The sequence below is a fragment of the Mustela erminea genome, chromosome 12 (assembly GCF_009829155.1).
Source record: "Mustela erminea isolate mMusErm1 chromosome 12, mMusErm1.Pri, whole genome shotgun sequence".
Taxonomy (NCBI): Eukaryota; Metazoa; Chordata; class Mammalia; order Carnivora; family Mustelidae; genus Mustela; species Mustela erminea.
Genome location: NC_045625.1, coordinates 21,284,965 through 21,412,138, shown reverse-complemented (window position 1 = coordinate 21,412,138; position 127,174 = coordinate 21,284,965). Strand labels below are relative to the sequence as shown.

Sequence of the window (127,174 nt, the reverse complement as noted above, 5' to 3'; positions counted from 1 at the left end):
GCCTTCTCACTTGGTAAAAGTTTGGTTGTTCTTTAGGAATAAGGGTAATTTAGATAAATGGACTCTCCTTAACAGGAGGACTTTGATGCTTGTCTTTTCTTCCCTCAACAAAATATGCTTCAAAATCCTAGAGTGAAGGAAGAGCCATTAGTTGCAAGTGTCATTCAAGTACAATGAATAATTTTTATTCATATTCTGCCCATCCCCCCCACCAAAAAACCAAAAGCTTCTCAATTTTAGAACCATTCCGGAGAAGAATCCTGAATAGAGGATCCTACAACCTCACTAGATAGATATTTTTTCTTGTGCTTCTTTTTTAAGGGTATCCTGTCACCATTTCCTTTTGTTTGACATGTAGGGTTTATAGTGTGTAGCTGTTCATTGCTATCTATTATCACTCCATATAATTAAGGTCTGTGCTAAAATTACTCAGGATCATATTCATGTCAAATATCTTCATAAGAGATTCCACTACTAACCCTTTCCACAGTGGTCTTTTTTTCCTTTCTTCAAAGATTTTATTTATTTATTTGACAGAGAGAGATCACAAGTAGGCAGAGAGGCCAGGCAGAGAGAGAGGAAGGGAAGCAGGCTCCCTGCTGAGCAGAGAGCCCCATGTGGGACTCGATCCCAGGACCCTGAGATCATGACCTGAGCCGAAGGCAGCGGCTTAACCCACTGAGCCACCCAGGCGCCCTCCACAGTGGTCTTGCCATTTTTCTTTTCTTTCCTTTTCCTTTCTTTCTAGATTTTATCTATTTATTTGACAGAGCACAGCAGGGGGAGCAGCAGGCAGAGGGAGAAGCAGGCTCCCCCATATGGGGCTTGATCCCAGAACCCTGGGGTCATGACCTGAGCCAATGGCAGGTGCTTAACCGACTGAGCCACCCAGGTGCCCTTTAGTGGTCTTACTTTTTAATGAATTCTCCAAGTTCTACAAATCTGAGGTTGCTGTTTCATTGCACACCTATGTGTATCATGTTAAAAATTATAATTGATAGGATTTTTAGGTGATTTAGGTGAAAAAATAGTTGAGATTAGAGAATTAACAAGTATTTTAATACTATTGAGTTTATGTTTAGAAAATCATAGTTCATGGGCGCCTGGATGGCTTAGTGGGTTAAGCCTCTGCCTTTGGCTCAGGTCATGGTCTCAGGGTCCTGGGATCGAGTCCCATATCGGGCTCTCTGCTCAGTAGGGAGTCTGCTTTCCCCCAACTCTCTGCCTGCCTCTCTGCTTACTTGTGACCTGTCATATAAATAAATAAATCTTTTTAAAAAAAAATCATAGTTCATTTTCTTTGAGGATTTTTGGTTGTTTGTTTTTTTTTACTCTGGACAGGGCAATAAACTTTTAACTCCCAAACCTTGGAGATATTTTGCCTCAATGGCAGCCATTGCTAAACTAAGCTAACATTCAGCTTATATTATGAAAGTGTCTACTGGCCCGAACAAAAAGTTTTGTGAAAAGTAAAGATAAATAGCATTTATTAGACATCATTATAAATATATCTACTTTAAGACATTGTCAGATCTCTGTTGAGTTGCAGTTGTGCATTTGACAGAGCTAAATCTTGGTACTGACAAACTAGTGTATGTATGAAGTGTAATTAATCTTATTTGCAAAGTGCAATACTCTTCACATTTAAGTATGGGTTAGGGCCAAATCTAGAACCTAATAACTAAGTAAAATTTGCTAAACAAATTATTTTACCTTTCTGGTTTCCTCATTTGTGAAATGAGGGGATCTTTTTAGATGATTAGGATTTAACATTCTAATATAGCCTGCAAATTCATAAAGATTTAGGGTCTGAAGTAGCTTAGATTGCCTGCAATTGAGAAATGTTACGGGTATTAAAAAGGCTGCCTAATTAGTTGTAAACTTTAATCAGATTCTTCATATTTAAAGTATTCAGAGTATCCCTGACAATTATGTATGGAATGGATCACATGGTCTTAAGTCAATGACAAATGGGGTTTCTTTTTTTTTTTTTAAGATTTTATTTATTTTGACAGATCACAAGTAGGCAGAGAGGCAGGCAGAGAGAGAAGGGGAAGCAGGCCCCCCGTTGAGCAGAGAGCCCGATGTGGGACTCGATCCCAGGACCCCAGGATCATGACCTGGGCTGAAGGCAGAGGCTTTAACCCACCGAGTCCCCTAGGTGCCCCACAAATGGGGTTTCTTAACAGACCCATCCTTCTGGGTGTCATGAGGGATGGAGAAACTTCCTCCCATTTGACAGTTCTTTATAACCTCAGGAAGAGTGAGCCAGACGCAGTGGAAGGGCTCAGGCTTTGCAGTCGGATAGACCAAGATTTGATTTCCGGCTCTGACAAGTAACTTGACTTTGTGCAGGTTAACTTGTGAACCTCATTTTCCCATTTTTAATAGTAGGATTACTAACTATGTCACAGGAATCTGGTGAGAATTAAACAAGACAGGGGTGAAGTACTGGCGTATGTTATTAAATGCTCAATAAATGGGTTTTCTTGCTTTTAGAGGAAACAGGGAAGAGTCATTTTCAGTTATTAAAATCCATGTTAATACGAGTGTGTTTAGTGATGACTACAAACCCCTTGTTTCTATATTCTTTTAATAGGTATTTGAATCCTTACCTTGGGCAAGGTACTGTGCTATAGTGGAAAAATGATGCCCCTTAGGGCTGGCATTGTATATTTTAGAGGCCCCTTGTTGTCCTTGACGTAGAAGTTAAAGCAGCTGAGATGACAACTCAAGAAAGACTGAACTTTTAGGGAAAAAAAAAGACTGAACTTTTAGGGACAACAAACATCAGCTACTTGCTAGTTTATGGCCTATATTTACTGCAGGGACATTGTCAGTGAGATAAAGAGGCAGGCTTGGAACAGCTGTTCAAAAGGACAAATAGCCCAAACAAAGTTCCTCACTGCCTCTCAAAGTCTCAAAAAATGCCTGTGAAAATCTTTCTGGAGAAGCTGCACCCAAAAAACTGCTAGTGAGTCTTTAGCTCCTGATACATTATTCTAATGCAGTGGGTATTAGAAATGAAATAGTTTTTTTTATGGTACATTACACTGTGTGTCACATGAAATACAGCTGTTAATGTGTTTTCCTGTTTCTTTTAAATCATTTTAGAAAATTGAAGGTATATGTCATTTTGACATAATGTGGCAGAAAGAAATACCTTCCCATTATATATCATATGTATCATTATTTTTTAAAGATGTATTTATTTGCTGAGAAAGAGAGTAAGAAAGTGAGTAAGTGGGGGCAGGGCAGAGACAGGGAGAGAGAATGTCAAGCAGATTCCCCACTGAGTGCAGAACCCGAGGTGGGCATCAGTCTCATGACTCTGAGATCATGGCCTGAGCCAAAATCAAGAGTTGGCTACTTAACCAACTGAGCCACCCAGGTACTTCTCATTATTTTTATGGAGAAGACTTATTTGAAGTCCATTTTCTGGAAAAATAATCCACAGTTAGTAAAAAGGTGAAAAAAAAAAAAAAGGTCAGAGGACTGAAGAACTGTATACATCATAACAAGGAAACAAAACTTGTCTTACAAGGACATTATCATTTCTAAAAAGTACTGAGATACTTTTTTATTTATTTACTTGACAGACAGAGATCATAGGTAGGCAGAGAGGCAGGCAGAGAGGAAGGGAAGCAGGCTCCTCGCTGAGAAGAGAGAGAGCATGAGAGGGGAGAGGTCAGTGGGAGAAGCAGACTCCCTGCTGAGCAGGAATCCTTATGTGGAACTCGATCCCAGGACTCCAGGATCAGGACCCGAGCCAAAGGTAGTTGCTTAACCAACTGAGCCACCCAGGTGCCCAATTTTAGCCATTCTTATAGGTGGTAACTCATTGTGGTTTTGATTTGTATGTAAGTTCTTATTTTAACCAAGAAAAAAATGTGTAACAAATTTTTAAAATAATATATTTGTGATCTGTGCATTTTAGTGGGGGTAAGGAAGAAGGGATTCTCTGTCCCTGGGCCTCACCCACTTTTAGAGCTCTAGAAATAACTACATCTGTGGGAATAGATTCCAAATGAGCAGTGACTTCTCTTGGAAGCTAAAGTGAAAGTTCTTTCCCTACTCCCACTTTGTGAGATACTACATCAATCACTTTCCTTAGTAGCTCTTAGTTTCCTCATCTCTAAAATTGGGGTGGATTACATTATATGAAGGTCTCTTCACTCTGATGTTCCATGATGCAAAAATAATGGATGAGAAGCCATTCTGGTAAAGTATAAAGCAAAACACAGATGGGTCAGTGGCATCAAGCTTGCCTGTCCATGGATCATTGTGGGAGGATCTATGCTAGAACCTTGTTGTTTCTTTCCAAGTCAGACCACTCCTCTCCAAGAGTAGCAAAATCAATCATACAGAAGTGGGCAGAAATGGTGGGTGTGTACAGCATGAAAGAGACAGATTGGACACACCTCTGAACATTTTCTGCTACCTATGGCTGACACAGAAGTATTACATCATGTGTCCCCTCACTGTGGGCAGTCCCAAAGTTGCCTTTTCTAATTGGAGATAATCTCACTGCTTCAGCAGTCATTGTGCTGTGCAGATGTCTCTCACATCAACATCTTGCTGCTTAACATTTCTAACAGCCTAGAGGCATCTCTCATCCTCCTCCTGTCCAGCCACACCTAATCTGGGCTTTCCAACTCTACATAACCCTTGCTTTCAAATAATGATTGGTTCAGGGTGGGCACATGACTGAATAATGTTGGTAAGATCCAGTATGGAGGTTTTTGTTGGAACAGTGAGAAAGAAAAGAGGAGGGGCTCTTGCTCCTGAGTTCGCTGGGTTGGGACAATGAAAGCATGGAACGAACCTCTTACAGTCTATTTACCACTGAAGAAAATGAGGCCAATACCCAGAAAAAGCAGAGTCAAAAGACAGAGATCCCCCAACCTACTTTTTGGGCAATTAAATCCACTACTTTAAGTCCTTGGCTTTTCAGTTATGTAAGCTAATATATTACCTTTTTGCATTACTCAATTTAAATGAGCTCTGACATAACAGGTGACCCTTGAACAATAGGGGATAGGGGCATTGACCCCATGCAGTCAAAAATCCACATATAAATTTTGACTCCCCCAAAACTTAATTACTAATAGCCTACTGTTGACTGGAAGCCTTACCAATAACATGAACAGCAGATTAACACATTTTGTATGCTGTATGTAATTTTTACTGTACTATTCTAGTAAAGCCAGAGAAAAGAAAATGTTAAGCAAATCACAAGTTAGAGGGGTGCCTGGGTGGCTCCGTCATTAAGCCGCTGCCCTCGCTCAGGTCATGATTCCAGGGTCCTATGATGGAGCCCCAGGTTCGGCTCTTTGCTCAGCAGGAAGCCTGCTTCTCCCTCTCCCCCTGCTTCTGTTCCCTCTCTTGTGGTCTCTGTCAAATAAATAAATAAAATCTTAAAAAAAAAATCACAAGGAAGAGATGCCTGGGTTTTTGGTTTTGGTTTTGGCTCTCATCAAGATCTCAGGCTGCTGATATCCAGCCCCAAGTTGGGCTCCATGCTTCGTGGGGAATCTGCTACTCTCCTTCTCTTCTTCTGTCCCTCCACCCTCTCTCCCTCTCTCATCAATAAGTAAATAAATAAATCTTAAAAAAAAAGAAAATCATAAGAGAAAACCTTTTGAGAACTGTATTGAAAAAAAAAAAAAACAACAAAAACCCAACCCAACAAGTATAAGTTGACCCACACAGTTCAAACCTGTGTTGCTTAAAGATCTACTGTTGTACAATGGTGTACAATAACAAAGGCGATATTCACGATACACTAAGTGAAAAAAATTAACACAAAACATACATTTTACATATAGCAATGACGCCAGTTTTGTAAAACAAACTAATGTACACAGTTAAAAAAAAAAAAAAAAAAGAGGTGGCTCAGTCGGTTAAGAGTCTGTCTTCGGCTCAGGTCATGATCTCAGGATCCTGGGATCCAGCCCCCGTCTTGGGGGAGTCTGCTTGAGATTCTCTCCCTCTCCCCCCTCCCCCTGCTCTCTTTCTTTCTCCGATAAAATAAATAAAAACGTTTTTTAAAAATGCAGCACAACAGAAACATTATAGTTAAATGGTGAGATGGGACGGGGAGGGGTGGGAGGCTGGATTTCATTTTCTCCTACAAGTGCCGCAGAGATGTCCAGGCCTGGGATTTGAGTCCTGCTTACCTCACTGACCTACCGACGCAACTGACGGGACTCCCACGACACGGGAACAGGTGACTCACACTCTGGTTACCGTCTCACGGGGCTCCTCTACCAGCTCTCCTCCCTCTCTCCCCATCCCCATTACAGAAAGGCCCGGAAGCCTCCAAGAGCTTCCTTCATTCAACTCCTTTGCCACGTGGGCTCCGGCCACCCCGAGTCCCAGTTCCGATTTCTCAGGAGTGCGTCTCCACCTTCCCGAGCCCCAGAGCCCCCCATCCCCGCAGGTCGCGCCCGCTCCTCCAGAAGCGCCATCGCGCTGAGGAGATGGCTCCGCGTCCAGGCGCAGGTGCGGCTGCTATCCACGTTTAGGGAGCAGAGAGAGTTAAGTGCCAGGCGACTCGGGAACCCACACGGTCGCTTACCTGCGGCTTCTGTCGCTTTGGAGACGGCCAGCGGGAGAGGCGGGGCAGCGGCGGCGGGGCGGGCGCAGCGGCTTCCCCGCCCCGGGGCGGCGCTCGCGCACGGGGCCTCGCGGCTCCCGCGGCCCGGTTCCCCCGCCTTCGGAGCCCAGCGCCGCCGCCATGTCTTCCGGGGCCAGTGTGAACGCCCTGCAGCGCCTGGTGGAGCAGCTAAAGCTGGAGGCCGGCGTGGAGAGGATCAAGGTGAGACGGGCGGCGGCGCCCTTTCCTCGCGGCGCGGTGACGGCGCGCTCCCGCCGGGGAGACGTGAGGGGAGAAGCCGGCTGCCCCTCGCCGCGGCGGGGTCGTGGTGGGCGGCCGTGAGGACGGCAGGCGGGTCCTGGCCAGCTTCCCGGCCTCGGCGGGGAGGCGGCCGGTGAGAGGAGGCCGGGCCGGCGGGGCCCGCGGTGACCGGCGAGTCTTCCCGAGCGTGGCCCGGGCCGAGTGCCCTGGGGGAGTTTCCCAGTCAGCGGGGAGAACCCGGCCTCGGGGTGGGGGTGGGGTGGGGGCGGCGGAGCGGGGCGCACGCGCGCAGCCCAGGGATGCGGGCGCCGCGCGGCCGGCCTGGCTGGGCTCTTGCGGGAGGATGCGCTCCGGGCCTGCGGAGTAGACGAGGACCGGCCTTACTGAAGGATTCATGGCACTAGCGCGAGAGCGCGGGCGAAGACGGGGCTCAGGTTTCTGGCGTGGCGACTGGGCGTGGGGCGCTGCCCTTAGTCCCCGCCGGGAAGAGGGAGAGCGGCTTCGCGGAATGAGCACGTCGGTGCTGGACGTGTGGACTTTGCCGAGATACCCAGGTTGGGCTCGAGGCTCAGAGGACAAGGCTGAAAGAAGTCCTAGGAATGTATGGGGGTAAAAAATGTGTGTTAACGAAAAGACCAGAGTGTGGACCCCTGCGCCGGCCGAAAGATGGCTGAGAGGAGAGGAGAACCAAGAGAAAGCAAGGAAGGAGGGGCTTTCAAAAATTGGAGGCTTTGGGGACGCCTGGGTGGCTCAGTTGGTTGAGCCGCTGCCTTCGTCTCAGGTCATGATCCCAGCATCCTGGGATCGAGTCCCACATCGGGCTCCTTGCTCGGCAGGGAGCCTGCTTCTCCCTCTGCCTGCCATTCTGTCTGCCTGTGCTCTCTCCCTCTCTCTCTGAGATAAATAAATAAAATCTTAAAAAAAAAAATTGGAGGCTTAGTTATTATGTCTAATGTTTAGTAAGTTGATTGAAAAGCATCTCTTGTATATTGTGTTGAGCAACTGGGGTCGCATTGTTTGTAGACTGTATGTTCGTGTGTGTGAATGACCACCGCTCTGATATTCCGTGTACTTCCACAGTGCCTTCTCTCTGTAGTTGGCGCTATTCTAGGTACTGAGAATGTGGTGATCATACCGGCAGAGATCATCAATAAACACATGAGTAAAATAACTTCAGACTGTAAGTGAAGATTATAAAACAAGATCAAGAGAGTTACGGCATGCAGAAGAGGTTTTAGTAACAGAGGTAGTGGTAGGAGAATCTGGATTGTAAAAGGGTAGGCAGGCCTTTTTAAAAAAGAAATCTGGCATCTGTACCCCAGTGTTTATAGCAGCAGTGGCCACCCACGGTCGCCAAACTGTGGAAAGAACCAAGAAGCCCTTCAACGGACGAATGGATAAGGAAGATGTGGTCCATATACACTCTGGAGTATTATGCCTCCATCGGAAAGGATGGATACCCAACTTTTGTAGCAACATGGACGGGACTGGAAGAGATTATGCTGGGTGAAATAAGTCAAGCAGAGAGAGTCAGTTATCATATGGTTTCACTTATTTGTGAATAACAACATAACAGTATAACAACTAGCACAAAGGATACGGGGAGATAGAGAGGAGAAGGGAGTTGGGGGAAATTGGAAGGGGAGGTGAACCATGAGAGACTATGGACTCTGAAAAACAATCTGAGGGTTTTGAAGGGGCCGGGGGGTGGGAGGTCGGGGTACCAGGTGGTGGGTATTATAGAGGGCACGGATTCATGGAGCACTGGGTGTGGTGCAAAAATAATGAATACTGTTATGCTGAAAATAAAAAATAAATTAAAAAAGAAATCTGGTTTTAAAGAGGAAACAACTTTATTCTTTCTTTTTTTTTTTTTTTTTTTAAAGATTTTATTTATTTATTTGAGAGAGAGCATGAGAGGGGGAATGTCAGAGGGAGAAGCAGAACTCCCTGCTGAGCGGAGAGCCGGTTGTGGGACTCGATCCGAGGACTCCAGGATCATGACCTGAGCCGAAGGCAGTCGCTTAACCAACTGAGCCACCCAGGCACCCTTATTTCTTTTAATTTAGGAAATGAAAAGCTTTATTTCGAGGTTGAGGGAAAGGAACAAACTATTTTTAGATTGAGGGGGACCAAATAGAGAAGGAGAATTGGAGGTAGAGAAGATAGGCAGTCTGCCTGTGGGGACATGGGATTGGAGGGGCAACTTTTGAGATACAAAGAAAGGAGATCAGGACATGTGTGAAGATAGATGTTTCTAGATGTGTGGACTTAAGGACTTGTATGATGACATTTTTCTTTGTGAAGTAGAAGGCCAAGTTTTCTTCTAGGGCTGAGGGGAGGGAGCTAATGGAGTCACAAGAGTGAGGATGGAGGAGAGGGTTTTTGGGAATGGGAGAGGAGCCCCCTACCAGGCACAATCATAGGCACCTTGTGACTCTGAAGACCGAGCTACTTTGAGATTGGAGACTGATTGCCTTACTTGCAGGGTTTGTTTTTTGTTTGTTTTTCCTCCACTAGCACTTAGTCACCTAGGAATCTGAGTATCCAAGGTGAATGGTGGTTGATCCAAGTAGTGGGTTAGCAGAGGAGGTATAACACAAAGATGGAAGTGGGGGCAAAGGGCAAGGAGCTTGAGGGGCTGGCTAGAAGGAGGCTGAACGCAGACTGGTTAGAGAAGGAACTGAGCCAGCCTCCTGGTGATGGGCTTGGCAAAGGGGGAGGAGGCATTCTCCTGAGGTCAGAGAAAGGATGTAGTGAGAAGGAAGCAGCATTCTGGATGGGTAGGAGAGATTGTGATCAGAATGTAGGAAGTTAAAGTGTAAAATTTCAGATGTGGAGCAGTTAGAGGTGTTGGCTGTAACTGTTGGCACTGAGGAGAAGGCTGTCTGAGGAAAGGAGGTCAGGGAACTGAAACTAGGGTTGTTGAAAATGGTCAGGATGATGTTGGCACCTGAGGAAAGGAGAGCTGGGAGCCAGTTGCCTGCCTACCCTGTGGAATAGCTAGGCGAGGTATTTGCTATATTTAAAAAATAATTTTGTGTGATAAAACAGACCCAGAGAATTCAAGTGAATTGCTCAAAGTCACACAGATAATAACTTTATTTGTGGGGTGTTCTCATATGTAGTATGGTTTCAGGTGTTTGGTGGGCTTCTCTCAGGCAGCACGCTAAGGAGTCACAACATTCCAGGATCTAGTTGGCCTTATTGCAGGACTCAGCACATCCACAGATGCCTTCTCATTAGCAGACTTGCTAACTAGTAAATAAACCAGAACACCAGTTTTCTAGCATATAATGGAGGGCATCTCTTGCTAGTGATTGGAATGCTTAATATTCTTCCAAGGGCCCCTTCTCTGTTTTGGAGAAATCTCTGAGAAGTTGCTGGGCGAGCATGGACTCAATCCAAGGAAAGCCATATAATTTGGGTATCCTACCTCCCATGGCAAATAACAGCTTCTAATTGTTTGAGCTTGTATTCCACCCCCACCCCCAACCCAAAGCCTTTTTCCTGTAAAAGTGCTAGAGAAATGCTGGCCACTTTTATTCTTCTCTTATTTTCTCTGCATATCCACTCAACTTAACTTTTTGTCCATGTTCTTTAGGTAGAGTCCAGTTAGTCCAGTTTCTCCAGGGGTCCTGGAGGTTAGTCTCCCTTCTACCCATCACGTGTGAATTCATCTGTTCCCTCTGATGGAGCAATAGTAAGCATGAGCATAATTGGTTCTAAATTCCTTGTGAATTAATAGCTGCTATATATAACCATTAATTCCAATAATAATCAACATGAACATGTCAGAACTTCTTTTGAGGGAAAAGGAAGCTTAACCATTAGTTTGATAGTATTATTTTATGTCTTTATATTTATATAATAGAAACTTATTACATTAATGAAACCAAAATTCGTAAGGCATTCTAGGAACTAGTTGGTAACTATAACATAAGGAGTTGATTTTCCAGGTATTTAGAAGCTTGGAAAATTAACACAAACTAGTAGTGATACTTGAACAGCAGTTGGAACCAATTTTTTTATGATAGGAGTGAGATTTTATACAAAACACCTTCTCAATGCACATAAAATGGAATGGGAGGAAAGCCTCGATGTACAAAACTGCATCAAATGGAGGCTAAGAAGATAGGCAGAAATTATCAGTGCTACCTAATAAACTCCAAAACTTCGTCACTTAAAGCAACATTTATTAATTCGCAGTTCTTAGGTCAACATTTTGAGCTGGGCTCAGCTGTGTAGTTCTGCTGATCTTTGCTGGGCTCTTCCACGCATCTGCAGTCAGTTGGAGGGTTGGTTGGTGGCTGGAGGATGGAGGATGGCCTCACGTGCATGTCTGGAAGTTGGGAGGCAGATGGCAGGAGCTGGCTCCCTGATGATTCCCCCCAGGATCTCCAGCAGGCTAGCCTGGGCTCATTAGATGGTCTTACAGTTCCAACCACAGCAAGAGAGGTAGCTGCAAAGACTCTTCAGACCTACAGCCTAGAACATGTCCATTATTTCTACCACATTTTCCTGGTCAAACCAGGTCACAAGGCTAACCCAGATTCAAGCGGTGTTAGGGAAAGACTCTTGTTGGCGAGAGGAGCCGTAAAATACTGTGACTGTTCTTGTAGTCTGCCACAAATGTACTGCTGACTGTGTGTTAACACTGTTCTACGTGTTTTAAATGCATTTAGCTCATTTAATTGGCTCATCAACTCACTGACTTACATACTGTTAAAAAATGTATTTCACAGATGAGGAAACAAAAACTGAGAAATTAAGTTAACTTGCTCAAGATCATACAGGTAAGGATGGAGCTGAATTTGAGTCCAGGCATTTTGGTTCCAGAGGCTGCACTTTTACCCAATAAGCTATCCTGCCTCAAAAGCTTGAGGAAAACTTGTCACTTTGTTTTGGGCAGACTGGATAAGGCTTCAGCCGTGTAAGCATTAAAACAGTCTGCTCAGGCGCCTGGGTGGCTAAGTGGGTTAAGCCTTGCTTTTGGCTCAGGTCATGATCTCAGGACCCTGGGATCAAGTCCCACGTCAGGCTCTCTGCTCAGCGGGGAGCCTGCTTCCCTCTCTCTCTCTGACTGCCTCTCTGCCTGCTTGTGATCTCCCTCTCTCTATCAAATAAATTAATAAATAAAATCTTAAAAAAACAACAAAACAAAACAAAACAAAAAACCAGTCTGCTCACATGGCAAACCTGACTATATTAGCGCACGCTTATAAGTGAAAATTTGTAAAGGAAGTACTAGAATGAGCTATTTCTTTACCAGGTCAGTCTCACAACTAGGATTCTAAATGGATCAAAGATACCAGCTTTATTTTTCTTTTATTGAAGAAGCAACGGAATTAAAAAATACCCTAAATCATGGAAACTGTAACATGAACTTTCAGCAAAAAAAGAGACTTTTGGAGATCACAAGATGTGGGACCTTTATCAGGCTGTAGGATCATTTTTCAGAGTATCAGATGGCTCGGCTGTGAGCAGCACGTCAAGCCGGTGTCCCTTTGTTTCAGGTCTCACAGGCAGCTGCAGAGCTTCAGCAGTACTGTATGCAGAATGCTTGCAAGGATGCCCTGCTGGTAGGTGTTCCAGCTGGAAGCAACCCCTTCCGGGAGCCCAGATCCTGTGCTTTATTCTAAAGACTGGTGAGTAATGACACACTGTGCTGTCTTTGGTCCATGGCATTATCACAGGGCTTCCCAAGGGATCGGGCAACTGAGCTTTGAATATCCACTATTTTGGGGGAAATTAAAATAAGAAACAGTAAAAGGCACCTGAGGGGTGACTCTAGTCAGCATGTCTGTGGAATACATCTCATTAAGTGAGTCTCAATTCTCTTGGGCACTAACTCATGAGATGTTAATATCCTTATGTACTTGAGGTCTTTAACTGAGTTGGCTGGTAGTAATTTCATGACCTTAATCCCACCATCTCTGTCCTAACACCATTCCAGTGCTGTGATTTGCTGCTTGGTGTTATCAGTAGGCTTGCTGCTCTCTGGACCAAGGACTCCGCAGAGGAGACTTGTTCCTACCACCAGCTATGATTTCTTTCCTGGAGGCTTTCAGAATATATGGGTTTTGGGTTTTTTGTTTTTTTAAGATTTATTTATTTATTTATTTGACAGACAGAGATCACAAATAGGCAGAGAGAGAGAGAGGGAAGCAGGCTCCCCGTCCAGCAGAGAGGCCGATGTGGGGCTTGATCCCAAGACCCTGAGATCATGACCTGAGCTGAAGGCAGAGGCTTTAACCCACTGAGCCACTCAGGTGCCCCCAGAATATGTGTTTAATAGAGGAAGAAGTGTAGTTACTGGAGAAAATCGTGGGTAGAGTTAAAAGAGCTTTACAGGGGCACCTGGGTGGCTCAGTGGGTTAAAGCCTCTGCCCTCAGCTCCGGTCATGATTCCAGGGCCCTGGGATCGAGCCCCGCATCGGGCTCTCAGCTCAGTGGTGAGCCTGCTTCCTCCTCTCTCTCTGCCTGCCTCTCTGCCTACTTGCAATCTCTCTCTCTGTCAAATAAACAAAATCTTAAAAAAAAAAAAAAAAAAAGAGCTTTACAAATTGATTAGTGAAATGAAAACACCTGTTTGGTGGCATATTGGAAATTTCATGGGTCCTAACGTGTTGCGTTTCCTTCTTTCACATTTTCACCCCCGCCCCCTTTTTGGGAAGAGGTCAGGGCATAGATTACTGTAGTCTTTTGGGCCCAATATAGTTCAAATTATGTGTTCTGAGGGATTTTCATAAGACTTAAGTAAACATCTTAGGTCCTTTTTCATATATTTGCAAAAGGGAATTACTCATATTAACAGAAAGAAGTAATTATGTTGTCAGGTACTATTATACCTTTTAATGGAAAATGTCTACATTTATGGTATTAAAGTAATAGTCTTGTGCTGGCATAGCATTTTCCTTTTTACAAAGCAGCTTAATGGGTGTTATTCATTCAATAATGTAGCTTAGATATTTTTTATATTGTTACTTTCTACTTTGAGAACACTAAAGTGACCTGAATTGATGACTAGTTAATTATATGTGTAAATCTTACTAACGGGAAAACCTACCTCATTCTCTTTTCAGTAAGGAAGAAGTTCACTGAGGAATGCTTTTAAGTGCGAAGTGATGAATAACTAACTGCCTCCAAGTCTCAAGAAAACACTTTTCTCCAGCCAAATGACTCTTATATATTTCAGACCTTTCCTTGGCCTGGTCCTATAGCCAAAATTTTATAGAAATTGATGAGTTTCTACTCACATAAGGAAACTGGATGAGGGGGAAGACTTTAGATAATAATGGCCAGAGTCTTTTGGTAAAGTGCTTTTATATTTAAGACAAACAAAAATGTTACCACCAAATACACCTCTTTCATAAGCAAATTACTGGTGTTTCTATTCCTGGAATATTGTTTGTTTTATTTACTGGACGTTTACATTTTGGGAAGGCAAACATTTTTGTTTGTTAAAAAATTGAATATTTGTAATTTGTTGTTCCTAAGATTTTTATACCATAACAAAACTTGATCTTTTCTCCTGAATTTACAGTTTCTAAATGAAGACAAGCAAGTATAAAACTGGGGGAAGAGTAGACTTTGTTAATCAAATGCTGTCTTGATTTTTCTAAATGAGAAGATTCTTTCATTTGTAACACTAAACATAGGAGCTGTTTCTTAGCAAACTTGTTTGGAAAGATTCCTGTTGTGTTTTGTATTAGATTGCCCCATCCAGTGTATGAAGCAGATTTGGTCTTTGTTTTCTTAAGTTCCTCTACTTTATAGTTGTAGTTATACTTAAAACAAAAAAAAAAGTTACATTATTTCATGTCTTTAAAAAAATGTGTTCTTTCGAACATTACAAATGAGTAAAAACAAAATCATGTGAAAATACAACCTACATAAATTCTTCATGTCACAAGTGTTTTATTTTGATGATGTGCCTTTGATTTAATTTGGAACACTTTTAAAAGGGTATTTTGTGTTTGTAAAAATCTTTGATGAGCTTGGAAATAAAATTTCTGCTTAATTCATCATTTTCTATGATAGCAACATTTTGTGTCAGATTTTCTTTTAAGGTATCATGAATTTTTGTTTCCTTGTGAAATTGAGTGCTAGAAGTGGAAAGTGAGATTTTTGCTTATAAGTTCTTGAAGAACTTTGTAAAAAAAATTATATATATGTATATAAAATGAGCAGAAACATCTCAATTTCTGGCAACATTGCACTTTGAAATAGTTATGTATAAATCCATAAATAAATGAAAATATCTTTTAGCATAATTAGTGTTACCAAGTAGAGAAAATAGAAGCCATCATATGGAAACTCCCTTAATCTCTGGCCACTAAACTTCCAAATCTAAGTTATCTGAATCTCTCCCTCCGTTCAATCAAAATTCAGGAATTCAGGTGTCCCTTTTCTATTCTTTCTTTTTTTTTTTTTTCCTTAGTGGCAGAGATGTTTTTTTTTTTTTTTTTTTTTTTTTTTTTTTTTTTTTTTTTTAGGTGTCCCTTTTCTAACCCTGCTATTTGTTCTCTGGATCTGTTTTAATGTTTTGCCTTCTTTGAAATCATACTATCAATTATCCTTTCTCCTTTATCTTCAACTACTTTATTGGATCCTTTCTGTCAACATTAAACATGTGCCAATCTCCATCTTAACAACAATAAGCATTTTTTAAAATCTCCATTAAAAAACTCATTTTCATTTATAAAAGGTAAGTAAGTCCCAGAGATCTACTCTACAGCATAGTGCCATGGGTAGCATATTGTATTATGTACTGAAAAATTTAGTAAGAGGGTTGATCTTATGTTAGGTGTTACTATAAAAAGTAATAAGAGGGTGGGAGAAGAAACTTTTGGACATGATGGATGAGTTTATGGTGTAGATTGTGATTATGGTTTCAGAGGTATATACTCACCTCCAAAGTCCTTAAGTTGTATACATTATTATGTACAGACTTTTGTATGTCAAAAAGAAAAAACTCTTCTTGATTCCGATTTCTCCTCTGGCAAAAACTTGGTAAGATAATACAAGAAGCTATAGATTTCTCACTTATGAGTATAAATATGTGTCCTAAATATAAGCAAATCAAATTCACTAGTGTATCAAGAGAAGATACAACGTGACAAAATTATTTTGATAAAAGGAAATCTATCCATGTATTTCATTACATTACAAGACCCTGGGATAATAACCGGAGCCGAAGACTCTGGGATGATGCTCAACTGACTGAGCCACCCAGGTGTCCCTTTATTTATTTATTTATTTATTTTTAAGATTTTAATTCTTTATTTGGGAGAGAAAGCATGAAGAGGGGGTAGGGAGCAGGGAGCCCAATGGTGGACTTGATCCTAGGACTCAGGATTGTGACGTGAGCTGAAAGCAGACACTAAACTGACTGAGCCATCTAGGTGCCCCTTTATTTATTTATTTATTTATTTAGATTTTATGTATTTACTTGACACAGAGAGAGCACAAGCAGGGGAACAGCAGGCTCCCTGCTGAGTGGGGAACGTGATGCAGGGCTCAATCCCAGGACCCTGGGATCATGACCTGAGCCGAAGGCAGATGATTCACCGACAGCTACCCTGGCACCCCTAAAACTAAGATTTTTTTTTTTTTTTTAATTACAAAGAACGGCATGTGGGTGGCTCAGTGGGTTAAACCTCTGCCATTGGCTTAGGTCATGATCTCAGGGTCCTGGGATCGACCCCCAGATCAGGCTCTCTGCTCAGCAGGGAGCCTGCTCCCCATTCCCCCACTCCCCCCACCTGCTACTCTGCCTACTTGTGATCTCTCTTGCTCTGTCAAATAAATAAATAAATCCTTAAAAATATTAAAAAAAACCACAAAATTACTGTGATATAGGAATAGGCAAATAAATGATTGGATCATAACAGTTCAGAAATGGACTTTTCTCTTTGGTAGGAAAGTATGGTTTACTAATAAATGGTGCTGGCATTACTGGTTATCCACTTGGAAGGAAATAAAATTGGACTTGTATTATGTAATAAATGCACATTGGTTAAAGAAAGAATACAAATGTATTGGAAGAAAAATTAAGGGAATAGTTGTATAACTGAAGTAAAAAGTTTAAAAGGGTCTTCCTAAGCAAGGCAGGAAACCAGGAAATCAAAAAGAAAAGATGTGGATACCTTCCTAAAATTTAATTTAAATAAATAAATAAGTATTAAGTTAAAATCTGTTGTATGATAAAATCATAAACTGAATATAAAGGCAAAAGACAAAAATGTGTACTTTTTAAGTCCTCATTTGGGATTGCTCTTGGCATTCCCCACCACCTCTAACCCAGATTGCTCTGTTTATTAAAATTATTTGATCTCTTGTTTGAGGATCAGCTTACTATGTGGGGGAGAAAGACCAACCTATTTACTGTGAGAGGCAAGGGGTGGGATGCCCTGGTGTTGATTCCCATTTGGGCCCTGTATCTCAGTGGCAAAGGAAGGAGTATCTATGTCCATCCACAGTTGGAGGGGGCGGCTGATGTTCTTGTGAGGCCTCAGACTTAGGGCTGGACCTAGGACCTGGGAGTAAGGTCTCCCAAAACCTCTCTAAAGTGAGCAGCCCTATCACTAGCAATGGATCTAAGGGCAAGTAACTTTTTGGACCATGAAAAACCTCACAGGGAAATACTCTCAGAGGGAAAAAAAAAATCAAAGTTCCATGCCAAGAGCCAGCCTGAGAAGTTGGGGCTATTCCAAACAATTCTTTCTGATGGGTTGTTTGGAAGATGATACTGTGAGGTCAGACTGACACTTTGGGTCCCCCAGCAAGGGCCCAACCAGACCCTTCCCTATTCTGTGGATCAGCCCAACCTGTCATGTGACAATGGCTCCCAGGGAGTGCTCTGCTAAAGCAGAGCTCACTTTAGGAGTCACCAGACTCCTAATACAAGACTTACTTCCCAATACCTCTGACAGAGGCTGTTCTGTTGTGCCCAAATTCCGAGACTCCCCCAAAGACGACCACCAGAGTCCAGAGTCAAAGCCAAACAGCAAGGGTCGTTTATTACGAGCTCGAACCTGGACCTCCGCGCACTAAGAGGTCCTGAGCTCAGGAACACAGCACTTTTTATACACTATTTGGGGAGGCAGGGACTTAGCATACAACATAGTATCTCGTAACGAATCACTACATACCGCGGGAAAATCAAACAGCAACTCTATAATTTGACTGGTGCGCTACAGAGCGGGAAAAAGCTGAGAATAGATTATTGGTTAGATCAAAGGTCTGTCATTCTTTAAACTGCTTAGTTGGCGCTGCTAGGGTACGTGCCCCCTCAGGATTGGCGGGGTCTCCCTGTCAAGCCGCGGGGAGCCAGACGGTTATTATCTCCCGTACCCAAAGCTGGGTGGGGGGTCTGGGGGCAGTCACTTTGTCACGTCCAATTCTGGGTGGGGGTTTCTCTGGCGCCAGATGGCTGTTCTCTCTCGGCCCAGAGCCGGGTGGGGGTCCAGGAGCGGCCACTCTGCTAGGTTCGATTCTGGTCGGGGGTTGTGTGGTTACAGAGTGCCTATAGAAAGTTTGCTGGTAATTTTCCATCTCCTCATGGGTTAGCATGGAAGGTACAGAAGCAGAAATAGTGGTTATGGTTATAATTTAGGCATCTCAGTTCCATGCCCAGGCAGAATCTGTCCTTAAACAGCAAAGCGCCATTGAGAAATGCCCACAGGAGGACTCAAATACTTAGACTCCATTTGGTGAGGAAGCAAGACATGAGTGTTGATTGCCTAGCCTTAAGGCTTGCTGCAGTTGGTGGCCTATGAAGAAACTCCTCTCCTTGGAAGCCGATTAAAGGCAGTATAAAGGTGATCTGCAAGCTGAGAAGCCTTAGCCTTACATTATTAGTTTAGAAGCTATCCTGCCAAAACTTTAAGTAGAATAGCAAATCCAATTAGATTTCCAGAAACAGTTTCTCTTTAAAGTCTTTACCCCCTACATACCTAAGCAAAACCAAACATCCTATAAAGAAAAGTGTAATAGCAAGGGGAGAGTAGGAGGAAAGTAAGAGGTGATGTTAAGCCCGTTTCAAAAAGGAGGACATGATTAACAGTAGCAAACGCTGAAGAGAGGTCAACTAGGGTGATGTCTGCATGTCTCTTGGATCTCAGAAGGTAGAGGTCAATTTTGGTAGTAATAAGGTGATAATTTCAGAAGCTAGGAAAGAGAGTATGCTTGTGGTCTTCAAACATTTTTGCTGGTGTACCACCTATAATAATGTCAAAAACCCATTACCTCCATTTTAGAGATGACATATAAAAGTTTTGTTAATAACCGAATAGTTGCAAAGAATATAACTTTATTAGAAATCCTGATATTTGAAAATAAAATTAATACATCTTAAAAAAAATATACTCAATGGAATATAAATACCAGAGTAATAAGAAACCTATAATCATCCATTAAAAAATATACAAACTATCCTCCAAAAATGTTGTACCAACAGCATAGGAAAGTGTTCTTTCTCCAATATGCTGACACTGAGTATTATTAATTTTCAAAGATTTTGCCAGTCTGATAGGTGATCTGTTTTCTTTTGCATTTGCCTGATGAGTAATAAAGCTACATATAATTTAAAATGTTTATTGGCTATTTTTGTTTCTTCAGTGTAATATCTATCCATTTTTTTTCTATCTTTTTTTCTATCCACCCATATATTTTGCACACTGTTCTATTAAGTTGTCTTTTTTCCTACCAATTTGTAGGATTCTTTGTATATTAGGAATGTATATCTTTTTTATTATGTAGGTTGCAAATATTTTCTTAGTGATTTGTTTTAAATTTTTATTTATGAAGGCAACACTTTATTTTTTTTTTTTTTTAAGTATTTAAGTAATCTCTACACCCAGTGTGAGGCTCAAACTAATGACGCTGCAATCAGGAATTGCCCAGTCTTCTGACTGAGTGAGGCAGGCATCCCTGAAGGCAACACTTTAAATGGGAAGTTCTCTGATGCCTGGGTGGCTCAGTAAATTAAGGGTCTGACTTTGGCTCAGCTCAGGATCTCAAGGTCCTGGGATTAAGTCCCACACTGGGCTCTCTGCTCAGTGGGGGGTTGGCTTCTCCCGCTCCTTCTCCCTTTGTGCACTCTCCCTCTTCTTCTCTCTCAAGTAAGTAAATAAAATGTTAAAAAAAAAAAAAGTGGGAAGTTCTCTAACTTCAACTTTGCCTAGATTTTAACTTTCTTGGTAATGTAGGGTTGACTCTGGTGATCTTCACTTCTTGACTTAAAAGGTCAGCCTGAAATGGAGGCTCATTTTAAAAAGCTTGCTGGGGGGGGTGCCTAGGTGGCTCAGTGGGTTAAGCCTCTGCCTTCGGCTCAGGTCATGATCTCAGGGTCCTGGGATCAAGCCATGGGGCTCTCTGCTCAGCGGGGAGCCTGCTTCCCCTCTCTGCCTGCCTCTGCCTACTTGTGATCTCTCTCTCTGTCAAATAAATAAATAAAATCTTAAAAAAAAAAAAAAAGGCTTGCTGGAGGAAAGGTGGGAAGCAGTGAGCCATTCAGAAGACAACTAAATTACCCTTTTATATATAGATACAATACTGTATATACTGCTGTTGCTCTAGATGTATATATTGTACCTACTGCTCTAAAAAAAAATGAAGGCTTGCAGTGTTCAGGTGAATCTAGAAGATAATTGGATCTTACGACAATTATGCGAATGAGAATATTTAACATACAAAGATGCAAACAATAGGGCAGAATATATATTTTGAAATTTTAATATGGAAGAACCAAGAACATGTAACAAATATATTTTATTTAATGAGTGAGCAAATCTAAATTATTTTGTTACTAGATTTTCATCAAAAACAAAGGAATGTGGCACAGAATATTATCCTTTCCTTCAAAAAAACCTCAGACGAGTTTGTCCATCAGCTCTACCAGGGACTTTTTCATACACCAGACGCCGTTTTTTGAATTGTGGTAGTTGTGAGCACATGAAATCTGTTAAAAGGAGAAAAAGGAAAACCATTTTATTTCTGATAGTAATAAAGTATAGCTATTTTCCTAGCTATTCTGATGCATCCTATCTCTTCATCTATCTACAAAGTGTTAAAATTTCCAAACTGAGCTAAAATGACTATAAAAAATTACATTTTTATCAGAAATGCATCTGTAGGGGTGCCTGAGTGGCTCAGCGGATTAAGCCTCTGCCTTGGCTCAGGTCATGATCCCAGGGTCCTCGGATCAAGCCTCACATCCAGCTCTCTGCTCAGCGGGGGGCCTGCTTCCTCCTCTCTGTCTGCCTCTCTGCCTACTTGTGATTTCTGTCAAATAAATAAATAAAATCTTAAAAAAAAAATGCACCTGGGGCGCCTGGGTGGCTCAGTGGGTTAAGCCGCTGCCTTCGGCTCAGGTCATGATCTCAGGGTCCTGGGATCGAGTCCCGCATCGGGCTCTCTGCTCAGTAGGGAGCCTGCTTCCCTCTCTCTCTCTCTCTGCCTGCCTCTCTGCCTACTTGTGATCTCTCTCTGTCAAATAAATAAATAAAATCTTTAAAAAAAAATGCACCTGTATCTAATAGCCCAATACTAATTAGTATCATGTACACATATTTGTATGCTCATACTTTGCACAAATAATTAAATCTCCCTGGATTTAAGACCCTTTCATTTTAGTTTTCCCTCATTAATTACCTCCTATCTGTAATGTTGTAGAATTTATCCTGAGCTCTGATATATGATAGGTGGTGATCATGTATGGACTCACCTTCTATGACTGTATTATATATGATACTTTAGCCTGAAATATCCCAGATTTGGATTCTTATAGAGGCTTATTAATTAAATCAGTTAAAAAGGAGGCTAAAATATTTAAAACTATTTGAGTAATTATTCCTGGGAATGTAATCTCATAATTAGAAGAGCTGGATGCCATTATAAGCAAATTTAAAAAGCAGTATAATAGGTAATTTTTATCATAGAGATCACAAATACACATCTATAAGAGAGATGGAAAATTATCTTGAGATTATGCCAATGGCTTTGGATAAATTGTCTAGGCCTGAATTAATATGAATTCTAAAAGTTTATATCTTAAACAGTGAAGGTTTTATACCTTATAAACAGTGTTTATACCTTAAACAGTGAAGATAATGATGTGCTATGGGAAACCACAGTAAAAAAGTCAAAAGTTTCCATAGTGATAGTGATAATGATACTAGTATCAAAGATTCATGTAAACTGTTTGAATAAAATTATTTTATGGAAGAAGTTTGAAAGTGGAAAAAAGCAATATTTCTAAGCAAAATTATTTATCTAATTATGATTTAAAAATATATTTATAATTAAGTTAGTGAATTAAAATATAAGTAGACATTTGACTATTCCATCCATATCTCCAAAAGCTTAAATATAAAAGTTATTAGAAATAATTTTTGAGATCTCATCGAGAAAATGGGAAGATTTTCCTATACATTAGGATGACCTAAGTTCAAGAACATATAGTAATTCACATGCTTGATTTGGTTCAAGATGGGAAAAAAATGGAATTTTTAATTCAGTTTATTTATGAAGCTGGAATAAACTTCATGTTAAAAATGTGACAGTACAAGTTAAGAGCACAATAGGTTAATTGCATTATGAATATAGATATGAAAGTCAAAAATAAGTATTAGTAACCATATTCAACAACAAATTGAAAGAATCACTCTTCCAAAGCCAATTAAGTTTATTATAGAATAATAAGAATGATTTAATATTAGTAGACCTATTATAATCCTTGACTTTAATGGATGAAAGGAGAAAACATATTTGATTTTCCCCAATAGGCAAAAAATATTTGGATAAAAATATTTGGATAAATATCCAAAAAATATTTGGATAAAATTCAGAATCTATTCCTCACAGAGGTTCTTATAAAACTGGGATAGAATAGTTCCCATTAAGATCAGGAACAAAACAGGAGTTCCTGGGTGGCTCAGTGGGTTAAAGCCTCTGTTTTTGGCTCAGGTCATGATCCCAGGGTCCTGGGATCGAGCCCTGCATTGGGCTCTCTGCTCAGCAGGGAGCCTGCTTTCTTTCCTCTCTCTCTGCCTGCCTCTCTGCCCACTTGTGATCTCTGTCTGTCAAATAAATTAAAAAAAAAAAAAAGGAGAAGATCAGGAAAAAAACAAATTATGATTATTAAATAGGATCAAATCCAAGTTTTGTGAGTCCTGGCATTTATACAGTTGATCCTTGAACAATGAGGGTGTTAGGGATGCTGTCTCTCCCTACTCAAAAATCTAAATAAAGCTTTCTTTTAAAGTAATCTCTGCATCCAACATGGGGCTCAAACTCATGATCCTGAGATCAAGAGTCACATGCTCCACCGACTGAGCCAGCAAGGCACCCCAAAATTCTATAAATAACTTTTGACTTCTCTAATACTTGAACTACTAAGAGCCTACTGTGAACTGGAAGCCTTACTGATAACACAGTCAATTAACACATATTTTGTATGTTATATGTATTATATACTGTATGCTTACAAGGAAATAAGCTAGAGAAAAGAAATGTTATAAAGAAATCTTAAGGAAAATATATTTATAGTACCGTATTGTATTTGTCAAAAACTCCATGTGTAAGTGGACCCACGCAGTTCAAACCTGTGTTTTTCAGGGGTCAACTGTACAGGTTGGGAGGTCCTCTTTATTTTATTTTATTCTTTACTTATTTTTTATTTATTATTATTATTTAATCCCAGTATAGTTAACATAATACAGTGTTATATTAGTTTCAGGTGTACAATATAGTGATTTATCCAAACCCATATATTACTCCGTGCTCGTCATGGCAAGTGAACTCTTTAATCCCCATCCCCCATTTCACCCATCCACCCACCTCCTCTCTGGTGACATCAGTTTGTACTCTATAGTTAAGGGTACGGTTCTTGGTTTGTCTTTTTCTTTTCTTGTCCCTTTGTTTTGTTTCTTAAATTCCACATATGGGTGAGATCATATGGTACTTGGGGAGGTCCTCTTTTAACAAAACAAAGAATACCAGATTTTCTGGGAGTCTCTCAAGTCTCACAAAAGGGCCTCTGCAAAAAAGGAGCTTTGAAGTTTAAGCTTCTCCCCTTTTTATTTATTTTTTTCCTATCGTGGTAAGGCTACATTTATATGGCCATTAGAACTTATATATTTTGTTCTAGATGTTCAAGCCAATGTAATAAATGACATAGAAAATAAAGGTACAAGAGGTATCTTTACCAGGAAAGAGAAAACTGTCCTTTTAAAAACTGACATGATTAGTGGTGCCTGGGTGGCTCAGTGGGTTAAAGCCTCTGCCTTCTGCTCAGGTCATGATCCCTGGGATCAAGCCCTTCATCGGGCTCTCTGCTCAGCAGGAAGACTGCTTCCCTTCCTCTCTCTCTGCCTGTCTCTCTGCCTACTTGTAATCTCTGTCAAAAAAAAAAAAAATTGATATGATTAAATGTTCAGAAGCAGCAAATGTAAAGTAGAGCTAATAGTAGTATTTATCTGATATCTATTTAATAGTATTCTTAGAATTCAGTAATCTGTATAAAGGGCCTAGAAGGGCACCTGGCCTATAATAAGCTCTCTCTTTTTTTTTTAAAGATTTTATTTATTTATTTGACAGACAGAGATCACAAGTAGGCAAAGGAGGCAGGCAGGGAGAGAGAGGAGGAAGCAGGCTCTCTGCGGAGCCGAGAGCCCAATGTGGGGCTCGATCCCAGGACCCTGGGATCATGACCTGAGCCGAAGGCAGAGGCTTTAACCCACTGAGCCACCCAGGCGCCCCTATAATAAGCTCTTAATAAAGGTTATCCCATTAAATATTCCTGCCCAACAAAGAAGTTAATTTTCTGATTCATTGATTTCTCTGTTTAATCTTTGCTCATTTTATAGTCTTCAGCTTTACTTAGACTTGTTCTAAGGTTTTATTTTTCACTTCTTAAATTGAATGCTTACTTCATCTAAAGCTATAAGAATTTGACATATTTTGTTTGCATTTATTTTCTTAGATGTCTATAATTAGAATTTTGATTTTCTTTTTGACTCCAAAGTTTTTGAAGATTCTTTAAGTATATTATTTAAAGCAAACTTTTTTTTTTAAGTTTAGAGATGGTTCTATCTTTTAATATTACATCTGTAAGGGGTACCTGGCTGGCTTATGTTGGGATGGCATATGACTCTTGATCTTGGGATCGTGAGTTTGGGTCCATCACTGGGTGTAGATATTGGAAAAAGAATAAATAAACTTGAAAAAAAATGACATCTCTGAGTAGTTTTATTAACATTAGGTAGTGTTACCTGGTAATGATTTCTTGTCTCCTGAGTTAGATGAGGAGTCAGAGTGCCTCTTCTGTCCTAAACATTTCCCAGCTCTTTGGTGGAAATAAAGACTGTTGAATTCTTTTTGATTTACATTAGGATCAGAAGCACAAAATAAATCCAAACTGGGGGCAGATGGTAATTCTTTCCAGGATGTCCTCTTAGTCCCAGCATTTGACCTTTCACATATGAAGTCTTCTAACTCATCAGATAAACATTTTTGCTGATTAGTGAATAAATTATTTTCCTGAGAGTACCATTTGTCACATGCAGTCTGCTTTGCACCATATTTTAAGTTGAATGAGTGATTCTGTTGTTCCCATACATCTTTCTTAAAGTTCCAGTGAAGAGGAGATTGGGAGCCTTCTAGTGAAAAGCTAGGGGCAGACACTTCTTTATTTATATGTCCTTTTGCATCATGTGTTCCCTTTTTCTGGTAATTTATAAAATTAGGGGCAACTCTCTTCTGAGTGTCAATTGGTGATACTATGTTTTCATAGTTTATTTGTGTTAGATCCAAACAAAAGACATCTGACTCTGAATCATTTTGGTTTTGAAAGGAGTCATCAGCTACATTCTTTGATTCTGTATTAATCAGGAAAGGATTATGCACTATGTTAGGGTTACAATTGGAGTCTTTCCAGTAGCTGGCCTGATTGTAAGAAGTCACAGGTGGTAAAACGCATGGCATTTCTCTTAGTTCCATAAGGGAAGAGTTACAGTTTGAAGAGCTGTTTGTGTCTCCATGCACTGCCTCTCCTATATCTGAAAAGTGGTAATTTTCATTATGTCCTTGAAAGACAGAGTTTGAAGAGCCAGAAGCTAAACTCTGGGAGGTGAAGGTACTAGTCTGATTTCCATTTTCCTGAGGTGATGGACTTTGAGGTGAGTTTGTTATGGAAGAAGAACTAATCTTGAATAAGGAAGTGATGCTACAAAAATGCTAAAAAAATTTTAAAATTAATTAATGTAATACAAATACAACATAAACATCAGTCAAGTAATATAAAAAAATACAACATAAACATTATAATACAACATAAACAAATATAAATAACAATGCTTATCTAAATCCATTTTCTAATCCAATTTCTAACCCATTTTCTAATCATAATTTAATAGAGTTTTGAGTTATACAAGTTATATAAGAATACCATCTGCTTGATAAAAATTTAAAATTTTTACCAATAAGGCTAAAGTTTTCTTTATTACTATAATGAAGGGCATCAGGATTGTAAGCACATATGAATAGAGTGTGTGATCACATACTTGTGGGCACAATAACATTTCAAAATAATTTAAAGTGTGATAAACTGTACTGAATTATTTATATAGGATAGCTTGAGAATTCTATGTGAAATTTAGTTCAAGTAAATTATTTCTTTGCTACACGAAGTCCAAAACAATTAATCTTGGATACTTTCATTTTGAAAACTGTTATGGTAAGTGGAAAGGAAATAAACTCATGTAAGACTACGGAATTCAAATAACTAACCTTTAATACTTTTTCTGGAACTTCAGGTAAAAGCTCCTGAAGTTGACACAGAGTTGCTAATAATATCCAGTGCAGTGAAGGTCCTTTATTTAACATGAGCTGAGCCACCAATGGGTTAATACATGGAAAATCAAGTAAGTACATTTCTTCCTAGAAAAGAGTTTAAAGGAATAATCAGCCACTAGTCAATTGCATTTTATTCTGCTCAATCTAGCATATTAAATTTTTTGTCATTGCATCTCTCCTCAATTTGAGATGTCTGGGAAATAAGTATGGCTACTAGGGAAAGGAACTTCTTTGGCAGTTAAGATTCATACGCTCTCAGAATTAAGAAAGATCTTAAAGTTCATTCATTTAAATCACTCACCCAAAAAATTTTATTACAGTTCATCTCCTTTGAATGACAATTGTTTTACCTAATGGTAGATTTTCTAATGAGAAATGTTTTAGGGGACTTCTATAACTCAAGATTTCTTTAGCTATCCCTCTGTAGGCCATATACTACTATCACTATTTGATTAAGATGAACCATATTTATGAGAAACCATGTTTATGATACTTTCAGGAAAGCCTTGCTGTGAAGAGTATAGGAAGAACTTGTGTCGACCATAACTGACCTTAATGGTCTAAAAATATGTGTTTTCAGAGAGATCTCATAAAAGTCTAGAAATATAGCAGCCATGTTTTACTATTACTGCATTTTGTTTTCTTTCTGCATTACATTGGCTTTTTGCACCCTCTTTGATTTTACCAAATGACAGACATGTGAGTAGATTAGACATGCTTGGTGAGAGGGAACCTGCACAGACATACATACATCCATAATTATACCCATACATGCTGATAGTACTATTTTCTGTTTAGGCATATAAAAATTCTATAATTTAATAAATATGAATGTTTGATGAATGTATATGAATACATTAATATTTTATTGAATTTATTTGCTTTATAATTTTATTTTTTAAATAGGTAAAATAGTCAAATGGTTCAAAATTCAAAAGGTACTAAAAGGTGTGCAGTAAAAACTCTCATCCTAACCCATTTTCCCAGTTCTCTCTGGAGATAACTAATGTTATCATTTCTTGATATCCTTGCAGAGATGTTTTATTCATTTACAAACACGTATAAATATTAATTTCCTTTGTTTTATACAAGTGATAGTATACAAGCTCTATGCTGCAACTTCATTTTTAATGTAATATATCTTGAAGATCATTCCATATTAGTATGTAAAAAGCTTCATTATTCTTTTTTTACATTTTCATGATTTGAATATATTAAAAAAAAGGTAACAAAGATACTAGGTTGGTATGAGAACTTGAAAATATTTATGCTTAAACAAAAGGAATTTCTAAAAATTAACTAATTAATCTTAAAAATATTTCAAAACCCTACTTTCAGTTTCAATTATGTAACTAAATTACTGACAAAATGGAAGGATGGAATTTTGCTGTACTCATATTTACTACTCTTAAGTGTTTAAATTTAGGAACTAGGAAAAGTTATCTTTTGAAAATATTAGACATTAAAGTCATTATATCACACTATAATACACTTGATTTGAAAGTTCATTATAAAAGATCTCATTAAAATACTTCTGTGAAGTTGAAAAATACCCATGATTCTAGAAAATGATCTAAATAAATGTTGTACATTATGGTTACTGCTATATATGCACATGCAAACATTAATGGACAAAAATAAGCTACCAAAAAGAGAATTCCAGTACATGTATTTATATTTGCCTTGTAAATGTCTAATTTACATAGTTAGGAAATGAACCTTAGATGGTGAAACTTCAAGCCAGGATTTATCCAACCATTCACGAGGATCTCTCTTTGAGGTCATTAAATTGTGATCAGCAATTTGCCGAATTATCAGTGCAGCCTCTTCCACTCCTGGGGCAATTATAAGCTAAAATATATTTTTTATATATTAGATTATAGGAAATTTTAGGAAGCAAAATATATAATTCAGAAATTGTTTGTGATCAGAAGAAAAAAAGCCCAGCAGATTTTAATCTTTGAATATAATTTTAGATATAATTTACCAAAATATGTGAAAGCCAGCATATTTTGTGAGGATAAGCAGTTTTCTTTCCTTCTTTAAATATGATATCCTTATAGTTTTCCAATTTTTGGAGCTAAATTTCTTCATTTCCATTTTGTATTTATTAATAAATTTATTAAAAATTTGGATGCCATTTATAATATTTACTATTTTTGTTTTTTCCAAGTTAAATCTAGCAGTTCTCAAAAATAAGAATTTAAGGGGCACCTGGGTGGCTCTGTTGGTTAGGTGTTTGCCTCCAGCTTAGGTCATGATCCTGGGATCCTGGGATCAAGTTGGGCATTGGGCTCCCTGTTCCATGGGGAGACTGCTTCTCCCTCTCGCTCTGCCAGCTGCTCCCCATGCTTGTGCTAGCTCTCTCTTTGTTAAATAAATAAATAAAATCTTAAAAAAAAAAAAAAGAATTGGGGCGCTTGGATGGCTCAGTGGGTTAGGCCTCTGCCTTCGGCTGAGGTCATGATCCCAGGATCCTGGGATAGAGCCCCATGTCAGGCTCTCTGCTTAGCGGGGAGCCTGCTTCCCCCTCTCTCAGCCTGCCTCTCTGCCTACTTGTGATCTCTCTCTGTGTAAAATAAATAAAAATCTAAAAAAAAAGATAAAAGATATTTACAGATGAATTTGATGCTGTATTTGATGCTAATGAAAAACATTATTTTAAAAAAGATTTTATTTATTTGACAGCACAAGCAAGGGGAGTGGTAGCCAGAGGGCAAGGGAGAAGCAGGGAGTCCAATGCAGGGCTCTATCCCAGGACCCTGGGATCATGACCTGAGCCGAAGTTAGATGCTTAACCAACGGAGCCACCCAGGCACCCCAAAAAGGAAAAAGTTTTGATTTAGAATATTTTGGGAATTGTTCCATCCAATACTGGCTTATTTGATGCTAAGCTCTGTGTGTGTTAAACCTAACTCTAAAGAAAATTTCTTAATATCTCCTACTTCCTGTCTGTCACTTGTGTGTTTCCTCCATGCCTTTCTTTCGAAATGCCAGCCTTTTTCATCTGCTTTCAGTTCCATTTTTAACTTCTTCATCTTTTAGATTCAGTTGAAGTAAAAATAGTCCATGGGTTAGCAGGCTTTTTTAAAAAAAAAAAAAAAAAGATTTATTTATTTAATTTACAGAGAGAGGAGTTTGGGGAAGAGGGAGAGGGAGAGAGAGTCTTAAGCAGACTCTGTGCTAAGCAAAGAGCCCAACAGAGGGTTCAGTCTCAAGACCCTGAGATCATGAGTGGAGCCCAAACCAAGGGTCAGTGGCTCAACTAACTACCACCCAGGCACCCTAGTCCATGGGTTAGCAGTTTAATGTGAATAGGAAACACTGCCCTAAATAACCATATCTTAGAAATATAAACCTCCTGTCCTGTAGTGAAAATTCAAGAAACAAAAACTGTACAAACCTCATAAAATAATTATGACAATATTTTTTTTCACAAGATAACAAATAAAAAAACTGTTAGTACATAAAACTGGGGAGTATATGTATTCTAAAGAAGGATTTTCTTTAAATTATATTAAGTAGGTATAATTTTTTTTTCTTTTTTTTTGAGAGAGAGGGAGAGTAAGCAGTTGAGGAGAGAGGAGGAGGGGCAGAGTGAGAGGGAAAGAGAGAATCTTAAGTAGGCTCCATCTGCCGTGGACTTGGGAGCCTGACTAGGCCTCCACTCAGGCTCAATCTCATAACCCTGAGATCATGACTTGAGGTAAAATCAAGTCGCTTTCTTAACTGACTGAGTCACCCATGCACTCAAAATATGTATAGAGTGCACAGACATAAGAGTGTTTGATTCCAAATTAATTTTTTAAAAAGATTTATTTGACAGAGATCACAAGTAGGCAGAAGGGCAGGCAGAGAGAGAGGGGGAAGCAGGCTCCCCACCGAGCAGAGAGCCCGATGTGGGGGTCGATCCTAGGACCCTGGGATCATGAACTGAGTTGAATGCAGGGGCTTTAACCTACTGAGCCATCCAGGTGCCCCTCCAAATTAATTTTATTGCAGTTTTGAATATTTTAAGAAGATCTGATGCTTTTATTTAAATATAAAAAGGCACAATTTTATGGTGATGGTAATGAATAATACCTTAATTTATTAGGCAAGAATTCTGGAGTTCATGGCTAGACTTTGGGAAATTCAGGAACCTCAACAATATTTTCAAAATTTTGCATATATGTTTATCTATGCATTTTTCTGTAAAAGGAGCTAATAACAAATTTACAGAGCTTTTTGACATTAGAATAAAATACAGCACAACACTACTAGCAGCATTTTCTTTTAGCTTAAGAAAATGTAGTTAAACTTCTTAATGTTTCCTTAATGGCTAGGTCTTCAGATGCCTGAAAAAAAATTTTTTTTAAATCCAAACTGATGTGTTCTAACAGGGCCAAAGCCATATTACTAAATTCGGTAAACTAAAGCAACAATATACTCTAAAATAATTTGAGTCTAGGGAACCCCCTGTATTTTTTTATTTTTAAGATTTTATTTATTTATTTGACAAAGAGAGCAAGAGAGTACAAGCAGGCAGAGCAGCGAAGGGAGAGGGAGAAGCAGGCTCCCCCTGAGCAGGGAGCTGGATGCGGGGCTCTATCCTAGGACCCTGGGATCATGACCTGAGCAGAAGGCTGTTGCTTAACCGCGTGAGCCACCCAGGCACCCCTTTAATGTGGTAATGTCATCAAGTCAGGAGAATAGGAGGCTTGAGTACTGGTGACATATTGATAATAGAACAAACTGGTATTTGTTTCTTAAATTCTATGGGAAAACTGATCTACTTTTAAGATTATTATGTATAACTTGAAAAGCTCTTGGAATAGTTTGATCCAGGTGAGAGCAGACTTTTGTTTGGAATGGATTGTGCCTGGGCATACTTCCTGTGTCATCCCTAAATGCTTTCCTTGGAACATGTCCTCTATGGGCCATGTCACTGTACCTGAACATAGTATTGCTCACTAGTATCATATAACCCATATATACAGGAATAAAATGATTCCCTTAAGTATATTTTGCAAATAACTGCTTACCATTAGCTGAAAAGAGGCTGGTTAAGTGGTGAAACCACACTTGGATGGGTAAGGGAAATATACTTACATTTGCCATTCACTGATAACTTTTCTAAGAAATTTATTTCAATGTTTAATATGCATCACAGGGTCAAAATGATTAGGATTCTATTTCAAATAGATAATTTGTTAATTTTCTTAACAGGTTGTGCTTTGATTTAATTCAATTCAGTAGATGTTTGTTGAACATTTTTACTGGGTACAAAGTACTGTGCTGGATGCTATACATTTTTCAAACAAAAAGGTTCTTCCTTCCAGAGTGGAAGGCATATGAATGAATACATCATGCTACAATAAAGATATGAAGTGCTCTTGCGAGAACGGGAGGAGAGATTTATCTTGAGAGGGCATACTTGGGACACATTTCTTAATGGAGGTAGTGTTTGAGCTGGGCAACAAAAGATATAACTCCAAAGGCTAGCAGTAGGAGGAAGGGGGAGACAGCGTGTGATGACATGTTTGTGGACTGGCTGGCTGTGATAGTGTGGACATATTCAGGAAATAGTGAGTAGAATGATGCTAAAGGAAGATTACTAGGGGCCAAATTATGAAGTTTGAATCCAGCTGAGTTTGATCTCTATTTTGAATGAATTAGGGAGCTACGAAATGTCTTTTGAGCAAGAAAATTTGATTTAACAACACATATTATCAAGAGTCTACTAGATACTTGGTGCTGTGCTGGGTGCCAGGAACACGAAAACAAATAAACATGTTTCCTTTCTTTCAGGAGTTTACAGTTCAGGAAGTGAAATGTTCACAGCTTTATTTCAGAAATGTAATTGGTGTGAATATTATGCAACAAAGGAGGACAACTAGAAATAAGGAGATTAGTCAGGAAGTTGCTTTAAAACTCTAAAAGAGAGATGAAGGTCTGAATTTGGGGAAAAGCAGTAGGAGTAGAATGGAGACACATATTCTAGAGACACTGCAGCTACAGATTAAGTTATAGTACTAATGCCATAAACTAAGTTTGGGGAGAATGAGAAGTTGTGTTTTGGACATAATATTGTTTGAAGCACCTGTCGGATATTCATGTAGAGATTTCGAGTAGAATGCCAGAATATCGGTGCAGACCTTAAAAAAAGTCAAGAAATTTTTAAGGATTATACTCAGAAATGAAAGCTAAATTTGTGGGAATTTTGAATTTATTAAGGAGAGAGTTAAAGTGGTAACAGAAGAGGACTGAGCCCTGAATTTGGAGGATTATCTAAATTTCATAATGGGACATTGAAAAAAGAACCAAGAAAGGACACTGGTTAGAGATCACTACAGCAGATTAAAAAAAAGTATATGTTTCTTAAATGAACACATTTGATCAATGCATATTTACTTTTATTCATATCCTGCCAAGCAGCAACTAAGAGATAAAATATGACTTTAAATTTTTTAAGGCCTTTAATATTTATTATTTTATTTTATTTATTTGAGAGAGAGAGAGCACAAGCAGGGGAAGCAGCAGAGGGAAGAGAAGCAGGCTCCCCGCTGAGCAAGGGGGCCACACACGCCTTGAACCCAGGACCCTTGGATCATGACCAGAGCCAAAGGCAGGATGCTCAACCAACTGAGCCACCCAGGTGCCCCAAGGGGCCCTTCTTCTAGAACAGAAGTTTAAATGGAAAGAATATTAACTTTTTAGTTTATTGTAATGTTTCTTTGCACTGGGCACTTGAATTTGAGTATAATTTTGGTTTATGAAAAATACTTATAAACAAACATTTAAAAAAAGAATACCTTTACATCCAGTTCTTCTGATTTTAGCCCAAATGATACCAAAGCTGCATAAATCAGTGCTAGATGATGAAGTGTTTTTTCTGTAAGATGGTACCTAAAAAAAAATTATATTACTATACTTATACTCATTTGATATCTGATTGTTCCTATTAGAAGTTCAATTCACTTTCCATATTTCATGTTACGACAATAATGTGACTAAGGTAAAACTTTGTGGCACACTCGGCACTCTTTTAAGATGTTTCCACCTCCATTCTTTAACAATCCAGTTGAATCTAGGGGATGCTGAGAGTGTGTTTGAGGGGAGAAGTTTAACTCATCCCCTTACTGGCTCCAGGGATGGTTATCTGACTGACCCCAACTAAAATACTCTATCTCCCTGGCTAAAGTAACAGGTTCAGATAGGAACACGTGACCAGAACCAGAATAACTAGAATCCTTCCTGGGTCTTTTCCTTGTACTGTTCGAAAAAACACCTTTTAAAATGATCATTATTGTCGCTCTCGCCAGCAAGAACGACCCGCAGACGTGATGAGTGGCAAGCTTCTTTATTAGGGTTTCTTTGTTCTCCCTTCTACAAGCAAGTTCTGGCAATATATACATGTAGGCGGTCCAGCCCAACTATCCAATCACAGCCCCGTGCACGCGGTCTCCTCGTGGACCCTTACGTAACCGTGTAGGGCTCTATTGTTTTCAAGCAGTAATCATGCATTTCTCTCTTGGCTCCTGGTGCTGTTCATGTGTCAGCCACGAGCGCACCCATACCCTACCTAGCCAATCATTCTCACTTCCTCAACCTTCAGGCATTTTCGTCTACGTGACTCCTTGCATCTGCTGGATGGCTCTCCACACATTATGTGATGTGATAGAGGTGTTAGCTAACCCTACAGTGATAATCATATTATAATACATAAATGTATCAAATCAGCATGTTGTAGACCTTAAACTTACACAATCTGGTATGTCAATAGTATCAATTAAAAGAACACTCCTTTCTCCCCCACTATGGGTATTAAGCAGATCAGATTGAGTCTTGAGCTATCTGCCTTGAGCTACTGACTTTATCCACTTTAAGTACTCTAAGCAGCAAAAAGGAAATTTATTGGTTCATATTACTAGGAAGTCCAGGAGAAGACATTATTGGATCCAGGGACTCAAACCATGTCATCAAGACAAGGTCTCCTTAATTTATTGGCTCTCCTTTCCCCTGCTGGTTTTTTTTCCTCGGGTTAGCTTTTTCCATAAGAGTGGCTGACAAGAGTGGCTTACTATGCTTAAACTGTTTGTACAAACAATGTGGTTTCTGCTGAACACCTGCTTTTCTTCTTGGGAGTCTAGAATTTTAATATGCGCTAGGCAGAGAGTGCCTACATGATCAATCCTTAGCGAAAGCCCTGGGGTTTGAGTCTCTAGTGAGTTTCCCTGGTACACAACACTTTACAAGTGTTGTCACAACTCTTTCCTGTGGAAATTAAGCATATTCTGTGTGATTCTACTAGGAGAAGATTCCTGGAGGCGTCTTCTAGCTTCCTCTGGATTTTGTTCCATGCACTTTTTCCCTTTGCTGATTTTGTTTGGTAACAATTTACTATAATAAATCATAGTCATGAGTACAAGTAAGGCCGAGTCTAGTGAATCCTTTTACCAAATCATCAAAAATGGGGGTAGTCTTGGGGACTCCTAACACATTTTCTTAAACAAGAACTAATGGCATGAACTAAGAAGGTAATTCAAGCAATTTTATTTTGTATGTTGAATTTTCCTCATTTGGTCAGTTGATTAAGATATTTCTTAAACGTTTTATATATCTAAAAATATGGAACTGAGAAACCTAGAAGTCTGAAAATAGCTACATTTTATAATAATAGCTTATTGTAAATAAGTAACTCTTCATATCCTGAACATCAAACTATCGCAGACTTACATAACTGGGTTTTTTCCCCATGAAAATCTGGGTAAAAATAAGTGTGAATCCCTCTTTTTGGCTGTACTTCAATTATACCTCTGGAATATAGGTGACTAGCAATCTAAAAACAACCTAAATTTTTTTCCTAAACAGTTTTATCTATAAGATACTTCCAAGCTCTTGAAAAAGTTAAATGCTTCACAAGTAAGTTCCAAGCTTAAAATGCTATACAGCCTTTACTAATATTCAAAATGAAGATTTTTAGACCTAAATTATTATTTTTATTTTTCAATTTTGGTAGTAAGGAAAAGCAAGGTTAAATTATTTGCTAGATATTATTGTTATTAGAAAAAGAAATAAGAACCAAGGTGTTTAAACTCTTAAATTTTAATTTGTACTTATGCCCCCCCATAATAATAATTGTATACAAAGAGCTTGTATATTAGAGCTGTGTACTGATTGGAAAGTCAGTAAAGGAAAAGAAATCCAAATGCAATGTCAAATAAGGAAAGATCTCTATACCTTCTCTATACCTATCTCTATACCTTCTTCTTCTATACCTTCTAACTAAATAATATATTCTTAAAGACTTTATTTATTTTTGAGAGAGAGAGAGAGAGCACAAGCAGGAGGAGGGACAGAGGGAGAGGGAGAAGCAGACTCCATGTGGAGCAGGGAGCATGACACAGGGCTTGATTGCAGGACCTCACGATGGTGACCTGAGCCGAAGGAAGATGCTTAACCAGCTGAGCCACCCAAGGCATGGCAGAATTAATAATATTTTAAAAACCTATACTATGAGTGATGTCGTATGTGTTATGAAATACTGTAGAGGTGTTAAAAAAAAAAAAAGGAGACCAGTTTGCAATTTAGTAGGAAAGATCCATTCATTTGATCAAGGAATATTTACCAAGTATCTACTATATGAAACAATGTGCAGTGCCATGGGGCAAGTACTCCAAAATGGTAATACAAAGCAAAATGTGATAAATGTCAAAGATGAGGAAAAGACAGAGAGCTAAGGAGACCAAAGGATGGAGAGGTCACAATTAACTATCTATTTGTGTGCATGAGATGGGGGTATTAAAGAAAGATAGAATAGAAAAAGTGATATTTGGGGATAGGTTTTGAAAAATAGGCATGATTCACCAGATGAAATAGTTGGAGGAGATAGAGAATATTGTAGAAAGAGAGAAATATATCAGCAAAAGTAGAAGCAACAAAGGACCATATTTTTTTTTAAGATTTTATTTATTTATTTGTCATAGAGAGAGAAGCGAGAGCAAGCACAGGCAGACAGAGTGGCAGGCAGAGGCAGAGGGAGAAGCAGGCTCCCAGCCAAGCAAGGAGCCCGATGTGGGACTCAATCCCAGGACGCTGGGATCATGACCTGAGCCAAAGGCAGCCGCTTAACCCACTGAGCCACCCAGGCCTCCCAAAGGACCATATTTTTGAACCAATGAGCAATCCTTCTGGCTGAAATGGAAAACAGTGAAAATTAAGCCTGAAAATATAGGTCAGGATTATATTCTGAAGATTTTGAATATTAGGGTGAATAGTATGTATGCATTCAGTAGATAATAGGGAAGTCAGTGAAGGCTTCTTATCAGAGTGAAATAATAAGAGCTTGATTTTTGAAATATTAATCAAATGTATGACAGATTATGGAGAGTCATGAGGTGGGAAAACAGTTGGTAGTCTATGTTAACAGTCCACATAAGATCTGAACCAAGATGTCGGTAATATAAATGGAGAGAGGGGATAGATAAAAAAGAGACTAGTGGTTACATCCATAAGATATGTTTTCTAACTTAGGTGACTAAAAGAAAGGCAAGTCATAAATAGCCAAAGGGCAAAAAAGAGGAGATACTGCTTCAGAAGGGATAGAAAATATAATGAACTCACCCTGGAACATGTTAAGTTTGAGAGTCTATAAAATATTAGGTTGGAGATATTTAATGGAAAATTAGAGAGACATGTCAGCAATTTCAAAGAGAGACTGCAGCTGCAGATATAAATATAATAATTATAGGCAGAAAAATGCTAATTGAAGCCATGGCAATGAATAAGGTTTCTAATGGATTGAATAGAAGAAAGAAGAGAATTCAGATGTATCTGTGGAGTCTGGGACAAGAGAAGAGGTAAAGACAGAGAAAGTGGTTAAAGAGAAGATCAAAACTGAAGTGTTACAGGCCTGCAGAGCTTCAGATAAGGAAGCACTGACAACAGTCTTCAATACTGTAAAGCAGAGAAAGATAAAAATACTTTTGGAGGTGGAAGTGACACTGGGAGACAGATTAGTATAGATGTAGGAAAAAAGCCAGACTGCAGAGAATAAAAAAAGGAGGTGGAAGCTGTGGGTTCATAAAATTTTGAGATGAAGGAAAGAAGGGACATATAATGATAACTTGAGCCAGTGTCTTGGCATGGATTTTTTGTAATTTTTAAGTTAAGCATGTCAATGAAAGAAAGAATAGCAAGGTGCTATTTAGTTGGTAAACTTAATAAGTATTTAGAGAGAAGTGATTTAAGAATGGCATTTTTTAACAGACAAGTCAGAACTAAAAAGTAATAAAAAGTGAAACACTTAAAGCAGCAACTCTTAGTGAACTAGAGGAGGCTGATTTGTACAAAATATCCCCCAGAAATATATCATCTCCAAAGTTCTGATTTGTTTTCCTTTCATTTTTTTCCCCCGATTTGTTTCCCTATGGGCACACCTCCACTTCGAAGATCCCTGACTCAATGCAAACTAGATAAGCAAGTGGAAAATTTGCATAGCTACTTTTATTCAAAGAGTAGGACCAAATAACTTAAGAAATAAAATGTGACTGTGGATGAAAAAATGTTTACTTACTCTGCGTTTAATGTTTTTTTGGTATACAAGATTATCCAACAATAGCTGTACTGGAATGATAATGCCATCAGTCTCATAATGATATTGTCTGATGCCTTCTCACAGTTCAATTCTTCTAGGTCCTACCAGAAAATAAATAAAATAAAAAGATTCACTAGGTTGAATAGTTGTTATGAAATTATTATTACCATATTTCAATAATCTAATATATATATTAAATGTTATATATATATATATATAATATATATATATAACTATATTGGGGCACCCAGGTGCCCCAATCTTAGCAAACTTTAAGCAGGCTGCAAGGAGCCTAACTTGGGTCTACAATCAATTATTTTTTAATTTTTAATTTTTTACATAATTATATAATATAATGCATTATTAGCCCCAAGGCTACAGGTCTGTGAATCACCAGGTTTACACATTTCATACAATTAATTTTTGATAGAGTGAATGATTCAGGAAGTGTCTTACTCTAACATTAAATCACGTAACTATGAACTAAAATTAAAAGTTTCAGGACGCCTGGGTGGCTCAGTCAGTTAAGCCTCTGCCTTGGGCTCAGGTCATGATCCCAGCATCCTAGGATCCAGTCTCACATCAGGCTCCTTGCTCATCAGGGAGCCTGCTTCTCTGCCTGCTTGTGCACGTACTCTCTCTTGCTCTGACAAATAAATAAATAAGATCTTTAAAAAAAAGTTAAATTAAATTAAAAGTTTCCCAAATGATATTTTGCCCTAAATAATTGTTTTTTAAAAACACTTTAGGGGCACCTGGGTAACTTACCCAGTGAAGCATCTGCCTTTGGCTCAGGTCATGATCCCAGGTCCTGGGACAGAGCCCCATATTGGGCTCCCTGCTCAGGCAGGCACCTGCTTCTCCCTCTCCCTCTGATGTGCCCCCTGCTTGTGCTCTCTCGTTCCCACCTTCTCTCTCTCAAATAAATAAAATCTTTTTAAAAAGCTTTAAATATATAAGACATAGTAACTCTTAAGAAACCCTCTAACAGAGCTTTGTTTTTCCATTATATAATTCTTATACTGTTAACATTTGTTCATGACCAGACTTCTACCTTACCGTATTTGCCATTAATTTATATTCCATCCCTTCAAACTTGGTTTCTGCTCCCCATTTCCACCCTACTGAATTAATTTCTTTGTAATTTGTACTCCAATCAAGCAAACATATCAGGGAGATTTAGTCAAGAATTTGCACATTTTAAATTCTAAACTATAGGGCTTTTTTTTTTAAGAGAATTTTTCTTTTTTCTTTTTTTTTTTTCAAACTGGCTTAATTGCAAGCAATCCCCACTTACCTTAGAGGAAATCCTGTATTACTAAACATGCATTAATTTACTGCCACCTTTTAAGAAACATAGTGGCTAGGATTTGATTTTTAAGGTTTTCAACACTGTAATATTCTATAAATATATTTTTAAATAGGTCAATATATAACATTAAAGATTCTATATTTGCTTTGTCTTCTTAAAGTATGCTAAAAATTGTAAGACATTAAAGAAGCTTGATAATAGTCATTTTCCATAGTCATGATTTTAATACTTGTCCATTTGCAAACTTTTGGAAGAAAACACTAATGGATTATAGTTAAGCTCTCTATAGCAAAGCTAATACTAAATTACATGGTCAAATATACTGTACTATATTTAATTTATACTTTTTACTGTATAATTTTACCTGCAAAATTATGGCAGTGTGTTCATCAACTGTCACCACTACATAACACTCTGTACCTCCAAAGAGTTTCAATGACTCACTGCAGCATCTCTCCACTAGTGTGATATTATACCTGTAAAAATCCATATTTTGGGGTGACATAATAAAATGGCTAAGAAAAATTCTTTAAGAAAAGTTGTATTGTCCCCCTGCATACTAAATTATTTGAACTTCTGTGCTTTTTCATACATCAATTTATTCCACTTTACAAATTTGAGGAATAAAATTAAGATTTATTCAGTACATGTGACAAATTAGTTGAGATGTGTATTGCCTTATGTACTTCATTTAGAACATCATAGTTCTATTTCCCATGCAATATTTAAAGCCCTCTAAATAGGAATACTCATTTTCAATATTATCAATGACCAAAAGATATGATTATAAAATTTGCAGGGAAAAAGCACATAAAATATTCATATTTGCTGACAACAAAAGAAATTAAATTAAGATATAAATTTAGACAATAATGAAATATATTTTTTCACAAGATTGATATATATTGCTAAAAAAGATAATATTCAGTAATTAAGATGTATACTACAGGGATAGAAGTGTGACTTGACATAAACTCTCTGGAAAACTATTTCTATGTGATATAATTGCAACTTCAATCAGGGAGAAATATGTCACATAAATAGCACAATGTTTAGCCATTTAGGATATATATACCTTTGTTAAAGTTATGAAGTCAATAACTTACTTGGATTCTAGCAACTGAAGTATTTCTTGATTATTAAGAAGTCCTTCAGATGCAAAAAACACATATGGAACCTGTATTTCCAGAAGAAATCCACCAAAACTATCCAGCAAGGTGCTTCCTGAATAAGAGAAAGTTTATAAATACTTCTCTTTTTTCTCATCCTTCATCTCTTTCTCTTTTTTACTTAACATGAGAATAGCAAGTGTATGTTCAAGGAGTAGCACAAAAATAAAACATAGTCATTGTAAAAAATCAGAAATCAGAATAAAGAAAGGTCTGAAGAATAAAATAAAAACCACATGTTATCCTACTACCTAAAAATAAAACAGCATTAACAGAATTTACTAAAACTACTGTATGATACATTAATAGGAAAATATAAATACATCAACAGATAAATGGACAAAGAACATTAATAGGCAATTTACAAAAGAATGGCTATACAAGATCAAGTCACATCTGAAAAGACATGGATAATCAAAGACATCATCTGTAATTGAGTAACTATAATATAACATATTATATATATTATATATATATATAAATATATATATAGTTACTTTATATATATAAAATATATAATATAATATTTTATGCCTCTAATTCTGTCAAAGATTCAAAAGAATAATAATACCTACTTACAGTAAAGACACTGGGGAAAGGATTCTCTTATACTTTCTGTACAAATATGAATTGAGATAGCATTTCTGGAAGGCTATTTGGCAATATATAAATGTGTGTACACCTTTGACCTGGCAACTCATTTTACTTCTTAGAACAAGTATATAAAAATAAATAAAATATATAAGCTACTATAAATCTTATAGTACAAAAGTTGAAAATTGAAGCATTATAAATGCTCCAAATAAGGAATTGGTTGAATCAATTAAGTTCGTCTTTGAGAGAATGGAAGAAGCCTCTACATATAAACTGAGATATTTATCTTTTATCTTTTGGGGGGCCCTCACTTAATCAATTTAACATTTAATTCTTTTTTTTTTAAGATTTTATTTATTTGACAGACAGAGAGAAATTAAAAGCAGGCAGAGCAGCAGGCAGAGAGAGAGGGAGCAGTGGGCTCCCCACTGAGCAGAGAGACCGATGCGGGGGCTCGACCCCAGGACCCCGAGAACATGACCTGAGCTGAAGGCAGTCGCTTAACGACTGAGCCACCCAGGCGCCCCAACATTTAATTCTATATATCAAAGATTCCAAAGTAATCATTATGGTGACTCTACTTTTAGCATTGAAATGGAATATCTCAGAATTCAAACTCCCCACTCAGACTTGAGGTGAACAGAAAATAACTTATGGCAAGTATTGAAAGGCTTGCACTGGGACTAAATGTGTATAGGCTTTTAATTTAATGGATGTGAGAATTCACAACCTGAGTCATATGAAGTGTTGCTGAGAAATACAAAGAAACCAAAAGAGATTTAAATTCTTTTTGAAGTGTTTGTGTATAATTTTTTTTTTTACACATTAAGTTTTCTGAATCGGCCAACCTACTATAACAGAATTTTCCCTTAAAATTCAATAAAAAATACTACTGCATAGAAGTATCAGGTGAGGATTAGATAGAATTGAAATAAGTTGTGGTATAATAAGTAAAATTTAGCATTTAAAGGGATGATGACAAATATAACCAGTAAAGCTTACTTTACAAATGAGCAAAATAGAGTAAGGGGTAAAGAACTGGCCCAAGGTCACATGGAGTGCTGAGGTTAGAGCCTGAACTCAAGTTCTCTAATGCCATTGCTCATTCTCTTTCTACAGACCAGAAGCAGAAAACAGACAATTTCCATTCTACTACAACAAAAGGATTTTAGTTTATATCCTTACTCTGTAAAACTGTGTCTGGAAGAATCACTTTGAAGACCTTGTGAGGAATATTCAATTTCTTGCAGTGTTTAGTCCAACAGGAGTTTTCTACAAAATTATATTCCACCACAAATGAGAAGTTACTCCAGGGGAAATCTGATCCAATATATTGATTATGCACAACTACACAGGAACTTTTACTGAAGACAAAATAAAGCCAAGAAAATGGAATTATATTTGTGTCATTATTTACTTGAAAGGTCAAAAGATGATTGTTTGGGCTATTTTATTCTTCTCTAGTTTATACTTGCTTATGCTGGAAAGGCACTGGTGTATTTTCTGTTGATTTGTTCTCCAGTTGTGCTAATTCCTTTTTATCTTTCTTTTTGATGGTCATACATATTTTTTTAAAAAATTAAAGTTTAAAGATTTAAAAAAGATTTTATTTATTTATTCTAGAGCTAGAGCCAGCCCAAGTCGGGGAGGGAAAGAGGGAGAAGCAGGCTCCTCACTGACCAGGGAGCCCTACAATGAGTATGATGATGATGATGTGGAACTTGATCCCAGGACCCTGGAATCATGACCTGAGCCAAAGGCATCTGTTTAACTGAATAAGCCCCCAGGCGCCCCTTTTAAGATTTTATTTTTTAAGTAATCTCTACACCCAATGTGGGGCTCAAACTCACAACCCCGATATCAGGAGTTGTGTGCTCTTCCAACTGAGCCAGCCAGGTGCCCCTATGGGCATACATTTCTTTAAAAAACAGGACCTAAAAAACTGTTGACTATTTCACATTATCAAATGCAAGGGACCCTAATTTTATTAACTGAGTCCTACCAATAACAGACAAGTCACTCTATAAGAATCCATTTTTTACACATGTAAGTTTTCATCTTTGAGGATCTACATAATAGAATATTACCTGACAACTTTGAAATGATTTTTCTTTTTCTTAATGAGCTTCATAGGTGATTTAGCAATGACAAAAAACAGATACTTAAATATCATAACTTTATCTTTCCTATCTTCAAATTCCATATAATAGCACTTATTGTAATGAAAATTCTCTACTGCTGCTTTCTATCTAAAGCAATCCAGATAGATAGCAGACCCAAGTTAAATCTTTTATGGGCTTCTATTTGACTTACAACTTCTCTTTTTGTTATCTGGCTCCCAATATTAGCAATAAAAATTTCTACATAAAATAAGGCAAAATAAAAACATTTTTAGATAAGTCAACACTAAATATTATTATTAGCATGCTTTCACCAAGAGAATTTCTAAAGAATGTACTTTAGGAAGAAGGAGAACTCAAAAGAAAGGAAGAAGATAAAAGAAACAATGCTATGCAAACTTAGAAAAAAAAGAAACAATGCTAAGCAAACCCCCCCAAACTGGTATAAACATGATCTAAATGGGTACTTCCTGTACTAACAGTAACACTGATAATGATAAGTGGGGGACATTATAGCAAGATTAAACTAAAATTCTGGACAACAATAATATATAACACACAAAGCAATGACCAGAGTTGAAGTATTCTAATGTAAAACACTTTTCAGGAAGAGGAGAGACACATTGATTTTGAACCTTTTAAAAAGTTAAATTCCAGGAGAAATTGTGCTTTTCCTATGGAACTGGTATGCTTATTCCCCATAGGTGAAGAAATACATTTTTACCCATTTAAAACACCTTCAGATTCCAGGAAATCTTTCCTTTTGTTGTTTGAATGTAAGACAGTCAATGTTAAACCTGTTGGGGAAAAAAAGAGTAATAAAAGTGTTTTTCAGTGTTTTGTTCATATATAATTTTTAGATGTTATATATCTTATTACTATAAAAAATGAGATAAAGGCCTTGAACAAGGAGACTGCTTAAGATACAATTTGTTGAATTATTCTTCTGTCTGTGGGTATCAGAAAGTTTGAAGCTTGGGCAATATTTCTGTTGTGTGTGTATGTTTTTTACATACAAGCATGAAATTCCGAGTTTATTATGTAAAATAATAAAATGTATCAAAGTCTTAATTTTAAAGTAGCCACATTAAACACTCATCCATTTTGTGCATTTTACTTTGCTAAAAACCCTGGTTGATTTTACCTTCTTTCTCTAGTCAAAAATTTAAGTATGTAACTAAATAGCAAGAGACTAATTTTGATGTCCCTTTTTCCTTTTTTCTGTATAAGAAGCAGAAGTCCTATTGGGTGCCATCTGCTCCTTAGATTCATTTCTGCTTCTTCTTCTTCTTCTTCTTTTTTTTTTTTTAAGATTATTTATTTATTTATTTATTTGACAGAGAGAGATCACAAGTAGGCAGAGAGAGAGGAAGGGAAGCAGGCACCCTGCTGAGCAGAGAGCCCAACTCGGGGCTCTATCCCAGGACCCCGGGACTATGACCTGAGCCGAAGGCAGAGGCTTATTAACCCACTGAGCCACCCAGGTGCCCCTTACTCCTGCTTCTTAATCATAATTTAAGTTTCTTATGTTACTGATTTTTTAGCAAAATAAAATGAATTTTAAAAAATTCTGTAGCCACAATACAGTTTATTTTTGGTAGACATCATTGGTTTAAGAATAGCTAATTCTAGTTAAAGTAAATTTTACACTCTATTGGTGTATTTTTGTCAGTTGTAAGGTTGACAAAGGCATGATGTGATAATGACAGAGTAATACTTAATAATTTTATGTTTACTTGGCTTGATATGTCAATAGTTTTGGTCAACAATAAGAGGAGGATGAGTAGTACTTCTCTTTTTATATAAATTTATAAAGTCATATTATTATTATTATTTTAAAGATTTTATTTTTAAGCAGTCTCTACAACCAACGTGGGGTTCAAACTCACAATATTGAGATCAAGAGTTGCATGGTCCACCCACTGAGCCAGCCAGGCACCCCAAACTCAAACTACTTAAAACCTAATCTCTTTAGCTGATTTGTCTTAGCTATAATCTTAAAGCAGATTACTTGCTAAAAGCATTTCTAGGATCTTGCAAGCACAGAGAAGATGAAACCACATTTCTACTTGCTAACACTAGACAGAAAAAGAAGGCCTCACTCCTAGACATAGAGGATAGCTGCTCATTAAAAAGATAGAAAAAACATTTTTTCAGCTTAAGGAGTAAAATATTTTTGTGTCAGTAAACCTTTTTGAAAAAAATAGCAGAGTAGTGATGATATAATCCCCAAAGCCAAAAGAAACACAATAATTTCTATTATTGATATTATTAATACTATTAATAGCCTACTAATAGCCCAATAATAGCCTATTAATAAAGAAGTGATACATACAATAATAGTTTGTCCATGTGTCTTAAGTACACCAAAAGAAAAGATGCCCCATTAAGTAGGTTTAAGTAATCTTCTCTATGGGGCAGGAATATTTCCTCAGCCTCTTTACAAAAGTATTACTTCAGTAACCTAAATCCCTTTGTTTCATAATGCTACATTGCTTAGCACTTTCCTAATTAAAAAAAATGTTTTCAGTTACCCCGATTCCAGACACGTGTCAAGTTCAAGCCTCACCAATTGTCAACTACTACTTTTAACATTTATGGTACTAGTAAAATATTGTGAATTTGGTGGATAAGACCTCATCTTCCCAGGACAGGAAACGTGGATGAAATAATAAGACCCAAGCTTGCAAATTTGGACTCTAGACGTATGATAATGTCTAGAAACAGCACCTTATAAAGTTCTATTGGAAAGAGACTTCCATTCTCATATTACTATAATTTAAAAGTTAATTTTACCAAGAGCACTGATAAGCCGACATTTGTAATATTTGTATATAATTCAGTTCAGTTTTTTTCACTAGTCTGAGTCTACTATGTATAGAGAGAGGCATTCATTAGTTCAGTTATTCAATTCATTTTTATTAAGTTCCTTCTATATTCCAGACATTTTTGTGGGTGCTGGGAATATAAATTAGGGCATGGTCCTTACCCTCCAGAAAGTGACATGCTAGTAAGGAAGAGAAAATAGAATTAGTTGTTATAGCCTAGGATGGCAAGAAGTGCCTTAAAAATATGCTCATAATTCACTAAGAGCACAGGGGAAAGCATTTAAATCAAGGCTTCCTGAACAAATGTTTTAACTAATTTTTAAAGGTTGTGTAGGAGTTAGCTGCTAGAGAAGGGAGAAGAACATTCTGATAGCAGGAACAGGAAGCATAATATAGGAAACAGCATGATAAATAGCGTGGTAGGTGTGGAGGCCAAGAAAAACAAGGCTGTATCCACCTCCAGTCTAGTCCTAACATCGCCCTCCCCTCCATAAAACTGAAGGAAGCTGAAGCAGAAGAAAATGCAAAGTTAAACCTAAATCTCACTAACAAGAACGCTTGATAGGAGAAATGTGACATTCCACCAGGAAACTCCCAATTGTCATCATGTTAGTGCCTCATCAAAGGGAGAAACGGCCTTAACTTGATAATAACCAGGCCTCCAATACCCTGACAGTCTTTTTTACCCTGATAGCCCTTCTGAACATCCCCTTTGTCCTCACCTACTGCTGAGCCAGCAGTCATGGCCCAATTATCTACTGCCAAGTCAACCCCCACTCTGCCTTTAAAAAAAACCTCTGACTGTAATCCGGTTCGGGGTCCAAGTCCCTACTCTGCTGTGTTGGGTATACTTGGGTCCAAGCTTAAGCTGGTCAAATAAACCCTCGTGTGATTGCATCGGTGTTGGCTCCTTGGTGGTCTCTCGGACACGAAAACTTGGGCATAAAAGTAGGGTTACAGCAAAGGTATATTTGGAGATGGTATGGAGGGCAGAGAAATAGTAAATAAAGGGTGACATAGGTTGAGGGTGGTATTTTATTTTATTTTAAGATTTTATTTATTTATTTGACAGAGAGAGAGACACAGGGAGAGAGGGAACACCAGCAGAGGGATAGGGAGATAGGGATAGGGAGAAGCAGGCTTCCCACCAAGCAGGGAGCCTGAAGCAGGGCTCGATCCTAGGATCGTGGGATCATGACCTGAGGTGAACGCAGATGCTCAAAGCCACCCAGGCATCCCTGGTATTTTATTTTTAATACTGGAGGGCTTAAAGATTAAGGAAGAGTCTTTGGAGAGGAAGGTTGGGCAAGGAAATAACTGATGGAGGAACACTGATGCAAGAAGACATGGGATCCAAAGCAAAAGTGAAAAACTGGTTTTCAAAAGGAGGAGGTTCACCTCCTTTACAAAGAAAGGAAAAGATAAAAGAATAGAAGAAATGAAGGTAAGTTTGTAGATGGTAGGTTGTAAGATGAAAGGTTGTTAAGTATTAAGAGACCATTAAAGATCAGAGAAGTTAAGTCTGTAGTGGTATTAAACTATCTGATTTTCTCTGATAATGCTCAGAAACTTGTGTATAGGAGCAGGGGGTTAAATATCTTGATGGATTCAGAGCTGAGAGTAAACAGAAGGTACAGCAGAAGGACAAGATTGATTAAAGTCATGGGCACATCACCAAGTCTGGAAAGAGAAAAATGCTAAGGAGTTAATTGATTACAAGAAAGGAGTTGACTGATTACAGAGCTCTAAGTTGCTGAACATCATGAAAGAGGTAAGATAGTTGTGGACAGAGAGCAATGTATCAGAGTTTAAAGTTCAGAATTCTGCATTATTACAAGGTTGATGGCATAACTAAAAGGTGAATACTATTACTCCTGTGGAAGTCAATGAAACTACAAGGTCAAGGTGTTGACCTTGTACAAACAACAAGGTGTTGAATGAGCCATTCACATTAAAGGCACTAGGATAATGGCAGGACTAGGAGTGGAAAGAATACCATGCACCAGGTGCGCAACTGTCCGGGAATGTGTGGGTGGTTACTAGATGATGGCAAGACAATGCTGTGGTAATATGGCATAGCTCAGATGATAGAGAAATAATGTTGTTGGTTTTTTTTTTCAAGGTTTTATGTATTTATTTGAGAGAGAAAGAGAGAGAGAGAGCACAACAGGAGGAGTGGGAGAGGGAGAAGCAGGCTTCCCCCTGAGCAGGGAGCCCAATGTGGTGCTTGATCCACCTGAGGCGAAGGCAGATGCTTAATGACTGAGCCACCCAGGTGCCCTGAGAATGTTTTGGAAAGGATAATGGAAAGCAAGAAATGGCCCTTTCAATCCTATGATTGGTATGTATGTATGTGTGTGTGTGTGTGTGTGTATATATATATATATATATATATCCTATATAAGAGAAAGAGAATTATCAGCTTCTATATGAAAGGGATACAGGGGAGGCTGTATCATCTGCAGAAAGCTGGGTTCACTTAAGACAAGGAGATAAAAAAGGAAAAGGGTTTACATATAAGCAATGGGTTCCATGGCACAAGGTGGAAAAGGCTGGCACAGTATGGCAATCCATACATAAAATGAATTTTATGTTATTATATCTTAATTTAAAAACTTAGATCACTACATTTTCATATGTTTCAAACATTTGTTATCAAATGAGGCATAATTTAAAACTCCCTACCTTCCATTTTGTTAAGGATTTTAATGAGTAAATGTTTTTCACCATCTGAGTCCATTCTTATTATAATCAGCACCTGATCAAAAACAAGAATTTCATATATATCTGAATAATTATTCTTTTTCATAGTTTTGCTACTGTGATAAAATAACAAGCTTCAATGGTTACATGAAACTATTGATAAAAAGATTACCAAGTAAATATTTGTGCTGTAAAAGATATTAGTGCTTAAACGCAACGGAATAAATTCTGGTAAGATCAAATATCAATTAGGAAAATATTCTGGAGTGGGCATTCTTAGCATTCATGTACTCCCATTAGGGTGACTGTATACATAAATTGTTTTTACCAGCATTGTTTGTGTTAAATTCAACCCAAACAAGTTTGAACTAGTGGGAAAAAAACAATGATTTATTGCTATACTTTCCTAGTTATTATTATAGGTTTTTTTGTTTTTGGTTTTTTTTTTTTTTTTGGTTGAGTGCAGGGAGAGTACAACAAATAAATTACAATTTTTAAATTTCTTACTGATTATTTTACTTTATTTTAATGACAAGCAAGTTATCTAAGTAACCACAGAGCTGGAGACAAAGACACAGGAGGGACAAAGAAAAAAAAGGAAGAAAAAGGCCAAATTTATCCAGATTTAGCATAAAGCATTTGAAATGTTTTTCAGCTTGAAAATATTTAAGAAAGTCTTTCCTCGTAAGTCTTTATCAATGAAACCTTCGTATGCTTGAGGTAGGGTGGACGAAAATTTCCAATATGATCCAAAACACAAGTTAATGCTTTCTTAATAGAATCACATAAGATAAGCTTCTGGCTCAATATCTAAAATTAATTATTGTAGTTCTGTTATTTGGTATATGTTCATGAATTTAGACATACCAGACAACAGTTTTGATATCTGGAGAACCAATTCATAGAAAACTGCATATAATAAAAATGAAAGTATTTTTAAATTCAAGATACATGAACAGTGATGCAAATCATCCTTTCTCTGGGTCTAATTCTGTTTTGTTAACTTACTTAAGGAGAAAGCTATCAAGGTTTTCTCTAGAAATAGTCTAGATTATTTCATAATTTCAGAGTTAAATGCAAAATTTTATCTGACATTCAATTCTTGTTTATGCTGATTACTGTCATCCGCTTTATTCCAGCACTTACCTTAATCTGTTGTCCACTTTGCATCCAACTTAGTATCTGACATTGTAGTTCTTGTATCTTGTGGTTAGTTTCAGGCTTTTTTTCCCTAATAAACTGTACAATCTCCAGCTGTCTGCAAATGTCATCTAAATAGGAGCCTAAAATATTTTTGTAGATAGCTTTTGCATTTGACAAATATCCTGTTAAAAACAAAAGTGGGGGGAATGCGCGAAGGCATATCTTTTTGTTCTTTGAGAAAAGCCATGGGTCATAACAGAGTTTAAATTTCCTTTAATCTTTTTCCGATTTTGATCAAACATATTGACTAATAAAACCTTAAAACTGAGTGAGCTGAAAAATAATACCAAATGTCTTCTTCTAAGCTACGTAATGACATACTTTATATATCTTCTGAATATACCCCATCTTTTCCTGCCTTCTGGCTTGGTCTACACTTACATGCAAGTCCTATGGAAATATCACTTCATTGGAATTTTCTTGGTATTTTATCTATAGAGTTTTTGTACTTGATTTCTTATGTATATATATGACAATCTCATTAGTCTATAAACTCCTGGGATATAATCCATGATACTTATGCATAATTCATTTATAGAGCTGCTAAAAGAGCAGAGCCTAAATTCAGACTCACTAAAGCAGTTTCTAACAGAATGCTGAGACCAATCCCTGAAAGTTCATATTCAGTAAATCTAGACTCTTTCTCAGGGATTTCTGCCTAAAAGCTCTTCCTGCTTCTCTAGACCTCATCTTCTGAAAGAGAAGTCCAAGCCAGTAGCATACAGTTTCAATGGCTCCCTATCATCTATAGGATAAGGTCTGAACTCTTTTGTGCAGCCTAAAAGGCTATTCATGATTTGTTTCTTTGTTATGTCTTCAGGCTTAGTTCCTATTCCTTTCTACCTTATTCTCTTCGATTTAGCTACATGCAGCACACCCACTGGGTCATTCTTCTGGGCTCTCAATTCTGCCTATAATACCCTTTCATCCTTTCTTTTCTTGGCAAACTCCTACTTGTTTTTAAACAAATATTCAGCTTTAAGGGTAATAGCATTATACCATTATACCATTAGTACATATTGCTGCTCTAATACCCATTACACAATACTGAATTTATTTCTGGGTTTAACCTCGGGAGTGAAACTTTATACCCTTAGTCTTGAAACTCATTAACTTCCTAGCTTGGGAGAGGTAGAAAACCAGAAGCTGGGAGAAAAATACAGAATTCTGGAAGGCAGCGGCCAGACAGCCAAACCCCCATGGATCTTTCTTTCTCTGCCACTAGGCAGAGAAAAAGAAAAAAGAGGACAATCTAACTCACTCTGATTTTGAGAGGTTTAGAGGAGTGAGACAGCTCTCCACTAAAAATGTCCAAGCTGGCTAGGTTATTCCTTATGGCTTGGTTTGTTTTCCAACAAGGATTTTACTTTCATAGTATTCCTCAAGGTAGCCAAACAGCAATTCTCAAGTTTGATTTGGTGAAAGTATTCCTTTAAGGAACAAAAATAATTCAGCTGAAGTACATAGTTCTTAATGGTCTCACCTAATCCTGGAGTAGATTGTGAAAGTACAAAGTACTTAAACATGAATATATCTCAAGTAATCCTCCATAAATATTACTTCTCCAATTCTAGCTCTCTAATACTAATAAGTATTGAGCAATAGTGAGTCAAAATTGCACTCTCTTTACAGCACTGGGAGCTCAGATACTCTAGATTCTGACATTCTGCCTTATGTTATGCTTTAACAATCAGCCTAGCTTTTGAAAGAACTGATGATCTTTTACGGAAGCTGAAAAGTATAATGAAGACAGGTGACTAAACAGAGGGGCAAGTAAAACTACACCTTTACACCAATTTCAGGTACTGTAAACTAGGGTGAGAGTCCCCAATCCATACTTGTCTGGGGATGGAGATAAAATAACCAAATCCAGCATCAACACCCAAATGGTTTAATTGGAGGAAAAGCACCACATTGGGCTTTCCAAAAATAACTGTAATTCAGTTTTAATACTTGGCCAGATAATACTAATATGATACTTGGCCAAATATTATAACTCCCAGTGCTGCTGAGGGAGTACAGTTGTAATTCACTGCTGCTCAGTACTTACCAAAACCTTGGATTAGAAAATTCTTGTCTGGGTCACAGATAAAACAAAACCTCTGGGTCACAGATCATAGTAAAATTATTTTCACTTTATATTTCAAGTAAGTTCTAGAAATTCTAAACTATAAAACAATTCTATAAGTATACCATTACTAAACAAGTCTAAATAATCCTGCAATAAGGAGTCTCAAGCAGTAGGGTATTGAGAGAGGTATTTAAATGATTTTGATAGTTTTTTATTTTTTTTATTTTTTTAAAGATTTTATTTATTTATTTGACACAGAGAGAGAGATCACAAGTAGGCAGAGAGTCAGGCAGAGAGAGAGAGAGAGAGAGAGAGAGGCAGGCTCCCCACTGCGCAAAGAGCCCGATGCGGGGCTCAGTCCCAGGACACTGAGATCATGACCTGAGCCAAAGGCAGCGGCTTAATCCACTGAGCCACCCAGGCGCCCCTGATTTTAACAGTTTAGAAAAAATTTCTAAAATCTTTAAATTTTCCAATGTATTCAAAATAGCTTGATTTTTATTCCTCCAGTAATTCATATCCTAATTTACAGAAAAAACTAAAAAAAGAAATTATAAAATATCTACTATTAATAATTTGGTTATCGTATATATATTATATATATTATTATATATGTATGTAACATATATTATATTATATATAACTATATATACGTATAGTATATATAGCAAAGATTCAAAGCCACATTCAATGAAGACCTAAAATGTACATGGCAAAATATCTGACATTAAAAAGCAGTATATGACAATGATTATACAATCAAATCTGTTTAAGGCATTATGACTCTGTAATTCAGGCCTAAATTAGAAAATCCTAAACCTATTTTTTTTTAAAGATTTTATTTATTTACTTGAGAGAGAGACAGTGAGAGAGAGCATGAACGAGGACAAGGTCAGAGAGAGAAGCAGACTCCCCATGGAGCTGGGAGTCCGATGCGGGACTCGATTCCGGGACTCCAGGATCATGACCTGAGCCGAAGGCAGTCGTCCAACCAACTGAGCCACCCAGGCGTCCCTAAACCTATTTTTCTAAGTGATGATATTTATTACAAATTGTTTCTTTTAAAGAATACAGGCAGAATAAAACATAATATTCTATTATAATTATGTCAAAATGTATATGAAGTTTAATGTGCAAGTACAAGAGGCTACATAATTTCTTATAAGGTGCATCTTTTTCAGAAAAGTAAGTTATTTCAGATGAAATATTTCAATAGGAAGAAAAGGGGAAATAAAAATTTTCCCCACTAACCCAATGCTGTGTCCAAGCTACATGTTAAAAGGACATCTCTAATTGTTACCAGAAGATGTAAGAGAGCAGCATGCTTGAACGTCACTTCTTTTTCATCATTTGTACCTAAGCAAGCAGAAACATATTTAAAAACATAAGATACACATCAGAATTTCAGAATAGGTATCAGAATGCTTAACAATAATAGCTAACATTCTTTATTAGGTGTGTCAGACAAGTTTATTGTGAACCTCATTTTTTGGATGAGAAAACAGTCCGAACAAGGCTTAGTAACTGTCCAAGGCCAACATGTGAATAAATGGGGGAGCTGGCATTCAAACCCAGATGACTAACCTTAGTGTTCATACTCTTGTTGCTTTCCCGCATATGGTAAGAAAAAAGATCAGTAATTCCCAGATACAAAACAAGAAGAAAATTAAACTTGTAACTTGCCAACTGGTGAAGATAAAGCTAGGTAATCCTAACATAAAGCAATACCTTGAAATGGAGGCAGAGATACCTGGGAATAATAACTGTCCAAAGATATGACTTGAGCAAGAGATGTATTCACAGGAACAGGCCAATTGTCTACTTAATGTGTTCCATGTAGTTTTATAGGTTTTTGAAGATGATAGATTGGATTTTACTGTGTGCAAAAGTGAAACCAAAAAGATAAGGAATCTAGGCCACTGCCCCAATTCAACCAGAAAAGCTCTACTTTTCTGTTTTATATAGTGGGATCCCATGAAATATTTATTTGTATAAAAAGTTCTGCTAAAAAGTTTGAAAAGTGCTTATCTAATCAATCAATAAAGATCAAGGCAAATATGAAGTAGTCACTGGGAACCAAGAGGCAACAGGAGAACCATTTATGAGTAGTATATCCAGCCCCTATAAGGACTTGTGGAAACAAGATGACCTGGAAGGGATGAGAACAGGGTGAGAAACCAGATTTGGTATCATTTTTCTTCTTTAGGAGAGTATTTCTTGAACATCTCTTAGAGTGCAGATTTGCAGCTGATGAATTCTTTTAGTTTTTGTATGTGTGAAACATCTTTATTTCAACTTTGCTTTTTTTTTAAGATTTAATTTATTTATTTGACACAGAGGGATCACAAGTAGGCAGAGAGGCAGGCAGAGAGAGAGAGGGGGAAGCAGGCTCCCTGCTCAGGAGTTGATCCCAGAACCCTGAGATCATGACCTCAGCTGAAGGCAGAGGCTTAACCAACTGAGCCACCTAGGTGCCCCTCACCTTTGCTTTCATAATGTATGTTTGCCTAGTTCTACAGTAGGATTTTTTTCTTTCAGTATTTCATTTTATTTTTTAAAGATTTATTTATTTAAGAGAGAAAGACAGTGTGGCAGGGAGGGACCACAGGAGAGGGGGAGGGGGAACCCTCATGCAGACTCCCAGCTAACTGCAGAGCTGGACCCTGGGCTCAATTCCAGGACCCTGAGATCAAGATCAGAGTCAGTTCTGTTGCTTCAACACAGAATATCCACTGGGTTCTGTTCCTACTATCTGTCCTTGTGCTATGGTCTGGTGACTTTTTCAAGGGAGTAAGCTAGGGCAATAGTAGGGCTCACCTTACTTGTTTCCCATATCTCAGAAATCACTGTTCTTCACTGCCTGATGTCTAGGGTCTTAAAAACTGATTTCATGTATTTTGCCTTGGTCTTTTCTTTTTTTTCCTGAAAACTCCATTCTTGGCCAGAAGAAAAGTCCAGGATTGACTTTAATTAATCTATTTTTTAACCTCCCCCTTACCTTAGGAGGGAACAGGTGGTTCAGATGTTCATAATAGAGAGTTAATTTAGTTTTTGCAATAGGAATCTGTCAAGTAATATATGTCAATTAGGAGCATTACTGAGAAGCAATGCCAGATGGTATTTGTTACCTTTTTCTCTTACTTAGCTCACCCTCCAGTATTAGTTTATAGTGTCATATTCTGAATTAAAGTGATGCCTTCATCCATGACTAACTTCTATACCTTCTATATTCAATTTTTACTCATTTGATACAATAACCCATATGTTTTTATCCTTTTAAATAACATGATTTTATTTGTACTCACCTTGCTGAATAGCATCACTTATTACTTTTTCTTGTTCCTTTAGGAGAAATCTTGTTTGGTCAAAAATGACAGTGGCAAATGTCCAATTAGCGGCAGGGAGAGTACAGAGGCATACAAGTTTTTTTAAAATAGGAGTAGCTGCTGCTTCTAGGAGACAGAATGCTTGGCACTGGCTATCTGTGAAAATAAAAGCATTAAAGATAGTGTTTTATAAAGGTGGCATGCTGGACACCTGGGTGGCTCAGTTGGTTAAACAACTGCCTTTGGCTCAGGTCATGATCCTGAAGTCTCAGGATCAAGTCCTGCATCAAGCTCCCTGCTCAGCAGAGAGTCTGCTTCTCCTTCTGACCCTCTCCTTCTCATGCTCTCTCTCATTCTCTCTCACTCAAATAAATACAATCTTAAAAAAAAGAAAAAGCGGAGGGGGGGCGCCTGGGTGGCTCCGTGGGTTAAAGCCTCTGCCTTCGGCTCGGGTCATGATCCCAGGGTCCTGGGATCGAGCCCCACATTGGGCTCTCTCCTCCGTGGGGAGCCTGTTTCCTCCTCTCTCTCTCTGCCTGCCTCTCTGCATGCTTGTGATCTCTGTCAAGTAAATTAAAAAAAAAAAAAAAGGATGGCATGCTCCTTTTGACAAACCAATTAAACATGTCACTTGATGGAAAACTGAACTACTTCCAAATTATTTTCTGAGTTAAAAATCATGAGACTGTATAGAGGTTCATTTGGGGTATTTATTCTAAATAAACTTATAACAACAAAATAAAACAAAAACCTTCTGTAAAATTTGCAGAATTTAATGGTTATTCTGCCTATTAAATGTGTATTCAGTAACTAGTTCGGCATGGCGAGCATGAGGAGCCATATAAAGAGAATTACATTTTTTTTTCTTTTCCTTCCACAATTAGCTTACAGCCTTAAGCTGAACAAAGTTACCACAATGACAAATTGTTTCTAGTTTTCACTAGAAAAGCAATACTTTAAGATTTGCATTATCATCTAAAGGTCATAAATAAAACTGAACCAAAGAATTGAAAAGATACTAGAAACTAGTGTCATATTTCCTTATTGATTTTAATAATGAGCATGATGTTCTTAAGCAGACTATTCTTTAGGAGTCTAGGAATATTCTTCACATCAGAGGCAAAAATTTTAATCAGTATAGGAAACAATAATAGCTTCTTTAACATCACCCTGATGGTGGGTAAGAGAACAGAGGGAGTAAGCCTCTGCAGTTCATTCTTCTGACTGGGCAGAAGCGTCTCAGCAGCGGCAGTTTGCTGTTGTCTGAAGAATGTAGGGAAGCAGCAATTTAAATGAAGAAAGAAATAACAGTGAGTGGACTGAAGTAGGGAAATGGAAAGAAGAAGAGGCAGTGAATGGGGTGTTCAGGTGTGGGAATATCTTAAAAGTAGGAATGGAAGGAAGAAACATCTGAAACAAGTATGGCCTGATTCATACTCAGGAAAGGGCTTTCAAATTTACTTACTTAGAATGCACTTTAAAAACATACAGCATAAAAGCATACAGCATACCTGATGCTTGAATTTCAATGACATTATCCACTATCCTTTCCTGATTTATTTTCTCTAGAGCTTTATTAGTACAAACAGGAGGACTTTCTTCCTGAAGAGTCAAACAATGTTCTTTATCTTGAAATCCTAATAAAAATGTTAATTCGCATTATGCAGGGAAACTTAAACATTGTTTTACTTAAAATGCTTCCATGTAATACTATCACAATTGTTAAAGCTTTTCCTTGAAACACATCAGGATTAAATTGAACAACTATTCAGGTCGACAGATATAACACAGTGCTGAATGGCAACAGCAAAAAGAATCTTGACATTGAATCACTGTTTCAATCTCAGTTCTGACACTAGCTTCAATGTCCCCATATGTAATATATAGATAAATATACTTATTTTTAATATTGTTATAAAGATTAAACACCAAGTACAGTTCCTGACACCCAAAATGCACAAAGAGCTCAATATCATTTCTCTATGACTTTCTACATACCCCCTCCTTCTGCTACTAATTCTCTCCTATGCCCCAAGTCCTCCCTGGCTCTGTCCTTTCTTAATTAGGTCAATTCTTAACCACTCACCTTTCAGCTCTCAGGAATTTTTCTATAACCCTACTCTACTATATTGCAAGCTTCTCGAGGTTAGCAATGGTATCATCTTTATCTCTAATATGTATTTTAGTGCCTGGCATACAACATTCAACAAATGTCACTTTTCTTCCTTCTTTCCTAGGTATTATAGAGTATTGTAGAGGATTACATATATATATATATATATGTATATACACACACACACACACACACACTATTTATAGTTTTATATATATGTTAATGTATATATAAGTTATATGTATAACATATATATAAACATATATATAACTATTTATAGTTACTTATATTAACTAGATAGTAATGTTATCTGTTAATAATACAATTACAGGGTAATTTTAAAAACACAATACCATCTTAAAAGATTTTAACATATGAGTTTTAAATACATGGTGAAAATCAATGGAGTAAAATATCCTACACTAGATTATGCTATTATTTTCAAGTTTGCTTTTAATTAACTATAAATAACTGGAATAGCTAGGATTAAATTATATGAATTACTAGAGTTTTTGAGGGGGCCCAGTAAGTTGTAACATTCTTTCTTGCCCCTGAATTAACTATAAAATAAGGCAAGAAGTAAAATATATACCAAAATATTACTTCTTTTACTAATAAAGTTTAAGCTGGAGAAAGGAACTTAGTTTGAGAGTCAAGTGGGCTTACTAACTAAAGAGCAGAATTGAATGTTAATAATATATGAGACCATAAGACCTAACTATGCTGTAATTCTCACACATAAATATTTTTGTACTTAATTCTGGGTAACATATGTCAAATATATTCTAGAATACTTATTGTTTCTTTACCAGAAATGAAATGATACGACACATACTACCTTTGACATGGTCATAAGCAGTGAACGTAAAATAATTAGAACTTACACAGAACTCTTCAGTAAATTTAAAAGAGTAATAAGCAATCAGATGGGCAAAGTGTTTTTAAGTACACATTAAAATGTAATACTGAGAACTGTCAGCTAAAAGAGAAAAAAGAATGGCAGAATGATCAATAAAAGTTAGAAATACTGACTCTGTGTGGCCAAGTTGCAGAAAGCAAGTTTTACAAATAGTGGCTTTTCTTACAAGTTCAAAAGCACTTACAAATTTTTTGGAAAATACGTATCTACATCTATACCTAAATAGCCACATCTATCTCCATACGCAATAAGTATCATGAATGAATGTCATTTTCTTTGACTTTGAAAAAGAATATATTCTGTTCAAAAGATCTTTAAATTTTACCTTCTCTAGTAAATTATACATTTAGTCCTTAAAGCTATTATATCTATGCCAAAATATTACTAAATTACCCACCATCATTTTCTTTACTGCCTGTGACTTCAGTCTTTGACATACAAGTCTTATATTTATTTCGCAGTGTAATAAAGTCACTCAAAAGGTCCAAATCATTCTCCCATTTTTTACCATGCTTAAAAGATGCTTTATCAATTTTTGGAGACGAAGATGGTTCAACAGATGGTACTGTGCAGTCAAGTTCTAAGTAATCTTCATTTTCTTTATTTTGGCTTATTCTATCAACTAGTTCTACATCATTCTTTGGTTTTTCTTCTTTTGTTGGTTGTTTAACAGATAAATTGTCATCAGAAAAACACAGATCTGATACTTCTGCCAGAGATGAAATCTTTTGTGGAGGTAATAAATGATCATTTGTAGATGTCTCATTAATAAGTACAATAGGTGAAGAACAACTTTTTTGCTCTAGCCATGCTGAAAACAGAAAATAAAAATACCTAAATGACTTTCATGCATAAATGAATGTTTTTACTAGGGTATTAAAATAACTTTTATTTGTAAGTTCTTATTAATATATTTGATCCTTAGAAGTACTTTGTCTCTTGCTTTGAAAATCAATTTTGGCCTGAATAAAATAAATTTTTTAAAAAGTGCAAAAATTCCGCACCTCTTATTCTTTATCTTGGAGCTAGGTTACCAAGCAAAGAAAGAATTCCAGAAAAGCCCTATTTCTAACAGGCTTGCAATTAAGTCTAAAGGTCAAAATCTTAGGTACCAAGCAATCCACAGAACAACAGAATATACTTGCAATACATACACTTGAAAAAGGACTGTATATATCCAGAGAACTCTTGTAGCTTAATATTTAAAAAGAAAGCCAATTTAAAATTTGACAAAATATTTTAAAAATATTTAAACAATACATAAGATATGTACATGCTATAACATGGATGAATCTTAACATTCTAAATGAAAGAAGCCAATCACAAAAGACCACATATTGTATGATTCCATTTACATGAAACATCCAGAGTCAACAAATCTATAGAGACAGAAGATAAATTAGTGGTTCCACAGCTGGGAAAATAGGGAAAAATGGGGAGTGACTGCCAATGGGTACAGGATTTCTTCTGGGGGATGAGAAAAATGTTCTAAAATTGATTGTGGTGATGATTACAACTCTGTGAATACACTAAAACCACTGAATGGCATACTTAAATGGATAATTGTATGGTATGTGAATTGTATTTCAATAAAGCTAATATATATGTGTATATATTTTCCTTTGGCTCACGTCTTGATCCCAGGGTCCTGGGATCGAGCCCCACGTCAGGCTCTCCGCTTGGTGGAGAGCCTGCTTCCTCTTCTGTCTCTCCCTGCCTCTCTGCCTTCTTGTGATCTCGGTCTGTCAAATAAATGAATAAATAAATCTTAAAAAAAATAAAACTCTTCTTCTACCCTGAGTACCCACCTATGCCTTAGGATAGATTGAATGGTGTACATTTCCTTGACATAGTCTATTTTCCTTTCTAGCAAAGCCCTCCGTTTTCTGTCTTTGAAACATCTCTTGGTGACAACAATTCTTGCTCTAGTTCCTATTTCCTTAGAGCAGTCTCCCAATATACACAATAATTTCTAAAATGCATTTTTAAATATATTTACTTACTCTATAATAAACTAAAAGTGAACTTTCCCAACTTCTTTAAGATCTAAAGCTATTGCACAAACTGATTTAAAAACAATCTATATATACTTCAAAAAGGTGTAATTCAGACTAAGTATGTTCCATTTATTACAACGGCATATATAACAGCCAAAATAACTCAAAAGATACTTAAAAGACATTTCTGCCACCTTAAATTATATAATTAAAAAAATGTTAACTGAGTAAACTCTTTAGAAACAAAGGAAGATTATCTACTGTTAAAGAAAGCTTACTAGATATTATTGAACACGCAGAGTTTACCTGTCAGATCACAGAATAACAGTCCTGCTTTGAGTCTAGTCTGATGTAAATAAACACTGCGCTAGCAATTAATCAATATAAAAAGAAACAAAGTCACATTAATTGAAAATGGCCAGAAATTTAAAAACAGACTATACAATTTTAGGACAACAAAGGACTTCAGGATGAGCAAGTCAAACTTCCTTATTTTTTTCAAGGAAAAGAATGGGGCTTAGTGGAGCTCAAAATGATAAATTCTGGCAGAGCCAGGGCTAATACTGAATGCTGGAATTTAGTTTTATTTTCTCAATCACGTAGTGGAAAGCCAGCATCTAACATTTTCTCATTCTGAAAAATTCACAGAGTGGATATTTACTATTGTGTACTTACATTCTAACTGAGGCTCTTTTGTTGGCAAAAATATCTCCATTTTAGTATCATCAGATGATAGGTTATCATGACACAAATACATATTTGGATGTTCCAAAACTTCTGCCTCTTTCATATTCAGTTGTCCCTTTTCCCAACACTCTGTGCTCACAAGATTAACTACCAGTCTTTCTTCCTCAATAGAAAATATTTTTTTCAAATCCATAACTGAATATTGACTGTTGGGCTCTTCAGTTCTTGGCACTTAAAAAACAATAACAAACCGAAAACAGAAACAGTTCATAGGGCAAAAGAGATGAAAAACACAATAAATAGCACCACACTGAAAATTGCTTATGAAATAGATTTTCACACATTGGGGAAAAAAAGTGAAACCTGGAGTTATATAGCTAGTATTTTGTCTTCAAGATACTAAAAGTCCAAAATATTATATCAATAGAAGTCACATAGGGATTTATTTTAATCTGTGGAAATATCATAAAGTTAAAATTATTCTAACACATACTAGGAGATAGTACCATTATTTTGTTTGAACATTTTAATAATTACTAAATTAACAAATTTGATAACATTCTGAGGAATTAAAGTAAGATTTACTAAATTTGAAATTCTATTTTATTATAACGATCCTAAACTAGAAGATATATTTGATCAGATTTTATGATGACTATCATCTTAGATACTGTGGCACAGAGCTTTCCACATGATTACTTTTAACCTAATAATAACAAATCATAATGTATGGAGGAACTGAAGTAGCATAACTACTTAAATTATTATCTACACTACATGCATCAACCCAAAATTAAGGTGAAAAATTTTGAAATCCTAATTTTGGATCTGTGTTTTTTTAATAATGACAGTAACAATATTAAAAAAAAAATAAAGCTGACAATACATTTCTACTAACTATATCTTCTCACCTTTACTTTTTGTTTAGCATTCAAAATCAAGTAATCTTTACCTGTAAGCAGAAATGGTTTCAGTGAGCTTCTGCAGCTTTCTAACTGCCACATCATGTGGTTTTTGTTAGCTGATTCTTCAGCAGTAAGCAAACTACTGAAAAAGAAGAGGTAGAGCCTAATATATTAATAATATTGAGCATTTTTGTATAATAAAATTTTATTTTTCTTTTTTTAGATTTAAATTCAACTAGCCAATATATAGTAGTACATCATTAGTTTTTTTTTTAATTTATTTATTTTCAGAAAAACGGTATTCATTATTTTTTCACCACACCCAGTGCTCCATGCAATCCGTGCCCTCTATAATACCCACCACCTGGTACTAGTTTTTGATGTAGTGTTCAATGATCCATTAGTTGCATATAACACCCAGTGCTCATCATCATGTAATAAAATTTTATTTTAAGAAAATTATTTTTCTAAGTATTTTTTTACATTCAAAAGCAAGTGAAAAATGAACTCTATAAATGTATAAACTGAAATAGAGATTTTCATAGAACAAATTTCATATACTTACTTTTCCTCCCTTTGGAAGTTTTGACAATTTGTTAGCTCTTAATTGCTCCTGCTTGCCTACCTTAACTCCTCTATCTCCCTCAATGAAACTTGGAGACAAAGGAGGCTGACTTAGGAGGGTTTTAGCACTTCCTTCCATGAAGTGTGCCAGCACTAACCCTATAAGCCACCCAAATTAAAAATATAATTTAAGTAAAATTACTGTGCTTTCCATACAAAAAAGTAGTTTTAACACAAATTTTTTACAAAATTGTTGTCACCAAGTCCATTCTAAACAAATTCTGGAGCCTCTACTAGTTGAGGGTCAGAATTATGAACATGTTCTGCCTGCTCTACATTCTCAGGAAGGTAAAAGGTTTTTTTTTGGTGGGGGTGGGGGGAAGAAGGTGAAAGTTTAGTGGGGAAGTCTAGTTCAGGTCCTTTAATCTTTTTTTTTTTTTTAAGATTTTTAATTTATTTATCTGACAGACAGAGATCACAAGTAGGCAGAGAGAGAGGAGGAAGCAGGCTCCCTGCTGAGCAGAGAGCCCGATACGGGGCTGGATCCCAGGACCCCGGGATCATGACCTGGGCTGAAGGCAGAGGCTTTAACTCACTGAGCCACCCAGGTGCCCCACAGGTCCTTTAATCTTGATGGGTGTGTGAATGAGTGATGTATGTCTGTTTACCCGTTTAGGAGTACTAGAAGAGAAAGGAAGAAAGATGGACGACAATTAGTGTAAATCACAGCTTATCAGTAGCTATGAAGGTACTAGCCTTGGTAGGGAAGATAACATTAACTCACAAACCCCTTAATCTGTGCTCCCAAACCTTTCACTCTGAGTTAAGAATTGATTGTATTCTGGTTCTCTGCTCATATGGGACATATGTGAGCACTCTAATTATAATATAATTATACTGCTAGTTGAGTTGACAGTCCTGGGCAGCAGAAAGCTGTTTTATGTCTAAGCTATCCAATTTACCTACATAATCCAAAATCCAGGATGAGGTGACAAACTGAGATTCTAGATAATTCTTGAAACTTACCAAGATCTCTTTGACAAACAGCTCAGATTATAGGCAATTACTTTAAAGCAAAGGGAAGGCAAGCCAAGTCCAACAGAAGGTCATAATGTAAATAAATATTCCCACTCTTAATGGAACTTTCTGAAGATATGTCTGAATTTGATATATTGTTTCATTATAAATAAAAATATGTTCACAATTCAGTAATCAGTGTGGAAATAAAGTCTGGTGCTACACAGACTTTTCTTTTTAGCTCCATAAAGTCTAGCAAGAGAGTCTGACATGTGGTAAGCTCCCAAAATATTTGTTAACTGGATATATTTCCAGCCAAAATGTTGTGTTCTGAAATAAAAGTAACTGGGGACATAAAAGCAAATTAAGAGTACAGTAACATTACACATTATCTTTCCCTTCTGTTTTTTTAACACTTTTTTCTTTTTTAGATTCACAGATGAGGTGAAAATCCATTTTTAAAATAGGAATTTTAAGGGACGCCTGGGTGGCTCAGTTGGTTAAGCAGCTGCCTTCGGCTCAGGTCATGATCCCAGGGTCTTGGGATCGAGTCCCACATCGGGCTCCTTGCTCGGCAGGGAGCCTGCTTCTCCCTCTGCCTCTGCCTGCCTCTCTGTCTGCCTGTGCTCGCTCGTGCTCTCTCCCTCTGTCTCTGAAAAATAAATAAAATCTTAAAAAAAATAGGAATTTTAAGGTTTTTATATTCATAAACCAAATGGAAGTGATTTACCTCTCGCTAATGAAAATAGCAGTGATGAGATGACCTCTTTAAGTTGTTTCAAATAGAACAACTTTGGTCTAGAACTTTAGGCTAATTTTAAAAATCCTTTTGTGCTCTAACTTGGGCAAATCATAAAACATAGATGAGACTTAAGTTTCATCTATGTAGTTGAGTTACAACAATAAGTAGATATATAACTTGTGTTATTAACAGGAATTTATGACAAGTAAATGCTTTTAATATTAGACTGAAATTCAAGATTGTACTAATTTCTTCTAGTTTCTGTTTCTGATTGACATGGATTCAGATATGTGGAGTAAAAGAGCACTAAAAAAAGATGGTATAGGTCCTGTGAATAAACATCTGCACCTCAGCAAAGGGACTAAAAGTATTTAAGCAAAGTTTAAGTAGTTTCTGTACTTGTTCCATGAGATTTTTAAGAGTTCATTTCTGATATGGGCAGTTCCAGTTCATGGCAGAGTTTTGTATGTGACAGATTTATCCCCCAAATGACACTATTCTTTGCAAGAAAATGAAGGTAATTGGAGCCTTCAGTACCAGGCTCCTCCATTGTGTGCTGTGATACCTTCCTGAGATCATTAATAGAAACCTGAGCAGCTAGTGATGAGTTGTTCCAATTGCTCCCAAATACACAACAGAATTCTCCTTTGACAGATCACAGCTAAAAACTAAAAACTCAGGGGCGCCTGGGTGGCTCAGTGGGTTAGGCCTCTGCCTTCGGCTCGGGTCATGATCTCAGCGTCATGGGATTGAGTCCTGCATGGTGCTCTCTGCTCAGTGGGGAGCCTGCTTCCTCCTCTCTCTCTGCCTGCCTCTCTGCCTACTTGTGATTTCTATCTTTCAAATAAATAAATAATCTTTAAAAAAACAAAAACAAAACAAAACAAAAAACCCTAAAAACTCAGTACTCACCTCCCACAGCATTCATTCTGGGAACAATTCATTAGAGACTTGTAGACTTTCCTGTAATTTTCCTGAAATGTATTATTTTTGGACTCATTTAGTTTCAGGACTACAGTGGGAAAGAAAGAGGCTATACTGGTTATGCTCCTAGTTTTGTAACTGGTGTAAAAGCAGGGGAATAGAGTGTCAATTCCAAGACAGCAGACTAATCTAACTTAGAACACATTAAGTTACATGTATGCCACATGGTAGAAGTTAGCAACCCAAGCTATCTCAGACTCCACTGGAGGACAAATATGCTGGGCCAGTAAGCTATACAATTTTGGCTCAAACTAGAATACAATGATCCAGCCCTGCAATGTCAGTTCTGAGATTATAGACCACTCTGTGCAGCAACAATCGGGTATTGAACAGATTTGTGGATCAATACTTGGTTCTACATGTCTAGTTTTCCAAAACCAATACCACATCAACAAAGGTAAACAAGGTCAGTGGATGCCTTCTGTTAGAGATGGGATATGATCCCTAGTACTCCTAGGAAAGTAATTTGATAGACAAATCTATTTATTGATCCTTATCCACACTATCCTGTGATCCTTGTCTATTCCTGGTCAGAGAGTTATGATGCCTGGGTGGCTCAGCTGGTTAAGTGGCTGCCTTCAGCTCAGGTCATGATCCCGGAGTCCCGGGATCGAGTCCCGCATGGGGCTCCCAGCTCCATGGGGAGTCTACTTCTCCCTCTGACCTTCTCCTCTCTCATGCTCTCTCTCACTGTCTCTCTCTCAAATAAATAAAATATTAAAAAGGAAAAAAAAAGCTCAAGTAAATAAACCAATAAATCTTAAAAAAAAAGAAAAAAGAAAAAGGTGGAAGACAGCTACCCAAGATGAAGCCAAGAAAAGACATCTCATGATGAATCCAACCCCGCTAATATCTTAATCTTAGACTTCTAGTCTCCAGACTGTGAATAAATAAATTTAAATTTATTTACCATAGATTGGGTATTTAAGCCATTGTCTCTGGTATTTGTTAAGGCAGCCTGAGCAAATGAATATACACTATACTATCTTTCGTAGCAGTGAGTGCCAATAGAGGCAGTACCACTGGCAGGTATCCAATGGCAATATCCTAAGCAAACTGTTCTAGTGCCAGAATCTTTACAATCTTTCAATTTGCCTATTTTTAATGGTAATATGTTCACATTCAAAATACTAAAAATATAAAAGAACCTGGCTCTATCACTTACTAGCTCCCGAATTGCCAGGTTACCCAGGTCCCTTCCAGACACAACCGAAGCTACCTGATTCTTGTGTGTCTTTCTAAAGATATTCTATAAATACAAAATCAAGGATGTACAAATGGCCACAGACACATGAAAAAATGTTCAACATTACTCAGCATCAGGGAAATACAAATCAAAACCATAACAAAATACCACCTCACACTGGTTAGAATGGCTAAAATTAGTAACAACAGATGTTGGCAAGGATGTGGAGAAAGGGGAACCCTCCTACACTGTTGGTGGAAATGCAAGCTGGTACAGCCATTCTGGAAAACAGTATGGAGGTTCCTTAAAAAGTTGAAAATAGAGCTACCCTACAACCCAGCAATTGCACTACTGGGTATTTACCCTAAAGATACAACTGTAGTGATCTGAAGGGGCACCTGCACCCATGTTTAAAGCAGCAATGTCCACAATAGCCAAACTATGGAAAGAGCCCAGATGTCCACCGACAGATGAACAGATAAAGAAGATGTGGTATATATATACGATAGAATACTACTCAGTCATCAAAAAATTGAAATCTTATTTGCAATGACATGGATGGAACTAGAGGGCATTATTCTAAATGAAATAAGTCAGTCAGAGAAAGACAATTATCATATGATTTTACTCCTATGTGGAATTTAAAAAACAAAACAGAGGAGCATAGGGGAAGGGAGGGAAAAATAAAACAAGATGAAATCAGAGAGACAGACAAACCACAAGAAACTTTCAATCATAGGAAACAAACTGAGTGTTTCTTGAGGGGCGGGGCATGAAGGAATGGGATGGCGGGGTGCTGAACATTAAGGAAGGCACATGATGTAATGAGCACTGTATATTATATAAGACTGATGAATCACTGACCTCTATCTCTGAAACTAATAATATGTGATATGTTAATTAATTGAATTTAAATTTTAAAAATAGTATCAAGAAATTTTAAAAAGTATGTACATATATATTCATACATTCTATTTGCCTACTATAGATACTGTCCTCTCTTACATTTTTTTCACAGAGGTATCTTGTAAATTACCTTTATATGGAGGGATCTGATTAAGGACTGGTTATTCTGGGGGCACCTGGGTGGCTCAGTAGGTTAAGCCTCTGCCTTCGGCTCAGGTCATGATCTCAGGGTCCTGGGATGGAGCCCCGCATCAGGCTCTCTGCTCAGCAGGGAGCCTGTTTACCTCTCTGTCTCTGCCTGCCTCTCTGCCTACTTGTGATCTCTGTCTGTCAAATAAATAAATAAATAAAATCTTAAAAAAAAAAAAGGACTGGTTATTCTGAATTGCAATTTGAGTTCTAGCTATAATCTTTACTTACATTTTACAAATAGGAGAAAATGGAAATGTCTGAAGTCCTGTACATAATGAAGTCATGGAAGAATGTTGGTTTGTTAGATGTAGATGAGTTAATGGCATTTCTAACTCAACTAGAATACAAAAAGTTTAAAAAACAATTAGTTACATAAACATGGTATAAAATTAAGTATAATTTAGAACTTTTTGTAAGCAACTATTATGTTGATCATTCTGCTACAACAAAAATTTTCAATAAAAAGACACTTGGGTTACTTAAAATACAAAATAACAGTTTTAAATTTCCATCATAAGGAATTACACATGTATCACATGCTATCTCAACAGTGGCAGTGGTGCTTTTAAAAAAATATATTAACAACTAAACTTTATTGTTCACTGTATGAGATAAATTCTAAGAGTTTTATGTTTAATAATGTTTTCCATGGGCGCCTGGGTGGCTCAGTGGGTTAAGCCGCTGCCTTCGGCTCAGGTCATGATCCCAGGGTCCTGGGATCGAGTCCCGCATCGGGCTCTCTGCTCAGCAGGAAGCCTGCTTCCCTCTCTCTCTCTCTGCCTGCCTCTCCATCTACTTGTGATTTCTCTCTGTCAAATAAATAAATAAAATCTTTAAAAAAAAATAATGTTTTCCATTCTGACAAGTTATGTTGTTATGTACTTAGGAGCCAGTACTATTTTTATGTTCATACTAAATGAACCTACTATGTTCATACATAGGGTGGCCTTGAGAAACTGAAATTCATTTGTTCATAAGTAGTCAGTGTGTTTCTATCACTTTCATAAATAGAGCAAAAAACTTCCAAAGAGATGATTAATATGATTCAATTATAAATGTATCTAAAGGAGCACTGTGCTGGCTCAGTCGGTTAAGCGTCAGACTCTTGATTTTGGCTCAGGTCATGATCTCAGCGTTGTGAGATTAGGCCACACACTGGGTGTTGGAACCTGTAAGATTCTCAATCTCTCTCTCTCTCTTTGCCTACCTTCCCCCACCCCCAACTAAAACAAATAAATAAATAAATAAAATACATGTAACTAAATAATAGTATCATCAACATGTTAAGAAGCAACACAAGTTGCATTAAAGTGGAACAAAAGATGATTCAGAGTCCAAATCTGGTATGATAATAATAGTAACATTAATGATAGGATTGCTTTGGGTGATTAAAAAGTTAAATTTACAAAAGTAAATTTAAGAGTCAACAAGATTACTAATACTGAGATTAAATAGAAAATTTTATTTACTGAACTATAATATCATAAGATTTCTGATTTTAATATTAATGCTATTTCTTCCATTCCTCTTCCTCAATCTTTGTAACTCTGTACATTACTCAGTTTTGTAACTCTGTACATTATTCAGTTTTGATGCCAGAAGGATAATGAGTTAATGACAGTAACAAATGTAAATAGACAGATAAGAGAAAAAAAATGACAAGCTGGATTGCAATAATCAAATTTTAAACATGAAAGCTGTCTCACAGTAGACCTCACATGTGAATGTACTGTACTTTCACATCAGATATAGGTAACTGCTGATAAACTCAATGATCTATCCAAAATTTCTACCTGGTTCACTGTACTCTGGTTCACAATGTTTTTGAATGGCCAAAATCTCTGTGGAGCTGCATTTTATATCCTCAATGTCAATTCCATGCTTAGTAGTAAGATCTGAAAAGTAAGAAAGTCTACTATCAGCATAAGTACTTCTGTAACAGTTTTTTTTGTAATGTCCGTTCCCGTTCTCAATGGATATCATAAATCTCCCTTCACTCCTCCCTCTGTATCTTTGATGATTTCAACTGGAATTTATAAAAGGGTAGTTAAATATTTGGGGTTAAATTGTCATTAGAAAGAATTAAACAATATTTACTAAATCTAACTAGGATAAAAAAAGCATCTATATTTTAGGTTATGATTCTCCCAGTCATCTGACTCCATGAATCAACACCTTATTCTGATTTTCTGCACATCTAATGAGAGTCAGCATAGAAGTTGTTAGTGCTTTGTCATTGTTTATAAGAAAACAACTTTAAAAAATTAGTAAAGTCATATGTGATTTAGCTTTATTTGTATAATTATCTTGAACTGGTTAATTTCAGAGACATTTTAAGTCTGTAGTTATGTAAATTAACTTATATATACATATATATACGTTAAGATATAAAGAGAAAGACAATGAGAAAAGAGTCTCACCAACAATAATTCTGAGACTTCACCATGTAAGCTAAAGAGCAGTTCTTAAAAATATGGAGGTTCAGAAAACAATTTAATCAATATATTTTTATAACAAACATTATTAAGTGGATTTCATAAGTAATAGATTTTTAAATTTGTTCTCACCTATTTTGAAAAGCTTTTCATTTTCATCTGCATAATTTATTATTTCTGGCACTAAGTTTAAGGATTCCTTTAGTTCGGAGAGTGACAGAATATCAACATCTTGTTTGAGGCTTGTAGGTATTAAGAATTCACACTCAGGCAAACTTGATGGCTGAAATAGTATAAGTAAAAGAGGCTTTTAGGGAGGTTTTCCAGATAAATATTTCTAGACTCATAAATATATGTAATTGTTGAATTGTATCAAATTTTAAATTAAACATTCAAAATTTTTAATGTTATGAAAACATTAAAAAAAAAAAGGTATGGGGTGTCTGGGTGGCTCAGTGGGTTAAAGCCTCTGCCTTCCGCTCAGGTCATGATCTCAGGGTCCTGGGATCGAGCCCCGCTTCAGGCTCTTTGCTCAGTGGGGAGCCTGCTTCCCCCCTCTCTCTGCCTGCCTCTCTGCCTACTTGTGATCTCTGTCAAATAAATAAAATCTTTTAAAAAAAAAGGCATAATAGCCAAAAAATATATTACAAGCAATGTTCTGAGTATCATCCTTTATGGCCACTGATTATACTAGTGATGTACAGTATCCTGGATGCAGAAATATCTTCTTTTGGGCTAATAACAAATTTTTAAACTTCTGAATTAAAAATAATCACTGCAGTAGATGAGAGATGGTGAATGGGGAGAAATAAAAAGGGTAGATGAGGGGCGCCTGGGTGGCTCAGTGGGTTAAGCCGCTGCCTTCGGCTCAGGTCATGATCTCAGGGTCCTAGGATGGAGTCCCGCATCAGGCTCTCTGCTCAGTGGGGAGCCTGCTTCCCTCTTTCTCTCTCTCTGCCTACTTGTGATCTTTCTCTGTCAAATAAATAAATAAAATCTTTTTTAAAAAAAAAGGGTAGATGAAATGGAATGGATCTTCACTACACTCCATTAAATATGTTTCTCTTTCATTCCTACAGAACTAGATTCTATGTGCACAATTCTCAGAATTGTGAGAATAAGTGAGGGAGAGGGGGACAAGGGAAAAGGGGATAATAAGTGAATTAATATTGTCACCATGTGTGTGATTTTTGTTTTTTTACCATGTGTGTTAAAATTTTTAACTGTAGGAGACTCTTTAAATGCCTTGAGATATCTATATCTGTATCTAAGCTGTATCTATCTCCTTTGAATGTTTTTTTTTAAAAGATTTTATTTATTTATTTGACACAGAGAGAGAGAGATCACAAGTAGTCACAGAGGCAGGCAGAGAGAGAGGAGGAAGCAGGCTCCCTGCCAAGCAGAGAGCCCGATGCGGGACTTGATCCCAGGACTCTGAGATCATGACCTGAGCCGAAGGCAGAGGCTTAACCCACTGAGCCACCCAGGTGCCCCTCCTTTGAATGTTTTAAGAAAAACCCCAAATGTGAAATATTTTCACATTCACAATATATTCAGTTGTCTCAAAAAAAATGTTTAAGGTAACTCTGTAAATGCATCTATTTTATGTGGGCCTAGGTTTTTGAGTTTGTTAAACTGCAAAAAGTTATTTGCACTCTCAACTGCTAAAATTCTTTACATATTAATATTACAATAACAATTTTGTGTGCTTTGGAACTGTATACTAAAAAAGAGGAGTTGCCTTTGAGACATTTGATCTTTAATATGCAAGGATGCTATGTTCTTTATTAACCACTGGCAGAATCTAAAATGAAGTCTCAGAACATCTTTACTCTTACTACTTCAATGAGATCCCTTTTCTTACACAGTCTAAGTCCAATTTGTGTATAACTCACAAATCAAAATCAACATTTTTAGCTCTGGTTTCCAAATTTTTAACTAGAATATGACCACTTAATGTCCTACACCAGGTAGATTTATTAATATCATTAAGAGACATTTTTATTTTTTATTTTTATTTATTTTTTTTTAAAGATTTTATTTATTTATTTATTTGATAGAGATGACAAGTAGGCAGAGAGGCAGGCAGAGAGACAGGCAGAGAGACAGGAGGAAGCAGGCTCTCCAAGGAGCAGAGAACCCGATGCGGGGCTCGATCCCAGGACCCTGGGATCATGACCTGAGCCGAAGGCAGAGGCCCCAACCCACTGAGCCACCCAGGCGCCCCAAGAGACATTTTTAAATTCACTATACCTGGGCTGCACAACAGACCAGTTCAAGCAGAATACATCTGAGTAGGACCCAGGCTTCAGTATTTTATTAAAACTCTCCAAGTAATACCAATGTGTAGACAAGGTTTAGAACCACTATCTTAAAGTAAATTTGACTTCATTATTGATATATTTAACCCATTACCAAGTCTTTTTTAACTTGACATTAGTAGATGGTCAATGTATATTACTAAAATTATAAAAGTGTGCTTTAAATTTAAAAAAAGTAAAAAAAAAAAGTGTGCTTTACTAACTTTTATAAAAATATTACTTTAAGCAATTGTTACAGTTTTATGTAAACCTACTGTATCTTCTAGCTTTTCCTGACAAAAGTTCTCTTTATCCATGTAAAAATCTTCTTTCACTAGACCCTTCAAATCTTCTTGAAAAGAGAAACATTCCCTTAACAACAACAACAAAAAAATATTAGTGTTTAACTAAAAGCAAGGTACATACCAAATGTGGCCAATCAAATTAAATAATAATTTAATACAATGATTAAAACTGGAATCTATGTAAAGCAATGATAATTTATTATTGATAATGTCTAGACTTAAGAGCATACAAAGAGTATTTTCTCCTTTAAAAACATTTACATCAATTAAGTACCTGAAGAAATTAGCTTCTGTGAAGATCTGTCCTTTGAAATCTAAAATGGGGTCCTTTACTAAAAATAGTTTTAGCCTACTCAACAAAGTATGCAAAGTTGGTAGCTGACTTTTATAGGTCATCAAGTTATTTAAAAAAATTATTTCTTCATCAATAGACAAATCTGAAAAAAAGAAATATAAAGGAATAAGAAAAAAAATCTAAAAGTTATACAAAGGGATCTAGATAGTTACTGCAGTCAGACATTCACACACACTTTAATTTTTTAGTTCTTCATTGCATTGTGCATATAAAGCATACAGCATAGGATTAGCATATAGCTAAAAGCTCAATAAATTTTAGTTATTACTTAGTACACTGACTAGTAACCAAATATCCTGAAAGAGTTGTAATGTTCATTTTCTTTTAAACGAGGATTAGTTTAATCAATGGAGGAAAATATCTTGCAGCCTTATGTTTTTTTTTTTTAAAGATTTTATTTATTTATTTGACAGACAGAGATCATAAGTAGGCAGAGAGGCAAGCAGAGAGAGAAGAAGGGAAGCAAGCTCCCCGCCGAGCAAAGAGCCCGATATGGGGCTCGATCCCAGGACTCTGGGATCATGACCTGAGCTGAAGGCAGAGGCTTTAACCCACTGAGCCACCCAGGTGCCCCATTGCAGCCTTATGTTTGAAAACAGTCAGGGGTAGCCTAAGCAAAGTCATAAAGAAATAAAAGCATTTGACTTTTGTGGAACCTAGTCTTTTCTCTGCATCATTTTACCTCTTAAAGTCTCTAATTCGTCCCTAGAGGCTCTGAGATGTAGGGGAAGAGATGGTCTACAAAACCTATAAATGAGATCCATTTGGACTCTATCATTGCAATGACAAAAAAACCTTTCTATTGTAAAATAGAAATAAAATTTTCACTGTAAAATTTATTACAATGAAGGTTACATGGCAAAATATCTACTTGAGAAGTGTGATACATTTTATGTATTAGAAAACACTACTGCTAACAGTTAATTGCTGGAATAAATTTCTCCTATCCCCAACCTACTATATTCAGGTTACTTTAAAATCTTAGCCAACTGTGTCAGTGCTTTAACAGTTTCTGAGCCAAGGAAGGGATCATAAAACCTGCTCCCATTCTTTAATAAGCTCCCGAGTGGAAAGAAGAAAAGGAAAATATAAGTTCAGATGAAGAAATGTTCAGAAAGCCAGACTCCCCAAAGCAAAAGCTACATTGAAGAGAGAGCAACAATTTCTTGTTCTGGGTAGTGACCTTTCAGTTAGGTAAATTTAGAATAACATGAGAGAGGAATAGCCTGGAATGATGTCTCCCATGACCAACCATTGGTATGCATATGTTTAATAAATATGTGGTGTTAAACAAGCAACCACGAAACACCCCTTTGCCTAGTGCCACCTTGAAATGCCAAAAGAGAAGTTGTTCCATTAACAAGCCTCTTGAGAGATTACTTATCTGAACCTGCTAAGTTCCTGATAATTTTGTAGCTAAGAGCTTCCCATGACAAATCTGGCATAGTTCTTTTATATACCAAAGAGAGCAAGCAAATCAATTCCATATCTAAACAGGGCTTAGGTGAGATAATTAAAGATGGTTCATTTGTACATCCACTCTGAAAGTATTAATGAAGTCATGTTAATAGTAAAAACCCAAACAGCATTTACTTATACCCCTCTCTCCATCTTCCATTTGTACAGGCTCATCCTAGTATTTCTGCAAGTCCAAGAAAAGAAACATCTATCAGTTAGGAGATCTTGTTTTCCAACGACTCGTATTTGACAGAGCCGCTTGAGGGCAGCATCACACCACAACCAATGTTTTTAGTCAATACACAAAAGTTGTTTTAGGAGGGTGCTACTTCCTTATATTCTTAAGGTTATACTTTTCCTGGTGTTCTTACTTTATTACAGCTCTTCTATTACCAACACAAATATGAGGAGATGGTTCTCCTTTATTGTAAAGAAGTGTTAAATTGTCACAAAGAAGGAAAATTTTAGCTAGTTAACTATGAAAAGAAACAGAAAATAGAGGTCTACTTGGCAGAAGATTGCTCTACCTAGAAAACCCAAGCTAACTAAATGAAAACAAAAAAAGGAGTTCACTAGGTGTCTGATAAGAAAGAACTGTAAAATATCTGGTTTTCAGGCATACATAAAAAACCCCCAAATTAATGGAAAATTCATTCATAATGGTAACAAGTATACAAACATCAAGGAATCAACATAATAAAATGTACAGAGAGTATATGCAGGAAACCACAAAATTTTAATGAGAACCACTTAAAAAGTTGAATAAAAGGCAAGATAAACCATTTTCCTGGCTAGTAAGACTATGGTTTAAAAAAAAAAAGTGAAAAAACACAATGACATTTCAATTTCTCAAGAGATCTGTTTTGGAACTTGAAAAACTGATTTATTGAAAGTAAATCTAGAAGAATAAAAATGTGAGTCTAGGAAAAAATAACAAAAAAGAAGAGACTATTAATACATGTTATAATTACATATTAAATAGAACTGTATGATACAATAATAGACAAATCAATAGAACAAAATAGAAAATCCAGACACACTCTAATGTGGGCAAGGATTTAGCATATTTTCTAAGTGGCTTTTCCAATCAGTAGAGAGAGGAAAGACTATTCCATAAGTGATACTCAGATGACTGCCAAAACATTTGGAAAAAAATACTTTTAACCCTTACTTTTAAACATATACCAAAATCTTAAGGAAAACCTTAAAGAAAATATGAATAAATATTCATCTAATTTAAGGAAGAATTTTCTAAGTATAAAATCAATGAAAGAAACCTTAAAGGGAAACACTGATGGGATTGGTTAGTTTTAAAGATGTATGAAATATCTCTTTGACATACACAGATAAAATATAAGAATAGAAAAATACATAAAAGAATCACTTCACACATAAAAATATGCAAATGGCCAGTAAACATGAATGATTTTTTATGTTTTATTACTTAGAGACAGAGCATGTGTGCAAGGCACACAAGTGCAAGGAGGTGGGGAGGGCAGAGAGGGAGAGGGAGAGAATCTCTTACAGACTCCCTTACCCAGCATGGAGCCCCATTCAGGGCTTGGTCCCATGACCTTGAGATCATGAGCCATGCCAAAATCAAGAGTTAGATGCTCAACCAACTGAGCGACCCAAGCATCCCAAACATGAATAATTTTTAAAGTCTAAGTAAAAACAATTTTTGTCCATCACATTGGTTAAAATGTATTAATACAATATCAGTAGTAATATATCCAATGGCGATAAGGCTGGTATGAACAGGATATTCTCATATCATGCTTGTGGACGTATAGCTAAAAGAAACACTTATATCAAATAATTCCATTTCCATGAATTTACTCTATGGAAAGAAGTGGAAATGGAAGCATATATTTATGTCCATACTTGAAATTAAAAACAACATTAGTGTTCTCAAATTGGGAATGAATGATACATACATAAGATTTAAAACTGCAGTCACTAAAAGCCATCCTTTTGAAGACAAGTATATGGTGAGATGTTCCCAAGATAATGTTAACATTTAAAAATAATATAATGCAGATACAATATGATCCCAATAGCAAAATGACTTATGTTTAGATTATAGGCTTGAAAGTTTTTAATAAAGGGACATTCTACATATTTAGGATGTAGATATCTTAATAGATGTAGAAAACATTAATAAAATTCAGTTCTCATTCATGATCAAAAACTCTCAGTGAACTCGGAACAGAAAGAGCTTCCTCAACCCAATAAATTCTTCCAACATTTAACCACTGAAACTGACATAAACATTGTAAATGATTCACCACTGAAATGATATTTACATCATCTTTAATGATGAAATTTTAAAGTATTTCCTTTAGTGTCAAGAACAAGACGAGGATGACAACATCGCTGCTTCTATTAAACAATGTACTGTAGGTCCTAGTAAGCACAATAACACACACACACAAAAGATATAAATGTTGTGAAGGAAGAAACAGATGGTCAACAAAATCACTGTCTTAAAGAGGTATCTGTACTCTCACTGCAGAGTACTCACAACAGCCAAGGTGTGGAAACCATGTAAGTGTCTCTCCACAGATGAATGGATAAAAAAAAAGTGTTTTAAGGAAAATAGGTTTTATACACACAGACACAAGAAAATATTGTTCAGGGGCGCCTGGGTGGCTCAGTGGGTTGAGCCGCTGCCTTCAGCTCAGGTCATGATCCCGGAGTTCTGGGATCGAGTTCCGCATCGGGCTCTCTGCTCAGCAGGGAGCCTGCTTCCTCCTCTCTCTCTCTGCCTGCCTCTCTGCCTACATGTAATCTCTCTCTGCCAAATAAATAAATAAAATCTTTAAAAAAAAAAAAAAGAAAATATTGTTCAACCTTGAAAAAGAAGGAAATTCTGCCATTTGCAATATGGGTGAACATGGAGGACATTTTGCTAAGTGAAATAAACCAGGCAGAGAACAACAAATACTGCATGGTATTACTTGTAGGTGGAATCTTTATTTATTTTTTATTTTTATTATTTATTTATTTATTTGACAGGCATAGATCACAAGTGGGCAGAGAGGCAGGCACAGAGAGAGGTGGAAGCAGGCTCCCTGCTGAGCAGACAGCCTAATGCAGGACTTGATCCCAGGACCCTGGGATCATGACCTGAGCCAAAGGCAGAGGCTTAACCCACTGAGCCACTCAGGCACCCCTACACGGAATCTTTAAAAAAAAAAAAAAAAAAAAAAGTGGAACAAATGTAAACAGAGAGTAGAATGGTGGTTGCCAGGGACTGAGGCTGGGCTGTGGGGAATAGGGAGAGTCTGGTAAAACAGTACAAACTTCCAGTTATAAGGTAAGTAAAGTATGAGGATCTGATGTATAAAATGGTAATTACAGTTGATACTACATAACTGAAATTTGCTAAGAAAATAGAACTTAAGTGTTCTTACCAAAAAGAAAAAGAAAAAAAGAAGGTAAATATGTGAAGTGATGGATGTGTTAATTCAATGATGGAAATCTTTTACAATATATACATGTGTTAAGCCACCACATTGCACACCTTAAATACATTTTAAAAAAGGAAAAAATATGGGTAGTTGAAGTCAGAGGACTGCTACTTTTTATTATAAATTTTGAGTAACTATTTGAAACTGTCTGCATGTACAATTTTTTTCTAAATTAAAAATAAAGGGATGCCTGGGTGGTGCAGTCAGTTAAGCATCCAACTCATTTCAGCTCATTTCATGATCTCAGGGTGGTGGGATCGAGCCTTGTGATGGGTTCTGTGCTCAGCGCAGAGTTTGCTTAAGACTGTCTCTGCCCCTCTCTTCTCTCTCTCTGAAATAAATAAATAAATCTTTAAAAAATAATAAAAATTAAATTAAATAAAAAATAAAAAAATAAAGCTACATTTGCATTTGCTTATATATTTGTTGGACATCTGAATGGATATCCATAAAATAATTACATTTATTAATAAATATGTGAATGTTGTAGAAATATTAGTACATATCAACAAACCAATAAACAATAAAACATTTTATTAATTTATTTGAGAGACAGTAAGCAAAAGAGAGAGCATAAGCCCTGGGGGAGGAGCAGAGGGAGAAGAAGCAGAGTCCCCACTGAGCAGGGAGCCTGATATCGGGTTCAATCCCAGGACTACAAGATCATAACCTGAGCTAAAGGCAGACACTCAACCAACTGAGCCACCCAGATGCCCCACAATAAAAGAAAATTGCTTACTGTTTTTATGTCTTAAAGAAATATAGGTTTTTAAATTAAGTTATAATTTAGCAATTGACTAAATTTCTTTTAAGACAGAAAATTTACAGTATCAATTGAATTTCAAAACGTAATGCATTCCTTTGGATTTAGACACTGAGGCCAAAGTATCTATAAATCTGGCAGCAATCAATATAGCCGCAAAGAAAATAAATGAAATTGCAAATCTAAATTTATAGAATGATGTCTAATGACAGAGGACCCCCTCAGGCAATACAGGATACGGACAACTTATATGTATTTCAGAAACCCAAGTATATTTTCATTCGATGAATAGTAGTTAAGGAAGCTTCTGACTCTGGTTGATGATATTATAAAGTTTACCAATAACAGCTTGCAGTTTTCCACATTAATAATAGCTATGTTTGGATATCTTTTATTTTTTATAAACTATCTCATTACATGTACAAATATATGAGTTGATCCCCACAAACATTTTTATAAGAAATTAGAAGAATAAGTTTAAAAAATTAAGGAAGAAAATTGAAAACTATAAAATTTTTAGCTACTGTCTTCAAATTGTACCACATCTTAAAAGTAGATTTGGACTACAATCAAATCTTCCAAATCTTTAAGAGTGAATTTGGACTATGATCAAATCTTCATTTGGACTGTGATCAAATTCAGATTATTCCTAATATAACATGTTCTCAAGTTTAGTCTTTATTTTTTCTTAAAGATTTTATTTTTAGAGAGAAAAAGAGTGTGTGCATGAGTGAGCAGGGGGAGGGGCAGAGGGGGAGGAAGAGGGAGAGAAGCAGACTCTACACTGAATGCAGAGCCAGACCTGGGGCTCCATCTCAACCCTAAGATCATAACCTAATCTGAAATCGAGTCAGATGCTTAACCAGCTGAGCCCTCCAGGTACTGTTCAAGTTTATTCTTTAACGCAATCTCATTCTCATTTTAAACTGAGAGGGATCTAACTCTGCATCATCACACACCTATCTGCCAACACTAAAAATTTAAACACAATTTATGTATTTACATAAAAATAGACATTTAAGAACCAAATTATTATATATTCTACATCTATTAGATTATTGTAGCTCAAGCTATAGTAAATCTTAAACTTTATTTTAAAAGGGAACAGGCTATTGTACATACCAGAAAGTTAGTTCTCAGCAAGTTTTTATACAATTGGAAAGATTCAGCACCCTCTAGTAGGGATGAAAATTTGGAATACAGCTTGGATAAAATGTACTTTAATTATTAATTATGGTAAATTTGTAAAAATGAGGTGAATTTCCTGATCTAATACTACAATGACTCCATCTCTACTTTGAATTATGATTTCATATCAATCAGATGAGATTCAAAATCTTGAGCATATTTTGAAAATAAAATACAGCATCATTTAGTAATCTGCTGTTTTAATGTTATACCAAATTGCTCTGTCATCAGGTCTGGTTATGATAATATGGTGTGGGCACACTATGATCAAATCCCTGACACTATTTTGATGCCCAACACACATAAACCCCCCAAACAACCAAATTCACAAAAAAGGGACTAATTTGAAAGAGAAAGTATTTCCCTAATGTGGCAAAGCTTAGAATTATAATTTTGCAGATGGATACCTTTAATAAAATAGAAAATTAAAAATACAATAAAACAGAAAAACACAAAAATGAAAATCTGCATGTTATTAAGAAATGTTTTATAACAATAGAAATAATAAATGTTTACCTTCATTCTGTGTTTGAAGTGCTGGACATTTTCCTAAACCGCTGACAAGTGTAAAGACTTCGGTGTAGTCCTTACGGGTATATAAACTGGCTTCCTCTACATCAGTTTGGGAGTTTGGGTTTGAACTTGGAACAACTTCCTCAAACATACAGTCAATCTGAGTCACCATTCCTGTAATTGTTTTTCTATGACATAAAATTACTGATTTTATGTATGTCCTATTTTAAAACATCTTTATAAATAGTATATGTTCTTTGTAGAAAAATTACAAAATTCCAACAGATACAGAGAAAAGTTGCCCATAGCCCCAACAATCAAGAGATGAATTAAAAAATTATGTATTTTCTCAATTACTTTTGGATATTTTATTTATTTATTTATTTATTTATTTATTTGACAGAGAGAGATCACAGTAGACAGACAGGGAAGCAGGCTCCCTGCTCCAGGGAGCCCGATGCGGGACTCGATCCCAGGACCCTGAAATCATGACCTGAGCCGAAGGCAGCGGCTTAACCCACTGAGCCACCCAGGTGCCCCACTTTTGGATATTTTTAAACAAAAGTAGATTCATGTACATAGTATTATGAAACCTGCCTTTTCTGGCAAACAATAAAACATGAGCACATTTATATGTCAGTCAATGTACATTCACTTCATTTTTGATAAACAAGATCCCACTGCATTGGTAGGCCATAATTTACTGAAAGAGTTTCTTATTGTTGGCAATTTAAATTTGTTGCAATCATCTGCTATTATAATGCAAGTAATATCTTTGTGCACTTGCCTGTTTTCCAAAATATGTTTCCTAAAAATGGAAATGATCAAATTAAATGTATACAGATTTTTAGACTTTGCCATGCACTGCCAAGTTGCCCTTGTATTGGATGTTCAATGTTTGTTTTCCCACATCATTATCCAACCTTTTATATTCTGTTTTTCATCCTGGGAGGCGCATCTCCATGACTGAACTAAGCTCCCTTGCTCTCTGGCTTCTGGTTGGGTTCGGCCAATAGGACGCATTGTCAGGAGATCAAAGTTGGGAAGAGAGACAAGTTAAGATATTATTGTTCCCAAATGCTTCTCTCGGGCCACAGTTTAGAAGTGGCTGCATTCTACCAAGAGTTACATCTCTTGTCAGACAGGCCCTCTCCTACAGCTAGTTGTAGTTCTTACTGGGCTGATTACTGCTCAGTCCCCTTGTTCCTATAAGCTTAGAGTGTTAACAACTTCCTGCTGTTTGGGGGCACTTTTTTGGGGGGGCTCCCTTGACCTTGCCACCTTGCCATACCTTGCCTATTTCCTGATCCATCCAGGTATATCTGCCACTGTCTGCAATATTGGGAGATTTGGACTTTTATAAGAGAACTTTTTAATGAATTTTTCTGACAAATATATTATTGGCAATTTAACTATACATTCTAATATACCCCTTTCCCCCTGATATCCTAAAATATTTTAGTCTCAATAATTCCCTACCCAGACTGAGAGAACCAAAGTCAGTATCATTCCCTATGTAATTGGAGAAAAATGAATATGCCGTATCTCCGAATCATATATAGAAAAAAGTCTCTAAAGTTTCTCCCTGACTCTTTAAGAAAATACAAGACACAAGAAAAGATATTTCAACTTACCCAGGTCCATATTACTCATGAGACCACTGATTCCTATGGGAATCTTTATAGACTTCTAAACTTAGCATTTATACCACAATTATCTTTTTTTTGTTTTAAATGTTACTAATAGGGTCAGTACTTTGTAATATTCCTTGGTATTAGAGTTTTGAAAAAAAAAAACAGTCAATTCTCTTCCTCTAGATATAAAGTTTCTATGAAGAAAAGTAATTCCTGGATCTCTTCCTACTTCTGAGTCCAGTATTATCTATTCTTTGTTCACTGGTGTCACCTTTTCACCTAACCTGTAGTACAGATATTTCTCAGGATTCCAATCTGGATTGTGTTTGCTTTCTTTCCATATCATTCTATCTGGGTAAGTTCATCCACTCCAATTCACTAATTCTTTAACTTAAATGAAATATTTACTGAGTGTCCACAGCATGCTAATACCATTTTAGGCACTGAGAATGGAGTGATAGAGCAAAACAAAGTTCTTACCCCCATGAAGCTTACCTGTTAACAGAATGATAGACAAACAAATAGCATAATGTCAGGTGGCAAAAAACTGTTATGAATAAAATAAAATATTAAGACACCAAGTAACAGCCAGAGAGTTGGTAGGTCTATTTTGGAGAGCGGCCAGATGAGGAGCTGATAATTCCACAGCTACCTGAATAATGGTAGGAAGTGACCCATACAAAGGCCTGAAGTGGTGGAACAGGGTTGGTATAGTCTCAGAAAAGCACAAATGTTAGGGTTATTGGAAAAGAGTAAGGTTAGATAGGTAGGAAGGTACCAGATCATGTTGGGTATTACAGCACCTGGTAAGAACTTTGAGTTTTATTCAAAGGGGATAATGGGATACTGTCAGTAGGTTCTAACAGAGATAGTTCATGATCTGATTTGTGTCTTTAAAAAAAAGTTCCAGGAAAACTATTAGAAGAAAATAGAGGAGTAAATCCTCATGACTTTGGATTAGGCAAAGCTTTCTCAGATATGATGCCAAAAGCCCAAGTGACAAAAGAAAAAATAGATAAATTGGACTTCATCAAAACTTTTTAAAAACTGTGCTTCAAAGGATACTATTAAGAAAGTGGAAAGATAATCCACAGAAGAAAATATTTGTAAATCATGTGTCTGATAAGGGACTTGTACCTAGACTGTGTAGCGAAACTCTTAAAATTCAATTTTAAAAAGACACAAAAAACAACTGAAAAATGGGCTAAGAATTTAAATAAACATTTTCTTGAAGAAGATAAACTAAAGGCCAATAATTACATAAAAAGATGCTAAATATCATTAGCCATGAGGGAAATACAAATCAAAATTACAATGACATACAATAAGCCATTCATGAATTCTGTGAGTCTATCTAGCAAACTGATCAAATCCAAGGATGAAGTTGCTGGAACCTCCAATTTATCCCTATGGGTCAGAAGTACAGGTTATAACCTGGACTTGCAAGTGGAGTCTGAAGTGGCGGGGAAAGGGAGGCAGGCTTGTACCACTGAGCCCTCGACAGGTGGTATCTGACATTATCTCTGGGTAAAATTGAGTTGAATTGTAGGATACCCAGCTGGTATCAGAGCACTGCTTGTTGGTTTGGGGAAACTACACCCTCTCCCTATGTTGGAATTGGTGTATGGTTTTACTTTGATTCCATTTTTATGAAATGTCCAGTATAGGCAAGTCTAGAGAGGCAGAATGTAGACCAGTAGTCACCTATCCAGAGGAGGAGGAAAGATGGGGAATGAATCCTAATAAGTTTCAGATTTCTTTTTGAAATGAAAATGCACCAAAATTGATTGTGGTGATAACTGCACAACTCTGTGAATATACTAAAAACCAATGAATTGGAAAAACCACTGAATTTTATTTTTTTTTTTTATTTATTTTTTATTTATTTGACAGAGAGAAATCACAAGTAGATGGAGAGGCAGGCAGAGAGAGAGAGAGAAGGAAGCAGGCTCCCTGCTGAGCAGAGAGCCCGATGCGGGACTCGATCCCAGGACCCTGAGATCATGACCTGAGCCGAAGGCAGCGGCTTAACCCACTGAGCCACCCAGGCGCCCCAAAAACCACTGAATTTTAAACGGGTGAATTATACAGATATGAATCATATTTCAATAAAGCTTTAATATAAACCTAACCAAACCAAAGAGTATAGGGTTTGAAGTTGAATAGACTAGGGTTTGAACATTTGAATAGTTCCAACTATTGACTGTGGGCAAGTTATTTAATCTGAGTCACAGTTTCTCATATCTAATATTTAGATAGTAACACCCACCTCACATAATAATTATGGTATACAGGAAGTAAATATTATGTGCATTGCCCTGTGTTCAATTGCATTCATGTGAATACAGAAAGCCACAGAGGACTAGGGGATATAGTTATACATTCTTCCTCTTAACTTTACTTGGCCATTGCTCTCTCCTGGAAGCTAGAAGTTTATTGCATGGTTCTTCCTGATGTTTTTGCATTTTGCCCTTGTCACCGTGGTTTGAGAGCCTCAACACCTTCTTTACTCTGTCCCTTGGGCTAAAAAAAAAAGTGCTATATTTACTGTAATATGTATGTATTTATTAGGAGCTTAATATGTCTTTTAAACTATACTTTTTTCTGGTAGTTTTGTAAAAATTAAAATAGTTATTATTTTTGTTAGTGCTCTGTTGCAAGTTGCAGCTTTGATGACAGAAGCCAATTTTCTTGTATGTCCTGTTATTTTTAGCGTGTAATTTCACAGAACATAAGATTTCTTAGGAATACACAGTGGAAAATGCCCAAATATGTTAAAATACAGTACACCACAAGTTAGTAAAATAATTGAGGCCTTAGAATCAATATTAAGAAGTAACAAAAATAGAAACAAGGAACAAAGAGAGAGGAGAAAAAGAGGAAAAGCAAGATTTAAAGAAACTCTAGTAGTGCTAATGATCAGCATGTTTATTTCTAAAATCCATAGGTAACAAAACTGCAGTAGCAGAATTATTTAAAATTAAATTTAAGATGGGAAGTATCTATACTTTCTGCTCAATTCTTCTGTGAACAAAAACTTCCCTAATAATAAAGTCTGTTAAAAATTAAATCTTACTGGGGCACCTGGATGGCTCAGTGGGCTAAAGCCTCTGCCTTTGGCTCAGGTCATGATCTCAGGGTCCTGGGATCGAGCCCCGCATTGGGCTCTCTGCTCCGCAGGGAGTCTGCTTCCTCCTCTCTGCCTGCCTCTCTGCCTACTTGTGATTTCTGTCCATCAAATAAATAAATAAAATCTTTAAAAAAATTAAATCTTACTGTATGAGACAAAATTGAAATTAATGGCTTACACACATAAAAAGTGGAGTTTAGAAGTTCATGGCTAGTAAAACAGTTTGCAATGTGTTAGAGACTAATGCTCCTTTTGTTCTACTCTTTCACTCCTACGTTTAGTTCTTGCCAATACAGCCGAAGTTGGTTGCTGGAATCAGTCATTACATATCTATTCCAGCACTGGGAAGGAGAAAAGTGAAGGAGAAAAACATGCTGCTTCCTTTTTGTTTTTACATATTTTATTTATTTATTTGACAGAGAGAAAGATTACAAGTAGGCAGAGAGGAGGAAGCAGGCTCCCCGCTGAGCAGAGAGACTGATGTGGGGCATGATTCCAGGACCTTGGGATTGTGACCCGAGCTGAAGGCAAAGGCTTTAACCCACTGAGCCACCCGGTGCCCCCATGCTGCTTCCTTTTAAGGACATTCCCCCAAAATTGCATAAACCTCTTTTGCTTAATATTCTATTGGGAAGAAATTAGTCACATGGCCATGTGTAGTTACAGAGAGGCTGAGAAATGTAAATGTGATTCTAGGTGATGGCACAGGTCCACCTTCTTTGCCATGGACTCCATGTTGGTACCGCAAAATGAAAGGAAGGTGAGATAAGATAGGGCATCCATTCTTTCAGCGCCTCCCATTTCTCCCATACATGAATCTTGGTTGAGTCAAAGTAGCTAGATAACTGCTTTCACTGCGGATTTATTGTGTATTCTTGCTCTATGCCTTCAGACTTGCTGTTTCCTTTGCCCGAAAACCCTTTTCTCAACGTTAGTTTCTCTTTTAATGTCCAGCTCAAGCTCAATTCCTACTTCTTTGTAAAGCTGATCTCTCCTGCTTGTAAATGCACAGCCTACCATCTAACTCATGAAGTGAAGAGATCTTAGAGATCATCTTGTTTCTTGTTACTTTAAGTAGGTTCTTGGGCCAGCAGTACCATCATACCGAAGAGCACATTAGAAGGGCAGAACTGGGATGCCTGGTTGGCTCAGTCAGTTAGGCATCCAACTCTTGATCTCAGCTCAGGTCTTGATCTTAGGATCATGAGTTCAAGCCCTGTGTTGGTTTCTAGCATGCTGGGCATGGACTCTACTTTAAAAAAAAAAAAAAAAGTGCAGAATGACAGGCCCCAACACAGACCTACTGAATCGAGATCTCCATTTTTAGTAAGATCATCAGGTGATTCATATGCACATTAAAGTTTGAGAAGCACTGATCCAGTGTCATTATACTGATAGAGAGTGAGGGTCAGAGAGAGAAGATGACTTGTCAAGTAGGTAGTACTTGACTTTTCAAATCAAGACTTGAAATCCACATTTTTTTTTAAACTCATGGAGCAGAGCTCTTTTCACTACACCCTCCTGCTTCCTCATTGCTCAGTTTAGTCATGCAATAGGCACTTTGTATCGGCCTTATGCCTGTGATAGAATTTCTGATGGTCATCTTGTATTATGATTTAATTTTTACATGGTTGTTTTTTTTGATGTCTATATATTATCTTCCTAACTTGACTTTTAAATTCTTAGATGATGGAGATGGTATATTGGGTTTCTTTGAATTTGGAGTCTGGGACACATTTAAATTGGTTATTTGTTTCTTTCCAGCAATTTCCAATAATTAAGGAAAACTTAAATTACCAAACCCTGAAAATGTGAAAAACTAAATCCTTCCTGGGTCTGATCAGCACCCTTTACACAAAGTGAAGCAACAGAGTAAATTATTTACCTTTGCACTGAAATCTCTAATTTTTGTCTATATTAACAATGTTGGGTTAGATGTCCTTCCTTGTATTATGTATGCTCTGTCTTCCTATCTCTGTCATTATATTTTCTATATTGTATTGTAATTATTTATTTATAAATCTCTATTCCCTATTTTCTTGTGTTCTTTGAGTAGAGACTGTATCTTATTCAGTTGCGTATTCTGTATCCAGCACACAGGATTGTATATAATAAATATTTGATGAATGACTGAACTAATAATAAATAATGTTTTGACCATGTTAGAAAATAGCCTTAAATCTGCATTTATACTACAATAAAAAAGACCAATTTTAATACAAAGTGTCCTATAGACACATTCTATAAGAAGTTTACTTATTGATTAAAAGTATAGTAATATATTTGCTTTCTTTCTGTGTGCATTTTATAGCACAAACGCATAGAGAACGGTTAATATGTGATAACTGAAGCCAAAATAAAAAGGGTATAAATCACCTGTATTAACCTCTCTTTTGTGACTCCGATTAGGGCTTTTTCTTCAGATAAAAGAATAAAATTGGTAAGGATACAAAAGAAAGGATATTCTCTCTGCTGGTGTCTGGAGAACTTACTGTTTCTGTCCTAGACGTAAAGGGGAAATTGAGGTTAAGGATACATACTTCTCTAGAAAATCCTCCACAAAAAGACTTGCTTTCCATTGATCCAAGACTGAAATATCATCTGTCATTCCCCACACCGAAACAGCTGAAACTAAAAAGGAGAATGGTTAACATTAACTTATGGAATTTTCTTTTTCACTTAATACAAAGAAGCCAAACATGAACCTTTTACATTATGATGTTATCTTTATTTGTTCACAAATGTAATTTTTCCCCAAATTTTACCAGATTCCAAATATTTAAATAATCTTCCTCATTATTACAATTCACCCCCACAAAACCGCTCAACTATAGTCAGAATAACATCACCTGAACATACTATCCTCATTTTTACATCCTCTCTTTTGCTAATACAGCACTACCATCCTAGATAGTCCTGTTCAACAGCTCATATTACTCCTCATAAAGTTTTATTATTTTTATTATTTATTATATATATTATTATATATTATATATAACACACATATATAATATTTATTATATATTATTTATTATATTTCAGCTTGTTCTGATATATTCTCCTTGAAGGGCCAAAGTTGTCAGTAGCACTCATTCTGGTACATGACCATACACAGCCATATTTTAAAATTTTAGGTATCTATGACTTGTCTCTCAAATTAGACCCTTGGTACCTTAAGAGAGAGATCATGTCAAATACTAATCTCAGAAAAAGCAACTGAGTGAAGTTAAGAGTCAAAGCACCTGTATTCTACTACCAATGTTACATCTTAACTAGTTTTGTTATCCTGAACAAATCACCTAACATCCGAATCTGTGTGTCATTGAAAAAAATACAAAAGTTTAGTGGTAACAAGTACAGGTTCTGGAATCGCCCTGACTAGATTTTAATACTTGTATTGCTACTTATTAAGGGTATGAGCTTGCGTAAACCTCTTAACCCCTTTGTACCTGTATTCCTTATCTACAAATTAGGAATAATAATAATGGCCTTTTCCTAGTGTTGTGAAGATAAAATGTGATCAGACATATAAATTGTTTAGACAGTGCCTTACATATTGTAAACAAATTTTGGCTATTAATGGGGATGCCTGGGTGGCTCAGTCCATTAAGCGTCTGCCCTCAGCTCTGGTCATGATCCCAGGGTCCTGGAATCGAATCCCACATTGGGCTCCTTGCTCAGCAGGGAGCTGCTTCTCCCTCTGCCTGCCATTCTCCCTGCTTGTTCTCTCTCTCTCTCTCTCTCAATCTGGAAAATAAATAAATAAAATCTTAAAAAAAATTTTGGCTACTAGTGTTATTATTGTTTTTAAAAAGAGAAAAAGAAATAGGAAAAATGATAAATTCATTTTTCCTTCTGTACATTTATTTATTTTTCCTTCTGTACTTTTAGATAAGCAGATTAATAAAAGCTATTCTTTAACTTACTTCCAACCTGATTAAGATTCATTCCATTTTTATAATATTCATTGTAAAATGAATATTCCTCCTCCCTCATGTCCTTACTATCCTTACTACCTTTCTTACACAGTTCAGTTTCCATAGCCAGTCCCATAACCACTATCTTATAAAGATCCTTAATTTCTTTGCCTCTCTTTCCCTTGTACTAACTTAGGAAAACCTCTACTCTCTACCTTATGTACATACACTAGAACAGCTGAAAATTATTGGAAAAAGATCATCCAGTCATGCTGAATGAACTCATTTCTGATTATGACCATAAATTTCAAATGGGCATCCAATATTGACAGATGATAATAGTACATCCTCCTAACCAAACCAGCTTTTTCATTCTTCTTCTTTTTTTTTTTTTAAGATTTACTTATTTATTTTATTTTAGAGAGAGGGAGAAAATGAACATGTGGACAGGGAAAAGGGCAGAGGGAGAAGGAAAGAATATCAAGTAGACTCCTTGCTGAGTGTAGGGCTCAATCCCAGGACCCTGAAATCATGACCTGAGCTGACTGCAGATGCTTAAGGGACTGAGCTTCTCACTTGTGTTCTTATCTGGTTCTGCCTTTTCACTGCTGGAGTGTTTTAGGATTTTGTCCTACGATCTCTGCTTTATATATATTCATGCTCTCAGTGACTGCATCCACTTCCGTAAGTTTATGTGCAATCCATATATGATTACTTCAATTTGAAACTCCAGCAGTGCTCAAGATTTATATAATAAATTACCTCCTTGATGTCTTCATTGAGATGCCTAAATAGGCATTTTAACCTGGCCAAGGCAGAGCAGTTGACTCAAGCCACCAACTGGCTTTCCCGTGAGCCTTTCCTTATCTTAGGAAAGGGCACTGCCATCCACCCAGTTACTCAGGTCAAAAACCTAGAAGAAATTTTTTATTGTTCTGCTTTTTCTTTAACCCTCACACTGTTGGCTGGACCTCTCATATAATCTCAATTCAACCACTCCTCACACATCCATTAATATAAGCCTAGTCCAAGTCACTATCATCATTTATGTAGAGTATACATTCACTTAGCAGTCTAGATTCTGAACCAATATGATAGCTTTCTGATTGATTTTATCTCTACTCTTCCCAATCCCTACCCCTTCCATACTCCAGCCAACTAGAATGATTTTTCTAAAGAATATATCAGATTGTCACACCTCTTTTAAAAACTGTCCAATGATTTGCCACATTAGCCATAATATAAACAAGCAAATAAACTCCGTATTATGGCCTATAATGCCTTATATCTTTCATAAGTTGCCTACTTCTTAAATATCCCCCTGTCATTAACCTGTCATGGTGGCCTAATTATCTGGTCCTAAAACTCATCAAGTTTACTCCAGAGTCAGAAACTGCATTTTCTTGAAAGCTTTCTCCTCCACTATCTTATTGTTGTTGCCTTCTCATCATTCAGATCATGCCAACTCATATGTCCAGCTCCTTCCCTAAGCATCTTAGGAAATAGTGCTCCCTACTAAATCTTTTATCACATTACCCTATTGTGTCTTCTCTACACATTTATTAATACCAGACATTAGCTTATACATTTAATGGTTTTTTTTGCAGCAGTCTTTTTACCAGTCTGAAAACCCATGGAGGGAAGGAACTACTTCTGTCTTATTAGTACCATCCTTAGCACCTATAACAGTACCTGGTACATAATACATGCTAAAGAAATGTTAACTGACTTGACTCCTCTATGGAAGCTACCTCTTTCTTTCTTTCTATCTTTCTTTCTCTTTGAAGCTATCTCTTTCTTAAAACCACAACATGATAAGAACAAAAGATAATATTTTGTACATATACATTTAAACATAATTTTATATGCAGTATATCATAACATTTTAAAGTAGCCCTCCTACAGTTGAGCAAGATCTTATTACAATACAACAAATGTTTACAGTGCTAGAATATTTTAAGACTTCATCATCTACATATCTTTTATTTGTTCTATTCATATCTAGTATAAGCTTCCCAATTCCCTACTTTGTCAACTAAATTCTGTCATAAAAATATTAATTTTTAATATTCTTGGAGTTCTTTTTTGTTTTTAAGATTTTATTTATTTATTTGGAGAGAGAGAGCGCAAGCGCACACACAAGAAGGGGAAGCTCAGAGGGAGAAAAGCAGACTCCCTGCTGAGCAAGGAGCCCAATGCAGGGCTCAGTCCTGGGACTCTGGGATCATGACCAGAGACGAGCCAAAGGCAGAAGCTTAAACTGACTGAGCTACCCAGGCACCTCTTGGAGTTCTGATATGAATAAATGCAATGCAGTTTTACTAATTTAAAAAAGCACATTTTCTTAATTTACTATGCTAAACTCTCACATCACTTTTAAAATAGATTTTTGAGAAACAAAAGTAAAACATACCTCTCATCCATGGCCTCCTAAACTTATTATCAATAACTCCTGCATAATAATTTCCATCTTGATATAAACATGAAGGGACTCGAAGCAATAAAGCATCTCTGCAAAACTTCTTTCTAACTATATTCTATGTAAGAAAGTAAGATTATAAAATCTTTAAAAATATTAATCAGATGCAATTAACAGTATTCAAAATAATAAAATTCATTATTCTTTTAAATTCATATCATTTTTATTTAAAGGTAATACTTACTCATTATACAACATAAAATAACACAGAACACATAACTGAGAAAGTCAAGGTCTTTAGTAATTTAAGTAAGAGTTTGGCATATTTTCCAGAGACTTCCTTTTCTAGGCTAGGCTAAATATGTGTGTGTGTTTATGTTTGACACAAATGAGATCACATCATTTATACAGTATGCCATTTGGCAATGTGTTTTTTTCACTTAACAGTATAATATGGCTGTCTTAATTTTGTTTCTATGTTGTACTAGCGACAACCAGCAAATAAATTTCTGACTTGAAAAAAAATCAACAAATAAAACTATTTCTTTAACCTCATCGTCTTTGGTGTGCCTCTGAAAAATGTCCCACTATTCTTCTCAGATTATCAAAATCCTATTTATCAAAAAAAATCCTATTTATCGGGGAACCTGGGTGGCTCAGTGGGTTAAAGCCTCTGCCATAGGCTCAGGTCATGGTCCTAGGGTCTGGGATTGAGCCTCACATCGTTCTGCTCAGCAGGGAGCCTGCTTCCTCCTCTCTCTCTCTCTCTGCCTGCTTCTCTGCCTACCTGTGATCTCTCTCTGTCAAATAAATAAATAAAATCTTTAAAAAAAAAAAAAAAAAAAGAATATTGATACAAAAGCAGCCTAAATATGCCAAGTTTCCATTTTTTTTCTGCTGACAGCTTCAATTCACAATACACTGCCAATAATTTCCTTCCAAAAGTGGCATTTTTAAGGTATACTGGAAGTGGGAAGAAATTTTAAATAAATCCCAAAGTAATTAGATTAAGGATTAATCTAAGGACTACTGCAAAATTATCATAATCATGTAGTGAATGCAGATAGTACTTTTCATATCATAATTCTTAGTAGTTAGTGATTCAGTAACACGCTACCTCATATAAATAGTCTATTGCACAATATTTGAATGTTGAAAACATGTCTTCTTTCTTTGAAAGTGGTACAAATTTCAGTATCTGGAAATACAAAAATCAAAATTAAATGTTAGTAAAATAGCAAAACAAGGAGAAGGAAACCATTCTTAATCACAAAACTTTGGTTCATTCATTTTTAAGAAGGCACTGAGTGATTAAAAAAAAGCTAACTATAAAAATAATAGTTCTTACTATGATTTAAATCTAATATCAAAATAATGTATGTTGATATAAAATCATTCATCTAATTTTCATATATGTTCATATATTATTTAATCCACACAACTTCTGGCTGGTGGATTAAAGCATATATATTCTGTGATCATTTTGTTGCAAAAGAGGCAGGAATTTGAAAGAATTGTACAGTGGTTTTCTCAGGACAACCGTATTTCTTAAGTGGTCTTGAAATAGAATAACCACAAGTAAAACTGTGCTGAAGCAGGGGAGAAGAATCTGGGAAATTGCAGTCTTTTAAAAAATAAAAAGCCCAGGGGGGGTGCCTGACTGGCTCAGTTGGAAGAACATGTGACTCTTGTTCTTGGGGTCATGAGTTCAAGCCCCTGCTGGGAGTAGAGTTTACTTAAAAAAAAAAAAAATTTTTTTTAAATTAAAAGGCTGAAGTTAGAATTCCCTAATAGCCCATTTGGAATAAAGCCACTAAGACACAGTATTCCTATGTCAATGGGTACATTATTATTGGTAAATAAACAAATTCATCCAATGAAGCGGTAGGTAAATTTTAGAATGCTGAGAATCCAAGATGGTTCTCATTTATGTGAGAACCAGAGCAATTACAGCTTATAAGAGTCACTCTAGAATAGAATCAGTGTATCAGGTAGTTCTTAGCATTTTGATCAATTACTTAAAATGTTTTGGGTAATTTAGATGTAAGCCAGAAGTCTTCATATAGTAGTTTGTCAGTAAGTTTTAAGTAGGTGAAATAAACATTTTAATCTGAATGGCTTTGCCTTAGTTTCATTATTATTTTAAATTTGTTTGAAGTTTACCTGTTTCTTTATCTAGGGTGAAGGTACAGTACCAGAAGACCTTAAGAGTTCATCTACATTAATTAGCTATCGATCTATTCTTATTTTCAGTCATCATCGAGAGAACATTCTTAACTACTCAATTACTGTATTAAAAAAACTAAGAGCAAACTGGTTATGGAATATAATTACTTTATCTGATTAATGAATCAGAAGATATTGTGGATATTACAATAAGCTTTCCAATTAAAACAAACCCAATAAGCTATCTGAATTATTTTTAATATACCTGAAATATTTTTAGTATTATTAGGTTCTGTAGTATCAACAGATGTTTTATCAACAGATGTGGGGAGTATATAGCATGGGTGCCCTCTTCCACTCTTAATTAAACAATGTCAACATAACATTTTCTTACTGGTGATTGCTTCTCTGGAAATATTTTCCAATCACTGTACTTCCATACCTTTTCCATACAGTGTTCACTGATCTTTGAGGCAAATATTAATTTAGAATTTCCATTTCTTGATATTGTGCTTTCAAAAAAACATTATCTGATGTGCTTCATTCTAGAAGTCATTTCAAAAAGTTTAAAACAACCAAGTTACTTAGTTAATCCATTCAGTCACTCTCAGCGTTCATCTTAAATTTTCCTTTCTTGTGAAGCCTGTATTTCTACTAGCTTCAGATTCATCACTCTCATCAACTATCTTAAACAATAATTACTGCTGTATTGAAATTAATCATCTAAATTCATGCTGAACCTACAGTACTTAAATAAGATACTATATATCATATATACTCATAGAATTCCTCTCACCTGTCAACTTTACTTCATTGCATTACAGGTATTTGACTCCATCTTAAAATAGTGGATGGACAGGAAGAGAGATCAATTGGCCTTATTTCTAAAGTCAAAGGGAGAAAACAAGCAACATCATGGCTAAAGAGAAGTTATTTTTAAAATAGTCAAACACTTGGGGCACCTGGGTGGCTCAGTGGTTTAAGCCTCTGCCTTCGGCTCAGGCCATGATCTCAGGGTCCTGGGATGGAGCCCCACATCGGGCTTTCTGCTCAGCCCCTCTCTCTGCCTGCCTCTCTGCCTGCTTGTGATCTCTCTGTCAAATAAATAAATAAAATCTTTAAAATAAAATAAAATAGTAAAACAATCAATCAGGAATTGCAATTCCTGAAATATTTTTCCTTACCTGTTTCTAAAGATTTTATTTCTCTTGTGCTACCTCCTGACTGGGGCCGAAATGGAAATGCCTATCAATAATTAGGGTAGGCTCTTAGGCAAAAGACCAGAGAAGGAAGGCAGAAGATTTTTTTCCACCGAGTTTTACTGAAGTATCATTGAGATAAAAGTTTTACATATTTCAAGTGTAGGTATATATAATGGAAGATTATTTCCAAGATTATTTAAGACATATACGAGTGAATATGAATTGTAGGGCTGGCTTTCTGTCTCCTCCCACAGGGCTAAGGCATATGGAGATTTCTTCCTTTCCTCACTCCTGGACCTAAAAACCACACTTTAGCCATGTAATATCCCAGAGGAGGCAAGGTTCACACATTTTCTCGTATTTTTTAAATCTGTACAACTTCTTGTTAGTGGGTTGATATACCACTGGCTTTTCTGTGCCCTTCACCTCTATTCCCGCCACATTAGGTTACGTGGGCCCTGGCTCTGGGGTCTTGTCCTCACAGAGCCACATCAATCGTGCCTCACAAAGATATTTTCCAGAAATTGTGGAGCCGCCATACCCTAACCCCGTCCTGACCTTTTCTTCTCCTCTGCTCAAGAACACCTTCCCTCTCTCCTCTCTTCACCCTCTCAGGGTTGCTACTGAAGGGAATATCGCCACCGAGCCGTCTCTGCCTAGGAAAATTCCCGCCTACTGAGCATGTGACCTCCGGCCCTGGGCTCAGCGCAGGCATTGGCCAGCCTGGCCAGGCCCCGCCCCTCGGGCTCCCAGCACTTCCGCCTGCGGTTGCCCAGTGCCTAGGCTGCTGGGGTCCTCGTTGGTGAGTGGATCTTTTGCGGCATCGAGTGGAGGGTGACAGCGGAGAAGGTGGAGGGAAGCCCGGAAGGAGCGGGTACGAAAGGCAGGGAAGACCAGGCCGGGGAGTCTGGACTTCTGATGTTATTGGCTAATCCTGACCAAACTGGAAAGGAACAGAGGGAAAGCAGGGGCAGAAACTTTCCTGACGTAAAACAGGATTGAGGCATCAGATGCAGGGAGACAAGAAAGTGAAAGGGAGGAGGCCGGCCTGATTCAGGTATCTGGCTCGGTGTTGGCCGTGCCTTGATGGCAGAAGAACATTTGAGGAGGGGCAGGGGCAGGAAGATAGCTAGAATTGGAACACGCAGATCGTACACGTTGATTGATAGCCACCCCTTCACAAACACACTCATTTAGGAATTACTAGACCCACCAGACCAGGAAGAATTGTCGCTGTATTTCTTTTCTTTTTTTTTTTTAAAGATTTTATTTATTCATTTGACACAGAGAGATCACAAGTAGGCAGAGAGGCAGGCAGAGAGAGAGAGAGGAGGAAGCAGGCTCCCCGCGGAGCAGAGAGCCCGATGCGGGACTCGATCCCAGGACCCTGAGATCATGACCTGAGCCGAAGGCAGCGGCTTAACCCACTGAGCCACCCAGGCGCCCTGTCGCTGTATTTCTTAACTCCTGTCTTTCTTTCCGTGACCTAACTTGGCATTAAATTTCTCCCCAGAATATTGCAAGAAGTAACATGCGTTTATTTATTTTAGTAACATATGGGTGTTTTTCCAGTTAATTACTAACAAAATAGTAATTATGAGACATCAGTGGATAAGCCACGTTACTTTCCCAAGTGACTGACTTCATTGTATTTTGCGCAGGTGTGTGCAGTTTGCTTCACCGATACGGATTTGATGTTTGGCGGTAACCAATATAAAGATGTTCATCTGTCATTGAGGTACATTACTATGTATCCTTGGATGTATACCTTTTATTAAAACTAATTTTAAATTAATTTGGTAAAAATTACAAAAGTAACACTCATTGTACTCATACTCATTGTAACGGGCAAAACCATTCTAAAATGAATTAAGAAAATGTAATCTCTATTACGAAACTTATTCCCCGATAACCGATGTTAACAATCTGGGTGTATCTTTTAAATATTAAATTAAATTAAATTTTAAAATTTAAAATCAATTAACATATATTATTTCAGATTATATTTTATATATATATATTATTTCAGATATATTATATTATTATTTAGTGATATATCAGCTGCATGTAACACCTAGTGTTCACTTTATCAAGTGCCCTCCTTAACGCCCATCACTCAGTTACCCCATCCCTCCACCCAGGGGTATATCTTTTCATACCTTCTTGTACGTTCATACAAATGTATATGGACATACACACACAAAATAGTTTGGCCAGTTATATAAAAATGGGTGCCTTATTTTTCATCCTCCTTCACTAAACCATACATCATGAACAACCTTCCAGTTAAAAATATATAGATTTAACTCATTTTAACAGCTGCATATTATTTCATAGTGAAAATATGCTATAATCTATCCAAACATTCTGCTACTGAAGGCTTTAGCAGATTGTTTTCAGGGTGGTTGTTGTTTTGTTTGTTTGTTTTTTATCTTGACAAATAATGCTGCAATAGGAATTCTTAGATGTAGAGTTTTGAATATTATTGCTGTTATTCCTATGGTATAGATTTGTTTTGCTTTGCTGCCTTAAGTGTTAAAAGTGTTTCAAATTTAATAGTGCCAATTTACCTTTCAAAAATTTGTAGTGATTTGGGGCGCCTGGGTGGCTTAGTAGGTTAAGCCTCTGCCTTCGGCTCAGGTCATGGTCTTAGGGTCCTGGGATCGGGCCCCGAGTCAGGCTCTCTGCTCAGCAGGGAGCCTGCTTCCCTTCCTCTCTCTCTCTGCCTGCCTCTCGGCCTACTTGTGATCTCTGTCAAATAAATAAATAGAATCTTAAAAAAAAATTTGTAGTGATTTATGTTAACAATGCCTGAGATGGATCATTTTCCTGAGTACTCAACAAAAATGAATATTTTTTCTTTTATTTTCTGGTCTGACACATGAAAAATACTATCTCATTATTGTTTTAATTTACATTTATATCCTGATTACTGATTTTAATTTAATTTACATCCTGATTACTGCTGAGATTAAACACTTTTTAGATGCCCATGAGCTCTTTGGATTTCTTCTTCCATGAATCCCATTAATTGCCTAATTTTGTGTGTGTGTCTGTGTGTATGTACAAGATCAGGTGATTTTTCTTTTCTTTTTTTTTTTTTTTAAAGATTTTATTTATTTGACAGACAGAGATCACAAGTAGGCAGAGGCCGCAGAGAGAGGGGGAAGCAGGCTTCCCGCTGAGCAGAGAGCCCGATGTGGGGCTCGATCCCAGGACCCTGGGATCCTGACCCGAGCCGAAGACAGAGGCTTCAACCCACTGAGCCACCCAGGTGCCCCGATCAGGTGATTTCTCTATTCAGTAGGTTGTCTCTTGAAGATCTTGTATATAGGTACATTAGTTAATATCAGATTTGACTGTGTAGATAACAGAAAATTTCCAAGCAATAAAAAATTTATTTCTCTGTCCTGTAAATGAGGTACAGAAGTAAAAGGTTCAGGTCTGATATGGCAGCTGTGCCCCACAGAGTCCTCAGGGACTTAACCATCAAGCTCATTACTCTGATATTCCTGTGCGGTGGTCCTTGGTCTCAGGGTCTCAGGTGGCAGTGTTTATGTTTCAGGCAGCAAGGTGGAGCAAGGAATGAAAAAGAGGAGAGGCCAAGAGTACAATATTTCTTTATATATCTGTAATTAAAATTGTGAAATATAATGTTCATATAGAAAAATGCTAAAGACAATCTATAGCTTAAAAAATTATTTTAAAGAAACATCTATGCAATCTCCACTCAAAGAAACAGAGCATTACAGAATTTGAGAAGCTGTGTTTCCTTTTCTAATCACAACTCTCCCTTGAGGAAGTCTCCCTCTAGACCTAGAGATTACTATAATCCTGACTTTATGGTAATCACTGCTTTGCTTTTGTTTAGTTTCACCCAAGTATGCTTTCTAAATGATATAGTTTTGCTTATTTTTAAATATTGCTGTTTGTGTTAGTTTGGTTCTTTTTTTTTTTTTTAAGATTTTATTTATTTGACAGGCAGAGATTACAAGTAGGCAGAGAGGCAGGCAGAGAGAGAGAGGAGGAAGCAGGCTCCCCACTGAGCAGAGAGCCCGGCGTGAGGCTTGATCCCAGGACCCTGGGATCATGACCTGAGTCGAAGGCAGAGGCTTTAACTCACTGAACCACCCAGGCCCCCCAGTTTGGTTCTTGTTTCTATTCAATGAATGACATGGTATGTATATATGTTAATTCAGTTTCATTGCTGAATACACCATTGTATAAATATACCTGAATTTATTTATCCATTCTATTGTTGATGGACCTTTGGATTATTACAAATTGCAAATAGTGCTTCTATCAATATCCTTGTACTTATATGCTTATATACATGTACATTTTTCTGGAACATAATTTTAGGAATGAATTTCTGGATTATTGACTATGCATATCATCACATTTTTTCAATAATGGCAAACAGTTTTCCAAAGTGATTGTACTAATTAACACTCCCACCAGCTATGTTTTAGATTCCTATTGCTTTGTGTCCTTACCAACCCTTAGCAGCTTCATGTTAATTTAATTTTTAAAAAATTTTTTTTACAGATTTTATTTATTTATTTGACACAGAGAAAGAAATCACAAGTAGGCAGAGAGGCAGGCAGAGAGAGAGGGAAGCAGGCTCCCTGCTGAGCAGAGAGTGTGATGCGGGGCTCTATCCCAGGACCCTGAGAGAATGACCTGAGCCAAAGACAGAGGTTTAACCCACCGAGCCACCCAGGCGCCCCCATGTTATTTAATTATGAGTATCTGGTAAGTATCTAGCTGTCTTTCAAGGAAGGTTCTCATTAGCTGCCACATGACACTTCTGCTTACATCTCATTGGTTAGGCCCTAGACACCTGGTCAGTTTTAGCAGTAGTAAAGGCTAGAAGATTCATTGTTTATTCTGGACAGTCATATGCATAGTTACAACTTGGAGATTCTATTATTAAAATAAGGAGGAAAAAACAGACTTTGAAAAATATAATATTTCTGCTACTTTAAGAAGAATAATTTTAAAATACCTAACTTTTATTGACCACTTACTATGTGCCAAGCACTATTCTAAACACTTTGCAACTACTTATAAACTAGATACTATATTACAAACCCCAGTTTATAGGTAAGAAAACTGGGCCATTGAGAGCTTAAGTGTCCTACCCAAGATTAAACAGCTAGAAAGTATATTGCAAACCCAGGTAGTCTGGTTCAGAGTCCATGCTTTTAGCCAGGCCATATACAGTTTATTTATTTATTTAATATATTATTTATTTATTTATTTGACAGACAGAGATCCCAAGTAGTCAGACAGGCAGGCAGAGAGAGAGGAGGAAGCAGGCTCCCTGTCGAGCAGAGAGCCCAATGCAGGGCTCGATCGCAGGACCCTGGGATCATGACCTGCGCCGAAGGCAGAGACTTTAACCCACTGAGCCACCCAGGCGCCCAAGGGCCATATACAGTTTAAAAGGAACATTTGTTCTTGGTCTGCCATGTTTTTTACAAAGATTTTCCTTCTGATTATCTTTGGAAATTTCTAAAAGTAGTTTTGTTTATATATTCAGAGTGAGTTTCACCTGTACATCTAAGTCGTCTGTGTTTTTTCTCAGTAGATAATGTTTCTGCATCATTTCTAAATTATGCATATGAAAAGACTCTTAGAACAATTAGTTTGCTGTTTAAATTTTAATTTACCATTATTTGTTAGTATTATTTTGTATCTAGGTGGAAGTAAATTTAAACACACTTGAATATAAAGATTTTATTTATTTATTTATTTATCTATTTATTTGAGAGAGAAAGAGATAGAATGAAAGAGCACACATGGGGAAGGGCAGAGGAAAAGGGAGAAGGAAAACCAAGCAGACTCCATGCTGAGACAGAGCCCAATGCAGGGCTCGATCTTACAACCCTGAGATTATGATCAGTGCCAAAACCAAGTCAGGTGCTTAACCAACTGAGCCACCCAGGTGCCCCTAAACACACTTTAATATAAACTAAGCTGAGGAGCCATAAAGGAAGTTGGAAAAACCCTCTACTATCCAGATCAATTCCATATACTTGTGGAAATCCCTTAAAATAATATTAAGCTTCATTGTTGTATTCACATGCTATGCTGTTGAGGACAGAGTAATAATGTTTAATGTTTACTGAGAACATACTTTGTGCCAGGCACAATATTAGATACTAAAGATGCAAAAATAAAACAGATCTTAGCCTTTGAGAAGCTCATGAATCCTAGTCTGATGTTACTCGTCTTTTTCATTTTTCTTTTCTTCAGACATTTCTGTTTATTGTTGCCAGGATGATATTTCTAAAACAACTAACCGAAACTATCATTTCCCTGCCCAAACTTCATAATTTATCACATATCAGATGAAATCTGAATTTCTTTGCATGGAACAATTATTTTGCCCCATTTACTTTGGAACCCTGAACCATTAGCCATTCTTTGAACATCTCCTAGATCCTTCAACTTCCAAGTCTTTGTTCCTGCTGTTTTATTTGTATTCTGATCACATATTGAAGACCTATTTATTCTACAGGGTTCAGTTCAATTGTTTCCTCTTCCCACTGATAATCTTAGAATTAGTTGTCACATTTTTGGCACTCTAACATTCTCAGTGTCCCACTTTGGGTAATTTTCATGCTTTACATTATAATTGTTTTGTTCATGCCTTCATCTCCTACCTGTATTCTTGAGATCAGGGGCCATGGACCAGGTCTTAATTACATTTCACACTTTGTATATACTAGCACAATACCTTATCTAGAGTAAGTTCTAAAATAGATACTTAATTCACTCCTTGAAATTTGGCACTAGGTCATTTTGAAATAATCAAAAACTTTTTTGCATTTTCTATTAAATGTAAGTTTTCAGTGTTTTTGCAGAAGAATTAATGTGTATGAAACATTACACATGCATACACATACATCAGCCAAAGAAGACATGGCATAAATATGATGGATAGTCAATTTGAGACGGAGTTGCAGATTAGTCTGAACCAGATTATGCAGAAAATCTGGATATGTGGAATGAAATAATATTGCACAAATGTGTTGCATAAGTAACTTGTCTTGTGGTTGCTAATTTATGGGTGTAGTCTTACATACTATCTTTTGATCAGTAACGAACTATTTTACATCAATAGATTGAGAGCAAACATTTTGGCACAACATATTTAATCTAATTAAACTAGATAATAATGCTAGAAACAAGCTGTGGTAGCATCAGCATGTAAAGAAATTTTCACAAGTATACTATTTATATAGTTTATCTTGTTTTCAAATACAGAAGCCACATGTTATTGTAGCCTATTTTTGCAACATCTGTCTCTATAAACACGATCATTTTTCTCTTTTCACATGTTGAACCCCTACACATTTTGCTGATCATGAGTCATCTCATGCCTTACATATATATATCATCTTTTACACACATTGAAAAATTCACTTAAGCTAAGCTTCTGGCTAGGATAAAAACATTATCCATGTTTAGACCTGACTCTGTTCCCCTAAAGAAGCCTTAGGCTTGAATAAGCTGTTTTACTTGTATCCTTTTCCTTCTGAAAAATGGAAGGGCTAGCTCTATGCTTTAGTATTTCCCTGGGTAACATTTACCCTAACACCTCTCATATTTTATGGTCCAGTGAAATTAAGGCATTGCCAAAAATTAATAGGTGGGATAGGAATATAGGTCTTTGGACTTCCACCCAGTGAGGTGTAATTGTTCACTCATGGATGTATCCATCAATTTCTTTATGGGAGTGGGACAGAGGAAGAGGGAGAGAGAGAATCCTAAGCAGGCTCCACGCCCAGCGTAAAGCCCAACACAGGGCTGGATCTCATGTCCCTGAAATTACAACCTGAACTGCAATCAAGAGTTGGATGCTTAATCAACTAAGCCATCCAGGTGCCCCATCCATCAATTTTTGAGCACATGTTATGCACAAGGATCTATGCTAGTTGAGGAGAGCAAATGATTCTACTCTGTCAATGTGGCAGGGGAAATAAGATATTTACATAAAAACTAGTTATTCCCTAAGGAAATTAATGTCATAAAAGTTATGGGAACTTAAAGGAAATAATGCTTTATTGTTTTAACAAGTAAGTTGTAGAGATACAGAATAAATGAATAAATATCTCATTTAGAATTTCATCAGATTAACCACACCTATGGGAAATCTAGCTGTTTGAAGCACAAAAGCATAACAGCACCACTGTGTACCTAATGGAAAATGAACCAACTTATAAAATAAATAACTTCCTGAGGTCTAAACTGCATATTCAAACTGTAAGTTGTAACAAATCACCAATATGCAGGGTAGCCAATATCATGCTTATACAAGATGGGAAAACTATTTCTCTTTTTCTCTCCAAAAGAAATCTTTTAAAAAAAATTTTTAAATTTATTTTTACTAGAGAGAGATAGAGAGAACGAGCAAGGAGAGAGAAAGAGGGAAAAGCAGACTCCCTGCTGTTCAGAGAGCCCAATGAGGGACTGAATCCCAGGACCCTGGAATCATTAACTGAGCCAAAGGCAGACACTGAATCAGCTGAGCCACCCAGACACCCCTCTCCAAAAGAAGTCTTAATGTTATTTCATAAACGATTCTCACAATTTCATATCTTGAATTTAGACCCAGTCTCATACCTCACAATGTAAATTAATTTAACAAATAATTTTTGAGCACCTACTACGTGCTTGGTATGTACAAACTTAGTAGATTAGCAACTTGTATTGTCCCTTACCATAAAAAAGAAAAAAAAGTACCCTGAAACAATAATATCTAACCCTATCAAGCACCTTCTCTTTTATTTATTTATTTTTTATAAGCTGCTTTTTATTTGTTTTTTTGTTATTATGTTCAGTTAGCCAGCTTATAGTGCATCATTAGTTTTTGACGTATTGTTCAATGATTCATTAGTTGCATATAACACCCATTGCTCATCACAACCACAGAGCACCTTCTCTTTTAAATATCTTTCTATTTAGGCTTCTAGCTTCCTGATTTCTCCCATCTGTTCTGCACCTGGACTCTCTGTAATTTGGGGAGAAAACAATGAAACCATAATATCAGATTTATTGGTTCTACTACAAATATATGTTATGCAACTTCAGCAAGTCCTTCAATGCTGATTGTCAATCATTATTTTCCTTCATTTTATATATAAAATTATTTTATATATATATATATATATATATATATATGAGAGAGAGAGTGTATATATATCAGCAATGCTCTGAATGTGCGAAAGGAAGGAGTCTCAAGACAATGTCCCTATCTTTAGGCCCCTTATCATATTCCAACAGCTAGACCAGTGGTTCTCATTTGAGGTGATTTTGCCTCTTAGAGGGCATTTGGACGTATCTGGAGACATTTTTGGTTGTCATAACTGAAGGAAGGGTTGCTACTGGCATCTAATTAGCAGAGGCCAGGATCCTGCTATGAATATCCTAAAATTAAGAGGAAAGTCTACCACCACCCTTAAGTAAGAATTATCTAGCCCAAAATATCCATAGTATGAAGGCTGAGAAATCCTGATCTTAGGTGATTAAAGTCTAAACTATATCCACACTCTTATAGTCATATATATACAACTTACCCCATTCCCTGGAAGTGACTTCGCCTTCTTGAGTGAGAAACTGTGTTCCTTCACTTTCCTCTTTTTATATCAAAATGTCCATATAGTCTCATTTGTCATTTTCTTACTTCTTTCTGTGGATAAATACTCTCCTTTCTTTCCAAGACTAATCTCTTCCAGTATTTACACCCTACCCTATTTTCCAAATTATTTATTCTGCTGACAAGAATGCATTCTATATCACAGAATAAAACAGATAATAAATCAAGCAGAGAGGGTGCCTGGGTGGCTCAGTAGGTTAAGCCTCTGCCTTTGGCTCAGGTCATGGTCTCAGGGTCCTGAGATGGAACCCTGCATCTGGCTCTCTGCTCAGTGAGGAGCCTGCTTCCCCCTCTCTCTGCCTGCTGCTCTGCCTACTTATGATCTCTCTCTCTCTGTCAAATAAATAAATAAAATTAAAAAAAGAAAAAGAAATCCAGGAGAGTAGTTTTCTCTGAATTCTTTATCTCATCCCCACTCACCAGCTCCAGAAATTTAGTTCACAGGTTATTTCCTCTCATGTATCTTCATGCTTTCCCCTACAATGGGTTCTCTCTGTGTCTAAAGAGTACTTAATTATATTCTGTCTTATAATATTCTTTAAAACTCTTATTTTGATCCTTCTGTTTTTTTCAACTTATCTGTATCCCCTAGGACTCCTGTAATTTTCTAACTGTTCTCCCAGCCTTTCATCTAGTCTGCATTTTGTGCTGTAGGATCTATGTCAGCTACTCTCTTCAGAGTCCTTCAGTAGTCAACCAGTGCCTATCACAATGATTACGTCACATCACGCATTTTTTATTCACTCTCATCAGAGTCCTTCAGTAGTCAACCAGTGCCTATTGCAATGACTACTTCACATCACACATTTTTTATTCACTCTCATCAGAGTCCTTCAGTAGTCAACCAGTGCCTATCACAATGACTACGTCACATCATGCATTTTTTATTCACAAGATACAGTGCTTGGAACTTAAGTTAGTATTAGTATCTCCATCATATAGATGAGAAACTGAGGCTTAGAGAGGTTGAGTGTCTTGCTCAAAACTCTATAGCTAGGATGTGCGGAGCCAATTCAAATCCAAATCAGTCTTATGCCAAAATCTTTGTGTACATTTTACACAACTCTTTATTCCCCAAGGCACTGAGTCCAGACTGCCAAGTTTGGCCTTCACGTCTCTCTCTAATCTGGCTTCACACTTTTTCCAGGTACTGCCAACCTACATCCACCTTATATTCATGTTAAAATACTGCTGTTCTGTGCATACTCTTTGCTTTTTATCCTTCTCTTTGCTCCCTTTCATATCATACCTTCTATGTTATCCTTCTCATGCATCTCCTAAGCTTCAAATACCCAACCACTTTCAAGCCCAGTTCAAGCTTCCCAGCTGAGTTCCCTAATCTCAGATCTTTTCCTTCCCCCTCCCCCAGTGGTGTTTTTCTCACTTACAAATGTTGACATTATAAAGCATGTATATGCTTTTTTTTTGCCCTCTCTCTATTTTTACCTCCTTTAGAACAGGGAACTCATCGTGATAGTAACATATTTTTCTGTATAATTTTATAAGCACTCTTGCAAATATGTTAAGAACCTGGTAAAGAACAAGAGCTCAATACAAGTTCGTTTGCTTGTTTGGTTCTAATCTTCATAGTAATTCTCCAAAGTCTACTTTACTAACAGATAAGAAAACTGAGGCTCAGGGAAATCAAGTGACCTGCCAAAGGGCAGAAATATTCCAATATGACCCAAGATCTAACTCAAGATTTCTGTCTCTAATTGAGGGTTCTTCCTACTATACTATGTAGGGCTTCAGAATTTTGGTTCCCCAGAATATCCTAGCTCTATACCTTGGTCATAGTAGTTATTGAATATGAGCTGAATGAATGAGTAAAAGTCTGTTAAGAACATATTCTTTGAGGTTGATGGTTCATGGGCCACCAAGAATAACAGCACTTTTGGATGTGACTCATCCTCACACATAGTATTTAGGTAGAAGGAAAACAACCCTCCCATTCTGATCAAATATCTTAGGCAACATTAGGTTCAAGCTGTATTATTATCCACTTAAGAACATCCGTGCCACACACCTTCAACAAACAAGGTTTTATGTTATTTAAAATCAGTACGTAGGAAGAAAATTGAGAGTAATTTTTCAGTTTTTGTTTTTCATTTTTCATAACCAAATTGATCATTCTCTTTCCTTATTATCTCTACTTTTTGGATCATGTTTAGAAAAGTCACCTCTATCCCAAGAACTCTACAGATACTCCAATATGTATTCTTCTACTGTTTTTATCGTGTCATTCTTTACATTTAGAATCTCTGGGATTATGTGTCTGTGCATGTGTGTGTGCTTCTACACATATGTGTTTCTGTGTGTGTGTAAGGCATAAAATAAGTTTATAATATAATATTTTCTTATGTAGTTTAGTGAGCTATTTATTAATTTTCCCTTCTGATTTAAATTACATCCTTAGAGGCACTTGGGTGGCCCAGATGGTTAAGCATCTGCCTTCTGCTCAGGTCATGATGCCGGGGTCCTGGTATTGAGCCCTGTATCAGGCTCCCTTCTTGGCAGGAAGCCTGCTTCTCACTCTCTCCCACACCCCGTGTTTGTGTTCCTTCTCTTGCTGTGTCTCTCTCTGTCAAATAAATAAATAAAATGATACAGATGTAATTTATTTACTTATAAAGATTTTTTTAAAAAAATGGACATATATGTCCATACACAGATTATTCTATATGTAAACTAAACTTTCCAGATTTGTAATTTATTCTATTGATGGTTTACTCCTGAGCTGTATTTATTTATTTATTTATCCATAATCTTTTAATGATTAAAGTTTTAATTTCTAGGCAGCAGTCTCATCCACTACTCTTATTTTTTTTTATTTTTAATTTTTTTTAAGATTATTTATTTATTTATTTGACATAGATCACAAGTAGGCAGAGAGGCAGACAGAGAAGGAAGGGAGAAGCAGGCTTCCCGCTGAGCAGAGAGCCCGATGTGGGGATAGATCCCAGAACCCTGAGATCATGACCTGAGCCGAAGGCAGAGGCTTTAACCCACTGAGCCACCCAGGCATCCCCATTTTTAATTTTTTTAAAAAAATATTTTGTTTACTTATTTGAGGGAGAGAGAGTGAACAACTGGGAGGAGGAGTAGTGGGAGAGGGACAAGCCGACTCCACACTGAGCACAGAGGGCCCGTCTTGGCGCTTCATCTCATGCCTGCAAGATCATGACCTAAGCCAAAGTCAAGAGTTGAACGCTTAACTGACTGAGCCACCCAGGTGGCTCCACTACTCTTCTTAAAAAAAAAAAAAAAACAACAATTTGTGCCTACCCTCTAAGGTTTATTCTGTTTTTTAAAAGCTTATTTATTTATGGATTTATTTAAGTAGTCTCTATACCCAATGTGGGGCTTGAACTCATGACCCTGAGACCAAGAGCTGTCTGCTCCTCTGACTGAGCCAGCCAGGCACCCCTCTAAGTTTTATTCTTTAAAAAAAGTACAAGAAATATTTTGCCAACATCCCAAATTTTCTTTTACTGGGATTCTGATTAAGATGAAATAGAAGTGATAGATTAATTTGAGAGAATTGACTGATTTTAATAGACAGTCTTTAGAATCATAGAACCTAATATGGTTTTTCATTTACTCAAGTCTTTTGTCATCTTCCCCAATAATTTTATAATTTTACAATTTCTTTTTTTTAAAGATTTTATTTATTTATTTGACAGAGAGATAGCACAGGTAAGCAGAGGGGCAGGCAGAGAGAGAGAAGCAGGCTTTCTGCCAAGCAGGTTGCTCGACGCAGGGCTTGATCCCAGGACTCTGGAACCATGACCCGAGCCGAAGGCAGCCACTCAACCAACCGAGCCACCCAGGTGTCCCTTCAATTTCTTTTTAAAATATGTATTTTATAAAGAGTTTATTTATTTCTGTGAGAGAGAGAGTGAGACTCTGGGACTAGGGTATCATGACCTGAGCCAAGGGCAGACACTTAACCGACTGAGCCACCCAGACACCAAGTTTGGTTTTTTCCCCCAAAGATTACTCAACAGAGAGAACACAAGGAGGGGGAGCGGCAGAGGGAGAGGGAGAAACAGGCTCCACACTGAGCAGGGAGCCCAGCTCGGGCTGGATCCCAGGACCCTGGAATCATGACCCGAGCCAAAGGCAGATGCTTATCCAACTGAGCCACCCAGGTGCCCAATTTTACAATTTCTGTGTGTGTGTGTGTGTGTGTGCACACTTTAATAGAGCATAGTGCTTTAGTTCTTATATGCAAGAATCAGCTGTCTGGGTTCCAAACTCACCTATGCTGTTACTAGCCATGTAAACTATTCATTCACCTTTGTGTACTTGTTCTTTATCTCCCCCTCCTATAATATGGGGTACCTTGCAGAGTTATCATGAAGATTAATTGGGTTAATATATCTAAAGTGCTTAAAACAATACCAAAAAAACAATACCTGGCTAGTAAGTGCCCTATGAGTACTACCTATGATTACATGATTATATAGTATATCTATATATGCACTTCATGTTTCTTATTAAATATATTTGTGTTTTATGTAGTGTTGTTAAAAATGGGTTTTTTCCCCCCTACTCTCTTCTTATTGGTGGCCATTTTATTAATTTTGATTATGGAGGGCAATCTCAGTAAGCACTAAACTTTGAAATTTCAACCTCCAGAGGGCTCCCCTTTCCTATGAATTACTATCTTTTCTTATAACTTCTTTTTAAAGAATTTTATGTCACTTAGAGTGATGAAAAGTGATGAAAAAGAAAATGTGTGTATGATGCATTTGAAAGGTCAAGTAAGATAAATAAGATCAACAGCTAGTCCATTGAAAATACTAACAAGACAGGGTACCTGGGTGGCTCAGGTCATGATCCCAGAGTCCTGGGATGGAGCCCTGCATGAAGCCCCTCATCAGGCTCCCTGCTCAGCGGGAAGTCTCTTTCTCCCTCTGCTACTCCCCCTGCTTGTGCTCCCTCTCTTGCTGTGTCTGTCTATCAAATAAATAAATAAAATCTTTTTTTTTTTTTTAAGATTTTATTTATTTATCAGAGAGAGAGAGAGAGGGGGGAGAGAGCGAGCACAGGCAGACAGAATGGCTGGCAGGGGCAGAGGGAGAAGCAGGCTCCTTGCTGAGCAAGGAGCCCGATGTGGGACTCGATCCCAGGACGCTGGGATCATGACCTGAGCCGAAGGCAGCTGCTTAACCAACTGAGCCACCCAGGCGTCCCAATAAATAAAATCTTAAAAAAGAAAATGCTAACAAGACAAACCCTCCTCTTGCAAAACTGAGGGAAGAGAAAACAGCTGAAAATACAAAAAAGAAAAAAAAGGAATTAACAGATGCATGTAAATATCCAAGAAGTTTAAAAATTACAAAAATATTCAAAGTTTAACCTGTCAATAAAGTGAAAATTTTGACAACATTGGGTATTATTTAATAAGTATGAATTATGAAAATCGATACAAGAGGCAGAAAACTTGAACTGATCAATAGAAGAAATGGGAAATGTTAACCAAAGTTCTACCTCTGAAAAAGGCACCAGGTCAAGATTTTTTTCTCAAGATTTTATTTATTTATTTATTTGAGAGAGGGAGAGAGAGCAGGGGGAGGAGCAAAAGGAAAAGGAAAGAGAGAATCTTGAGCAGACTCTAGACTGAGCCTGGAGCGGGATGTGGGGCTCAGTCTCATGACCCTGAGATCATGACCTGAGCTGAAGTTAAGTCGGGTGCTTAACCCAGTGAGCCACCCAGGCACACCTACGTCAAGATGTTTTAAAACATGGATTCTATCAGAACTTTAGGAACAACGTTATTTACAGAACTTTAAAAAGATGGAAAACTTTATAACTCACAATACAAGGCTAACAAATATGAAACCGAATTAGTGAGGAATAGCAGAAGAAAAAAGCAATAGGCCAATTAATACTGAAATAAATGCAGAAATCCTAAATAAAACATTAACAAATTGAATACAACAGCATTTTAAAAGTTAGCATGACCAGGGGTTCCTGGGTGGCTCAGTGGGTTAAAGCCTCTGCCTTCAGCTTGGGTCATGATCCCAGAGTCCTGGGATCGAGCCCCCCATCGGGCTCTCTGCTTAGCAGGGAGCCTGCTTCCTCTTCCCTCTCTCTCTGCCTGCCTCTCTGCCTACTTGTGATCTGTATCTGTCAAATAAAATAAATAAAATCTTTTAAAAAAAAAGTTAGCATGACCAAAATAGATTTTATTTTAGGAATGCAAAGATAATTTGATATATTAAGACATGAGCCTCTGATGATTTACATCTAAATAATAAGTAAATCTTTAAATATTTCATAGCATTTTTTTCTCCTGATATTATCCCACTTTACTACCTTGTTTGATCATCTCTCCCTGGAACATTTTCTTCTCCATCCAGTAAACTCCTACCTCTCTTTAAAGACTCAATTCAGCTTACTTACGTTTTTCTCTGACGCCTCCCTACCTGAGGGTAAGAAGCTGCTGCCTTGTATGCTGCCATAATACCTTGTATTTACCTCTATTACAGACTTATCATACTGTTCTATAAATGCTAGTTAACTTGTCTTCCCCACAAAACTGTGAACCCTGGAGACAGAGTCAATTTATTTCTGTGTTTTGGAAGCCAGACATATAAAATATTGAAAGAATCCATTGAGAAATACACACAGATCAAAACTGGAAATAAGAACTGTTAGCTAATTACTTCAAAACTGCTAAGAGACTAGATCTTCAATGTTCTCACCGCAAAAAAGAAATAATAATTATGTGATGTGATGGAGGCTTGAGTAAAGCTATGGCGGTAATCATGTTGTAAGATATACATATCAAATCAACACATTGCGCACCTTAAACTTATGGAATACTACATGTCAATTATATCTCAATAAAAAATAAAGATACATCAAAATTTGTTCTCACCTGTTGATGCACACTTAGGTTACTTAGCAACTACTGCAAATAAAGCTGCTGTGAATGTTTGTGTACAAGTCTTGGAGTGGGTGTGTTTTCACTTATCTTGGATAAACACCTAGGAGTGAATGGCTGGGTCTTATTGTTTGTGTACCTGTAATTTCTTATTGTTATATAATTGACATGTAATATTATATTCATTTCAGCCAGACACCACAATGATTCAATATATGTATACATTGTGAAATAATCACCTCAGTAACTGTAGTTAACATCCATCACCACACAGAGTCACAATTTTTTTTTTTTTGTGATGAGAACTTTTTTTTTAAGGGTTTTATTTATTTATTTGAGTGAGAAAGAGAGAGAGAGGGAGAGCGCACGAGGCCGTGGGGAGAAGCAGACTCCTCCCGAGCAAGAAGCCCAATCCAGGGCTCTATCCCAAAACCCTGGGATCATGACCTGAGCTGAGGGCAGATGCTTAATGGACTGAGCCACCCAGGAGCCCCATTATTCCCTCAAATCTTATCTTCTCATCTTGCCCCTTTCCTCCCCAATGTTTTCTTTTCTTATTCCTCTTCTTAAAACATGTGTTTTTCCTACTCCTGGTCCTCATCTTCTTTCTTTTGACTCCCCCCCCTTCATATTCAGGTCATTTCTTCTTTTCTGTATTTATTTAATACAAATTATGCGTTACTTCTAACTTAAGTGGCGAAGTGAGAATATTGCAGCCTTGGGGAAATTATCCGTGGTACCAAGGTGCAGACATCTGTGAGTGTAAGGAGAGTATTGAAAAATGCAATGAAAAAATTAATTGGAATGTCAGTGCATATAATGATGCCTGCAATGAGAGGAAGCTGGGAAGAGTCTCTCTCTCCTCAAAGGAAATATGTACTAAATATCCTTGCAAAATATCACAGAAAGAATGAAACTGAGATATTGTGACTTATAATAAGAAATAAATATTTGGTCTTCCTTTTGGTTCCTGGTTTAGGACTCTTTTTTTTTTTTTTTTTAAATATTTAATTTATTCATTTGAAGAGAGAGAGCATAAGCAGGGAGGAGGGTCTGAGGGAGAGGGAGAAGCCCACTGAGCAGGGAGCCTGACACCAAACTCGGATCCCAGGACTTAGAGATCATTACCTGAGTTAAAGCAGATGGTTAACAAACTGAGCCACTGAAGCGTAGGACTCCTTAAACCCTTGGAATTAACTGTGGAGAAGGAGATCGTGTCTTTTATTATGTTAATGAGGGAACTTTTGGAAAGCACCTAAGGCTAGGGCTGGTTGCTCCTTGAACCAACCTTGTGATTTGAGGGTTGGAACTTTTAGTTTAGTCCTCCCCCACCTCTGGGGAGGGGAGAGGGGGCAGGCAGTCAAGTTCAGTCACGGGGTAGCTGATGATTTAATCAATCATGACTATGTAATGAACCTTCCATAAAAGCCCCAAAGGACAGGGTTTAGATAGCTTCCAGGTTGGTGAGCCCATGGGGATTGTGGGAGGGTGGTATGTTTAGAGAGAGGATGGAAGCTGAGTGTCCCTTTTTCCTTACTTTGCGCTATGCATCTCTTCAATTGGCTGTTGCCGAGTTACTTCCTTTTATAATAAACTGGTCATGTAGTAAGTAAAATATTTCTCTGACTTCTGTGAGCCACTCTGGCAAATTAATGGAAACTAAAAACAGGACTTTGGAATCTCCCAGCTGGTCAGAAGTATAGGTGACCACCTGTACTTGAGATGGGTGTCCATAGTGGGTGTGGTGGGGACGTGTTGGGGAGCAGTCTTGCAGGACTGAACCCTTAATGTATGGGATCCGAGGCTATCTCTGGGTAGATAGTGTCAGAATTAAGTTGTGGGACACCCAGCTGGTATCAGAAGTTGCTAGGTGTGGGGGAAAAACCCATGTATTAGAATTCAGTGTAGAATCTTAGCAGCACACTCACTCCTTGTGTAATTTCTGAAATAACCCAAATCTGAAAATAATCCAAAACCCTGGTTATGAAAAACTAAGAAAACAATGCTTCTATAGACTTTAGGTGACCTATTACTTATTTCCTATAATTATGGAGACTTCCACTAAATCCGGAATTGAGAGACTTTAAAGGACATTGTAATATAATCACCCCATGATTTTTTTTATATGTGCTGAGGTTCCTGTTAGCCAACAATAATTTGATTGGGCCATTTGGTAAAACTACCTTAGATTAAAGTGTGAATGCTGTTAAGATTTAATTGCTTTGTAAGGACCACCTAACACTAAGAGGCTGTTACCAGGCAGGCAGGTAGGCCTTGTCTAGTAAGGATTGCTGAAGCAGTCTGTGTACTACTACTGAGTTTTTTTTTTTTTATTTGTTTGTTTTTACTGCTGAGCTGTGTTGTGTCGTTGAGCTCTGATCTAGTACCACTCTATTCCAGCAGACACATCTACTTCACAGAATATTCTTAATTTTTATACCATCCTATCTCAACCAGTGAGGTGTGACAACAGACGGCAAGACCTAAAAAAGAAAAGAAAAACAGTTCTAAATAGGCCTCTACATAATTTGACTTTGGTATCATAGGACTACCTAAGGAAACAGAACATTTTATATGATAGTGATGAGGGAACAGAAGGCTAGCAGAAGACAAAGCAGAAGCTGACCCCCTGCAACCTCCCCCCACCCCCCACTCTGGGGTGGGACAGGCGAGACATTCTTCCTGGAATCTCCCAGCTATCTTAATATTAATGCCTTGCTAGAGGGGAGAAACAACCTTAACTTGACAGGGGCAAGGCTTCTGGTATCTTACAGGTTGTCTTTAGCATATGAAAGTTCTTTCGAAACCTCCCTTTTCCCTTACCTGCCCCAACCTAGTAGTATATAACCAGCCAACCCTCACAACCCTCTTGCAGCAACTCTCCTGCCTCTGGGTCCTGTCCCCGTGTCCCCCATCACCTTTTTGCACCAGAAATGTCGTAAGAACTCTTTTTTGGTCGTCAGCTTGGGACCTCGCTTATATTCTAAAATTTCATCAATAGGGCAGTATGTTTAGTAGAACTCTCCAAGTTCTGCTAAAGCTTTTTAACTACATTAACTCAGCTAATTGAGGAATGTTTGCCAGAACCTATTTAGAGTGATGCTAGCATTTATGTAATCACCTGTGTGTGAGAAAGGATTAGACGTAAATACAAATTTTGACTTGTTGAAATGTAATCCTCGATAGTTAGAAAATACTACATTGACATGAAACCGGAATTTGGGAGATTAGATTATAAATAAAGTTATCATAATTTACTGTCTAAATCTAACACTTTTTTGAGAATGAAAGAAGCAAATTAATAACCATACCATGACAACAGAAATAGAGTTTGTCCCAGGCAAACCAAGGAATACAGTCATCCTGATTTTAAACTACATTTCGTATAAACATATTCAGGATTTTGCAAGTGAATAATGGAGTTCTGGAGAAATTCGCTCAGTATCTACTTTCTCAGTTTCCTTCCTCAACCCACTTTCCACTAAGGTTTTCTGATGTTTCCTTCAATATAACATCCCCCTTTTTTTTATCTATAAGAATATGAAGTGAACAAAATATTAAAACTAGCTTCAGACATAGTTGAACTTCAAATGCTCTCTATACTTAGTAGCAAAACAGATGTAGTTTTGAGTCCCAACAAAAGTTCTGAGTTCCCAGTATGGCTGCTGGAGGTACAGCATTTATGTAAAAGGTTAGTCTGTATTTCCTATTTTCCTTTAGAGAGGGAACTTTATGTCCCCTGTTTGATGTGTAAAAAGTCAACAGTATGAGAATGTTAATCCGAAATTACATAAAATTCATGCAGAATAGCTTGTAGATTAATAAAGTACTCTTGATTCTTTTTTTAACTGAGATATAGTTGACATACTATTATATATGTTAAAGGTGAACAAAATGCTGATTTATGTACTGCAATATGATTAACACTGAAGCATTAGCTAATCCCTCCCTCGGGTCACATAATCACCATTTCTTTTTTGTGGTGAAAGTACTCTTGAGTCTATCCTATGTGGCACTCACATGGCTTTTCATATGTCCCCCAAGCAAAGCGAGAACAAGTCTGCCTTATTCATAAATTTGTGTATCCATGGTGAATGCTATAGATGTACACACTGTGCATGTCACAAGACATAATCATGTTTTCATCAAGTTGAAGAAAGAGGTAAACCTGTGACAGCCAGCCCAGTGCCCTCTGGGGACTTCAGAAAAATGTCTTCAACTTTACAACTGATAGAAAGGTCAGAGGGAGGCCAGTGATCAGAGGAAAACGTACTTTCAAACAAAAAAATTGGCTTTTTAGGGATGCCTGGGTGGCTCAGTTGGTTAAGCAGCTGCCTTCGGCTTGGGTCATGATCCCAGGGTCCTGGGATTGAGTCCCACATCGGGCTCCTTGCTCGGCAGGGAGCCTGCTTCTCCCTCTGCCTCTGCCTGCCTCTGTCTGCCTGTGCTCGCTTGCTCTCTCTCCCTCTGTCTCTGACAAATAAATAAATAAAATCTTTTTTAAAAAATTGGCTTTTTAGGTGGGAAACAGGGTGTCCTCACCTATAAATTGGACAAATACTTGTTCTCAAGATCCATGTATGAATGGGATCTGGAAATTGAAGGGGACCAGAATGTGCCACAAAATAATAAAAATGTGGATTATTTTGAGCTGAAGTCAATTAAGATCCAGAAGACTCAAGAAAAACCTTTGCCTCTCAAATACCTAAAAGAATTTAGAAAAGGGGACTGGCCCAGAAAAAGAGCTGTTACCAGAGATAACTTTTTAAAAAATGTATTCTTTTTTTTAAGATTTTATTTATTTGACAGGTCACAAGTAGGCAGAGAGGCAGGCAGAGAGAGAGAGGGGGAAGCAGGCTCCCCGATGAGCAGAGAGCCCGATTCGGGGCTTGATCCCAGTACCCTGGGATCATGATCTGAGCTGAAGCCTCTGCCACTGAGCCGCCCAGGTGCCCCTAATGTATTCTTTTTTTTTTTAATTGAAGAATAATTGATATGTCATGTTAAATTAGTCTTAAGTGCACAACATAGTGATTCAACAACTGTATACACTATGATCACGTCTGTCCCCATACAATGCTATTATAATATCATTGACCATATTCCCTATGCTCTACCTTTCATCTCTGTGACTTATTCATTCCGTAACTGGAAGCTTTTATCTTCCACTCCCCATTACCCATTTTGCACAATTCCCCCAACGCTCCCCTCTGGCGGTCATCAGTTTGCTCTTTGTATTTATGGGTCTGTTGCTGATTTTTTACTTGTTAATTTATTGTCTTTCAGATTCCACATATAAGTGAAAAATGGTTTTTGCCTTTCTTTTCTGACTTATTTCACTTAATGTAATATCCTCTGTGTCCATCCATGTTATTGCAAACAGCAAGATCTCACTCTCCTCCACATCTCCTATATCCATTCATCTGTCCATGAGCACTTAGGTTATTTCCATATTTTGGCTATTATAAATATGCTTCAGTAAACATAGGATGCATATATTTTTGAATTAATATTTTAATTTTCTTTGAGTAAATACTCAGTAGTAGAATTACTGGATTGTATCATATTTCTATTTTTAATTTTTTTTTTTAATTTTTAAATAGGGTCCATGTCCAACATGAGGTTTGAACCCATCAGCTAGGGATTGAGAGTTGCATACTCGACTGACTAAGCCAGTCAGGTACTGTGATCTTATTTTTAAGTAACGTCTACACCCAGCATGGGGCTCGAATCCACAACCCCAAGATCAAGAGTTGCATGCTCCACTGATGGAGCCAGCCAGGTGCCCATAGGGGCTTTCACAATGGCTATACCAATTTACATTCTCACTGACGGTTCGTGAGGGTTCCTTTCTACCAGAGATAACTTTTTATCTAAAAGACCTATCTGTAGGGCAGGGCAAACATCTAATTACCAAACATATCTTATTATTCTCCTGGGAATTACCACCCTCCCTCTGAAGCCCCAGGTCCCTATCCCATTCCTTCACTCAGGATAGCATATAAGCCTCAACTGCTCTACTCCCCCTTGAGTCTTACATATCTCTGGGGCTTCTGTATGTGCAAAATTAAATTTCTTCTTCTCCTGTTAATCTGTCTTATATAGATTTAATTATTAGATAATCCAAAGAACCTAGAAAAGAAGAAGGTAAAAATTTTCTTCCCCTACAGAATGAAGTCATCTTCACGTAGTGTCTCCACATTTGTCCCAGCACATGGGAATCATTGTCAGGAGGAAGAGGGGGCACTCTTGAGAAACACTGTAATGTGTAATAATGACTTAAAGAATATCTGGAATTTACATGGGACTTACTATAAATCAGGGACTGTTATGAATAGTTTTCATATATTACCTCAGGAAGAACCTGGGCTTGGAGTCATACAGGTCTGAGTCTGAATGCTGGTTTTGTCAGTTTATAGTTGTGTGGTCACAGGAAGAAGGTTCTTAAACTCTAATATTAATCTTAAACTCTAATATTGCATTCTTCAAAAGCAAAGTAGGGTCATTGTGTAAATAAATGAGATCAGGTACATAGAAGCTCTAGTAGTGTGCTGCCACATAATGGTCCTTTCCTTCTTGTGTTTGTTGGTTACCCAGTGAACCTTCAGATGACAAAAACTGGTGCTAAGTGAACATTGTCTGAAGGCCAGGGAGTAATTGGCTATTCTAATATCACATGACATGGGATATTCACATGAGTGCCCATTAACTTTAAAAAGATAATTATCTCCATCTGCTTGGAAAAAATAGTCCCTGTTCCTATGACCTGTTTTCTGCAAACATGGAGAGTTTGGAAACAAAGAGCCTGGTAGGATTCACCAAAGCCATAGAAGACATTACAAGGATGGCAAAGGCTAAAATCATAAAGATAATGAACTTAATTTGCATTTCTAGGGTCCTGAGATTTAAGATTTTTATTTTCCTAGAAGGGCATCCATGGAGAAATATCTAAGTATCTGCAGTATATAGACAGAAACACTTATTTCTTATGAACTAGCATTGGTTGAAGAAGAATGACCCTTACATGGTTCCTTTTTGTCAAACCTTCAGATATGTGATATTTGCATCCCAACCTGTACAATTACAAGTAAAGAATATAGATGGTTTATATTGATATTTCTTAGTGCTAAAAGACTTGCTAATTGAAATAGTCAACAACAACAAATCACTTTGGGAGTGAGGCTGGTCCTTATAATTAACCTCATTTTGCAACTGAAGGAACTTGATCACTGAAACTATGTGACCAAGCCAACACCACAACAAGGTAAGGGCAAGGATAAAGACTAGACTTCAGCAAACCCTGAAAATCAAATCAGAGTGCCTTGTATAATCAACTTTTGTTAACCTTTAGCAATGGTTCTTTTCTATGCTTGTGATTGTGGGATTCAATACTGGCCTTTATGGTTGTTCCTTGGTATGTTTAATAAAGAAGTAAAGCAAATTGTGCCTAAAACCAATCAATCAATCTCTCTCTCTCTCTCTCTCTCTCTCACACACACACACACACACACACACAATCTATTGAGAAAATTCATTCCTAAATAATAACCAACTAATAAGTACTTTTAGATAATCAAAGGATAAGTGCATCGAAATGAGTCCCTTTAGGGGGACTTTCAAACTAGGATGTTTTATATAGAGATACCAGGAACACTTTAGGATATAACGTAGTTCACTCCCTGCTTGTGTGTTACCTTGTTTCTGGCCCTTGTGATTTAGCCAACCTGTAGAGAGTGTGTCACAGTCAGTCACCAGAACCAGCTCTCGATGCCAGTGGTATTTGCTTAGGATCCTGGCATTTGCCTAGTTAGAATTCCCATCCCAGGATGCATGAATATTCTGTTATTCTGAGCTTTTGGCATTCAGAGCTCTCTCATGTTCTCTTATACTTTGATTTTGAGAAATCGTCTCAGGCTCTTCTCTGGCTGCCTGGTGTCATACCCCAGGAACTAAGTAACACACTTTGTATCCACAACATGTGGTACAGCCAAGGGAACAGCTGTAAAATATTTCGAGATAGTGAAGATTGTTTTCCTTTTGCCCTTGTGCTTTTTTTTTTTTTTTAAAGATTTTATTTATTAATTTGACAGAGAGAAATCACAAGTAGACGGAGAGGTAGCCAGAGAGAGAGAGAAATAGGGAAGCAGGCTCCCTGCTGAGCAGAGAGCCCGATGCGGGACTCGATCCCAGGACCCTGAGATCATGACCTGAGCTGAAGGCAGCGGCTTAACCCACTGAGCCACCCAGGCTCCCTTGCCCTTGTGCTTTCTTGAATAAGCTACCCTCTTCCTAGCTTTCTTGAACAAGCTATTGCAGCAAAGCTTCTGAAAGTACTGATCTAGAGGGGTTGGTCTATACAGTTAAGAACAAAAAGTCAAATTCTTGGCCTTGAATTCTAAAGTAGGCTGTTGAAATTGATAGCAGAGAAAAAGGCTTGCAAGCACAGACTTTTAAATTCCAATAGTTGGGCTGTTTGAGAGTGAAAGTATTTTTAAGTTCAGAAGCTTGTCTTTGAAAACCAAGAGCCAAAATCCAAATACAAAGTTTATACCATAATTATCAGATTTTGGAACAATATAGGATTCTGGAAGAGTAGTTTTCCTGGCCAAAAGAAAGCAAGATTTCCAGGACTTGGCAGGAGAAAGAGAATTGGAGAAGACGTGAAAGGAACTTGTTTTTATGGGTGTTGTTTCTATCCTTAACACTTTTTAGACTGAGTCCCAAGAAGGATATTGAAGAAACTTATCATCTAGCTATTCCAATGAGATTTAGGGGGCTGTCAGAGTAGGAGAACCACTATCAAACTCCCCAGAATGTTGCCTGATGAGATGGCACACCTTGTAGTGAAGACTTAGTCTCTAGGAGAGGTAGAGACTATGAACTGAGAAAGAACAATTGCTAAGTGAGGTCACCAGGTAGCTGGGCTTGAGGCAGCTTCACACCCCTGTGGAGTGTGAAAGAACCTATTTAAGTTCCTATGTCAGAGTATGATAGCTCCTCAAAAAAGCAAACACACTTATCATTTGATCCATCGATTTCACTTGTAGCTATATACCCCAGAGAATTAAAAGCAGAAACTCAAACATGCATTTTTATAATTATGTTCATAGTGGGATTACTCTCAATAGCCAGAAGATAGAAGCAACACAAAGATCCATTGATAAGTGACCACATAAGTGAAATGTGTTATATATACACACAATGAAATATTATTTAGCCTTAAAAAGGAATACAGTTCTGATGCATGCTACAATAGGATCGAACCTATAAAACATTATGTTAAGTGAAATAAGATGCCAAAGGACAAATACTGTATCATTCCATTTGTATGACATATTTAGAATAGTCAAATTCAGAGGCAGTAGAATAGTGATTACCAGGGACTTGAACGAAGGGAGAATGGACAGTTTTGTAGGTATTGGGTTTTAGTGAAGATGATGAAAAAGTTTTGGAGGTGGATTATGGTGATAGTTGCAGAAAAATGAGAATATGAGGGGCATCTGGGTGGCTCAGTAGGTTAAGCATCGACTCTTGATTTCTACTCAGGTCATGATCTCAGGGTCGTGAGACTGATCACCATGTCAGGCTCTGCACTCAGCACAGAGTCTGCTTGAGAGTCTCTCTCTCTCTGTTTTCCTCTTCCCCTCCTCCCACTTGCACGTGCACTCTCTAAATAAATAAATAAAATCTTTTTAAAAATGGGAATGTGAACAATAATGCCAATCAACTATACACTTAAAAGTGGTTAAAATGGGAATTTTTATGTAATATATATTTTACCAGAATTTTTAAATTTTTAAAAATCAAGGAGAAAAATAAAAGGAAAAAAAATCAAGGAGGAAAAAATTCTCATACCCCCAGTAGGAAGACAAAATGACTGAAAACCAAGGCAGTGGGACAGGATATAGAGTGATTTGTGAAGCCCTGATGACTGATAAGCCAAGGAGACACAGTTTGGCATGGTTATCGTGGGAATAGGCAGCCATTGCACAGGAAATAGATTTTTCCTTTCAGTAGAAGCCACTGGGTGGTTTGCTAATGACTGCAAAACATATTACTCTCCCCCAAAGTCAGAGTGATAGACTACCCAGGAATAGGATCATCCAGATCTTAGATGACTACTAAAAAGTGACAGAAAAAGATGAAAAGAAAAAATACTAATTTGACCATTTGTCCAAAAAAGATTGAGTTTAAAATAGAATTTACCAAGATTACTTTGGATTACAGAGTTGCATTTTCCATTATCCGTACAATAAGGACTCCAGAGCTAAAGTAAGTTGAATTATAAGTAAATTATTTCCATTTTGCATGCATGAATGTGTATGACTGTGAAATGTATTCTCATTACATTGCTGCATGCCTTTTCCAAACCTAAAACTGAGGTGCTTCTCAAATCTGTGGCAATTTTGGAGCAGTTCTGTGAGGAACATGGAGTTCTGTCTGGTGCAAGCTTAGTTCAGCTTTCTTGGGCTTACCATCAGAGATGGCCACACAGTTTCACTCATGGCCAACCTTGAGACCAACCCCAGAACATGGATGTTCATGAAGCTGCATCATTGGGGTACCTACAATTAAAGCAGTGAACAAACCTGACTCTCTAGGTCCCATGATACACATTGGCCTTTGAGAGTACTCTTGGACTACTGGGACTATTGGATAACCCTCCCACCATCATCCTCCACTGGTTAGTGATAAGGATACAGAAGGGGCTCCCAAAGTAATAGCTATTAATAACTGCTAATCTGTATTACATACGTATTCTCTGCTGGCACTGTGCTGTGAACTTTACACGATTATCTCATTTAGGACTTGTTATGCCCCAATAATAGGTCTGTGATTAAAGGAGTGAGACTGATAGAAAGCAAAGGTCAAGCAAAGCTTTATTTATACCAAGCATCAAGAATTTAACTGAACGTTCGGGGACGCACCTCTTACAAGACAGGGCAGCCCTTCTCTGTTTCAAAGACTAGCTTTTAAGGGCAAAGGCCATGCGTTCGGGCCTGGCCACGCACATGTGGCCAGTGAGATTGTAACACAGGAAACTCCACAGTGATGCTAGGTGACCAATTGAATTACAATTTACCCTAGTAGACATTTGAACCAGCCTATTACACCTTGATTAGGACTGGCGCCAAAAAGGCTCTCAAAGGGCAGGGGCCCATATTCCTTGGTAGCGAGGGAGACAGTATGCAACCCCCGACTGATCGATGTCTCCACCTGGCCTGACCCACCCTTGTATCTGGGCTTTGTTACCTGGAGCTGGTTTCTGGGACTTGTTTTTAAGTGAATCCCCTGGGGGAAGGGGAGCAGGGACAGTTTAACTTTAATGAAAGCCTCTTGCTAAAATATAAAAATATAAAATAGGTCCTTACAGGTCTCAACACACATCTGTGAGGTTAAGTACTAATCTTAATCACATTCTGGAGAAAAGGAAACTGAAGATTAATAAAGGCAGATAACTTGCTCTAGGTCACCCAGCTAGTAAGTAGCAGAGCAAGGAAGAACCCAGAAATCTGACTAGACAGCCCAAGTGCTAATCATTTGACAGTACATGGCTTATTGTTTGAGGACATCCTCCTACTCTAAAAATCTAACTTGACATGCATATTCTTGGATACAGTATAGTAAGAACTGGCTTAACTGTTAGATTTGTGTTTGAGGACTCACAGGTTGATTACTGGTCCACATAAACAAACAAGGCTTCCTTCCATGTGATACCTAGTAATCTAACAATGGTTTTGAAATAGGACTTCTTCAAAAATATTTAGCATATCTTGGGGTTTATTGTTTTATGAGCAATTCATCACTCCAATTTTATCCAAATCACCTCAATAAAGAAAACATGCTGCATCTTTAAGCTGTGAAAAACTCCCATTGTCCCAAGCCTTCCCTGCCGCCCCCCCCCCCATACTGTTGGAAGCTTTACTTTTATCTGTGGTATAGGGTTATCAAATTCATATAGGGACAGATAACTGACTTCCACAACTACCTCCTGTGGGAGTGAGAGTTAATGGTTTTAAAGGCTGCATTAGAAACATGAGGGCTAATCCCAGGGAGTAAGCTTGGAGCAACTGGGACCCACAGGCTTACCTCACATCCTACAAGATGGTCCAGTTTTTTGTTTCTGTCCTGCAGGCACTGTGCAGGCAGGTAGATAATGCCTTATCTTACAAACAAAGGAAATAACAATATAAACTCTTTGCTATTCCTCATTCCCTCCATCCTGTGCTGTCTCAGCAGTCCAGCCCCAGTGATGACTGGGCACTGTTTGGTACAGGAAACATACAGATGCTGTGTACTTACCACCCAACCACCCAGAGCTTGCCTATGGGAATGCAAAGTGCAGAGGGGAACTGTTCTGACCGGAACAGTTATGAATGAAAAGAAATTCAGGCCAGAGAAGCCCATTTCTGGGTGTTTTATTTTTGTCCTAAAATGAATCTGGCCAGTCCTTCCAGACTCTCAAAGCCCTTAACATGCCCCACAGAGACATCTGAGAACCTGACATATCCCCTCTTCTAATGTTCTCACACTTACAGCACCTTAACCAGATGTAAAGTCAGACCTCCAGAGGCCTAAGGAACTGCTTACCTATTTCTGATCATAAATGTCCCTGGGCCAACTTCCAGAACATGTCCCTCCATACAAAGACCTTCCAGAGTTTTAAAGTTCTGAGGAAAGATTATTTTCAAAATATAATCCAACAGTGAGCAAACTATTAATCAAGGATAAGGGAAGAGAACATCTTTTCAGACACGAAAAGACGAAAAATTTTACCTTCCAAGTAACTGTTCTTAGTTAGGACTTACTTGAGGATATAACCCAGCAAATTTAGAGAACAGACCAAGAAAGGGGAAATACGGAATCCAGAAAACAGTGCACTGCTCTAACTCAAAAAAGCACTCAGATGAAGCTAATTAGCAAGACTATAGAACAGATACTCCAGATTGAAACTGCAAGATGAAGGGCTCTTAGACAAAAGTTTACAGAAATAAAGGGAACCCAATATTAAAGAAAATATTTATTGGCAACTTGGAAAACTTCAGGAAACCATAAATACACATAAATCAAGAAGTCTTAAAGCCATTAGAAATCCCAGGAAAAGAAGTAAGAAATAGAGAAAGAAGTCATGACCCAAACGTGAAACAAAAGACTTTCAGATCAAGATGGTACAGTGGATTTATACAATGAAATCCCACTTTGCTCCATATATATATAGCAATAATAAAAATATGAAGAAAGAAAACCAAAAGGCATAAGTAGGCTAAAATACCAGATAAATGCAAAAACTCCAAAAAGGATTAGAAACTTAAATCAGTAAAAAGGACTAAAGCTGGGGCAGCTTGAAGTTTGCCTGTTATAAAGTGAAAGGGATTGAAAAGATGTCTATGAGACAGGAGACTGGAACTCTGAACAGTTGTGGGTATCTTCAACACCGTGGAAAGAGAATGAAAATTAGCTACTGCTAACTGCTGCCTGGGACCATAACTTCTAATGGACTGCAGGCCCAAGGAGGCCAAGGTCAAGATCATAGTCTTGCAACTGGGATATAAGCCAAGACACCCACTGGTACATGACTGGATCTGCCTTACCCTCACTATCAGCTCTGATCCACTATTATGAGACCTACTACTGAATTAGGGACCCAGAAGGCTGATTGGAGGTTAAAAAATAAATAAATAAATAAATAAACAACAACAATAAAACTGATAGGCAAGGAAGTGCAAGGAGAGAGGTTAAGAGAGAAAGAGCCATAGAATAAATGACAGATTCTCATTTAAAATGAAACAAAAGGTTGGGTTATGGACATTGGGGAAGGTATGTGCTATGGAGAATGCTGTGAAGTGTGTAAACCTGGCAATTCATAGACCTGTACGCCTGGGGTTAATAATACATTATAGGTTAATTAAAAAAGTAAAAAAATTTTTAAAAAAAGAAGCAAAATTTCGAGATGGAAATTTATTGCTAATAAAGATGACTACTAAGCAGAGGGTAGATAGGAGGATGTGAAGTGTTGGTGGGATGCAAAAAAAAAAAAGTGGCTGCTAAAGTCTAAGGGACACTTAACTTTCCTTAGTCTATACTTTGGTACCTTTCAAATTTGGGGAGTGAATTTTCTTTTTTTATTCAAAAAGTCTACGGAAACCTACCTGTTTCAATCTATAAATCTTAAATTGATAATATTCTTTATTTTGAAGGCTTTCACTGGAAGGCTTTTTTTTTTTTTTTTTAAGAAGAGAAGGTCTTTCAGAACCTCAGCCTAAAGGTCCTATTGACAGTTTTTACAGAGAAGGCACCTGACAAATATTTGCTGACATTGCTGTTGTTATTGTTGATCATGATTATGACAGTGCCAATGATGAGATGAGCAAGAACTCATTTCATCACTCCCCAAGCCAAAGCACCAGAGCTTTGTGAATAGTCAACATCTTGGTTTCCCTGGAATGGCATGTCAACAATGTCATTTCCCATTTCCTTCAGGGCCAGGCACTGCCCTTAACATGACTTCTCCTTGCTATAAGGAGTCTCTCCTGTGTACTCTCTTAGCATATCATTCTGTCCCCAAAATGGATTTTCAGGTGTCACTGAATCTGGTAGCCACAACTCTCGCTAGTTTTCTCCTTTTGGTAGCTGATGCTGCGTTTGAGAGTGACCCATGCATCGGGGAACCTACATTTCAGGAAGCCGTACGTGCTCACTAGTCAAGAGAAGAATCTCAGAAAGCATATTATTAAGTGATGCATTCTTATCGCTCAGAGGCCAAACACATCCACTACAGCATTGTCTGGCACATGCAGACTAGGGGTGGGGGAAAGACATATAGAGATCATTGCCACACAGCATACCATTTAGCCCAGTTAATCCTGCATCAGCTCTCTGAATGGAGGATGGCCCAAGGCTGCTCCTGGAATTCTGTATTCTTCATCACATAGACACAGTCTTTGTCACAGAGAATTCTCTATCCTTGCTGGTCCCCTAACCCCTTCCTCTTTTCTTTCTTCCCTTTTTCCTTCCTTCACTCTCTAGGCATGCTTTGAGCTATGTGTGTCAGACACTACTCCAAGAAGAAGGTGGTAAGAATCACATGCCAGCTTTATATTTTATTTATGTACATGAGAGAGAGCCAGAGAGAGAGCCAGAGAGAGAGAGCACAGAGACAGAGGGAGAAGCAGACTCCCCGCTGAGCAAGGAGCCCTACTCAGGGTTCCATCCCAGGACCCCAAGATCGTGACCTGAAGCCATAACTGACTGAGCCACCCAGGCACCCCACGTGCCAACTTAGGAAAAATTAGGAAAATCTGAAAGACCCCTATATTAGGAGCTGAGGTGGGTTTTTTATCAGACTTTAACTGAGTAAGTGGAACAAACTCCAATCAAGACTGAGCAGTTCCCGTCAGAGTTATCTGTGCTTGAGTAACCCCTCCCCTACACCCACTCCTGATTTGTTGATAAGATCCTGTGGGCAGTTGTAAATACACGGATAGAAAGATTTGCCAGTTATCTGAGCTCTTTGAAGGA

At 37.2% G+C, this 127,174-nt stretch overlaps 2 protein-coding genes and 1 long non-coding RNA gene across 12 annotated transcripts; 2 read left to right on the top strand and 1 right to left on the bottom strand.

Moving 5' to 3' along the window:
* The first annotated feature begins 6,663 nt into the window (after positions 1–6,663).
* On the top strand, positions 6,664–14,889 carry GNG10 (G protein subunit gamma 10). The gene is made up of 3 exons (XM_032306590.1): positions 6,664–6,820; positions 12,376–12,507; positions 13,945–14,889. Exons 1-2 carry the CDS (start codon positions 6,740–6,742, stop codon positions 12,499–12,501), a joined length of 207 nt encoding a protein of 68 aa, XP_032162481.1. The 5' UTR covers positions 6,664–6,739; the 3' UTR covers positions 12,502–12,507; positions 13,945–14,889.
* Positions 14,890–20,652: 5,763 nt separating this feature from the next.
* Positions 20,653–95,738, bottom strand: SHOC1 (shortage in chiasmata 1). Of its 10 annotated transcripts, XM_032306574.1 has the most exons (29): positions 95,652–95,738; positions 94,688–94,775; positions 92,843–92,923; positions 91,720–91,843; positions 87,930–88,020; positions 80,629–80,813; positions 73,150–73,312; positions 72,846–72,942; positions 70,403–70,553; positions 69,629–69,730; positions 68,064–68,172; positions 62,292–62,386; positions 61,328–61,570; positions 59,053–59,466; positions 57,135–57,260; positions 55,603–55,779; positions 53,549–53,653; positions 50,170–50,348; positions 49,006–49,078; positions 44,217–44,289; positions 42,558–42,736; positions 40,716–40,833; positions 39,974–40,085; positions 38,277–38,398; positions 33,514–33,607; positions 28,439–28,570; positions 26,654–26,803; positions 25,138–26,101; positions 20,653–20,825 (listed from the first exon to the last, which is right to left on the bottom strand). In XM_032306574.1, the coding sequence occupies exons 3-29, from the start codon at positions 92,885–92,887 to the stop codon at positions 20,725–20,727; spliced, it is 4,524 nt and encodes a 1,507-aa protein (XP_032162465.1). In that variant the 5' UTR covers positions 92,888–92,923; positions 94,688–94,775; positions 95,652–95,738; the 3' UTR covers positions 20,653–20,724. The 10 variants fall into 10 exon arrangements, with proteins under 10 accessions (XP_032162465.1, XP_032162463.1, XP_032162466.1 ...); XM_032306572.1 differs by lacking the exons at positions 94,688–94,775; positions 95,652–95,738 and adding an exon at positions 94,334–94,397; XM_032306575.1 differs by lacking the exons at positions 28,439–28,570; positions 94,688–94,775; positions 95,652–95,738 and adding an exon at positions 94,334–94,397.
* Positions 95,739–95,881: 143 nt separating this feature from the next.
* LOC116570058 lies at positions 95,882–117,342 on the top strand. The gene is made up of 3 exons (XR_004277265.1): positions 95,882–95,967; positions 96,755–96,831; positions 117,259–117,342. It is a non-coding gene; the product is annotated as an uncharacterized LOC116570058 (long non-coding RNA).
* The last annotated feature ends 9,832 nt before the right edge of the window (positions 117,343–127,174 follow it).

Bases quoted from the DNA above. Each gene is read 5' to 3' on its own strand.
- GNG10 (XM_032306590.1), top strand. From the start codon at position 6,740: ATGTCTTCCGGGGCCAGTGTGAACGCCCTGCAGCGCCTGGTGGAGCAG. The intron at 6,821-12,375 runs GTGAGACGGGCG...CCTTTGTTTCAG, and splicing joins CCGGCGTGGAGAGGATCAAG to GTCTCACAGGCAGCTGCAGA.
- SHOC1 (XM_032306572.1), bottom strand. The intron at 70,554-72,845 runs GTAGGTTTACAT...ATACTATTTCAG, and splicing joins AGGAAAAGCTAGAAGATACA to CCATCAAGTTTGCCTGAGTG. The intron at 26,102-26,653 runs GTTAGTTATTTG...AAATTTTTTTAG, and splicing joins TTCCAGAAAAAGTATTAAAG to CATTTTTGTAGCATCACTTC.